The 144,179-nt window shown below is 37.6% G+C and overlaps 3 protein-coding genes and 1 long non-coding RNA gene across 4 annotated transcripts; 3 read left to right on the top strand and 1 right to left on the bottom strand.

Moving 5' to 3' along the window:
- The first annotated feature begins 1,063 nt into the window (after positions 1–1,063).
- On the top strand, positions 1,064–13,368 carry LOC132654738 (solute carrier family 7 member 13-like). The gene is made up of 4 exons (XM_060385765.1): positions 1,064–1,881; positions 7,648–7,779; positions 10,184–10,545; positions 12,912–13,368. Exons 1-4 carry the CDS (start codon positions 1,215–1,217, stop codon positions 13,155–13,157), a joined length of 1,407 nt encoding a protein of 468 aa, XP_060241748.1. The 5' UTR covers positions 1,064–1,214; the 3' UTR covers positions 13,158–13,368.
- Positions 13,369–80,937: 67,569 nt separating this feature from the next.
- Positions 80,938–111,895, top strand: LOC110563423 (solute carrier family 7 member 13-like). The gene is made up of 2 exons (XM_060386155.1): positions 80,938–81,693; positions 111,544–111,895. Exons 1-2 carry the CDS (start codon positions 80,938–80,940, stop codon positions 111,799–111,801), a joined length of 1,014 nt encoding a protein of 337 aa, XP_060242138.1. The 3' UTR covers positions 111,802–111,895.
- A 7,928-nt stretch (positions 111,896–119,823) lies between these two features.
- Positions 119,824–128,949, bottom strand: LOC132654737 (uncharacterized). Its single transcript, XR_009592441.1, has 3 exons — positions 128,823–128,949; positions 120,683–121,617; positions 119,824–119,956 (listed from the first exon to the last, which is right to left on the bottom strand). It is a non-coding gene; the product is annotated as an uncharacterized LOC132654737 (long non-coding RNA).
- A 259-nt stretch (positions 128,950–129,208) lies between these two features.
- On the top strand, positions 129,209–141,529 carry LOC110563233 (solute carrier family 7 member 13-like). The gene is made up of 4 exons (XM_060385764.1): positions 129,209–130,042; positions 135,826–135,957; positions 138,337–138,698; positions 141,073–141,529. Exons 1-4 carry the CDS (start codon positions 129,376–129,378, stop codon positions 141,316–141,318), a joined length of 1,407 nt encoding a protein of 468 aa, XP_060241747.1. The 5' UTR covers positions 129,209–129,375; the 3' UTR covers positions 141,319–141,529.
- Positions 141,530–144,179: the final 2,650 nt, after the last annotated feature.

Here is a 144,179-nt window from a genome sequence, read left to right as displayed (position 1 = left end):
GGGAGATAGAAAGATCCATAGTGTACAGGAGCTCCACAAAGAGAACAATAAAGCCAAAATATCTGGGTTCATGGTAGCCTACAGAGACTGATGCATCAACCAAACACCATGCATGGAGAAGACCTAGAACCCCTGCTCAGATAAGCTCCCAAAGGCAGCACATTCTCCATGTGGGTACTCTAGTAAGGGGAACAGGGGAAATTTCTTACATGAACTCAGTTGCCTGCTCTTTAATAACCTCCCCCTGTCAGGGGCCAACCCACAGAGGAAGAGGATCCAGGCAGCCCTCATGAAAACTAATATGCAAGGGTCAGATAGTAGGGGAGGAGGACTTCCCCTATCAGTGGACTAGGGTAAAGTAATAGAGGGGAAGAAGAAGGGAGGGTTGGACCAGGAAGAGATGAGGGAGGGAGCTACAACCATGAATAAATTGTAAAAAAAAAAGTGAATAAATTATAAATAATAATAATAATTTTAAAAGAGAATTAGAGGAAACATGAATCAGAAGTGTTGACTGAATTCCAAAAGAGATATACATGGAATAGGAGGCCTGTGAGGCCACCTGAGGCCTCTGCACTTTCTTTTTTATGCTCTATAAAACTCACACACATTATTAATTCCCCAAGACATACTTTTATTTTTAATGAGATAAAAGTTTACTTAGCATTTCAGAGCCTTGGTCCTTGAAAATTCCTGATACTCTTCTCACTAACTCTCCTGGATGTGTTAGTTTTGCAGCAGCCAGCAGATGAACTTCAGGCTGGGAACAGCTCTACCCCCTCACAAATGAAAATTTCTCTATTCAAAATGGCTAAAACCTTACCTTTGAAATGAGAAGTTACTAATTTAACCAATGGTATGTTTGTCTTCAAAAAATATTAACAAGGCTGGAGATCCAGCACAGCAATAAAATGTTTACTTAGCATGGGTGAGTACCTTAGTTCAATCTCAATGTCACATACACGAAAAAAATTATTAACATGAAACACTTAAATTGTGGTTTCAGAAAGAAGTCATAAAATATGAGGACAATTCATAAGCTAATTATTTTCAATTCAAGCTAAAGTATAAATGTCTTGTGAAACAGACAATATAATTCAGTCTAGAGAATATTCTACTTTAAGGAGACTTGCAGTTGGGAGGAATTGTGTCAGTAATAGCCCATACAAAATTTGACATCTTTTTGGGGGGATTTGGAAAGAAAATAGAAAAACATGAGACTCCTGAGGGCAATAGGATTTTTTCATGGAAACACATTCTTATTTAGTAGCATAATTGGGGCAGGAATCTTTGTGTCCCCTAAAGGGGTATTACAGTACTCCTCACTGAACATTCCTATTTCCTTGAGTATTTGGGTAATTTGTGCCCTACTATCTATTATTCATGCTCTATGTATTGCAGAGATGGGGACCACCTTCCCTGTCAGTGCAGCACCTTATTATTTCATAAAAAGATCTCTTGGAGCTCCTATTGCCTTCCTCAAAATTTGGCTTACAATATTTGCCTATCCCTTTGGATTAGGTACTCAGATTTTACTAATAGCAAATTTTCTAATTCAACCTTTCTATGCTGGGTGCCCAGCTCCAGAGCTAGCAAAGAAATGTCTCGCTTTGGCTATTTTGTGGTCACTTGGAATTCTCAATGCTCGAGGTCTGACTACAGTGGCTTGGTTTAATGCTATCAGCAGTTTTATAAAGATGAGTGTTCTTTGTTTCATTTCTCTAACTGGAGTTGTGCTGTTAGTGATTGGGAAAAAGGAGGCTGTTTCCAGGTTTGAAAATTCTTTAGATGCCGAAGTTCCAGATGCCTCACAGATCGCAGAAGCCATACTCCAAGGGTCTTATGCATACGCTGGATCAGTACTTCTGCTCAATGTAGCAGGTAAATCCATTCATAGAAATAACTGGAGCCATGCAAAGAGTTTGTCAGAATTTTTGTGGAATGATAACATGATTGGTCATACTCTGTATTTAAATTTAATTTTCTCTGTATTACATGGTCATCATTGAGCCTCCATCTTTCAGGTAAACTTCATAGAATTACATGCTCTTTAGATTCTTTTACATTTATCATTTTAAGTTTGCAAAAGTAAATTAATGTCTTCTGTATTCTCAAATTTTGTTGCATTTCAATTGATCATTTTGAGATATTTTTTAAAATATTAGTTACATAAGAAATATGCAGTTATACTTGTTTTCTAAAGAAAAATTGAGACATCATTGATTGAAAAGATTTTATCTTATTATTACTCACAAAATACCTAATTTTTATAATGAAACATGCAAATAGCAGAGAAAACTATTTCTTGTGATTCTTTTTAAGGACTTTCTTGACTGTTTTAGCCTTTGAACGTTTAACTAAATTTTTGGTCCTTAATATCTACACTGCTCCATATAACAATAAATAATATTAATAACATTTATTATTTAATCTGTGTTGTTTATTATTAATAATAAATAACAATAAATAATATAAAAACACCCCCTTTGTCCTACTATATTTTTAAATTTGATTTTGTAAATCTACAGTATGCTCTTAGTGCCATTGAGCTGGAAATGTTTCATGTGCTTCAGAACACATAGTGCATTTCTTCAGCCATTCTTTTAAGCTAGACCTCTGTGCTGCACCATAAAATGTCCCAATATGAGAAGATTGCTAAATAATTTACTTTTTTCTAAGTTAAATGTTTTCTGCTAGTCATTTAAGTGTCAAATTTGAAGTATACTAAAATGGTGGGTTCGCATTGTTTGTACTATATTTTTCTATGTTGCAACATATCCTATTAAGTCAAACTAAGGCATAAATAATTTTCTAGAGCCCGTCTTTTCTTATCTGTTTATCTTGTTCTTCTGATTTGTAGTAAAGTGCACAATAGGTTTCTGACATTCAATTAATTGTAATTCATTCAACACATTCACCAAGAGCATGTCATTAATCTAGACAGCAGAGTTATGGCAGTGAACAAGCACCTATCATCATGGGCTTTATACTCCTATGAGTTGCTGTGAATTATTTATTCCTCTTCTCATTACTGAATTTGAAAAATCCTTGGAAGAGGGCCTGCGTTCTGCTTGAGTATTAGGTTTTCATATCTGTTCTACTCTTCACGTTCATTGTGGTTTTTGAATCCTGTTCAGGAACAATGGCCATAAAAATTCTTTGGTTCACATTTTAATAAACTTTTCAATATTTGAAGATTTCAGTAAGGATTCACTTTTTTATTCTTGAAAGTAGATTTGCATATTTTGTTAATATATGACATACACATAGAGATAGAGAGAGTGAGAAAGACTAAAACTACAGGTACTTTTCCTTTGTTGACAAATGCTGACAATTAAGTGAATTGGCTTTTAAATTCTCTCTATATTTTCCTATCAATGCATACTTCTTGCTATAAAATGGCCCTTTGTTATACATGAGAAAGATATATTCATATGTGCCTTATAAAGTTATGTAATCTGCTAATAAGGAAAAAGTTTCATATACTTGCTTATCAAGATTTGGTGTTGGCATAGAAACAGAATGGTGGATCAATGGAATCGTATAGAAGACACAAAAATAAACCCACACACTTATGAACACCTGATTTTTTACAAAGATGCCAAAGGATTAAAGACCTAAATATAAAACCAGACACACCAAACCTGTTAGAAGAAAAAGTGGGGAAGAGCCTTGAACTCATTGGCACAGGAGACACCTTCCTGAACATAACGCCAACAGCACAGGCCCTAAGAGCAAAAATCAATAAATGAGACCTCATGAAACTGAAAAGGTTCCATAAAGCAAAGGACATTGTCATCAGAACAAAAGGACAGCCTACAGATTAGGAAAGGATCTTCACCAACCCTATATCTGACAGAGGGCTAATATCCAGAATATATAAAGAACTTAAGAAGTTAAACAGAAACAAATCAAGTAACCCAATTAAAAAACGGGGTACACCAGAGAAGAGCAGGTCTGACTGCATGCGGGTTGATGCCCCAGGTCCCGCCTCTGAGAAAAAGGTATCGGACGGGTCTGATGCTCTTTGGGTGGATGACACCTAAATGAACATCGGTACAAAGTCCCAATTTATTTCTAATATCAGAGATCAGACCTCTACTCTTGCCTGATGCGTCTAAAACAAAAAGGGGGAACTGTAGAGAGCTGCGGAATGCTATGCCTTAAAGATGGAGCTGGTTTCCGCCTTCCACCTTCCCGATGATGAGTGCTCTCTGTCACAAACAATTCCACATTTGGCTAAGGCTGAGGATCTGGCTTGCTTCCGTGTATGTTGACCTATCTGCATTGCCCACGTGGCATGCTGGGGTTGGCTACCCAGAGGCTATTTAAGCTGTGGGCTGGCTTTCCCCAGGGTCCGATGATTGTTCAAGGTTCCTGAATAAACTGCATTGAAAAAAAATGGGGTACACAGCTAAACAGAGAATTTTCAATAGAGGAACATCGAATGACTGAGAAACACTTAAAGAAATGCTCAATGCCCTTAGTCATCAGTGAAATACAGATCAAGATTTCACCTTACAACCATCAGAATGGCTAAGATCAAAAACTCAAGTGACAATACATGCTGGAGAGGATGTGGAGAAAGAGGAACCATCTTCCATTGCTGGTAGAAATGTAAATTTGTACAACCACTTTGGAAATCAGTCTGGTGCTTTCTCAGACAATTAGGAATAGTGTTACCTCAGATCCGGCTATATCACTCCTAGGCATAAATACAAAAGATGTCTAACTATGCAACAAGGACATTTGCCCAACCATGTTTGTAGCAGCTTTATTTGTAACAGCCAGAAGCTGGAAACAACCAAAATGTCCCTCAACTGAGGAATGGATACAGAAATTGTGGTACATTTACACAATGGAATACTACTCAGCAATTAAAAACAAAGAAATTATGAAATTTGCAGGCAAATGGTGGGATCTAGAAAAGATCATCCTGAGTGAGGTATCCCAAAAGCAAAAAGACACAGATGGTATGTACTCAATTATAAGTGGATATTAGGCTTGTAATATAGGATAATCATACTAAAATCTGTACATCTAAGGAAGCTAAGCAAGAAGGAAGACCCTGTGTAAGATTCTCAATCTTAATTCAGAAAGGCAAATGAGAGGGACATCATAAGAGGGAGAAAACAGTGAACAGGACAGTAGCCTATCACAGAGGGCCTCTGGAAGACTCCAAACAGCAGAGTATCAAAACATATGCTGAGATGGACAGCCAAACTTTGGGCAAAGTGCAGGGAATCTTATGAAAGAAGTGGGAGGTAGAAAGACCTGGAGAGAACAGAAGCTCCACAAAGGGAACAATAGTACCAAAATATCTGGGCACAAGGGTCTTTTCTGAGACTGATACTCCAAAGAAGGACCAGGTATGGAGATAACTTAGAACCCCTGCACAGAAATAGCCCAAGGCAACTCAGTATCCAAGAGGGTTCCCCAATAATAGGACCAGGGACCATCTCTGACATTAACTCATGGGCTAGCTCTTGGATCACCTCCCCTTAAGGTAGAAGCAGCCTTGCCAGTCCACAGAGGAAAACAAAGAAGCCAGTCCTGATGAGACCTGATAGAGTATGGGCAGATGGAAGGGGAGGAAGACCTCCCCTATCATTGGACAGGGGGAGAGGCATAGGAGAAGAAGAAGGAGGGAGGGTATGGTTGGGAAGGGAGGGGAGGGGGCTACAGCTGGGATACAAAGTGAATAAACTGTAATTAATAAAAAACTTTTTAAAAGATTTGGAGTTGGAGAGATGACTCAGCTATTGAGATACTGTCAACTGACAGAATTTAGAATCATTGAGGTGGCATGCTTCTGAATACATCTGTGAAGAACTGTGAGCATTAGGTTAATCAAATGGGAAGATTCTTTTAACTATGGACAGCATCACCCAATAGGATGAATAAATAAAACGAGGAAAGAAAGCTAAGCTAAAGCATTCATCCTGCTAAGAAAATTGGGAAACTATAAACTTTACCTTTGACTAAGAATAGTACATTCTGTGTTCTTCTGCTGTAATCTTACCTCCCACATCAGGTGAAGCCTTCTTCTGAGAAACAGTTATAAAATAGCTGTTCTCACCATATCTATTCAACATCTGTAACCATGCTTTCTAGTAGTCCTTAGTGCTATCGGTGAACATCCAAACCCATAACCCACCAAAAACAGAAAGGGTGAGAAATTATGTTGTGCTTTCTATAAATTTAAGAAACTGGATTATGGGTGAGCTCCTCAGAGGATTAGCTTGCTGGATCTGCCAGATTGGCCTGGAGATCTAATAAAGCAGAGCCTCCCCTGACTCTGGGTGCTGCTTGACAATCTTCCACAAAAGCTCTCTCTGCTTTCTGACTGTGGGTGCAATGTGATAATCGGCCTCCTCCCTCCATGATGAACCAACTGTATTTTCCAATGGTGAGCCAAAATAAACACCTCTTTCATAAATTTGCTGTCATATATTTATCATAGCAACAAAAAAATGACTAATAAAACCAACAACTGTGTGGAAGCTGACTGGGATCTGTATAAGAACTTGGATTCTGTTGATCTGGAAATTTTCATTATAACTTTCCAATCCAACCAGCTTCATCAATTACACCAGAATACCCTCACATTTTGTCATCACTGCTGGTTGTAAGTCAATTGTATTTTATTATAATCCTTTATTATAATTTATTCAATTTGTATCCCTGCTGTGTCCCCCTCCTTGATCTCCTCCCAATCCCACCTTTCCTTCCTCTTCTCTCCCTGTGCCCCTCCCCTAGTCCACTGATAGGGGAAGTCTTCCTCGTCTTCTATCTGATCCTAGCCTATCAGGTCTACTCAGGACAAGCTGCACTGTATTCCTCTGTGGCCTCGCAAGGCTGCACTCCGCAGGGGAGGGGATCAGAGAGCCTGTCATTGAGTTTATGCTAGAGAAATCCCCTGTTCCCCTTATTAGGGAAATCACTTGGAGACTGAGTCTGTGGGTGACATCTGAGCCAAGGTTTTAGGTCCTCTCCATGCATCGTTTTAAACTAATATTCACTTCTCTTGATGGCACATTTCAAGAAACAGGCAAACAGGTTTGAATCACAATGTCTCACTGGATGGCACTAGCTGTCATGCTAGTAGTGCACTCTCATTGCTTATAATATAATTCATGGATGTTCATAGGTTCCGAATCTGATGGATTATGCATTGGTCCTCTGACAATTTTAAGTTGATCATATAGCAGTAAAATTAATGTCCTACATTTTGTTTCTTATATTGGAGGGACAGCATGCATATGCAAGGACCAGCTTACTTTGTTTAGACTTGGGCCTGACTTTAGACAGGCTGTGTATTGGTTTCTGCAACATTGCTGTATCCATTTCAATGACAGGAGTCTCTTGTGAAGGAAATATTATTACCACAGTTTTATTCTCTGTTCAATAGCAGGTTGAAATGCTTCTGTTTCCATGACAGGACAAGGGGAAACTCGCAATTATACATACTTTTATTTTTAGTATTGGATTATAGAAAATGCCAGGTTTTATGGATGATGCATGTAAGAAAACGGCAGAATCAAAGCAAGCAAATGAAAAGACAATGATCTCGGACTTTTTTTTTTTTCAAAGAAACATTCAAGTTTTACAATAATTTTTACTTTTACTAAAAATTTTGTTTTGCAGGAGAAGTAAAAGATCCTGCGAAAACAATTCCAAAATCTTTTATTTCTGGCATATCTACTGTGACTGTGTTATACATGTTGACTAATGTATCCTACCTGACAGTTTTGTCACCTCAGGAAATCATCTCTTCAGGTATGTGTAAATATAATCACACAGACCACACAAATATATACTCACATGCTCCCACAGGCATATAAACATACACTAGCACTTGTGAATACAAACACAATGTACATACACACACACACACACACACATAATCCTACATGCACAGGTACATACACACACAATGCTGGGTAGGCACAAGCACACACATGTAAAAGAATGCATAAACACAAATGTTTTAAATGTATATATATATATATATATATATATATATATATATATATACACACACAAAGGAAACAATGTAGTCCTCCTACTCAAAATAAACTTTTCATTCTTTGCACAAAGACACATTAGACTCTAAAAATTGTGCCATTTTCAGAAAAAATTCAGTCCCCTTTCCTTGTCCAACCATGCTCTTGGATGGATTCAGCCTCAATTACAAGCCTGCCTGCCTTTCGTAGGGATGATTCCAATACCGTGCTCAATGAGTGCAAATGTTTGTGAATTACAAATCTCTCTTGTACTGGAGAGTTTTATAAGTAGTCTAAAAAAATTGAAATGGAAGGAAGTGATTGTATTCTGTTCTTGATTATTAATATTTATTAATGATTTCTCTTTTAGTTAAACAGTGGTTATTCCTTATCCAGCTGTATACCCAAATCACCACACAGAGACTACGATTTACTTAATTAACCTAGAGCACAACGCTGGGCAGTGATTACTCCATCCTGAATCTCCAAGCCTGTATAGATTCCTCCCATTCAGACTTTCTAACATCATACTGGCTTTTAATAATATCTTAGGTCCGGTTAATCTCTCCTCGAGGTTCCAAGTCCTCTCCTATGGATCTCTGCTCTTTGACTCCTCCCCACTCCCTTCTTTTTCCTCCCCAGTGGACCAGGATGTCCCACACTCTTCTCTCCATTGCTCAGCAATGGCTTATTGTTTTATTGACAATAGAGAAAACAAATGGTAGCATGTTTACACAAACTTGAGACAGGTGATGCTTAGACTAAACATCACAATCCAATGTCCAGATTGAAACCAGATAGTGGGGTAGAGAAATCAGCATTTGAATGAACAAGGGTAAATTGTATACATTCCACAAGAACGTTATACCAACAGTATTGAGATCTTGATAGTAATGATACTTCTGGATAATAAGCCCTTTGAGTTTTAGACCAGAAATGTCCAATAGAATCAAAGTTTAACACTTGATTTTTGCATTAAACAGAAGAAAATGCTAGGCATTTAGCCATTTTTATTGGAAATAGAAGAAAAGTTGTCAAACTATTAGTCCATCAAAGTGTCATGCAAAAATATTAGCCTTACATAAATTAACTTTTTTACTTTATTTTTACTTCAATTTATAAAAAAAAATATTACAGGGACCTGATTTTTGTCAAATTTAAAGCGTATTGAAAAAAAAATTTTTTTTTTGTTTCTTATGCCATGTATTCTACTTAAGAACATATCTTCTCTGCTGAAAAATATCTCCACCTTTAGCTTAAGTCATAAGAATTTCAACTACTTCATTTACTTATTGCTTCTTCACAGACCTTCAGGTATTTCCCAGCATTTGACAACCACACATTCATTTCACACACTTCAAGTTGGCTGTTTCAGATAGACTCAGCTGAACATCCTCTTCTCTGTAGACTACTGCAGTTCAGAAGGCCACTAAGGTCGAGTTTCTCATGGACCTTAACGGCTACCTCTGAGTTTAGTTCTCGCCCTTTGCAGAAGCAAATTCCAAACCAGTGTTATATGTGTGATTACTGTGTGCATGTAAACCTTTGTGTCAAAGGGGAAAAAAAGAAGAAATCTAGATGCATAATGTGACAGAACCACAGCAAAGAGGAACAGAAGGGAGAGAAAGTAATACCCATGAAGAATGATTAAATGGAAAATATTCAGGGATTCCTTTCACTCAAAAATAAAATAAAATCTGTGAGATGAATGACGTTTTGAATGCCTGCCACACAAGGTCATAGGATGAGTGAAGTTGGTTTTTGTATAAATGTCACACATGTTTTGCTGTGGACTGTGTGAGCCCTAGTACAATTAATATTCTAAGACAATTTTATGCATTGTCACTGTTCCAGGATTAGTATGGCTTCATTCTCTGATAAGGTAGCTGAAAATGTCTAGATTGCTTGAACCTAGTATGGCCAGTGTGACAAACAAGAAGAACAAGAACTATGATGCACCCCATAAGGAGTAGGCTCACAGCTGGCAAACAACCACATTAGAGTTGTGTTTGCTAAAAACACATAAGAACAGAGCAGAGTCATTAAGTGAACAAAGAGGTTCTGGCTCAGGGGGGTAGCCTGTATGTCTTATTTTTTTCTATAAAAAGGACTAGATAATTGTTACAATTGTTGTGAAATTGAATTTGGCATTTTGACTTTGTCTTTAATTTTCATAGATTCTGCTGCTGCCACATGGATGGACAGAGTATTTCCTTCCACACAATGGATCATTTCTTTGGCAACTTCATTTTCAGTGTTGAGTAACACTGTCTGTGCAATATTTTCAGCAGCAAGGGTTTTCTACTCTGCAAGCCAAGGAGGAGAGCTGCCTTTCATTTTCTCTATGCTTAACAACTACCACTGCCCAGTTGTAGGTGTCACGAAAATCGTCATTTTATCTTCTGTTGCAGTAATGCTTTTAAAGTTAGTCAATTTAATAAAATATTTGATGCTATCTTCCTTAGTTTTAAGTGAAGTATCTATCATAGCTTTACTTAAACTGAGGTACCAGGAGCCACATCTACACAGACCTTACAAGGTAAGTGAAAATATTAGCTTTAAATTTCTCCTTATGTTACATGAATATTATTGTTTCAGCTGTGTATGTATCTTTAATGAAATTTTATCTTCAAAGCATCTAGTACAGGCCTGCAATTTGTGGATGTAGATCATTCTGCTTCTTTTTTTTTCTTATGTAAAAGCTCAACACTAATTCTTCACAGAAAAATAAATGTCATTTTCTTTATCTTTCCTAGATTATGCAAATATTAGTCCATAATATAAAAATATTGGACATCCTAAAAAGTATTTTCTTAGTTAGCAACATAACAAAAACTATGTGCCTTTATCTTCTTTATACTTAACATAGTACCTAATTTTTGTAAGATGATAATAAAAGCACCAATTTGATGATTTTAAATATTTTTGAATTTTATTAACAAGATAGAATCATTACTATAAACTCCTAGAATATTTTTGCATGCCGTTTTTTTAAATTTATGATAGTTATTGAATACATCAGCTTGGCAAGTACTTTACCACTGAACCATATGCACAGGACCCAAGAAAAAGTCTCCCAAATACTCTATCCATTAGCGAGATGCAGTCCCAAGGCTAAGCAGAGCCTAATTAACTGAACAAAGATCCGATGTCAATTTACATTTACTACAAAGAAGAGTGCACAGTGTGAGGTAAATCATGCAAACAATGAATGTCACTGGATTAAGCTTTTACTTTAAAAGACTCTGCTGACAACAGAATATCCAAAAAGCAAGAAGTAGGAGTGTGCTGATGCAGCCCAATGAGCTGACATGTCTTCTTCAATAACCCTCCACACACAGCACAATTGTAGGACTCACACTAAGCACACTAACTAAAGGCAATAAGAACCACATTTTTGTTTTCTAATATGATGAATATGTGATTTTGCAAGGAACACATTGTGAAGAGTTTATCTAAATTTGGCATAGAAATACTTGAGCTTTTAAGTACTTTTGGTGGCTACTTTCAGAATCCATAGAAAGCTTGGAGCTTGGTAGCATGCTTTTTTTTTTTTTGAACCAAACTTATTCTTATTGGTATCTTTATTTTCTACATTTTTCATCTTTCATCAATCATATCCTAATACAATGTGTATCATGCTATAATATAAATCCTATGAGATCCTGTGGCCACTATTACTTAATAAAATTATAATCATAGTCATATTTCAGATATGAAGTAGCCTATTTTAGATTCTTCCTTATTTGAAGATGAAGTAAACTGATAACCCTATGTTTGGTGTCAATTACTATAAAATGAATTTGTGTTTCCTCATTAAAATTTAAATTTCCAGACTAATCCATGGGGATACAGATTCATTTCTTTTCCATTGAACTATGTAAATATTAATTATTTTGGGATTCATGTACAGACTGATACACTGGAAATACTTTAAGAAATACTACTTAATCTTTCATATTCTTTTTAAAATAGATTCCTAAACCAGTGTCCATGTTGAAATGTTGACTGGTGATATCTTTTATTTTAGTCATGCATTTATTTAGAAAATATATACTGAGTGCCTCCATTGCTTCAGGTATTCATATGGATATTTCAGAAAAATGAGAACCAATCTTACATCACAATCATAATAGTTTCATGATAGATTGAAAATAAAAATATAAAAATATTGTGGAGCACACTGTCCTGACATATAACATGATTCTCATAATGACTTTAGAGATCAACATTATGCATGACTGATTCACTAAATGGCCCAAAGTATAAACCTGGAGAGTGATAGCTAACTTCTTTATCTCTCCTAAGCATGCAGGAAAGTAAGTTTCATATTTGTGTTCTTCTATGAATAACTCTGGAAGAGATAAATGACTAAGACAGTGGCTAGTGTATTTTAAGCCTGATATCTGTGAGTCCTGTATTTCTTCTATTTTTATTATTTAATAATAATTCTTCATAGTACATTAGTGCACACTACTTTAAATATGTATTGTGAGTAAATACTCAGCTAGAACAGCTAATCTCCAATTCCCCAAATCAGAAGTCTCAAGAGCTAATACCAAAATAACCAAGATAAAATTTGTCTTTAAAGATAATATCTTCTAAAAGTCCTGTACAACTATGTCTGCAAAGAACACAAAGTTTAGTGGATGAATGTCACCGTTTGATGGGACAAGAAAAATTCCTAAAACCTGTAATTAGAGTCAGTTCTGTTTACAATATTGAGCCTGCAAGTAAACTTCTTTTTATGCTGTAAAGCTAAGGCTGTGCCTCTAAATATGTTTTAGGAGATGTTTTTCAGTCAGCTCCTTATAGTTTTACCACATTCATAAGTGTTCTTGGTCAATCATGGAAATTTTTTGAGAATAAATTCATCACTAATGTTAATTTTCTTTTTACTTTTAGGTGTGGTTGCCATTTCTGTTTGGGTCAATGTCTTTTAATTTGTTTATATTTGTTGCAACAATGATGAATACTCCCACAATAGAACTTATCTACCAGGCCATCTTTCTTTTAAGTGGATTTCTGTATTACTGGCTTCATAGTCACCTTAATCAATATTCTGGGTTTTCTGATAACCTCACTTGTTATTTGCAATTGATATTTAATGTTTCTCCACCTGAAGATAATGATGAAATTTTTATGCAGTAGGGAGAAAGTACTCTAAAAAGAGAATTCTGAAAATACTAAAGCAGTATGAAAATATTGTGAGTTAATACATTTTATGTAAACTTTTATTGCATAAAGATCCATGTCCTACCTCCCAAAAATGGTGTGACACAAAGTTACCCTCTGAGCTATGTAAATTTTTTGTGAATATCAAAGATTCTAAACACAAAATTAAAGGAGATGAAAATGTTAATTTGTTGGCATGTTATTGTGTAGTGTGTAAAAATTATCTCTGTATTATTCAAAGGCTGATTTCTCTGCCCTCATATCTGGTTTCAATCTGGACATGGCATTTTAATGCTTATTTGAAGATTCTCCTGTCTCAAGTTTGTATAAACATTGCTCCTTGTTTATGCTCTGATTTATCAAGAAAATGGATCAGCCAATAACTGAGCAGTAGAGAGATAGTGCTGGGCTTCTCTTCTCGGCAAGAAGAGGAGTTAAGGGGATTTAGCCATGAAGAGAGGTCCAGGATAGAGAATATGGAAACAGATGGAAAAGAAAAAGCCATAAAATAAGAGTAACTCAGGATTTATGCTGGGAGCCAGCTAGAATAGTTTAAAGAATAAACGTAGACTAGTATTTCTCAGTTATACTATGTAGAGAAATGATGAATAGAACTAAAGTCTCTGTCTCAATTATTTGGCGCTATCTTGTCTAGATAAAAACTGTCATATTTAAATTTGACCCATTATTAATATCAATGAGTTTAACATCAATTGAGTTTCACAATTTACTTCATAAATTATAATAATTATTATTAAACATATATCTAAATTATAAAAGTATGAAATTTCTGTACATTTTCTGCTTCAATGAGTTCCCAACAGCCTGTAACTGGAAGAAAATATTCAGCTCTATCTTAATATATATGCATGTCTAGAGGCAACATGAAAAATCACTAGTTCATGATATTTTGAACTGATATAATACAATATTTTTTATAACTCTGGTATTTCTGCTATCTTTGAGGATCTTTCAACTTCTTTATCATCACTTCCTTCCAAGTAAGAAAATTATAGCACACAGACATATTTAAAGTCACACTGTTTAAAGAAGTTATGGCTTAGTCATTTAATTACTACTCAACTGTGTATGAAATATAAATCAAAAGCAAGACTCACTTGCTTGCACATGGGGCCCTCTTTGTCCTACTCAGTTGCTTCATCTAGCTTGATATGAGTGTTTGTGCATAGTCTTACTGTAACTTGTTAGGCAATGTTTGGTTGATATCTCTAAGAGGCCTGTTCTTTTTTGTAAAGGGAAATGGAGGAGGAGTAGATGTGGGGGAAAGGGGAAGGAAGTGGGGATAGTGGGAGGAGAGGAGAGAAGGGAAACTTCAATCAGATTGAAATGTATGAGAGAAGAGTTTTAAAAAATAAAAATAAAAAAAGCACAGATAAACGATTTGATAAAACACAAAACAATAACAAATCAAATCCAAACCCAGTCTATATCAAGGAATAATAAAAATAAGAACATAACTCAATAAAATAGAAATAAACAAACAATTAAAACAATCAACAAATCAACCGTATTCTTTTTATTATTTTATTTTTTATTTTTTAATATAAATATTTTTATTATTATTAGTTACATTTTATTAACTCTGTATCCCAGCTGTATCCCGTTCTCTCATTCTCTCCCAAACCCTCCCTCCATCATCTCCTCCCTGCCCCTTTCCAAGTCCACTGATTAAGGGGGACCTCCTCTCCTTTCATCTGATCCTGTTTTATTAGGTATATTCAGGACTGGCTGCAAAGTCCTCCTCTGTGGCCTAGCAGGACTGCTCCTCCCTTGGGGGGTGGGGAGGTCAAAGAGCCTGCCATTGAGTTCCTGTCAGAAATAGTTCTTGTTCCCCTTACTAGGGAAAACCAATTGGTTAGTGAGCAACCACGGGCTTCATCTGAGCAGAGGTTCTAGGTTATATCCATACATGGTCCTTGGTGGAGTATCAGTCTCAGAAAAGACCCCTGTGCCCAGATATATTTGTAAGACCTTATTCTTTAAGAAGAAAAACAAGATTGATAGGTCTTTGGTCCAACTAACCAAAAGAAGGAAAGAGAAGACCCAAATTAACAAAATCATAACTGAACAGGGAATCATAACAACATCAAAAAATTCAGAATATTAAAATGAATACTTTAGCAACTTGAACAGCATTAAGCTGGAAATTAAAAAAAAAAAAATAGATGAATCTAGATTGGTCCAGACTACCAAAATTAAACCAAGACTAAGTAGACAACCTAAATATTTCCATAAAAAATGAGGAGATTGAAATAGTAATTTTAAAAAAGCTTCCCAGGTAAATTTAAAAAAATTCAAAATGGGTCACAGCCAATTAAATTCAGAGCAGAATTTTACCAGAAATTCAAAGGTTTATATACAACATTTGTAAAGTACACACACACACACACACACACACACATAGAAACTGAAGAATTATTCCCAAACTCCTTCTATGAAGACATTCTCAGTCTAATACCAAAACCAGACAAAAGCACAACAAAAAAGACAAAGAAAATGCAGTCCAATATTCTTGATGAACACAGGCTCAAAAATAAATAAAAAAAACACAGCAAAATAACTAGCCAACAGAATAAAGACATATATCCAAAAGATTATGTATCATGACCAAGTTGGCTTTATCCCTGAAATTAAGGAATAGTTCAATATGTGCAAGTTAATAAATGTAGCAAGTCACATAAGTGACCAAAAAAAAAATTAAACCCAGATATCATTTAAATAGATGCAGAAAAAGCCTTTGACCAAATTCAACATGCTTTCATGATAAAAGTGCTAGAGAATGTAGGGCTAGAGGGAGCATACCTCACCATAGCAAAAACTATATACAAAAACCCACATACACCATCATCCTCAATGGATAAAAATTAATGGGAATGAGGCAGGAATGTCCACTATTCCTGCTCCTTTTTCAATATTATGTGCAAAGTACAAGCTGGAGCAATAAGACATGGGAAGGTAATTAAAGAGACACAAATAGGGAAGGGCTAAGTCAAACTATATTTACATTCAGAGGACATACTACTACACATGAAGGATTCCAAAAAATTTACCAGGAAACTTCTAGAAATGTGAAAGACATTCATCAACATTGCATGATACAAAATAAACTTGAACAAATCAGTAGCATTCTATACACCAAGAATAAACACACAGAAAAGGAAATCACAGACACACTCGTGTTCACAATAACTCAAAGGAAAGAATATATCTATGAATAAGCCAAATGAAAGAAATGATGGACCTATATAACAAAAACTTTAAACCTGAGAAGAAATAGGTATTAAAGACACTGGAAAAGAGAAAGATTCTTCACACTTATGGGTTGGTAGAAATAATATTGTAAAAAATGACTGTTTTACCAAAAACTGTTTATGTATTCAGTGAAACCCCAAGCAAAATCTCCTTATCTTAATATTCAAATTTAATCACAAATAGTCCTGATAGCCAAGGCAGTCCCAAACAAAAAGAACAATGCAAGAAGGGTTACCATTACAAAACTTATAATATATTATAGAGATGTATAAATAAAAATGATATAATACTGACACAAAACAGTTATTTAGGCAAATATAACAAAATCAAAAACCCATCCACAAGTATATATAACATAAGCCATATGATAGTTTGCAAACACACCAAAAATATAAGATGAAGGGGGAAACTACCTTCAACATATGGTGGTGGGAACACGGGATTTCCACATGAAGAATGAACTCATACCCATATCTGGTCATTAATCTCCCTCAACATCAATGGACTCAATTCTCCAATAAAAAGACACAGACTAACAGAATGGGATGCATAAACAAGACCCAACAATCTGCTGCATACAAGAAACACACCTAAATCACAAAGATAGACATTACCTGAAGATAAAGGGCTGGAAGACAGTTTTCCAAGCAAATGGACCCAAGAAGCAAGCAGGAGTAGCCATTCTAATATCTAATAAAATAGATTTTCAACAAAAATTAATCAAAAGAGATGAGGAAGGCTACTTCATACTCAAGGGAAAATTCCCCCATCAGTCTGTCCCTCGAGAAACACGTCCACGCACACTTACACACACAGACTCACTCACGCGTGCGCACACACACGCTTGCATTTGCCCAGTTTGCGACTGCATACTTTCCTCCCACAGGTACAGCTAGTCCTCAGCACACGCTGAGAGTGCTCAGCTTCCTGAAGAACTCTCCAGACACGAGAGAGAGACAGCACCAGTCTGATCTGCAGAATCCAAAAACAAACAGGGAAGGTTTCAGATAGGCCAATGGCCAGGGGTAGGCGAAAGAACACTTCCAACATAAATCAGGACATCATGACTTCACCAGCAAACCCCAAAATCGATGGATACTCCAATTCAGCAGAAGCACAGGAAAATGATTTTAAAGCCATGCTTGCCCAATTATTTGAGGCTCATAAGGAAGAAATGAACAAGTCTTTCAAAGAGATGGCTAGTCAATTGGAGGCAAAGAAAGAAGAAATAGACAATATCCTTAAAGAAACACAGGCAAACATAGCTAAACAAATAGATACACAAGTAGAGGAAAAATTAGTGGCATATAAGAAAGAAATGAAAAAAGAAATAGAGGCCATCGTAGAGAGACAGGAATCCAAATTCAAACACATGAAAGAAATGGTTCAAGGCATGAAAACAGAATTAGAATCAATAAAGAAAACACAAAATGAGAAAACCCTTGAGCTGGAGAACTTGGAGAAAAGATCAGGAACCACAAAAGTAAGCATCACCAACAGAATACAAGAGATGGAAGAGAGAATCTCTGGAGCTGAAGACACACTTGCAGAAATGGATACTTCTCTCAAAGAAAAAGTAAAATCAGAAAAGTTCCAATCACAAAATATCCAAGAAATCAAAGATGCTATGAAAAGACAAAATCTAAGAATAATAGGAATTCATGAAAAAGAAGACTCCAGACTCCAAGGTCCAGAAAATACTTTCAAGAAAATCATAGAAGAAAATTTTCCCAACTTAAAGAAAGAGATGTCCATAAATATACAAGAAGCCTAGACTCCAAATAGACTAGACCAGAAAAGAAACACATCACGTCACATCATAGTCAAAACACTAAATCTACAGAACAAAGAAAAGATATTAAAAGCAGCAAGGGAAAAAGGCCAAGTATCATATGAAGGTAGACCTATCAGAATCACACCGGACTTCTCATCAGAAACTATGAAAGCCAGAAGGGCCTGGGCAAGTATCATGGAGACTCTAAGAGATCACAAATGTCAACCCACACTACTATACCCTGCAAAGCTTTCAATCAACATAGATGGAGAAAACAAAATATTCCATGACAAAACTAAATTTACACAATATCTACACAGCAAACCATCCCTACAGAAGATACTAGAAGGAAAACTCCAATCCAATAAAAACAAATTCACCCAAGAAAACAGGGCATACAAATAAGATCCCAACAAAAATGAAAAGAAAACAAGCAATGAAACAGGGTTAGATCACCGACTCCATTACAAAAGGAACTAACATGCATTGGTCACTACTATCTATCAATATCAATGGACTCAACTCACCAATAAAAAGACACAGGCTAACAGAATGGTTAAGGAAACAGGATCCAACATTCTGTTGCATCCAAGAAACACACCTATGCAACAAAGACAAACACTACCTCAGAGTAAAGGGCAGGAAAACTGTTTTTCAAGCAAATGGTTCCAGAAAACAAGCTGGAGTAGCCATCCTAATATCTAATAAAATAGACTTTCAACCCAAGTTAATCAAAAAAGATAAGGAGGGCCACTATATTCTCATCAAAGGAAAAATCCACCAAGAGGACATCACAATCTTGAATATCTATGCCCCAAATACAAGAGCACCGACATTCATAAATGAAACATTATTAAAGCTTAAATCATACATTGATCCTAATACCTTAATAGTGGGAGACTTCAACACTCCACTCTCACCAAGGGACAGATCAACTAGACAGACACCAAATAAGGAAATAAAAGCACTCACAGAATCCCTAAACCAAATGGACCTAATAGACATCTACAGATCTCCTCACCCAAACTCAAAAGAGTATACCTTCTTTTCAGCACCTCATGTAACCTTCTCTAAAATAAACCATCTAGTGGGTCACAAAGCAAGCCTCAACAGATACAAAAGGACTGAAATGATCCCTTGTATACTATCTGACCACCATGGACTAAAGCTAGACATCAACAACAACAGAAACAACAAAAAGCCGACACGCACATGGAAACTGAACAACTTACTACTCAATGACAGCTGGGTTAAGGAAGAAATAAAGAAAGAAATTAAAGACTTCCTAGAATGGCAGAAAAACACTTAAAGAAATGCTCATCCTCATTAGCCATCAGGGAAATGCAAATCAAAACGACCCTGAGATATCACCTTACACCCATCAGAATGGCCAAGATGAAAAACTCAAGCGATAACACATGCTGGAGAGGTTGTGGAGAAAGGGGAACCCTCCTCAACTGCTGGTGGGAATGTAAACTGGTACAGCCACTCTGGAAAGCTAACTGGCACTTTCTAAGACAATTAGGAATAGTGCTTCCTCAAGACCCAGCTATACCACTGCTAGGTATATACCCAAAGTTCGTTCAAGTACACAAAAGGGATACTTGCTCAACCATGTTTATAGCAGCTTTATTTGTAATAGCCAGAACCTGGAAACAACCCAGATGTCCATCAATGGAGGAATGGGTACAGAAATTCTGGTATTTTTACACAATGGAATACTACTCAGCAATCAAAAAGAAGGAAATCATGAAATTTGCAGGCAAATGGTGGGATCTAGAAAAGATCATTCTGAGTGAAATATCCCAGAAGGAGAAAGACAAACATGGGATATACTCACTTATATAGACCTATAAGATATGATAAACATAATGAAATCTATACACCTAAAAAAGATAATCAATTGAGCGGACATGGGGTAAGATGATCAATCCTCATTTAGAAAGACAGATGGGATGTGCATTGAATGTATGACAGGAGTCTACTGAGCGCATCTGAAAGACTCTAACTAGCAGTGTTTTCAAAGCAAAGACTCATGACCAAACCTTTGGCAGAGTACAGGGAATCATAAGAAAGAAGGGGAGTTAGTCTGATGGGGAAAGGATAGGAGCTCCACAAGGACCAAATATATCTGGGCACAGGGTCTTTTCTGAGACTGACATTCAACCAAGGACCATATATGGATATAACCTAGAACCTCCACTCAGATGTAGCCTGTGGTAGCTCAGTAACCAATTGTTTTCCCAAAGTGAGGGGAACAAGGACTATTTCTAACAGGAACTCAATGGCTGGCTCTTTGGTCTCCCCACTCCCGAAGGGAGGAGCAGTCCTGTTAGGCCACAGAGGAGGGCTTTGCAGCCAGTCCTGAAGATACCTGATAAAACAGGATCAGATGAATGGGGAGGAGGTCCCCCCTATCAGTGGACTTGGAAAGGGGCACGGTGGAGATGAGGGAGGGAGGGAGGGAGGGACTGGGAGGGAATGAGGGATCGGGACACAGCTGGGATACAGAGTTAATAAAATGTAACTGATTAAAAAAATAATAATAAGATCAAAAAAAAAGAGGAAAAAAATCCACCGGTTTTTTTAAGTTCAAAGTGTCTCAACTGTGAGTTCCTGTAAAATCACAATTAAATTAAATACTCTTTTATTTCAAAAGATAAGAACGAGGGCACAATCAAATCAAAGCAAAATCAAGTTCCCAAAGTGTAAACAACTAAAGGTCCAATTTGTGGAATTCACTCACAGTCTCTGGGGCTCCTCCAAGGGGCTTAGGTCACTTTTCTGGCTCCACCCTCTACAGCACACAGGCACAGCTTATTTTCTCAGGTCATCAGACTACACTCCAAGGTTACTGTTCTTCGTGGTGGGCATCCTATGCTCTCAGAGCCTCCAAAATTTTGGGTTCTCTGCTATAATTGGGCTTCACTTTTACTAATAATGTCTTGGCTCTCTTTATGGTACCAAGCCTCTACATCTCTCCATGACTTCTCTCTAATGGCCCTTCCTGGTCTCTCACAGTGCCAGGCCTCAGCTGCTTTTCATGACTCCTTCATGCCTTTAAAACCAGTACTACCTGGGTGATTTTTTACACATTACCAAGGCCAGATGACAGAGTGAAGTACAACCTTAGTCAACTCTGAAAGACACTTCTGTATACCAACTCTAATAAAACACTTCTCAGAAAAGTTAACTTCAGTAATGCTGGTCTCTTCTTAATCACCACTAATTTTGTGACTCCAGCTGACCAACATCAATTGTCTCGGTAAAGCAAAGGTTTTACTTCAGTGTTTGATGAGAAAAGAAACTATGTCTTATTATAGTTATCAATCTTCATACCTACTAGCTATTGGTCTTTGACTCCAGTCTCTGGAGGATGTTTCCAGTAACTCTGACTTGATAATCCCTCCAATCCTGAAATCTATAGCTGATCATATACTAACTATGTTATGGCTGTTTCTTGGCTTCTATAACCTACCTTCTTATGCAGACATTCAAGAACTCTTTTGAGGTTGCCTTGATTACCTAATCTTGGCAGGACAGAGAAGCCTTGTCTTCCTTGTGCAAATAAAGAAGTTCTTCTTGTGGCTTTGGTTTTTAAAAACCCTTTCCTCACTCCCTGTGTATAGGAATATCAAGTTTTTCTCAGAGTTTACTGTCCTAATAGCAGTAATCAAAAAATCTCTTAATTATAATCAGACTGAGTCTGTGGTCTTTACATTTGGGTCAAAAACTCTACAAGAAGGGTTTGTCATCTGTTGTAATCACAGCTGATTCTTCAGCAACAGCTAACTAGAACCACAGATTCTCAATTCAAAATATGCTTCAATAGAGTCATAAAGTGACTCAAACATCCTTCTGGGACTTTATAAGTTAGGCCTTTATTTTTTGCACTACATTCAACATTCTTATCTTCCAAGCTCAGAAAGAAAAGCATCAATATTTAAACATTCAATAGCTTTTCTAGCCCAGTGTTCAGATGTTCTCCATATCTCTCCCCAAAACAACATAGTCAAGTCTGTCACAGCAATAACCCACCATCTTTGTACCAATTTCTGTTTTAGTTGGGGATACAAGTGCTGTAGTAAAACACTATGACCAAAATTGAGAGGAAAGAGATTGTTTGACTTATATTTCCATATCACTGTTCATCATAAAAGTAAGTCAGGTCATGAACTCAAATAGTGCAGGAATCTTCGGGCAGAAGCTGATGCAGTGGCAAAGGAGGATTACTGTGTACTAGCTGGCTACACATGACTTGTTCAACATAAATTTTTATACAACTCATGACTACTGCCTGAGGCTGACCACTCACAAGAAGCAGGACCCTTCTACCTCAAACACTAATTAAGAGACTGTCATACGTCAATTAAGATCTTGCTTATAGCTTGGTACTATAGAAGCATTTTCTCACTTGAAGATCTCTTCTCTCTGATTACCCTACCTTATGTCAAGTTAGCATAAAACTACTCAGAACATGGGGTTAAAGCTACCCTTACTTGTGGGTAGGAGGGCAAATATTTGGAAACAGTTAGGCATTATGCTGGTTTAGTAAAGGGATGGTAGCAGGTTCTCCTGTAAGATCTATGACTTCACTAGCTCTGGGCAGTTGCCTACTTTTCTGATACTGCGCATGTTTTCCCATCTGTTGAGTATGCCTTAATTCAGTTAGAGATCTTTTGATTATTGCCAAGATAGAAGCCCTTAATGTTATGCTCTATCAGTACTGCCTCCTAAAGGTAACATCTGGGAGGCCCTATTGCTTTCTTTCCTCCCTTGAATTTTTTTTTCCATTGAAAAGTTTGGGTTATATTCCATAAAGTGGTAAACATTCTTTTTGTTGTTGCTATTTATTCTTTTAATTTCAGTTTATTTATTTACATCCCAAAGGTGCCGCCAGTCACCCCCTTCCCGTCCTTCCTTTTTCCCCTTCTTCCTCCTTCTCTCCCTTCTCCCTTCCCATTTTCCTTTTTCTCCAGAAAAGGGGAGCCCCCTTCCTTCCATATCAGCCCACCTCAGAACATCAAGTCACGTCAGGACTGAGCATATCCTCTTCTGTTAAAGCCAGGCAAGGCAACCCTGCCAGGAGTAAGTGATCCAAAAGCAGGTAATAGAGTCCATGTTGGAAGCACACATACACACAATCGCTAGGCAACCTACATGAAGAACAAATGGCTCATCTGCCACATATGGGAAGCCAGCCTAGGTCAAGACCATGCATGCTCCTTAGCTGATGTCTCAGTCTCTGTAAACCAGTATGGGTCTGGATTAGTTAACTCGGTTGGTCTTTTGTGAGGTTCCTGGCCCCTCCTTTAATCTTTTCCCCAATACTTTCACAAGATCCCTGGAGGTCTGCCCCAAGGTTGGCTGCAAGTCCAGCATCTGTCTCCATCTGCTGCTGGCTGGAGCCTCCCAGACTACAGTCAAGTTCGGCTCCTATCATGTACAACTTTTGGGGTTGGGTTACCTAACTCAGGATGACCTTTCCTAGTTCCATTTGTCTGCAAATTGTTTTTAATAACTGAGTAGTAGCCCACTGTGTAATTGTACCACAATTTCTATATCCATTCTTCAGTTCAAGGACACCTAGATTGTTTCCAGTTTCTGAACTTGACATAAAACCAGAGACTAAATCTATTAGAAGACAATGTGGAAAAGTTTGGAATTCGTTTTCATAGAAGACAACTTCCTGAACAGAACACCAAGACCTCAGTCTCTGAGATTAACAATTAATAAATGGGATCTCATGAAACTGAGAAGCTTCTGTAAGTCAAAGTACACTGTCAACAGAACAAAATAGCAGCCTATAGATTAGGAAAAGATCTTCAGCAACCCTACATCAGACAGAAGGCTAACATCCAAAATATACAAAAAACTTAAGAAATGAAACATCAACAAATCAAATAATCCAATTTAAAAAATGGAGTACAGCACTAAGCTGAGAATTCACAACAGAGGAATCTCAAATGGCTGAGAAGCACCATCTGAAATGCTCAGTGTCCTTAGCCATCAGAGAAATGCAAATCAAAATGACTCTAAAATTCCATCTTACACCAGTCAGAATGGCTAAGGTCAAAAACCTAAGTGAAAACATATGCTAGCAAGGATGTGGAGAAAGGGTAACATTCTTCCATTGCTGGTGGGAGTATAAATATGTACAACCTCTCTGGAAATCAATCTCATGCTTTCTTCTAAAATGGGGAATGGATCGTCTTCAAGACCTAGCTATACTATTCCTGGGCATATACCCAAAAGATATTCCACTATACAACATGGACATTTGCTCAACAATATATCATAGCAGCTTTATTTATAATAGCCTCCCTTGGGATCTTAAATACTACCATCTCATACTATAAAGCTAGTCCTCATAGAATGAGAATTTCAAGCCAGACCTAGATTGAGTCCTTTACGTGTTGTGTCCAAGGTGCATGGCATTCTTTTTTTTTTTTAAACTTTAAGCAAAGATACACATGAACGATTTAAATGCTAATTTTTTACATAACCACTTTTAGATTTACAAAACCTGGCACACTTGCTAAATTTCATGTAACATTTTAATGGTTAACTCCCCAATCATGAATGCTTTACCCTGTGTTTTTAAGAAAAATCATTTAAATTGCCATGATGTTTAACTTGCAGAAAACTATTTGTCTAAAGAATGAAGATAACTGGTCTCAGGAGGGCAAAGTAAAATCTAGAGTTCTGGCTAGATTTTCATTTTTAGAAAAGAAGAAATATGCTCTGATGACAAATACTCTATGCATCATTTAATTTTGCTGTCATTCATTGTCTTCATGAACTTCAATTCACTATCAATGTCTTTCAAAATATTTGATTCCTTGAGGCATTTACTGGTGGAGTAGACAATAACTTCTTTCGTGGTGAGGAAAAAAAAAAAAGAACTGGCAACTAGTTAACCCTAATTTATTTTTGACTAATAGTTTTCTTCTTGGTGTTAAATATTTCCGGAAATAATGAAATTTTGCTATGGTAGATAGCAATGATTGACTTGAAAAGTTTTATATGTAACTTGATGAATAATTTATCTTGTAGCACATTTTCACTATGTCTTCAGAACAGAATCACAAAACAATTCAAAGGTTAACCACTTCAAAAAAAAAATAATTTAAGAACCTTAAATGACTTTCAAAAGTGGAGGAAAACATGAAATTAGTCAATTGGCATGGAGCACGTCTCGCCCCTGGGGGCAATGGTCTCCTGAACCTACTCAGACCTCGGACACCACCACTGCTAGTTCTAGAACTGACGCAGGATGTTCCAACGAGGGGGTTAAGGCTTCTCATAATATTTCCTATAAGCCCACACCTGTTTGTCTATATCCCCCATTTTTATTCATTATTAGCCAGATAGAGCCAAGTAATTGTGGTAATGATACTTGCTTTTTTGCCCAATGCTGGAATGCTAGTAAATTTAGGTATGCCCTGGTTACTCGCATGCCTCACTGGGTGCCTGTGCCCGTTGATGCCCCTCACGCTATGACTCTCTTCAGACAGAAAAGGGATCTTGGAACTACAGCCACCATTGTTACTACCATCTCATTGGCGGCTGTTGGAGCTACCACCGGGGCATTAGCCATGAGTCATACTGGGCAGACTGCTCAGACCCTGAATAATCATTTAGCCAATGTAGCTCATGCCTTAGTTGTACATAAAGGAATTAATGCTCAACTAAAAGGAAGCTTGATGGTGTTCAATCAGAGGATTGACCTCATGCAGGAGCAAATTGATACCCTATGGCAAATCGCTCAACTTGGCTGTCAATGAAAATATGCTGGACTTTGAGTCACTAGCATATAACATGAGAATTTTTCCTGTGCTGCAAATCTGTCTAAACAATTGTCGAGCTATGTTTTAGGTAATTGGACTGGAGAATTCGATACTACGATGGAGCAGCTGAGAGTGGCCATTGTCACAGTAAATTCTACCAGAGTGGACGCAGGACTAGCCACAGGATTATCATCATGGATTGCTGCAACCATGAATCATCTGAAGGAATGGGCGGGCATGGGAGCGTTAGCAGGCCTTCTGGTGTTGGTATCCTTGGTTTGCCTGTGGTATATATGCAAGATTAGAGTCTCACAACAGTGTGATGCAGCCATGATCATTCAGGCCTTTACAGCCATTGAAGCAGGACATTCTCCCCAAGCATGGTTGGATACCATAAAAAGCTAAAATGTTACACTCAGGATGCGAGGCTAAGCACTGCACTCAGGGTCAGCCGCTTTGGACCCAGAGAAAAGCATGTCTGATTGCATGCGGGTTGATGCCCCAGGTCCCGCCTCTGAGAAAAAGGTATGGGACGGGTCTGATGCTCTTTGGGTGGATGACACCTAAATGAACATCGGTACAAAGTCCCAATTTATTTCTAATATCAGAGATCAGACCTCTACTCTTGCCTGATGCGTCTAAAACAAAAAGGGGGAACTCTAGAGAGCTGCATAATGCCGCACCTTAAAGATGGAGCTGGTTTCCGCCTTCCACCTTCCCGATGGTGAGTGCTCTCTGTCACGAACAATTCCACATTTGGCTAAGGCTGAGGATCTGGCTTGCTTCCATGTATGTGGACCTATCTGCATTGCCCACGTGGCATGCCGGGGTTGGCTACCCAGAGGCTATTTAAGCTGTGGGCTGGCTTTCCCCAGGGTCCGAGGATTGTTCAAGGTTCCTGAATAAACTGCATTGAAAATAATAATAATAATAATAATAAAAGCCTAGTTATTTCTGGGTCTTCTATTCGATTCCATTGATCCACCAGTCCATTTTTATGCTAGTACTATGCAGTATTTATTACTGTTGCTCTATAGTACAGCTTGAGATCAGGGATAGAGATACCTCCAGAAGATCTTTTATTATAGAGAATTGGTTTAGCTATTCTGTGTTTCTTGTTATTCCATATGAAGTTGAGAATTTTTTTTCAAGGTCTGTGAAGAATTGTGTTGTTAATTTGATGGAAATTCCATTGAATCTGCAGATGGCTTTTGGTAAAATGGCCATTTTTTACTGCTTTGTTTTGTTTTTGTTTTTGCTTTCATTTTTACTATGTTAATCTTACTGATCCATGAGCATGGGAGATCTTTCCATCTTCTGATATCTTCTTCTATTTCTTTCTTCAGAGGCTTGAAGTTTTTTTCATACAAGTCTTTGACTTCCTTAGTTAGAGTTACACCAAGATATTTTGTGTCTTTTGTGGCTATTGTGAAGGGTGTTATTTCCCTAATTTCTTTCTCAGCCCTTTTGTCTTTTGTATACAGGAGGGCAACTGGTTTGTTTTTGTTTGTTTGTCTATTGCTATTTGTTGTTGTTGTTGTTGTTGTTGTTTAGTTAATTTCGTATCTAGCCACTTTGCTGAAGGTATTCATCAGTTGAAGTAATTCTCTGGTAGAATTTTTGAGGTTGCTCATGTATACCATCATATCATCTGCAAAACATGATACTTTGGCTTCTTTCTTTCCAATTTCTATTCCTTTGATCTCCTTTAGTTATCTTTTTGCTCTGGCTAGTACTTCAAGTACTATGTTGAAGAGATATGGAGAGAGTAGGCAGCTTTGCCTTTTCCCTGATTTCAGTGTAATTCATTTCAGTTTCTCTGCATCTAGTTTGACTTTTGCTATAGGCTTGCTGTATATTGCCTTTACTCTGTGTAGGTATGTGCTTTTTATCCCTGATCTCTCTAGAACTTTAACCATAAATGAATGTTGGATTTTATCAAATGCTTTTTCAGCATCTAAGGAGATTACCATGTGGGTTTTTTTTTTTCTTTCAGTTTGTTTATATGGTGAATTACATTGATGGATTTCTGTATATTTAACTACTCCTGCATGCCTGGGATGAAGCCTGCTTGATCATGGTGGATGATATTTTTTATGTGTTCTTGGATTTGTTTTGCAAATATTTTGTTGAGTATGTTTGTGTCAATGTTCATAAGAGAGATAGGTCTGAAGTTCTCTTTTTTTTGTTGGGTCTTTGGTTTAGGTATCAAGGTGACTGTGGCCTCATCGAATGAGTTTGTTAATGTTCTATCTGTTTCTATTTTGTGGAATAGTTTAAAGAGTATTGGTGTTAGATCTTCTTTGAAGGTCTGGTAGAATTCTGCACTGAAACCATCAGGTGGCCAATCTGAAAAAAAAAAAAAAGATATGACTTTAAACACACAAGAGGATTACAGAACATTAAATAGATTAGACCAGAAAAGAAATTCCTCGTGCAACATAATAATCAAAACACTAAATCTACAGGATAAAGCAAAATATTAAAAATGGCAAGGGGAAAATTCAAGTAACATATAAAGACAAACCTACAAGAATCACACCTGACTTCTCAACAGAGATTACAAAAGCCAAAAGGGCCTGGGAAGATGTCATGTAGACCTTAAGAGACCACATATGCCAACCCAGACTAATATAACCATAGATGGAGAAAACAAGATATTTCCTGACAAAACAAAATTTAAACAATATTTGGTAGGGCACAAACCCATCCCTATAAAAGATACTAGAAGAAAAACTCCAACTCAGAGAGGTCAACTACACCCAAGAAAACACAGGATATAAATAATTTCACAAGAGGAAAACCAAAAGAAAACAAGTACACAAATGCACTACTACCACCAACATTATAATAAAAAGAACTAAAAGTCATTGGTCATTAATATCCCTCAACATCAATGAACTCAACTCTCTAACAGAATAGATACATAAACAAGACCCTTCATTCTGCCACATAAAAAAGACACAAATCAGCAACAAAGATAGATATTACCTCAGAGTAAAGAGATGCTTTAGGTCCCAAGCATAGGACCCAAGAAGCAAGCTGCAGTAGCCAATTTAATATCTAATAAAATAGACTTTCAACCAAAATTAATCAAAAGAGATGGGGAAAGACACTTCACTCTCATCAAAGAAAAAATCCACCAAGAGAACATCTCAATCCTGTACATCTCTGCCCCAAATACCAGGGCACCCACATTTGTAAGAGAAATATCAATAAACCTTAAACATCCATCTAGACACATTAATAGTGGGAGACTTCAATACCATACTCTCACTAATAGACACATCATTGAGACAAAAACCAAATTGTGAAACAATAAAACTAACAGATGTCATGAATCAAATGGGCATAATAGATGTTTACAAAACTTTTCATCCAAACACAAAAGAATAGCCCTTTTTCTCATCACCTCATGGAACCTTCTCCATCATGGAGCATATAGTCAGTCACAAACCAAACATCAACCAGCGGAAGAAAATTGAGTTAACCCATTGTATTTAATCAGATAACCATGGTTTAAAGCTGGGATTGGGAGGAGATGAGGGAGGGGGCACAGTCGGGATACAAAATGAATAAATTGTAATAAATGATAATAATAAAAAAGAAAAAAATAGTAGTGGCCATTAAAAGTCACCTTCCCACCCCCCCCCAAAAAAAAATACCCAGAACCAGGTAGATTCAGCACAGATTTCTAAACACATACCTTTAATCCTAGGACTTACTGTTTGTTGTAAGCAAGTGATTATTGTGAGGCTCAGCCCTGGCACACACCTTTAATCCGAAATGTTTCTGTACATACACAGGATTTAATAAAGTTAACCCTAGGTTAAGAGGCAGAACAAGAAACCAGCTGACAGGGTTTAAGTGGAAAGGAGAAGCACTGAGTTAGTTGAAGGGTATTTAAGACAGCATGGAGAAGAGGAGCTCTTTAGTTCTTCAGTGCTTTGACTCTTTGGCCTTTAGATTTTGTCTTTTTCCTCCTGTCAGGTGAACTAGCAGGCCTTTTCATGATGGGCCATCAGTTCAGCTGGCAGGCTTTTGGCTTTATCCATTGGGAGTTGAGCTGAATAGGAAGGTCAGCTGGGTGCTTTCTGTATCTCTCTGTGATAGCAGGTTTTCACCCCAGCATCTGGCTTCTGAGTCTTCATTAGTAAAATCAAACAATTTGTGCTGTTCATTTTTAATAACAATACTCCTCAAACTATTCCACAACATAGAAACAGAAGGAACTTTGCCAAACTTATTCTATGAGGCTGTAGTCACTCTGATACCTAAACCACACAAAGACTCAGCAAAGAAAAGAATTTCCAAACAATTTCTCTTATGAACATTGATGCAAAAATACGTTCAAACCAAGTTCAAGAACATATAAAAAATATTTTCCACCATGATCAAGTTGGATTCAACACAGGCATGCAGGGAAGGTTCAATATATATATATATATATATATATATATATTACCACCTCATCAACGTAAACCCATAAACCACAATATAAACAAACTAAAAGGAAAAATAAAAACATGATTATCTCATTAGATGCAGAAAAGCATTTGATAAGATCCAACACTGCTTCATGTAAAAAAGTCTTGAAAAGTTCAGAGATATAAGGCACATACCTAAACACAACAAAGGCAATATACAACAAGCCTATAGCCAACATCAAATTAAATGTAGAGAAAGCAATCCCACTGAAATCAGGGACAAGACAAGGTTGCCTACTCTCAATATATCTCTTTGACATAGTAACTGATGTCACAGCTAGAATAATAAGACCACTAAAGGAGATCAAAGGGATACAAATTGGAAAAAAGTCAACATATCACTATTTATAAATTATGTGATTGTATACATAAGTGATGCTATAAATTCTAACAGAAAATTCCTACAGCTGATAAGCACCTTCAGCAAAGTGCTTGGATACAAGATTAATTCAAAACACAACAAAACAATAGCTCTCTTGTACTCAAAGGGCAAATAGGCTGAGAAAGAAAATATGGAAGCTACACCCTTAACAATAGCCACAAATAATATAAAGTATCTTGCTGTAACTCTAACCAAGAAAGTCAAAGATCTATGTGACAAGAACTTCAAGTCTCTGAAGAAAAAATAATTGAAAAGATATCAGAAGATGGAAAGATGTCCCATGCTCATGAATCAGTAGGATTAACATAGTAAAAATAGCCACCTTACTGAAAAGAATCTACAGATTCAATGCAATTCCCATCAAAATTCCAACAAAATTCTTTGCAGACATTGAAAGAACAATTCCAAACTTTATAAGAAAAAAAAAATTGCCTTAATAATGTTATAAAATAAAAAAAAATCCTGGAGGTATTTTCAACCCTGCCTTCAAGCTTTGCTACATAGAAACGGTATTAAAAACTGCATGGCACTGGCATAGAAATAGACTGGTTGATCAATGGAATTAAACCCACACCTACAGACACCTGGTTTTTTTGTTGTTTGTTTGGGGGTTTTTGTTTGTTTGTTTGTTTGTTTGTTTTGGGGTTTTTGTTTTTGTTTTTGTTTTGTTTGTTTGTTTGTTTTTACGAAGGAGCCAAAACCACACAATGGAAAAAAAAATAAAAAAAGGGCTTCAACAAATAGTATTGGTCTAACTAGATGTCTACATGTACAAAAATAGAAATAGATCTATATTTCTACCCTGCAGAAAACTCAAGTCCAGTGGATCAAAGACATCAACATAAAACCACATACACTAAATCTATTAAAAAAGAAAGTAAAGAAGAGCCTTGAACTCATGGCACAAGAGACAATTTCCTGAACAGAACACCAACAGCTCAGGGTCTTAGATCAACAATTTAAAAATGGGACCTCTTGAAACTGAAAAGCTTCTGTAAGGCAAAGGACACTGTCAATTGAATTAAACAGCATTATACAGACTGGGAAAAGGTCTTTACCAATCCTACAGCTGGCAAAGGGTTAATGTACACAGAATCTAAAGAACTTGAGAAATTAAACAACAAACAAATAATAATTCAATAAAAAATGGGGTACCTAACTAAACAGAAAAGTCTCAACAGAGGATTTTCAAGTGACCAAGGAGCACTTAAAGAAATACTCAACTCCCTTAGTCATTGGGAAACTGCAAATCGAAATGCCTCTGAGATTCCATCTCACACCAGTCAGAATGGCTAACATCAAAATCTCAAGGGAGAGCAGATGCTGGCAAAGGGCTACCCCTCCATTGCCAGTGGGAGGGTAATTTTTACAACCACTTTGGAAACCAATCTGGAACCTTCTCAGAAAATTGGGAACGGCTTTACCTCAAGACCCAGCTATACCACTCCTGGGTTTATATTCGAGTGATGATCCACCATACAGCAAGGACATTTATTCAACTATGTTCATAGCAGCTTTATTTGTAATAGCCAAAATCTGAAAACAACCTAGATGTCCCTGAACCAAACAATAGATACAGAAATTGTGGTATTTACATAATTTAATACTACTCAGAAATTAAAAACAAGGAAATCATGAAATTTGTAGCCAAATGGATGAAACTAGAGAAGATCATTCTGAGTTAACTCGGACCCAGAAAGACACGCATGGTATGTACTCACTTATAAGCAGATTTTAGCCATATATAATATGATAGACATACTACAATTCACAGACCAAAGAAGATAGGTAATAAAAAGGACTCAAGGGAGGATCCTTAAATCTTACTAAGAAGGAAAATAGAATAGACACCAGTAGAGGATGAAGTGAGAAAACAAAGTAAGAGAGAGAGCAAAGAGAGAAATGAGAGTAGAGAACAGACATTGGGTGAAAGCCAAGGGATATAGAGGGCCTACAGAGAGAAGAGAAACCATGGGTGGGAACATCTTTATTACAAGTTGAAGATCTAAGACAGGGTAAGCTTATAGAGAATATAGAGGTAACTCTAACTGAGATTCCTAGTAGCAGAGGTCATGGAGGCTGAAGAAGACACTCTAACTAGACAGGACTTCTTATATTTTTGGTTGTGAACCTAGCCTTTAATGGCTGAGCCATCTCTCCAGCCCTAGACAGGACTTCTAGTGGAGGGAGGGGATTACCAAACCACCCACAAAGAGTTTAACACAAAATTTACCCTGCCTAAAGGATGTGCAGGGGTATAGAGATTGAGGGAATGTCAATTCTGGCCCAACCTGAGACCGATCACATGGGAGATAGTCAACCCCTGACACTGTTAATTATATTCTGCTATGCTCACAGAGAGGATCATGTTATAGCTGTCCTCTGAGATGCTCCAACCAGCAGCAGATAAAAACAGATGCTATGACTCACAGCCAAACATTGGGCAAAGCTTAGAAAATCTTGTGGAATAATTGGAGGAAATACAGAAGGACCTGAAAGTGTTAGGAGCTCCACAAAAATACCAACAGAGCCAACTAACCATGGTCAAGAGGGTCTTTTGGAAACTAATGTACCAAAGAAGGACCATGCATAGACTGGACCTAGGCTCCCTATACCGATGTAGCAAATGGACAGCTGAGGATTCATGTGGGTTCTCTAGTAAGGGAAGTGGGCACTCTCTCTGACATGGACTCTGTTGCCTGATTTCTGCTTACTTCCTCCTGGTAGGACTACATTGCCAGGCCACAGATGAAGAGGATGTGATCAATCCTGATTAGCCTTAAAGAGCTGGGATGGGTACATAGGAGAGGGCATCTCTTACCTCTGGAATAAGGGAAAGGAAGGTAAGAAGAGGGAGGGAAGGTAGGACCAGGAGGAGAGAAGGGAAGGAACTACAATCAGAATATAAAGTGAAATAATTAATTAAAAAATTAAAATTTTAAAAAGAGGTACAGCTGACACAAGCAGGCAGCCACATATTCAGCACTGTAGAATGTGTTCTGTGTTCAGATCATCAGCCCTTGATCAACTAAGCAGATAGCAGAGGACTGCTATGAACTGGCCTCTATTCTATATGTTGAGAAACAACAACATACAAAGTACTTAAAATAATAATGATAAAATATTATTGAAGCTTAGAAAAGAATAAACAACTCTACTAAAAACTCTTTTCATCTTTATGTTATGTCATAGGAATTTTAATAAATGCTTCATTATCTTCTTGGTTCTTGACAGACCTCCAGGTATTTCCAGGCATAAATCAACCATGCACTTAATTCACTTGTTTCATGTTGGCTGTTAAGGATAGATATGGATGAGCATATGTCTGTTCTCTGTGGGATAATTTATATGTCTGTAGACTGCTACAGTTTAGAAGGCTACAATCCACAGGCCACTCAGGACCTTTTAGTCTGCCCTGTAAGTTAGTTCCGGTCTTTTGCAAAAGCAAATTTCAAACTAGCAATATATATATATATATATATATATATATATATATATATATAGTCATCATATATACAGTCATCATATGATGACTGTATTCAGGTAAATGTTTACGTGGGGGAGAAACGGAAGGAATCTAGAAGGATAATGTGGGAGCCATGGACCATGATACACATCAGAACCTCAGCAAAGGAGAACAGACGGAAGATAAGAAATAGAAGATTCAGAATAGAAGAAAAGGAATGAAAGGAAAACAAACAAGGAGCTCTTTCTCAAAAACAAAACAAAACAAAAAAAAAAAAAACACAGCTGTGAGAGAAATGAGGTTTCAAGTGCCTATCACAAAAATCACAAAAGGTCATTAGATGAGGGAATATGGTTTTGGTATAAATGCCAAAATTTATTTCACTGTGAAGTATCTGAGCCCTGGGACAATTATGATTCTAAGATAATTCTTTGCATTGTCGAGCTCCAGAATTAATATGGCTCCATTCTCTGATAAGCCACCTGAAAATGTTTGGGTTATTCATACATGATACCATCAATGTGGCAACCAAGAAAAGCAAGAACCACAATACACCCCACAAAGAGTAAGCTCACAGCTGACAAACAGCCACTTCAGATGCATTTGTCTGGTCAAACAACACACATAAGGACATAGCAGAGTCACTAAGTGAGAAAAGACTCTGCTCTCTCAGATATATATATTTATAGAAAGAAAGAAATAGATACTTGTTGCAATTATTGTAAAACTGAATTTGGGGTTTTGACTTTTCTGTTTAATTTTCATAGATTCTGTTGCCTGCATGTGGATGAACACAGTACTCCGTTCCATGTGATGGTTCATTTCTTTGGTGATTTCACTTCCAATACTGAATACTACCACCTGTGGAATATTTTCAGCATCAAAGTCTTTCTGCTTTCAGAGCCAAGAAGGACAATTGCCTTTCATCTCATTTATGCTTAACAACCCCCACTGCTCACTTGTAGCTGTCACTAAGATCTTAACATCTGTCTTCTGTTGTAGTAATTCCTTTAAACTTAGCCAAGTTAACAAAATATTTGATGCTATCATTTCTTAGTATTAATTGAGCTAAATATGGTAACTTTACTTAAACTGAGGTACCAGGAGCCTTATCTACATAGACTTTGCAAGGTAAATCAAAACAGTAGCTTTAAATTTCTCCTTAATATTGTTTCAGTTTTGTGGGTACCTCCAACCAGTTATCACCAGTTGTGATACCAAGCTTCAAAACATCTAATACAGGTCTGCAGATTATGGATGTGGACTATTCTGCTTCTTTTTGATTCTGTATCAGGTCTCAACACTAATTCTTCACAGGAATATAAATGTTTTCTTCATCTTTCCTAGACTATGCAATAATTAGAGGGTAATAAAATATTGGTCATACTCAAAAAGCATCTCCTTAGTTGGCAACCGAATATAAAATAAATGCCCTTACCTTTTTTCTATATGCTTGTCACAGTGCCTAATTTCTGTAAGATATTAATAAAAGCACCAAACTGGTGATTTAAACATTTTGAATTTCATCAACAAGATATAATCACTACTATGAACTCTTAGAATATTTTTGCATGCCATTATTGAAATTCATGAGAGTTATTGAATATATCAGCCTGGCAAGTGCTTTACCACTGAACCATATGCACAGGACCCAAGAAGTAGTCTCCCAAATACCTTATCCAGTAGTAGGATACAGTCCCAAGGCTAGGCAGAGCCTAGGGAGCAAAACAAGGATAGATGTCAACTTACGTTTACTACAGAGGGGAGTGCAGAGTTTGAAGTAAATTATGCAAACAATAAATGTAACTGGATTAAGCTTTTACTTTAAAAGACTCTGCAGACAACAGAATGTCCAGGCATCAGTAGCAGGCATGCACTGATGCAGCCCACTGGGCTGACATGTCTTCTTCAAAAATCCACCACACAGTAGTGGGTCTCACACTAAGCACACTAATAAAAGGGAGAAGGAACTAGAGGGAACTATCATGATGAACAGGTTTGGTAAGGAACACATTATAAAAGCTTTATCTGATCTCGGCACAGAAATACTTGAGCCTCAACAGTACTAGTGGTGGTGAATTTCATAGCACACAGAGAGCTTAGTGGCAAGCCTTTTTGTGAACCAAAAGTATTTTTATCTGTATTTCTTTATTTTCTTTATTTCCTTTTCTCTCTTAGCCAATTTTATCCTTGTACATGACAAAACATACCGTGCTATAATATAAATTCTATAAGGTCTTATAACCATTATGATTTCATATGTTATAAGCATAGTCCGGGTTGACAATTTCAGGTACTCTTTTAATTGAAGATGAAATAAACTGATAATTCTATGTTTCTTATCTGTCACTATAATATGTACCTGAGTCTTCTTAATGAAATTTAAATTCCCAGACTGACGTATGAGATACTAATTCATTTCTTTTCCTTTGAACTATATAAATATTAATTATTATGGGATTATTGTATAGACTGGTATGCTGAGCATATTTTTCTTTCTTAATTTAATTTTATTTATATATTTATTTATTAAAATGTATTCATTTTGTATCCCTCTGCTGCCCCATCCCTTGTATCCTCTCAGTCCCACCCACTCTCCCTCTTCTCCCCTTATGCCCTTTTTCTAGTCCACTGATAGGGGAGGACCTCCTCCTCTTTTTTCTGACACCAGCTTATCAGGTCTCATCAGGTTTTCCTCTGCAGCCTGGCAAGGCTGCACCCACCCGTAGGAGGTGATCAGACAGGCTGCCACTGAGTTCATGACAGAGACAGCCCCTGTACCCCTTACCAGGGAACCCATTTAGAAACTGGACAGCCAATGGGCTTCCTTTGAACAAGGAGTCTAGGTCCTATCGGTCTCTACAGGACACCCTGAGCACAGAATGTGTTGGTCTCCTTTTGGAGCTCCTGTCCCCTCAAGGTTTTTCTATCTCCCTCTTCTTACATAAGGATTCCTGCATTCTGCCCAAAGTTTAGCCACAAGTCTCAGTATCTCCTTCGATACCCTGGTGGGTAAAATCTTTCAGAGGCAGTCTGTGGAAGGCTTCTATACTGTTCCCTGTCCTCTCCTACTTCCAATGTCTATCCTGTTTGCCCTTCTGAATGAGGATTAAGCATCTTCCCTAGGGTCCTCCTTGTTTATGCTGGACATATTTTAAGAAACCCTAAAGCTATATCATTTCCACATTATTTTTCTCCTAAAGTAACTTTCTTTTTCAACTTTTTCAACTTTCTTTTCAACATGTTGAAAATGTGACCATGTTGAGTGATGACAAGGCTGATATATATGTGTAGAGGGTCTAGATCCAGCCCACACATGCTTTGTGGTTTTTGGTTAAGTCTCTGTGAGCACTGATGGGTCCAGCTTAGTTTACTCTGTGGATCTCCTCATGGTGTCCTTGATTTCTCCAGCTCCTTCTATCCTTATTCCCACTCTTCCACAAGACTCCCTGAGCTCAGCCTCTTGTTTGGCTGTGGGTCTCTGAATCTGTTTCCATCAACTGCTATATGAAGCCCCTCAGAAAAAAGTTATGCTAGGTTCCTGTCTGCACGCATAGCAGAGCATCATTAACAGTGTCAAAAGTTGACTCTCACCCATGGAGTGGGTCTCAAGTGAGGCTAGTTTGCAATTCCATCAACCTCTGCTCCATCTTTATCCCTATACTTCTTGTAAGCAAGACAAATATAGGGTTGAAGATTTTATGGGAATGTTGGCATTCCCCCGCCCTCTTGGAAGTCCAACCTGGTTACAGGAGGTGACAACTTCAGGCTCCATATCCTCCACTGCTAGGAGTCCCAGCTGGGGTCACCCCTAAAGACTGGAAGCCTCCCTGTCTACAGATGCCACTCCACTGATTTACTTTTTCTCTCTCGGTCCTCTCTCTCATATCTTCATCCCTGCTTTCCCCATACATGATCCCCTAACAATGGCAGTAGAGGCTGCCTCTGACTCTGTTTCCTGCCTTTGGATCACTTCGCCCTAACAAAGACTGCCTTGTCAGGCCTCAGTAGGAGAAAACACATTTAGTCTTGCTGTGACTTGAGATACCAGGGTGGATTGGTACCCCTTGGGGGCTTCCCCTTCTCTGAAGAGAAGGAAAGGGGAGAATGGAGGGAGGGGGCATGATGGTGGGACTGAGAAGAGCTAAGGGAGCAAGGGAACTGGAATTATATTTAAAATGATTGAATATAGAGGAAAGGGTAAAATGTTGAATGGTGATATCTTTTATTTTAGTCATGAATTTATTTTTAAAAAATACATAGGGAGTGTACACCTGAGGAAGCTAAACAAGAAGGAGGACCGTGGGTAAGATGATCAATCCTCACTCAACAAGGCGAATGGGATAGACATTGGAAGAGGGAGAAAATAGGAAACAGGACAGGAGCCTACCATGGAGGGCCTCTGAAAGACTCTACCCAGAAGTGTATTGAAGCAGATGCTGAGACACATAATCAAACTTTGGGCAGAATGTAGGGAATCTTATGAAAGTAGGGAGAGATAGAAAGACCTGGAAGGGACAGGAGCTCTACAAGGACATCAACAGAACCAAAAAACCTGGTCACAGGGGTCTTTTCTGAGACTGATACTCCAACTAAGGATCATTCATGGAGATAACCTAGAATCCTTGCTCAGATATAGCTCATGGCAGCTCAGTGTCCAAGTGGGTTCCCTAGTAATGGGAACAGGGACTATCTCTGATATGATCTCAGTGGCTGGCATTTTGATCACCTTTCCCTGAGGAGGAGAGCAGCCTTACCAGGCCACAAAGGAAGCTAATGCAGCCATTCTTTTTTTTTTTTTTTTTTTTACTTTATTTTTTTTTATCAGTTGCATTTTATTAACTCTGGATCCCAGCCGTGTCCCGATCCCTCATTATCTCCCAGTCCCTCCCTCCCTCCCTCATCTCCACCGTGCCCCTTTCCAAGTCCACTGATAGGGGGGACCTCCTCCCCATTCATCTGATCCTGTTTTATCAGGTATCTTCAGGACTGGCTGCAAAGCCCTCCTCTGTGGCCTAACAGGACTGCTCCTCCCTTCGGGGGGTGGGGAGACCAAAGAGCCAGTCATTGAGTTCCTGTTAGAAATAGTCCCTGTTCCCCTCACTTTGGGAAACCAATTGGTTACTGAGCTACCACAGGCTACATCTGAGTGGAGGTTCTAGGTTATATCCATACATGGTCCTTGGTTGAATGTCAGTCTCAGAAAAGACCCTGTGCCCAGATATATTTGGTCCTTGTGGAGCTCTTATCCTTTCCCCATCAGACTAACTCCCCTTCTTTCTTATGATTCCCTGTACTCTGCCAAAGGTTTGGTCAAAACTCAAGCGATAACACATGCTGGAGAGGTTGTGGAGAAAGGGGAACCCTCCTCCACTGCTGGTGGGAATGTAAACTGGTACAACCACTCTGGAAACTATCTGGTGCTTTCTAAGACAAATAGGAATAGTGCTTCCTCCAGACCCAGCTATACCACTGCTAGGTATATACCCAAAGTTTGTTCAAGTACACAAAAAGGACACTTGCTCAACCATGTTTATAGCAGCTCTATTTGTAATAGCCAGAACCTGGAAACAACCCAGATGTCCATCAACGGTGGAATGGGTACAGAAAGTGTGGTATTTTTACACAATGGAATACTACTCAGCAATCAAAAAGGAGGAAATCATGAAATTTGCAGGCAAATGGTGGGATCTAGAAAAGATCATTCTGAGTGAAATATCCCAGAAGGAGAAAGACAAACATGGGATATACTCACTTATACAGACCTATAAGATATGATAAACATAATGAAATCTATACACCTAAAAAAGATAATCAATTGAGCGGACATGGGGTAAGATGATCAATCCTCATTTAGAAAGACAGATGGGATGCGCATTGAACGTATGACAGGAGTCTACTGAGCGCATCTGAAAGACTTTAACTAGCAGGGTTTTCAAAGTATCCAGCCACTTTGCTGAAGGTATTTATTAGCTAAAGCAGTTCTTTGGTTGAATTTTTGGGGTCACTCTTTTTTTTAACTTCTTTATTAATTATACTTTATTCCCTTTGTATCCCCTCTGTAGTTCCCTTTCTCCTCCTGTCCCAAACCCTCCCTCCTCCACCCTCTGCATGCATGCCCCTACCCAAGTCCACTGATAGAGGAGGTCTTCTTTTCCTTCCTTCTGATCAAGGGTCACTCTTGTATACGATGATATCAGCAAATAGTGATACTTTAACTTCTTCCTTTCCAATTTGTATCCCATTGATCTCCTTTAGGTGTCTTATTGGTCTATCTAGGACTTAAAGTACTATGTTGAAGAGAAAAGGAAAGAGTGGGCAGCCTTACCTTGTCCCTGATTACAGTGGGATTGATTTAAATTTGTCTCCATTTAGTTTGAAGTTGGCTATATGCTTGCTGTATATTGTATTTACTATGTATAGGAACATGTCTTGTATCCCTGATATTTCCAAGACTTTAAAATTAATGGGTGTTGAATTTTTGAAATGTTTTTTTGGCATTTAAGGAGATGATCATGTGGTTTTCTCCTTCACTTTGTTTATATGGTGGATTACATTGATGGATTTCTGTATATTGAACTACCCCTGCATGCCTGGGATGAAGCCTCCTTGGTCATGGTGGATGATATTTTGATGTGTTCTTGGATTTAATTTTGTAAGTATTTTATTGAGTATCTTTCCATCGATGTCCATAAGAAAGAAAGGTCTGAAGTTCTTTTTTTTTTGGGGGGGGGGTTCTTTGTGTGGTTTATGTATCAGTTGACTGTGGCTTCATAAAATGAGTTCAGTAATATCTTTTTGTTTCTATTTTGTGGAATGATTTGAGGAGAATTGGAGTTAGCACTTCTCTGAAGGTCTTATAGAATTCTGCGCTGAAACCATCTGGCCCTGGGCCCTTTTTGGAAGGGAGACTTTTCATGACTGCTTTTATATCATTGGGGGTTATAGGACTATTTAACATATTTACCTGATGATGATTTAATTTTGGTAAATGGAATCTATCAAGAAAATTGTCCATTTCATTTAGATTTTCAAATTTTGTGGCATATAGGCTTTGGTAGTATAACCTAGTGATTGTTTGAATTTCCTCGGTGTCTGTTGTTATGTACCCCTTTTCATTTCTGAGTTAACTGATTTGAATAGTTTCCCTCTGTCATTTAGTTTGTTTGGCTCAGAAAATCTTGTCGATTTGCTCAAAGACCCAGCTCTTGGTCTCGTTGATTCTTTGAGTTGTTTTCTCTGTTTGTAAATCATTCATTTCAGCTCTGAGTTTGATTATTTCCAATTGTCTACTCCTCTTGGGTATGTCTGCTTCTTTTTTTTTTTTTTTTCTAGTGCCTTTAGGTGTGCCATTCAGGTGCTTGTATGAGATGTCTCTAGTTCTTTCTGGAGGCACTTAGTGCTATGAAATTTCCTCTTAGCACTACTTTCATTGTGGCCTATAAGCTTGGGTAAGTTGTGCCTTTATTTTTATTGAATTTTAGAAAGTCTGTTATTTCTTTTTTTCATTCTTTGCATCAAACTGTCACTGAGTAAAAGTTGTTTAGTTTCCACGTCTATGCTGGCTCTTTGTTATTTCTGTTGTTGTTGATATCGAGTTTTAGGTCATGGTGGTCTAATAGGATACAAAGGATTATTTCAATCATCTTGTATCTGTTGAGACTTGCTTTGTACCTGACTATATGGTCAATTTTTGAGACGGTACCATAACGTGCTGAAAAGAAGGTGTACTCTTTTGAGTTTGGGTGAAAAGTTCTGTAGACATCTATTAGGTCCATTTGATTTAGGACCTCTTTAGGTGTCATTATTTCCCTCTTTAGATTCTGTCTAAAAGATATGTTCCCTTGGTGAGAGTAGATGGTTGAAGTTTCCCACTATTAAAATGTTGGGATCTATATATATGCTTTAAGCTTTAATAATGTTTCATTTACAAATGTAGGCACTCTTGTGTTTGGGGCATAGATGTTCAGGATGGTGATGTCCTCCTGGTGGAATTTTCCTTTGATGAGAATGAACTTCCCCTCCTCATTTTTTTCATTAATTTGGTTGAAAGTCTGTTTTATTAGATATTAACATTGCTACCCCAGCTTGTTTTCTGGGTCATTTGCTTTAAAAACATTTTTCCAGCACTTTACTCTGAGGTAGTGTTTATCTTTGTTGCAGAGGTGTGTTTCTTGAATGCAGTAAAATGTTAGATCCTGTTTCTGCAGCCATTCTGTTAGGCAGCGCGTCTTCTTATTGGAGAGTTGAGTCCATTGATGTTGATAGATAATAGTAACCAATGAATATTAGTTCCTTTTGTTGTGAAGCTGGAGGTGTTACTGTGTTTCCATGCTTGTTTTCTTTTAATTTTTGGCTGTCAAGTTATCTGTATCCTGTGTTTTCTTGGGTATAGTTGTTTTCATTATATTGGAGTTTTCCTTCTAGTATCTTCTGTAGGGCTGGGTTGCTGTGTAGATATTGCTCAAATTTAGTTTTGTCATTGAATATTTTGTTTTCTCTATCTATGTTGATTGAAAGATTTGCTGAGTATAGTAGTCCTTGTTGGTATCTGTGGTCTGTTAGAGTCTGTATGACATATGCTCAGGCCCTTCTTGCTTTCATAGTTCCTGTTGAGAAGTCTGATGTGATTCTGATATGTCTACCATTATAAGTTACTTGTCCTTTTTCCCTTGCTGTTTTTAATATTTTTTCTTTGTTCTGTAGATTTAGTGTTTTGACTATGATGTGACATGAGGAGTTTCTTTTTTGGTCTAGTCTATTTGGTGTTCTGTAAGCCTCTTGTATGTTTATGAACTTCTCTTTCTTTAAGTTGGGAAAATTTTCTTCTATGATTTCTCTGGTATCTTCTGTACTTTGGAGCCTGGAATCTTATTTTTCATCTATTCCTATTATTCTTAGAATTTGTCTTTTCTTTTCTTTTTTTTTTTTTGAGAATTTGTCTTTTCATGGTGTACTTGATTTCTTGAATGTTTTGTGTTTGGAACTTTTCTGATTTTACTTTTTCTTTGAGAGATGTATTAATTTCTGCAAGTGTATCTTCAGCACCTGAGATTCTCTCTTCCATCTCTTGTATTCTGTTGGTGCTACTTAGCTTTGTAATTCCTGATCTTTTCTCCAAGTTCTTCAGCTCCAGGTTTTTCTCTGCTTGTGCTTTCTTTATTGAGTCTAGTTCTGTTTTCATGCTTTGCACCATTTCCTTCATCTGTTTGAATGTGGATTCCTGTTTTTCCACGATGGCCTGTATTTTTTTGTTCATTTTCTCTCTTTATGCCACTACTTGTACCTTTATTTGTTTGGCTGTATTTGCCTTTATTTCTTTGAAAGCTTTGTTCATTTCCTCTCTATATGCCTCTACTTGTGCCTCTATTTGTTTAGCTGTATTTGCCTGTATTTCTTTGAGAGCTTTTTTGTTTCCTCTTCATGTGCCTCTAATAACTGGATATGTATAACTTTAAATCATTTTCAGTTGCTTCTATTGAATTAGAATATCCTTTGATTTGGGGGGATGCTGGTGAAGCCATGATGTCCTGATTTTTGTTGGTTGTGTTCTTACGCCAACCTCTATCCCTCTGATTATCTGTAACCTGTGCTGTTTGTTCCTTGAGTCTGTACTTCAGCCTGGGTCCATCTGTCTTTAGTGTCTGGAGTAGTCTTCAGGAAGATGAGAAAGGTCCACCAGTTTGAGAGTGGATGTTGGTGTTTCAGTTGTAGCTAAGGGAGGAAGGTTGCAAGTGCATGTGCTTAAGTGTAGGCATATGGGTGGATGCATGCCTTAAGACAGAGTGCTAGAGAATGTAGATGCATGTAGCTTAAGTGCAGGTCAGGGTGTGGGTGCTGTTGCTGTGCCTGGGTATAATGAGCACCCAGATGGCCTCCTATCTCAGTGACCTATAGGCCTGTGATACTTTCCACTTCGTATTTAGATCTGTCTGAGCTCCAGGAGTTGTTTATCTGGACTCCACTGGGAGACCCACAGAACAGGGGCTTCAATGTTGAGAACACTGTCTCAAGAATCCCTCTGTTGCCCACAGTGGTGGTTTGGGTGGGAATGATCCAACATCTGGCTTCTAGCATAGAGGGAGCCTGGATCTGGGGCTCTGCACAGACTCACTTGAAGGCAAACTCACTCACTCTCAGGCCTAATTGGAAAGCACAGGGGTTTCCTGTGTTCTCTACTCTCAGACTTGGGCCCCCAGGGGAAAAATAAGAGTATAGGAGATCCATCAGCTCAGTGGCGTCCACTGTTTGGCCGCTGGGCAGAGAGACCCATTCTGGGGTAGCCATGTCTACCATCACAGTCACGGAGCAAGAAGGCTCTTACTTGGGCTAGCTGCTACCTACCACCACTGCTACAGACCTGGGATACTGGTACCACTGCCTGCTCTGAGACCTGGGATGCCTGCCTCTGCTATCTCAGTCACTGAGCACAGAAGCTCCTGCTTGGGGGAACCACTGTAGCCTCCAACAAGCAGGGAGTCCCATGTTTGGGGCAGGGGGAGTGTAGAGGTTTTGAATATTTTCAACTCTCAGTTCCTGTAGACATCCATTGGTGGCCTGGATCCAAACTGTCCCAGATCACAGGTTGTCCCCTCTCACCCAGGAAGCCTCAGTGTCAATGTTCTGGCTTCAGCTGCCCCTCCACTCACCAATTTTGGAATTTCAGATCCTGTGCCCCTTGGATATGGTGTGTGCTGGTCTCTGCCATTTTGGACTCCCTTAAAAACATTTTTAGAATTGAGTTCAAATTAAAGCACAGCATGTACAAATGTATGAAGCACAAGGCAGTATTAAGGGTCAAATTTAAAGTACCATGTGCCTATATTAAAGAAAAAAGGAAGCCTTAATAGTAAACCTCAAAGTTTTAGACCAAAAAGAAATAATGTTCAAATGGCAAGAAATAATCAAACTTGCAGGTGAAATTAATAAAGTAGAAACAAGAATTCAAAGAATAAACACAACAAAAAAATTGCTTCTTTAAAAAAACCAACAAGATTGACAAATTTTTAACTAAATTCATGAAATTAAAATGGTCACATAATAATATACACTGAGGAAATACAGAGAATGATAGGGATGCACTTTAAATATCTGTATGTCACCAAACTATATAACCTAAAAGAAATGGATAATTTTATTGATATATATGACCTATCATGGTTAAATCAAAATTAGATAAACAATTCAAACAGTCTCATAATGCCTAGTGAAATAGAAGCAGTAACTAAATGTTTTCCGACCAAAGAAAGTACAGGGCTATACAGATTCAGCCAGAACATCAAGGAATAACTGGCAATAACCACTCCTCAAATTAAGAACAAAATACAACCTGTAGGAACATTGCTTAGTTATTTTTTTGTGAGACCACAATTACCTAAATATCTAACCATAAAAGAACACATCAAAAAGATCATCCAACATTATCCAGTAGTTTTCATCTCAGAGGTCCAAGGATAGTTCAACACGCATAAATTGTAATCTACAACGTAAAGAGACTAAAAGATTTAGTTACTGCTTTTATTTCACTAGGCATATTTTCTGAGTCGGTTTGAATTGTTTATATAGTTTTGATTTAACATTGATAGTTAGATAAATTTAATCTACCACATAAAGAGACTAAAAGACAAAATCCACCTCATCATTTAGTAAATGCAAAAAGGCCTTTGAAAAAAATATGTGATATCCAAGATAAAACTCCCAGAGACATTGACAATACAAGGGACATAGCTCAAAATAATAAAGGGGTTATACAGCAACCCTACAGCCAACATCAATTTAAATGGAAAGAAACTCAAAGCATTTTCATTAATTCAGGAATAAGAGAAGGCTGCCTATTCTCTCGATGATTACTTAATATTGTATCTGAAGTTCTAGCTAGAATAATAAGACAGCTGAAGGTGATCAAGGGGCTACAAACTGGAAAATAAAAAAGTCAGAGTATCTTTATTTGCAGATGACATAGACATCAAGAAAACAAATAATCTAATTAAAAACTGGGCAACAGAGATAAATGGAGTTCACAAAAGATGAAACACATATGTTCAAATCAAAACCACTTTTATATTTTGTTTTACACCAGTCAAGATCAATAGAACATATGACAGCACATTCTGGCAACAATGCGGGGTAAGAGGAGCAATTGCCCATTGCTGGTAGGAGTGGAAACTTGTATACCCACTATGAAAATAAGTGTTGTGGTTCTGCAAGATACTATGTTAATACAAGGCTATGGAAGCCTTGGGCATATATTGAAAGGGTTCAGCACCCCACCATAGAGTGCCTTTCTTCAACCATTTTCATTGCTGCTTTATTCATAATATCCAGAGATTGAAAACAACCTAAATTTCCAACAACAGATGAATGGATAATAAAAGCACGGTACATTTATTCAATGTGATATTGCTCAGCTGTTCAAATAAAACAAAATATCTTAAAAATTATACATAAACAAAGAATTAGAAAAAAAATATTTCCAGTGAGTTAACCCAGATACAGAAAGACAAATATGATATATATTCCTGCATTTTGGGATGTTAGCTTTTAAGCATTCAATAAGCAGGCCACTGTCTGAATAACCATAGAGATCAATTAAAGAGTAAGGGACTAGGGGGAATAGAAGGATCTCTCAAGTAAGGAAAAATAGAACATATAGTTAGAAACAAGGGGGAAAGTGGAACAAGAGGATTAAATGGAGAGGCTTGGTAGACGGTGGTAAGGCTGGGAGTATAATGAAAGGTAGATAACATTGAGGGGCACTTGAAGGTTCACACAGAAACCTACTACAATAAAAGCATATATATAAATATATATATATATATATATATACACACACACACACACATATACATATATAAAAGAAATCTAAATGAAATCACAAAATAGCAGTGAAAACATAACCTTATTTTGACATCTCACTCCACCAAATGAAATCTCCAGTTCTAGAAATAGGATACATCTAATTTAATTGTTGGCCAAAGGGTACCCATGGAAAGCCTCAAAGAACCCAGGCTATTACCAAGGTTCTGGGCTGTTCCCCACAAACCAATGGTAAGGACCTAGTTTTGAAGACAACATCTATATATCTTGATGAGCATGGAGAAGTATAGTTTGTGGTCCTACAACCCTGAAAGTCACCTCGCAGGCCACCAGAAGAGAAAGGCCAGCACCAACACTGATAGAAACCCTTTGATAAACAGTGGTGACCTGCCTTTGTGATATTCTAGTGCAATAGTGGCGTATCGTAGGTAAAAGATTGAGGTAACATTTATTTCACTAACATCAATCAAAGGAAATAAACTGTACTAACTTAATATATGGTAAACCTGAGAACATGGAAAGTTATAAGGAATTAAAGAAGAGCATAGTATGATGATAATTATCTAAGCAGACATAGCATCTCTTAATATGCGAACCCAACAATGTAACACTGGCACACAAAAAATGCAAATAAAAATCTTTCATATGCACAAAAGGCTAAAATCTTGACTCAATCTTCTTCACATTTTTTTCTAATTACTCTAAGCAATTTTCTCTATATGACCTAAATTGAACTAATTATCTACAGTACTTAAACACGCTCTGTGTTCCTATATATTTGTTCTTCTTTTAGGCCACTCTCTAACTGACAGATTTAGTTGTCATGGTAATTTAACTCTAAACAATTTGTTTAATATTTCACATGTTTACAATCAGAATAAATTCATGTGTTAATTTTATAATTAGACTAAACATCAGCATGTATTTATTATAAAATTTCCAGATAGTCCTTGTTCATTTAATTGTGCTTCCATGTATAGTTCATACTTTTCTCTATTATTAATGTGATTATGTGTTTATGTGTCAGCTTCTCTGATTCACTGAGGCAAGCATCATATTTTGTATATACCCTATCACTTAAATCAAGAATGAGCACCGTAAAGCATGTACAGAAAATAACATGAAAAACTATTGCTTGTGGAGTCAGGATTTTGCCATCTGTTCTAAAGCAATGTGGCTTCAAAGGATATGTTAAAAATTTCTCTTTCAGGGAAGAAAATAGAGGCAAAAATTAGAGCCTACCACTTATATTAAACTGTAGTAACATTAGTAATCCTGCTTTCAGTTATTCAACACTGGGAGAAAAGATGACTAAACATGCTTCACATTTAATTTCTATAGGACACTGTGCTCACTCTTGATGTGAAGTACATGAATTGATGGCTTGTTCTCAACATGAGTAATAAAGAGACAGACAGCATGACCTTTCACTGGTCATTTAAAAAAGAAATATAGTTATGAATGTGACATAAATATTAAATGCAGACTCCTCAAAATGTTATTTGATTAATTAATTATTTATTATTAGCATATGTAAACTATTCCTATGGTAGGTTCATTATGACTCATATATATAAAATATTTGATAATATTTATCACTCAATAATCCTTCTTATTTCTTCTTCCTCCCACTGATCCTTTCACCTTCCCAACTAGTCCTATACTTTCTTTTTAACAAACCAGTGAGCTTACAGAGGTACTTATAGGAACATGGATGAGCATTAATTTACAGTACTATGAACTTCTTACTAGTGAAATAAAGCACTAAGGAAATGGTCTTCTCATAAACAACCACCAACTCACAGCGTGTATACAGTTATATGACAAATAATTATTGAGACACCCAATGTAATGCTTCAATATATTTGAAGAATAAGCTGAAAAGTGTATATCTGTTTTAAAATAATCAAAATTCCTTTAACATTCCAATACTGGAAACATTCCAACTTTCAAGTCCAACAGCAGAGATAGTTGATCCACCAAAGTCTAAATACTAATACTTTCAGGAAAGAAGCAGTGACAGGAGAATGAATCACCCAGCATGACAGCTGACCTGAAAGATCAAAGTGAAGCTCAGAATTTGTGTGAGTTCGTAAACAGAGGAAAGATAAAGCTTCAGGAAACAATCATGAAAGGTTGAGATACTTCCCAGCATGGGGAATATTACAAGATTGATTGGGTACTGAATTGTGCCCCTCTGAGACACGGTTTCTATTTTGTTTTGTTTGTTTTCTGGAAAAAAAGAGCTGGTCATGGTGGTGCACGCCTATAATCTCAGAAATCTAGGAGGCGGAGCTATGTGGATCTTTATGAGTTCAAGGCCAGCCTGGTATACAAACTGAGTCCAAGACAGCAAAGCCTACACAGAGGAACCCTATCTCAAAAACAGAAGAAGGAGGAGGAGAAAAAGCAGTGCCACATAATTAGAATGTTACTACTTAACAAGTTGAAATTTTTTTTAACTTTTTTAATTTTTTATTAATTACACTTTATTCATTTTGTATCCCCCCATAAGCCCCTCCCTCCTCCCCTCCCAGTCCCTCCCTCCCTCCCCTTTCTGCATGCATGCCCCTCCCCAAGTCCACTGATAGGGGAGGTTCCCCTCTCCTTTCTGATCTTAGTCTATCAGTTCTCATCAAAAGTGGCTGCATTGTCCCCTTCTGTGGCCTGGTAAGGCTGCTCCCCCCTCAGGGGGAGGTGATTAAAGAGCAGGCCAATCAGCTTTTGAGAGATAGCTAGATTGTTTCCAGGTTCTCGCTATTATGAATAAAGCCACAATGAGCATGGTTGAGCAAGTATCCTGGTGGTAGAATGGAGTGATGACAAACTCAAGAACTAGATATCAAAAACCCAAATAATCGAACTTATAGAAAGGGTGTGGATCTAAACAGATAATTATCATTAGAAGTATACAAAATGGCTGAGAAATACTTAATGAAATGTTTAACGTATTTAGACATCAGGGCAGTGCAAATCAAACATACTCTGAGATTTCATCCTACACCTTTCAGAATGGCTAGGTCAACAACATGGGTGACAGCTCATGCTTGTAAGGCTATGGAGTAGCAGCAACACGCTTTTATTGCCGGTAGGAGTGCAAACGTGCACAGCCACTATGGAAATCAGTGTGGCAGTTCCTCATATTTTGGCAATTGCTTTACCTCAATGCTTTACCTCCAAACCCAGCTATACCACTCTGGGGCATATACCCAAAGGACACTCCATTCTAACAAGTTGAAATTAAGTTTGGTCTACAATATAAAAAGGATACCCAATATGTAAGTTTTAAGTGTCCTTAAGGTTTGGGTATCCTCGTTGGAATTTTTTGATCCATTTCTAAATTGCCCACAAATTTTCCTACACTATTTTTCTAATGCATCAATGTGATAAAATATAAATATTTCCTATAAAAATAGTATGGCTAATTTTTTAATTGTTTTAGCATTGCCTAATAATTATATGACACATTAAGCTGAACTGTGTTTTATAACTTGATTAGGCCGAGTGTCCTTAAACATTCAGATTTCAATTTCAAGGTTTTCACCTAAGAATAACTTACTCAGAAAATGAAAATTTCATGGCAGAAAGGAACTTGCATTAAGTATGTTGCAATAAATATAGATGTTTTGAGAAGCAAGTTGAGAAAACAAACAAAATGTAATTTATTTTTATTCTGTGTGTGTGTGTGTGTGTGTGTGTGTGTGTGTGTGTGTGTGCATGCGTGCTTGTGCGTGGAGTGTGCAGATGCCTGAGGAGGTAAGAGGAATTAGGGACTCTGGAGCTGGAGTTGTGGCTGGTATGAACTGTTCATATGGTTGTTAGACACAGAACATAGGTCCTTTACAAGACTAGGACATGCTATGATCTGATGAACCATCTCCCCAGCCCCAGCAATGCCATAAATACATGGCTTCAGTATCTTGAAATTAATTTAGCAATGATAAATATAACTTTCATTTAACACAAAAGGTTTGTTTGTTTTTCTCTTTAGGTGGTATCAAAATCATTACTGCTTATTGTCTCTCCAAGTCAGTTAAATTTGCTACCAGGGTCTAAGCATAAATTTCATGGGAAGTATCTCCTTTTTTGTTTTATTTTCATTCCATGTATTATTTATTAATGTTGTTGTTGTTATTATTTTAGAATGTATTCACTTTGCATCCTGGTTATAGCTCCTTCCCTCATCTCCTGCAGGTCCCAACCTCCCTCCCTCTTTCTCTCCTGTCCCTCTTCCCTAGTCCACTGATAGAAGTTCTCTTCCTCTACTATCTGACCCTGGCCTTTCAGGAGCTAGTATGACTGCCTGGATCCTCTTCTTCTGTCAGCTGGCTGGATCACCCCACCAGAAAGAAGTGATCAAAGAGGTGACAATCTCTGCATAATTACAGTTTTGCGTACAAAAGACCTGCTTTTTAGGTACCAATGCACTTCTTAATGTGCCAAAGTAAAAAATAAATAAATAAATAAATTGAGATCAGTCACTAATAAGAGCAAAGACAGTTAATGAACCAAAGCCCAAATACTAATACTTTCAGGAAGGAAGCAGTGATGTGAGAAAGAATGAGAGACCCAGCTAATGTGAAAGAGAAAAATGAAGATCAGAATTTGTGTGAGTTCACAAATGGAAAAGAAAACAATTAAGAAAGATGTAACTATCTTCCTGTGACTTTTACAAAGAGAAAGGTTAAACATTCAAGTAGTAAAATATAAATTTCTACTACATATATTTGAGTAACTTATAGCTATCCGGAACCCCTGCCTTCCTTCTGCCCACCTACCAACAAAGGAAGAGGAAGCATCTGACACAGCAAGGTATCCCAAAATCTGCCTCATAATTACACATAAGCCCATATCAATTGCTAAATACTCTTGTTCATGCAGATACCTCTGCCAAGTTATTATGAATTCTGAAACTCACAAATTGAAAATCAGTCTTTTATTATGAAAATCGGCATTTACTTTATTATTTCTTATTCTTGTCTTGTCACTTCATACTGTATCCTTTGCAGTCCTCTGTGTATTTGTTTCATCACAAACACCTTCCATGCCACATTAGTTGCATGTTTTCCTTGTTAACACTGTTTATTCTTCTTACTCAGCCTGAGTTTATAAAATCAAACATCTTGTTGTATTCCACTTGAACTTTACATCATTTCATAAAATTTTGCAGAGCTAAAACTTCATAATTAGTTGCTAATAAAGATGTTCACATTCCATATTCTTTTGCTAGCAAACTTCATATGATTAAGATCATATTTGTTTTGCTTATCACTATAGCACAGCTTCCATTACCTGATGTTTGGAAGGCATTCAATAGATACTTATTGGCAACAAAGAAGACTTAAAAACTTACACATTAGAACTCATTCCCTGGTAGCTGGCAGTAGTTTAAAAACTTGTTTTATTTTTGCTAACACCGTCCATGAATTTTCATTTTTAAGACGTTTCACAATAACAGTATCTTCAAATCTTTAACTAGATGAGATTTTCTCATTACAAAAGTATATGCATTCATAGAGACATCTAGTGTCCATTTTATTTAGTGAAGCTAACTGCGAGATACAGCCTCAAAGTTAATAAGAAGAAGAATGAGGTTATAAATTTAATACACAGATTGGCCACATGAATGACAATTTCTTTTTTGTCAACAAAAACGGTATCATACTGGCATATATTTCTTTTTTGTCAACAAAAACGGTATCATACTGGCATATATTTATTACTATAGTTATTACTATTATTTAGAATTTATTGACTTTGTAACTTTGTATCCTCGTTGTAGCCCCCTCCCTCATATCCTTGTCATCCCACCATTCCTCCATCTCCCCCCCATCCCTCTCCCCTTGTCCACTGATAGGGGAGCACCTTCTCCCCTACTATCTGACCCTACCCTATCAGATCTCATCAGTACTGCTTGGATCCTCTTCTTCTGTGGGCTGGCTAAGTCAACACTCAAGGGGGAAGTGATCAAAAAGCCAGCAAATGAGTTCATGTCAGAGGCTGCCACTGCTCTCTTATTAGGGAACCCACATGAAAAGACTGAGATGCCATGCAATACATCTGAGCAGGAGGACTAGGTCCTCTCCATTCATGGTCCTTGGATGATGCATCAGCCTTTGCAGGCCCCATGGGTTCAGCTACTTTTGGCTTTGTTGGTCTACTTATGGAGTTTCTGTCCCCTCTGGGTCTTTCTATCTCCTCCTTATTCCATAAGATTCCATGTGCTCTGCCCAAAATTTGACTGCAAGTCTCTGCATCTGCTTCAAAGCCCTGCTGCATGGATTCTTTTGGAGGACATCTGTGGTAGACTCCCTCCTGTTCCCTCTCTTCTACCACTTCAGGTGTCTATTATGTTTTCCCTTCTGTTTAGCTTTTTTTAAGTCTGTAGATTTTAGTATGTTTATTCTACATTATATGGCTTATATCCTCTTACAAGTGAGTATATACCATGTGTGTCTTTATGTTTGTGTTATGTCACTCAGGATGATCTTTTCTCTGTCCATCCATTTGCAAATTTCATGATTTCCTTGATTCTAATAGCTGAGTAGTATTTCATAGTGTGAATGTACCACAATTTCTGTACCCGTTCTTTGGCTGAGAGATATCTAGGTTATCTCCAGATTCTGGCTATTATGAATAAAGCTGCTATGAACAGAGTTGAGGAAATGTCCTTGTTGTATGGTTGAGCATATTTTGGGGTATATGCCCAAGAGTGGTAACACTGGGTCTTGAGGTAGCAATATTCTGTAAAAGCACCAGACTAATTTCCAAAGTGTTTGTACAAGGCTACATTCCCACCAGCAGTGGAGGAGAGTTCCCCTTTCTCCACATCCTCTCCAGCAAGTGTTGTCACTTGAGTTTTTGAGCTTAGCCATGCTAATGGGTGTGAGATGGAATCTCAGAGTCATTTTTGATTTGCATTTCCCTGATGACTAAGGACATTTGATATCAGAAAATGGAAAGATATCCCATGCTCAAGGATCGGTAGGATTAACATAGTGAAAATGGCCATCCTACCAAAAGCAATCTACACATTCAATGCAATTTCCATCAAAATATCAATACAATTCTTCACAGACCTTGAAAGAACAATTCTCAACTTCATATGGAAAAACAAAACAAAACAAAACAAAACAAAACAAAAACTAAAACAACCCTGTACAATAAAAGAACTTCTGGAGGTATTGCCATCCCTGACATCAAGTTGTCATATCGAGCAACAGTAATTAAAAAAAAAAACAACAACAACAAGCAACCAACCAAACAAAACAAAAACAAAACAAACAAACAAACAAACAAACAAAAAAACGCTGTCATACTGGCATAGAAACAGACTGGTGGATCAATGTAATTGATTTGAAGTTCCAGAAATGTACTCAGACACCTATAGACACCTAATTTTTTACAAAGAAGCCAAATGGAAAAAAATAAATAAATAAAAAAAGAAGGCATCTTCAACAAATGGTGCTGGTCTTACTGGATGACTGTATGTCTACATGTAGAAAAATACAAATAGATCAGTATTTATCACCCTGCACAAATCTCAAGTCTAAGTGAATTAAAGACCTCAACATAAAACCAGACACACTGAATATTTTAGAAGAAAAAGTGGGGAAGAGCCTGGAACTAACTGGCACAGGAGACAACTTCCTGAACAGAACACCAACAGCTCAGGCTTTATGATCAACAATCAATAAATGGGAGCTCATAAAACTGAAAAACTTCTGTAAAGGAAAGAACACTGTCAACAGAAAAAAATGGCAGCCTATAGACTGGGAAAAGATCCTCACCAAACCTACATCTGACAGAAGGCTAATATCCAGAATATATAAAGAACTCAAGAAATAAACACCAACAAACCAAACAATGTAATTTTAAAAACTGGGGTATAGAGCTAAACAGAGAATTCACAACAAAAGGAATGTTGAATAGTGGAAAAACACATAATGAGTGACACTTTCCAAGCTGTCTCTGCCTTTCCCCATACAGATACTGAATTGGTCATTTTGAACCTTTAGTAGTTAACAATATGGTGACAAATCTGTAGAAAATTTGCAATATTGCACCACGTTTTGTCACTTGCCTCTTTTTAAAGGATAGTAAAGAAATAGCACTCATAGTATATAAAAATATAAAGAAGAGGGGGAAAAAACAATGGCTGTATTTAGAACTTACGGAGAAGGAAGTGTGCTTACTGACCAATCCACTGTAGAAATATAGAAATTCAGAAAGGTGAAGGAGAAAGTTATCCTCCTGAATGCTGATGACTTCTGCCCGCCTTTAAAATTCCTTTTGTCTCCTCTGCAGCCCTATTGTAGACAGCTTGCACAATCCTGTCCTCTTACTTTAGCATCATTTCCTGGCAACTCCTCTCAACCTTGGAGAAAACTGAGCTCTCACTCCGCCCACCCCCCAACACACACACCCTTAGTGTCAGCTGCCTATACCTAGCAACACTCTCTACCCTTGAATCCAGTACCCGCAGCAGGCTAGGATATCAGGTAGGTAACATTCACTTTCTCTCCTGTCCACCATTACAGCCATTCACATCTAATCCCCAGCCTTGTGGAGGTCTGTTTGAAGGGAACTGTTCTCCCATCCTATTTCCCTGTAGAGTCTGCCAAACCTTGAAAAGACCCACCTTTTCTTTTCCCTTTTATCTCTCTCAGTTACATCCTTCCAACTCAGCAATTTCTTCTCAGCCTTACATTCCTTTTTCTCCTCCACTACATTCTTTGCATTCCAACTCTCAACCCAGTAACAACCTGAGTACAGGTGCCTCTCCTCTCACCTTAACTTCATTCCTTGGAGACTGAACTCTTGGTTCAGACTCAGGATCTCAGGATCTCTCAGCTCTTTGATCCACGTAATCTAGAAAAGCCTTTGGCATACTGCAACATAATTTCATCTGACCACAACCCCTTCACCTTAAGGTGGAAACTGGATCCCTTTGATTAGTTTTTTATTAACTTTTTTATTTAACTTTTTTTAAGTATTAGGAACATTTTCAGACAAGAAATACATTCTTATTAATTTCATATGCCATCTAATTGTCTCAGCAAATATTGTTGAAGTATTTTTTTTTCTTTTTAATGTTTGGCTTTGTCATTTTCAAACAAAATAATCCCCAACAAATATTGGAAAGAGATACAAGTGTCAAGGCCCACTCATCTTAGACAGATTATTCATTCCAGTTGTAATAAAAGATAGGAAGCATTTAACTCTCAAGCATGAATGATACCTAAGCAACAACAATGGGAGCAGGCCAATAGAAACAAATGTATGCACTATTCATACCAGTAAAATACCATAAGTTAATCTAATATCTACTAAGGATGAACATAAAATTTACCCTGTATTTAACGCTGTGAATGCTTCTCAACAAAATAATAAATCCCTGTATTAATTACATCAACAGAATGGACTGCATCATAATATACATTTTTTCAGCAGCTTCCAATATATTTATTTATTTATTCATTTTACATCCCAATTGTAGTCCCCTTCTTCCTTTACTCCTGGTCCTACCCTCATTCTTTTTTCTTTTTACCTTTTTTGTTTATATGTTTTTCTTTTTTTTTACCATGAGTTATTTTTTAATATTTTTTTTATTTTTAAATAAGTTTATACATTCACTTGTATTCCAGCTGTAGCCCTCTCCCTCTTTCTCTCCCAATTCTTCCTTCCCTCCCTCATCTCCTCCCTGCCCCCTTCTGAGTCCATTGAGAGAGGGTGTCCTCCTCTCCTTCCACCTGGCCCTAGCTTATCAGGTATCTTCAGGATGCTTGCAATGTCCTTATCTGTGGCCTAGCAAGGGTGCTCCTCCCCCGGGGGTGAGGGGAAGCTCAATGAGCCAGACATTGAGTTCATGTCAGGAACAATTCCTGTCCTCCTTACTAGGGAACCCATTTGGATACTGAGCTACCATGGGCTATGTCTGAGCAGGTTTTATACGTTATATCCATGCATGGTCCTTGGTTGGCTAAAAAGTCTCAGAGAAAACCCCTGTGCTCAGATATATTTGGACCTTGTGGGGCTCCCTGTCCCCTCTAGGTTATACTAATTCCTCCTTCCTTCATATGATTCCCTAAACTCTGCTGAAGGCTTGGTTATGGGTATCAGCATCTGCTTTGATACACTGCTAGGTAGAGTTTTTCAGGTGCCTTCTGTGGTAGGCTACTGTCTTGTTACTTGTTTTCTCCTACTTCCAATGTCCATCACCTTTGTCTTTCTAGATGAGTATTGTTCATCTTACCCCTGGTCCTCTTTCTTCTTTATTTTCTTTAGGTGTGCATTTTTAAGTAAGCATTTATGTTTACCCTATTTATAGGTCTAGTACCCACTTATAAGTGAGTATATACCATGTGTCTCTTTCTGCTCCTAGGATATCTCACTCAGGATGATTTTTTCTAGATCCCACCAATTGCCTGCAAAATTCATGATTTCCTTGTTTTTAATTGCTGAGTAGTAATCCATTGTGTAAAAAGTACCACAATTTCTTTATCCATTCCTCCATTGATAGACATCTGGGTTGTTTCCAGGTTCTGGCTATTACAAATAAAGCTACTACAAACATGGTTGGGCAAATGTCCTTGTTGTGTACTTGAACATCTGTTGGATATATGCCTAGGAGTGGTATAGCTGGATCTTGAGGTAGCAGGTAGCACTATTCCTAATTGTCTGAGAAAGTGCCAGATTGATTTCCATAGTGGTTGTACCAGTTTACTTTCCCACCAGCAATGGAGGAGGGGTTCCCTTTCTCCACAACCTCTTCAGCATGCATTGTCACTGGAGTTTTTGATCTTAACCATTCTGATGGGTGTAAGGTGAGATCTCAGGGTCATTTTGATTTGCATCTCTCTGATGGCTAGGGATGTTGAACATCTCCTTATGTGTTTCTCTGCCATTCTATATTCTTCTACAAAGAATTCTCTGTTTAGCTCTGTACCCCAATTTTTAATTGGATTGCTTGAATTATTTTCTTTTAACTTCTTTAGTTCTTTATATATTCCAGATATCAGCCCTATGTCAGATGTTGGGTTGGTGAAGATCCTTTCCCAATTTGTAGGCTGACGTTTTGTTTGGATGACAGTGTTCTTTGCTTTACAGAAGCTTTTCAGTTTTATGAGGTCCCATTTATTGATTGTTGCTCTTAAGGCCTGTGCTGTTGGTATTGTGTTCAAGAAGTTGTCTCCTGTGCCAATGAGTTCTTGGCTGTTCCCCACTTATTCTTCTAACTGATTTAGAGTATCTGGTTTTATATTGAGGTCTTTGATCCACTTGGACTTTAGTTTTGTGCAGGGTGATAAATATAGGTTTCATTTCATTTTTCTGCATGTAGACATCCAGTTGGACCAGCACCATTTGTTCAAGATGCTGTCTTTTTTCCATTGAATGGTTTTGGCTTCTTTGTCAAAAATCAAGTATTCATAGGTATGTGGGTTTATTTCTGGGTCTTCTATTTGGTTCCATTGATCCACCTTTCTGTTTCTATGCCAGTACCAAGCAGTTTTTATTACTATTGCTCTGTAGTACAACTTGAGATCAGGGATGGAGATACCTCCAGAGGATCTCTTGTATAGGATTTTTTTGGAAATTCTAGGTTTTTTGTTTCTCCATATGAAGTTGATAATTTTTCTTTCAAGTTCTGTAAAGAATTGTGTTGGTATTTTGATAGGAATTGCATTGACTCTGTAGATTGCTTTTGGCAGAATGGCCATTTTCACAATGGTAATCCTACCGATCCTTGAGCAATCCATGAGCACGGGAGATCTTTCCATTGTCTGATGTCTTTTTTGATTTCCTTTTTCAATGACTTGAAGTTTTTTTTCAAAGAGGTCTTTCACCTGCTTGGTTAGAGTCACCCCAATGTACTTTATGTTATTAGTGGCTATTGTGAAGGGTGTTGTTTCCCTTATTTCTTTCTTGGTCCTTTTGTCTTGGATATACAGGAGGGCTTCAGAATTTTTTTTTAGTTAATTTTGTATCCTGCCACTTTGCTGAAGGTGTTCATCAGCTGAAGGAGTTCTCTGATTGAGTTTTTGGGGTCACTCAGGTATACTATCATATCATCTGCAAAAATGTGGAACTTTGACTTCTTCCATTCCGATTTGTATCCCCTTGATCTCCCTTACTTGTCTTATTGCTCTAGCTAGGACTTCGAGGACTATGTTGAAGAGATATAGGGAGAGTGGACAGCCTTGCCTTGTCCCTGATTTCAATGGGATTGCTTTAAGTTTCTCTCTGTTGAGTTTGATGTTGGCTATAGGCTTGCTGTATATTGCCTTTACTATGTTTAGGTATGTGCCTTGTATCCCTGATCTCTCCAAGACTTTAAACATGAATGGGTGTTGGATTTTGTCAAATGCTTTTTTGGCATCTAGGGAGAAAACCATGTGGTTTTTCTCCTTCAGTTTGTTTATGTGGTGGATTACATTGATGGATTTCCATATATTAAACCACCCTTGCATGCCTGGGATGAAGCCTACTTGGTCATGGTAGATGATATCTTTGATGTGTTCTTGGATTCGGTTTGCAAGGATTTTATTGAGTATTTTTGCATCAATGTTCATAAGAGAGATAGGTCTGAAGTTCTCTTTTTTGTTGGATCTTTGTGTGGTTTAGGTATTAAGGTGACTGTGGCTTCATAGAATGGGTTTGGTAATGTTCTTTCCGTTTCTGTTTTGTGGAATAATTTGGAAAGAATTGGAGTTAGCACTTCTTTGAAAGTCCGGTAGAATTATGCATTGAAACCATCTGGCCCTGGGCATTTTTTGGAGGGGAGGCTATTGATGGCTGCTTCAGTTTCCTTAGGGGATATAGGGCTATTCAATCTTTCTACCTGGTCTTGACTTAATTTTGGTATATGGAATCTATCAAGAAAATTGTCCGTTTCTTTTAGATTTTCAAACTTTGTGGCATATAGGCTTTTTTTGTACAATCTAATGATTGTTTGGATTCCCTCAGTGTCTGTAATTATGCCCCCCTTTCATTTCTGATTTTGCTGAGATGGATAGCTTCTCTCTGCCTTTTATTTAGTTTGGTTAAAGGTTTGTCTATCTTGTTGATTTTCTCAAAGAACCAGCTCTTGGTTTCATTGATTCTTTGAATTGTTTTATTTGTTTCTAATTGGTTGATTTTAGCCTTGAGTTTGATTATTTCCATCTGTCTGCTCTTCTTGGGTGTTTCTGCTTCTTTTTTTCTAGGCCTTTCATTTGTGCCATTAGGTTGCTTGTATGAGATGTTACAAATTTCTTCTTAAAGACACGTAGTGCTATGAGTTCTCCTCTAAACACTGCTTTCATTGTGTCCCATAAATTAGGGTATGTTGTCCCTTCATTTTCATTGAATTCTAGGAAGTCTTTAATTTCTTTCTTTATTTCATCCTCAACCCAGCTGTCATTGAAAAGTAAGTTGTTAAGTTTCCATGTGTGTGTAGGCTTTTTGTTATTTCCATTGTTGTTAAGGTCCAGCTTTAGTCCATGGTGGTCAGATAGTATACAAGGGATTATTTCAATATTCTTGTATCTGTTGAGGCTTGCTTTGTGACCAACTATAATGTTTATTTTGGAGAACGTTCCATGAGGTGCTGAAAACAATGTATACTCTTTTGAGTTTGGGTGAAACGTCCTGTAGACATCTATTAGGTCCATTTGAATTAGGATGTTTGTAAGTGCCTTTATTTCTCTCTTTGGCTTCTGTCTAGATCGTCTGTCCCTTGGTGAGAGTAGGGTGTTGAAGTCTCCCACTATTAAGGTGTTAGGGTTGATGTGTGATTTAAGTTTAATAATGTTTCATTTACAAATGTAAGTACTCTTATATTTGGGCTATAGATGTTCAGAATTGTGATGTTCTCTTGGTGAATTTTTCCTTTGATGAGAATGTAGTGCCCCTCTACGTCTTATTTGATTAGTTTTGGTTGAAAGTCTATTTTATTAGATATTAGGATAGCCATTCCTGATTGGTTTTTTTTTTGGGGGGGGGGTCCATTTGCTTGAAAAACAGTTTTCCAGCCTTTTGTGTTTATTTTTGTTGCATAGATGTGTTTCTTGGATGCAGCAGAATGTTGGATCCTGTTTCTGTACCCATTCTGTTAGTCTGTGTCTTTTTATTGGAGAGTTGAGTCCATTGATGTTGATAGATAATAATGACCATTGAATGTTATTTCCTATTATTGTGGAGTTTGTGGTGTTACTGTGATTCAAATTATCTATAATCTATATTTTCTTGGGTGTAGTTGTTTTCATTGGATTGGAATTTTCCTTCTAATATCTTCTGAAGGGCTGGTTTGCTGTTCAAATATTGCTTAAATTTAGTTTTGTCGTGGAATATTTTGTTTTCTCCATCTATGTTGATTGAAAGCTTTGCAGGGTATAGTAGCCTAGGTTGGCATCTGTGGTCCCTTAGAGCCTGCATGATATCTCCCCAGGCCCTTCTGGCTTTCATAGTTTCTGATGAGAAGTCCGATGTGATTCTGATAGGTCTATCTTTATATCTTACTTGGCCTTTTTCCCTTGCTTCTTTTAGTATCTTTTCTTTGTTCTGTAGATTAAGTGTTTTGACTATGATGTGGTGTGAGGAGTTTCTTTTCTGGTCTAGTCTATTTGGTGTTCTGTAGGCCTCTTATATGTTTGTGGACATCTCTTTCTTTAGGTTGGGAAAATTTTCTTCTATGATTTTCTTGAAAATATTTTCTGGACCTTGGAGCCTGGAGTCTTCTTTGTCAATTCCTATTATTCTTAGATTTTTGCCTTTTCATGGCAACCTTGATTTCTTGGATTTGGTTTGAATTTTTCCAATTTTACTGTTTTTTTGAGAGAAGTATCAATTTCTGCAAGTGTATCGTCAGTACCAGAGATTCTCTCTTCCATCTTTTGTATTCTATTAGTGATGATTAACTTTGTGGTTCCTTCTCTTTTCTCTAAGTTCTCCAGTTCCAGGGTTTTCTCAGTTTGTGTTTTCTTTATTGATTCTAATTCTGTTTTCATGCCTTGCAACATTTCCTTCCTCTGTTTGAATGTGGATTCCTGTGTCTCCAAGATGGTCTCTATTTTTTTGTTTATTTCCTCTCTTAATGCCACTACTTCTGCCTCCACTTGTTTGGCTATATTTGCCTGTGTTTCTTTGAGAGTTTCGTTCACTTTGTTTTTCTTTGTTTCCATTTGGGAGGCCAAGTCTTTGAAAAATTTGTTTCCTCTTTAATTGTTTGGATCTGTATAGCTATTTCTCTGAGAGATTTGTTGGTTTCCTCAAATAACTGGATAATCATAGCTTTAAAATAATTTTCTTGTGTTTCTGATGAGTTGGAGTATCCATTAATTTGGGGGATTGCCAGTGAAGCCATGATATCTTGATTTATGTTGGTTGTGTTCTTTCCCTGACCCCTGGCCATTTGATTACCCGTAGTGTTCACTGTTTATTCCTGGATTCTGCAGATCAGACTGGTCTTCAGGAAAATGAGAGAGGTCCAGTGGTTTCAGTGTGTGCGTTGGTGATTCAGCTATACCTGTAGGAAAGTTCACAGGCGCAGAAGGGCAAATGCGGGGTAGCATATGATTGTGTGAGTGTAGGTGTGTCCTAAGGGACAGGGTGTTGGAGAATGAAGAGGCCTTCGGTGTGTGAGAAGGGTGCCTTTGCAGGCACTGAAGGTGTTGCAGGCACTTAAGGGATCGCAAGCGCTGTTGAAGATTGCCAGCGTGTATTGTTTTTGCAGGTCTGCGAGGCTTTGGTGGCTATTCAGCTGGTTATCTGTCACTGAGGGGTTGGATGGCCCATACAATCACTGGCTGGGCAGCCCTATGTAGTCAGTACTGCCACTTGCAGACTTGGGATCTGGGAAGGACTGTACTGTGGATCTGAGTCTCTGTGGCTAGCACTCTTTGGGCGTGCACCCTGGTCGGGTGGGGTTTCCAGCTGTGTGTGCACTGCTGTGGGGCCGGTGTGATGGTGGCACGGGGTGCCCTCCGAGGGTCTGTAGCTCTGGGCACTAGGCAGGGCATGGGCTCCTTGGACCTGCGCTCTGAGGGGTGGCGTTCAGCAGGCGGTTACAGCCCTCTGCCCCTACTGAGGGACCTGAAGCCCTGCCTCTGCTGTCTTGGATCCCAGGCAGTGAGCTTTGCAGATTTGGGATCTAGGAGGGATTGTATTGCAGAACTGAGTCTCTGTGGTTGGCACTCTCTGGTTGGGCCTGAGCACTGGCGCTGGCAGTGGATGCTTCCTGGTGTGGTGGAGTTTCTGGAGGTGTGTGCGCTCCTCTGGTGTGGCAGGGTTTCTCGAGTTGTGTGCGCTCTGGTGTAAATGGGTTTCCAGAAGTGTGTGCACTACCACGGGGCCGGATTTCCTGTGGTGTGTACGCTTAGGCGGGGCCAGTTTTCCAGAGTTGTGTGAGCTCTGCTGCGCTTCTTGTGGCAGGATTCCGTCCCTCGGGCCCACCCTCATTCTTTCCTCACCTTCACCATATCCCCTCTTCCTTCCTCCGCCCCCCAGAAAAAGGGAGCCCCACCACCACCTACCACTCCCAGCTCATCAAGTGACATCAGAAATGAGAACATCCTCTACCACAGTGGCCTGGCAAAACAGCCCCACAGGGGAGATCTGATCAAAAAGCATGTAAGAGTCCTTGTCACAGACAGCCCCAACTCCTCTTATTAGGGAACCCATATGAAGACCAAGCTGTCCATCAGGTAGGGGGCCTAGGTCCAGTTCATACATGGTCTTGGTTGGTTTTTCAGTCTTCGCAAGTCCCACTGGACCCAAGTTGGTTGGCCAAGTTGGTCTTCTTGTAGCGCTCCTGTCCCTTCCAGGTCCTTCTATTCTTCCCCCACTCTTCCACAAGGCTCCCTGCACCCTACCTAAGATTTGGCTGTGAGTCTCAGCATGTGTTTCAAACCATTGCTAGGTAGGGCCTCTCAGAGAACAGCTATGCTAGATTCCTATTTGCAAGCACAGCAGAGTGACATTAATAGTGTCAAGGACTGGATCTCTCCTGTGGTGTGGCTAGGCATTGCCTGAACATTGCCTCAATCTCTGCTCTTTCTTTATCCCTGCACATATTGTCGACAGGGTAAATTTTGGGTCAAAGTTTTTGTGGTGGTTTGGTGTTCTCCTCTCTCTACTAAGAGTCTTGTCTGGTTGGAGGGTGGCCTCTTCAGTCTCCATGTCTCCTGCTAGTAGGGGGCTCTGCTAGAGTCACCCAGATATCCTTCCAAGAGCCTACCCTGTTGTAGGTCTCCAGCCAGTCTCAGAAATGCCCCAGGCTACAGTTTTTTTTTCTCTCTGCAAGCATCCCGTACTCCTGCCCCCACCACCTACCCCCATCAGATCCCCAGCTTCCTTTCCATCACCACACCCTCTCCTATCCTCTTCCCTCTCTTCAAGAACTTTGTCTATTCTATTTCTCTTTCTCAGTGAGGTTATACATCTTCTTTTGGGCCCAACTTGTTTATTAGGTGCTTTGGGAATGTGAACTGTAGTATGGTTATCTTGTACTATATGGCTAATATCTGCTTATAGTGAGTACATACTATGTGTGTCTTTCCAGGTCTGGGTTACCTCACTCAGAATGGTCTTTTCTACTTTTATCTATTCTATTTGCCTCAAAATTTTATGATTTTCTTGCTTTTAATAGAAGAGTAGTATTCCATTGTATAACTGAAACACAGTTTCTTTATTCATTCTTCAGTTGAGGAACATCTGAGTTGTTTCCAGTTTCTGGTTATTACAAATAAAGTCTCTATGAATATAGTTGAGCAAATGTACTCATTCTATGGTGGAGCATCTTTTGGGGTATATGCCCAGGAATGGTATACCTGAGTCTTGAGGTAGTGCTATTTCCAATTTTCTGAGACAACTTCAGATTGATTTCCAAAGTAGTTGTACAAATTTGCACACCCACTAGCAATGGAGGAGCTTTTCCCTTTCTTCACATCCTCTGTAGCATCTGCTGTCACTTGAGGTTTAGATCTTAGCGATTCTGATGGGTGTAAGATGGAATCAGACTAATTTTGATTTGCATTTCTCTGATGACTAATGACCTTGAGCATTTCTTTTCTTATTTTTTAAATATATAATTTTTATTTATCACACTTTATTCACTTTGTAGCCCAGCTGTAGCCATCTCCCACATACCCTCCCAATTCCACCCACCTTCCTTTTTCTCCTCCCATACATCTGCCCCAGTCCACTGATAGCAGAGGTCCTCGTCCCCTCCCCTCTGACCCTAGCCTATCAGGTCTCATCAGGACTGGATGCATTATCTTCTGTTTCCTAGTAAGGCTGTTTCTCCCTCAGGGATAGGTGATCAAAAAGCCAGCCACTGAATTCATGTCAGAGACAGCCCCTATTCCCCTTACCAGAGAACCCACTTGGAGACTGAGCTTCCATGGGCTACATCAGAGCAAGGGTTGTAGGTTATCTCCATGCATGGTCCATGGTCAGAGTATCAGTATCAGAAAAGACCCTTGGGCCCAGATTTTTTTTTTGTTTCTATTGCTCTCCTTGTGGAGCTCCTGTCCCCTCCAAGTCTTTACATTTCCCCCTTCTCTCATAAGATTCTGTGTACTCTGCCCAAAGTTTGGCTATGAATCCCCAGCATCTTCTTCAATAGCATGATGCCTTCTGTGGTAGGCTCCTGTCCAGTTTCATTTTCTCCCTCTTCTGATGTCCGTCCTGTTTGCCTTTCTGAATGAGGATTGAGCATATTACCCAGGGTCCTCCTTCTAAACTCAAGTGATAACACATGCTGGAGAGAATGTGAAGAAAGGAGAACCCTCCTCTATTGTGCTGGAAATATAAACTTGTACAACCACTTTGAAATCAATCTGGTGCTTTCTCAGAAAATTAGGAATAGTGCTTCCTCAAGATCCAGCTATACTACTCCTAGGCATATATCTAAAATAAACTCAAGTACACAGCAAGGACATTTGCTCAACCATGTTCATAGCAGCTTAATTCATAATAGCCAGAATCTGGAAACAACCCACATGTCCCTCAACTGAAGAAGGAATAAAGAAACTGTGGTACATCTACACAATGTAATTACTCAGCAATTAAAAACAAGGAAATCATGAAATTTGCAGGCAAATGGTGGGAACTAGAAAAGATCATCGTGAGTGAGGTATCCCAAAAGCAGAAAGACACTCATGGTATATACTCACTTATAAGTGGATATTAAACATATAATATAAGATAAGCATACTAAAATCTGTACACCTTGAGCATTTCTTTAAGTGCTTCTTGGCCATTCAAGATTCCTCTGTTGAGAATTCTCTGTTTAGCTCTGTACCCTATTTTTAATTGGATTACTTGGTTTGTTGGTGTTTACTTTCTTGATTTCCTTATACATTTTAGATAATAACACTTCATTGGATATAAGGTTGGTGAAGATCTTTTCCCAATCTGTAGGCTGTTGTTTTGTTCTTGTGACAGTGTCCTTTGCCTTACAAAAGCTTTTCCATTTCAAGAGGTCCCATTTATTAATTGTTGATCTTAGAGCCTGAGCTGTTGGTGTTCTGTTCAAGATGTTGTCTCCTAGGCTAATGAGTTCAAGGTTCTTTCGGCTTTTTCTTCTAATAGATTTAGTGTTTCTGGTATTGTGTTAAGGTCCTTGATCCCCTTGGACTTTAGTTTTGTGCAAGGTGATAAATATAGAATTATTTCCATTTTTCTAAATATAGACATCCAGTTAGATCAGCACTATTTGTTAAAAATGCTATCATTTTCCCATTGTATGGTTTTGGCTTTCTTGTCAAAATCAAGTGTCCATAAATTTATTTCTGGGTCTCCTGTATGATATGATTTCATGGATCCACCAGTCTGTTTCTATGCCAATGCCATGCAATTTTTATTACTATTGCTCTGTAGTACAGCTTGAAGTCATGGATGGAGAGATCTCCAGAAGTTCTTTTGTTGCACAGGTTTATTTTAGTTATTCTGTTTTTATTTTTTCCATATGAAGTTGAAACTTGGTTTTTCAAGGTCTGTAAATAAATGTGTTGGTATTTTGATGAGAATTGCATTGAATCTGTAGTTTACTGTGGGTTAAAAAAGGTCATTTTTGCTTTTAATCCTACTTATACATGAGCATGGGAAATCTGTACATCTTCTAGTATCTTTTTCAGTTTCTTTCCTCAGACACTTGAAGTTCTTGTCATACATATTTGCTTGCTTAGAGTTTCACCTAGAAACTTTTTATCTGTCGTGTCTAATGTGAAGGGTGTTGTTTCCTTAATTTCTTTCTTAGTCTACTTGTCACTTGCGTACAGGAGGCTCTTGGTTTTTTTTATTTACTTAATTTTGTATCCATCCAATTTGCTGAAGGTGGTTATCAACTGTAGGAGTTCCTTGGTAGAATTTTTGGGGACACTGATGTTTACTAATGTATCATCTATGAAAAGAAATAATTTGACTTCTTCCTTTCCAATTTGTATCCCCATGATACCCTTTAGTTGTCTTATTGCATACAGCTAGGATTTCAAACAGTATATTGAAAAGATGCAAAGAGAGCAGTCAGCCTTCTCTTGTTCCTGATTTGAGAAGAACTGCTTTAAGTTTCTCTCCATTTAACTTAACGTTGACTATTGCCTTGCTGTATGTTGCCTTTATTGTGTTTAGCTATGTTTTTTGTATCCCTGATTTCTCCAAAACTTTAAACACAGTGAGGTGTTGAATTTTGTCAAAAACTTTTCCTGCATCTTATGAGAGGATCATGTGGGTTTTTTTTTTTCTAACTGGTTTTTATATGGTGGATTATGTTGATGGCTGTTCATATTGAACTAACCCTGTGTCCCTGGGATGAAGGCTACTTGATCATTGTGGAAGATATTTTTGATGGGTTTCTTAATTCAGTTTGTGAGTATTTCATTGAGTATTTTTGCATCAATTTTCATAAGAGAAATTGGTCTGAAATTATTTTTCTTTGTTGGGTCTTTATGCAGTTTAGGTATCAGGGTGAGTGTGGCCTCAGAATTAGTTTGGCAATGTTCCTTCTGTTTCTATTTTGTGGAATATTTTAAGTAATATTGGTACTACCTCTTCTTTGAAAGTGTGCTAGAATTCTGTGCTAAAACCATCTGACACTTGACTTTTTTGGATTGGGAAACTTTTGAAGATTTCTTCTATTTATAGGACTGTTTAAATTGTTTATCTGATATTGATTCAACTTTAGTACATGAAATCCATCAAGAACATTGACCATTTCTTTTAGTTTTCCAATTTTGTGGAATACATGCTTGGGAAGTAAGAACTAATGATTCTTTTGATTTCCTCAGGTGTTTGTTGTTATGTCCCCCTTTTCATTTCTGATTTTCTTAATTTGGGTATTCTCCCTCTGCCTTTTAGTCAGTTTGGCTAAGAACTTATCTATCTTGTCGATTTTCTCAAAGAACCAGCTCTTAGTTTTGTTGAGTCTCTATACTGTCCTTTGTTTTTACTGTATTGATTTCAGCCCTAAGTTTGATTATTTCCTGCTGTCTACTTTTCTTGCGTGTCTGCTTCATTTTGTTCTAGAGCTTTTAAGTGTGCTTTTAAATTTCTAATATAAGATCTCTCCATTTTCTTTTTGAAGGCACTTAGTGCTGTGAACTTTCCTCTTATTAATGCTATCAGACCACCGCATAAGTTTGGGTATGTTGTGCCTTCATTTCATTGAATTGTAGAAAGTCTGTTATCTCCTTCTGCATTTCCTCCCTGATGCAGTGGTCACTGAGTAGTGAGTTGTTCAGTTTCCATGAGTTTGTAGGCATACTGTTATTTCTGTTGTTGTTGAAGTCTAACTTTAATCCATGGTGGTCTGATAGAATACAAAGGCACAGAAAATATTTTTGATAAAATTATTTTTCTAACACAAATGTATAAGGTATAAGGAGAATACAGAAAACCAAATAGACAGGTCCAAAAAAGAAATTCCCTATGACGCACAATAATCAAAACATAAAAGGTACAGAACAAATAAAGAATATCAAAAGCTGCATAGGAAAAAGACCAAGTAAATAATAAAGACACGACCATTAAAATAACACCTGACTTGTCAAGGGAGATTCTAGAAGCCAGAAGGTCCTAGACAGATGTTCTATAAATTCTAAAAACAACATATGCCATCTCAGACTATTATACTCAATAAAACTATCAATTACAAAATATGTAGAAAGAAAAATACAAGATAAAAGTAGATTTAAGTAGTATTTATCCATAAATTCAACCCTAAAAAGTCCCTAGAGTAAAAATTTTCATTTATAGAGTTTAATCACACCCAAGAAAACACAAGGAATAAATAACTTCTGACCAGAAAATATAATCAGGGAAGGGGTGGCACATTTTTACAAAAAAATAAAAGCAATCAAAAAACACTGCTCATTGATGTCAATTGGGTAATTTCAATTACCCAATAAAAAGACATAGACTAGAAGGGTGAATTATAAAACAGGATATAGCTGCTTTCTGATACATTCAAGGAACACTCCTTATGGCAAGAATAGATATCACCTCAGAGGGAATTAAAACCCCAAATGAGCATGCAGAAAATAATCAATTCAGGTATGAAATCATAAAGCAGAATCAAACAGCCTACAAAAATTAGTATAAATAATTCATAAAATAAAAAGATGTCTTTGACAAAATCATTTATATTGATAAACCTTAGCCAAATTAAACATCAGATGAAGATGATTCAAATTAACAAAATTAGAAGTAAAACATGAAGGCATAAAATCAGGCACAAGACTATCCAAAGAATTATAAGGACAGTCTTTAAAAATCTGTATTCCACAAAACTGGAAATTTTAAAAGAAATGGAAATTTTTCTTAATATGTATGAATTAACAACTAATCCAACATACAGTAAGCAATTAAATAGATACATAACTTTTAGTGAAATAGAAGCAGCAAATTAAAAACTAACAACCTAAAAAAGCCCAGGGCTAAATGGATTAAGTGCAAAATTCTACCATAGCTTCAAAGGAGAATCAACACCAAGACTCCCTAAAGTATTGTACAAAATAAAATGAGAAGAAACGTTTTCTATTAATTTCATGAGTCCACAATTTTCCAGATTCCAAAACCACATAAAGAGCCAATAAAAAGACAATTACAGAATAAAATCCTTTATGAATATAGATATAAAAGTTTTCATAAAATATTTGCAAGCCAAATTAAAGAGTACATCAAAATATCATCTAACATGATAAATTAATCTTCATCTCAGAAATGCAGGGATGACTCAAAATATATAAATTAACAAATGTAATTCACCACATACATGGGGGGGTCCTGATTTTTTAAAACATATGTTCATCTCATTAGATACAGAAAAGGTCTTTGACAAAATCCAACATCCGCTCATGATAAAACTCCTGGAGAGACTAGGGTTACAAAGAATGCTCAAGATACTAAAGACACTTTATAGCAAGCCCACAACTAACATCATTGTAAATGGGAAGAAACTCATAGCATTTCCAGTAAAATCAGAAAGAAGGCAAAGCTGTCCACTCTCTCCATATCTACTCAATATTGTATTTGAAGTCTTAACTAAAGAGAAAACTGAAGAATATATCAAGGTGAAAAAAATTTTAAAGGAAGAAGTTAAAGTATCTTTATTTGCAGAGTATATGCGTGTGTACATGGATGACCCTAAAACTTTCATGAGGAAACTTCAACAACTGATAAACACTTTCAGTAAAATAGCACGAAACAAAAATACCAGTAGCCATCCCATATAAAAATGACAAATGGACTGAGAAAGAAATAAAGGAAACAATACCTTGTACAAATAGGCAGACAAAACAAAACATTGAAATAACTTTAACAAAACAATTTAGATTTGTATAATAAAAATTTAAGCCATTGAAGAGAGGAATTAAAGAAACCATCAGAAGATAGAAAGATCCCCCATGCTCATAGACTGGTAGGATTAATACTATGAAAATGGTCATCATACCAAAAGATTCAACACTGTCCCCATCAAAATTGCAACTGAGTTCTTCACAGATATTGTAAAGGAAATGCTGAGCTTTATATGAAAACACAAAAAGTTAATATATCTAAAATAATAAAAGAACTTCTGGAGTATTACCATTTCTGGTGTCAGATTGTACTACAGAACTATAGTAATAAAAACAGCATGTTATTGACAAAAACACAAAACAAAACACTGATCAATAGAATCAAATTGAATTTTCAGAATGATTTAAATATCTACAGACACCTTATTTTTCACAAAAAAGTAAAAAATACACAATGAAAAAAGTTTTATTTTCAAGAAATTGTGCTGCTCAAACTGGATAGCTACATGTACAGAAATTAAAACATATTCATATTTAACATCCTGCACAAAAAAAACATATCACAAAAATCAAAGAATTCATCATAGGCCATGTACACTGAACCCAATGCCAGAGAAATGAGAAAATAGTCTTGAACTCAATGGCAGAGGAAAAGATTTTCTGAATAAGAATCCACATGGAACAGGCACTAAGAACAATAATGAATAAATGGGGCCGTTAAAAAAATCTTTTGTATGGCAAAAGACACCATCATCTACCAAAATGCTAGGTTACAAACAGAAGTAATCTTTGCCAATTTCACATCCAATAAAGGGCTAATATCTAAAATATGAAAAGAAATAACCAAACTGAACACCAAGAAATAAATAAACAAGTTAAAATGGGATAAACAAGAAGTTAGCAAAATGTGAAACAGAAATATCTGAGAAAATATAAATGTTCACCGTATTCAGTCACCAAAGCCAGTAAGAACGGGCAGAATCAATAAGACAAATAACAGTTCCTGTTGCTAAGGATGCAGGGGAAGGAGAAGGTTATCTATTGCTGGTAGCAGTGCAAACAGCAATGAAAAATTACTTTACAAATCAGTGTGGCAGTTTCTCAAGATGCTGGTAATAAATCTACCTCAAGATAGAACAATACTACCTTTGGGCATATACCCAAAGACCTCTATATCTTACTTCAGAGATTATTTTTTTAATTCATGTTCATTGTCTCTCTATTCAAAATAGTCAGAAATTGGAAACAGTCTAAGTGTCCATCAACAGACAAATAGATAATAAAATTTTGTTATGTTTACATAAAATAAAATATTATTCAGTTTATGCATATTTATAATATTTCCAGATAAATGGAAGGAGTTAGTAAAATGCCATCCCTTTTCATCCTATATCCCTGATGTGTATTGCTATTCCCCTCTCTATTATCCTACAACTTCCAACACCAGAAATGGTCTCTTTTGACTTTTCTGACTTCTTCAGTTACTTTAGGATATGTAATCACTCACATCAGAAGATTTGGATATAAAGGTTCAGAATGAAAAAAAAATGACATTTGTCTTCTGGATCTGGAGTATGTCACTCAATATTTTATAGTTCCAAATACTGTAGTTTTAATAGTTTATTGATAGAGTCTATTGAACTGTGTTTTGTTCCAATGTGTTTGGCTCCAATATGTATGAATGACCTTTGGTTCTTTACCTTGTCTGATTATTCTAGAAAGAATAGCAATATTCTATTGAATAAAAAAAGTGAAAGTAATCTTGCTTCAAATCTTATTGCTATTATTATTATTTATTCTAGAAAGACCACCGATATTCTATCGAATAAAAATTGTGAGAGCCAAAGGACCTCTGAAAGGCTCTACCCTGCAGGGTATGAAAGCACATACTGTGACTCATAGCCAAACTTTGGGCAGAGTGCAAGGAATCTTATGAAAGAAGTGCGAGATAGTAAGACCTGGAGAGGACAGGAGCTCCACAAGAGAGCAACAGATCCAAAAAGTCTGGGCACAGGGGTCTTTTCTGAGACTGATACTCCAACCAAGGACCATTCATGGAGATGGCCTGGAACCCCTGCACAGATGTAGTCCATGGCAGTTCAGTGTCCAAGTGGGTTCCGTAATAATGGGCACAGGGACTGTCTCTGACAGGAACTGATTGGCTTGCTCTTTGATCACCTCCCTCTGAATGGGGAGCGGTCTTACAAGGGCACAGAAGAAGACACTGCAGCCACTCCTGATGAGACGTGATAGACTAGGATCAGAGGGAAGAGGAGGATGACCTCCCTTATCAGTGGACTGGGGGAGGGGCACAGGTGAGAAAAGGAAGGAAGGTGGTATTGGGAGGAGAGGAGGGAGGGAGCTACAGGGGGAGATACAAAGTGAATAAATTGTAAATAATAAAAATAAATTTAAAAAATTATGAGAGCAATCTTTCTCCAAATAGTATTATTAAATATTATTATTGTTACTTACAATTTATTCACTTTGTATCCCCTCTCTCATCTCCTCCCAGTCCCACCCTCTCTTCCTCTTCTTCCCCATGTCCCTACCCTAGTCCACTGAGAGGGGAGGTCCTCCTCCCTTACTATCTGACTCTAGCCTATCAGGTCTCATCAGGACTGTTTTTCTCTGTGGCCTAGTAAGGCCACATCATCAGGGGGAGGTGATGAAAGATGAGGCAACCAAGTTCATGCCAGTGACTGCACTGCTCCCCTTACTAGGGAATCCCCATGGAGATTGAGCTGTCCATGGGTTACATCTGAGCAGGATATCTAGGTCCTCCCCATGCATGGTCCTTATTTGATTCATCAGTCTCTGCAGGCCCTATATTCACTTAGGAGTGGGATAAAATATAGGATAAACATATTAAAATCTATAGTCCTAAAGAAGCTAAACAACAAGGAAGACCCTAGGGAAGATGCTTAATCCTCATTCAGAAGGACAAACAAGATAGACATCAGAAGCAGGAGAAGACAGGAAACAGGACAGTGTGATTATTGAATGTATTTTCTACTATATGCATTTACAAGGGAAAATGTACATGCAAAAATGTCCTTGATAGGTCAGACCAAATCCTGGTATGAAGAGAGAAGCTGGTTATACAATCTCACTCTTACCTGTGGTTTAGTTGTCCATTGTTAGATGTTGGGGCAGGAAGATTCTGTTTCTCTAAGAATTTAGCCCCTCCTATGTCCACAATCTTCCAAAGAAAGTACACATTTAAGACTATCTGGGAAGCATAACTTGATATGGAAAGATCTTTTGTATTATATTTTTATATTGATTAAGTTATTAATAAAACTTCACATCCTTATCACAGCTTCCCCTCTCTTTTCTCTGGAGCCCACTGGCAGAGTCAAATGGTTGAGAGGCTTTTGTGGAAACTAGACCCCTTGCTTTATTCCAGACTCCTTTTAAGCCAGAGCAAAAACCCCTCAGGACAAATGAGTAAATTTACAAGGAAGTCAAGCAGAAGGTGTGTCCTAGACAAGGACACCCCACAATAGGAGAAATAGAGTTGAAAAATTCTTCACTGACTCCAAACAAAGGCTAGTCTTTCTGCTGAGATCTAAATATCAAAGTAAGCTGGAAGACCAGTGGCTCCCAACAGGTCTCCCTCTTTTATTTATTAAAAATTGACCATAATTTAAGAGCTATGGAACAAAAGATTGTGCCTGTCCTAGGTTGTCTCTCTTGTAAGATATATTCTTCCCATCATTTGTACATGAATTCCATCATTCAAGCCCATCTTATGTTGAATACACCTCAGAGAAACTTATCGTCTAGGATAGAGCTAGGGTAGACACTGGGGTTTAATCTTATTCTGATCAGCTCAGCTTTAACATTCTAAAAGGCCTTCAGGAAGGTTTTAATTGTCACCTATAGAAGATGTGCTCCTAATAACAGCCAAGTCCAAAATAACTCTCCATAAAAGTGACTTAAAGATGACTCCTTGTGTAACTACCAAGCCTGAGCGTTATTCACAGGAACCATAGTAAAAGGCTGTCAAACAATCAGAACCATTTAAAAACATAGAAATACAGTTTGTTAGTTTAATAATCAATCAGTTGCAGAACGGCCTTGTAGATCCACATTCAAAAATTTTAAAATAAATAGAGCATGATTAAGATAATTCTGTGGTATTTGGGATATAACTCCCCTCTTTTATTTTTTGTCATTGGTTCTTAAGAGATCCGTGGGCATACTCAACAATTCCTTGGCCTTGAGGATTATAAGTAATGTTCATTTTATGACATATTCATTTGTGCACAGAAACACTGAAAAGCTTGTGTTGGGATCAGTAAGCAGGCATCTCTATGGCCAGCTCCAAGGGACCTGACAAACTGGTTATCAGGTATTTGTGAAGCCACCAAGAAGACCACCCGCTGATCACCTGGAACCACCTGCACATGCTCTGGTTCACCTTATAAGAGAACTCCTGGAGCCCCTCTTCTCTCTCTTTCTTTTCTGCCTCATCTCTCTGCGACCCCCTTTCCCTTCCCCTAATAAACATCCAACATGGAAACGGTCTCTTGGTGTGATTTGTGAACCCGCCATGTAACCTTCACAGCCGCACGTTTCCTAACAGCTTGACTCGTATATCCTGAGCCATTATCAGTCTTTCTAATGGAAGAAATACCAAATGTAGCAAAGATTTTAAGCAATGACTTATAACGTATTTGGTGGCTTCTCCTGCTAAGGCAGGTGACAGGATAAATGCTGAAAAAGTATTAATTGTCAACCCTAGGTTTTAAGTAAGTTAACATTATGTTACAGCTTTAAACATACACAATGACCAATAATCTATAACCAAGACATACTGAACATGGTAAACTTATACACTGAAAACAGGCAGAAAAAAAAATCTTGCTATTTGTTGAATCTTATTTTTTATGACCATAGAGGCTTTGTAGCAGAAATAACCATTAGCTTTTTTACTGGAAAAACTGAAAAGCTGCCTCTTTAATAGTCTTCCCTTGTAGGGTGGCAGCCATACTACTCCTTGAGTATAAGACGGCCCAATGTCAAACATAACCTAACATAATCAGAAATATCTCCATCCTTCCTAAAGGGTCTCAAAGTTGCTTGGCAGGCACTGTTAGCATTCTCATAAGCCAATTGTTTTACTAATGATCATACAGAATTTTCATCACTTATAAGTCTGCTTGCTGCTTGCATTAATCTTGCCACAAAATCTTGAAATAACTCAATAGGTTCTTGACAGATTTTAGACAAATCCTCTACCTGTCTACCTGTTTGCAGACGTTTATTCCAGGCCTTTCGGGCAGCAGCACTCACTGAGCATAAACTGCCACATCAAAATCCGATTGCTGTCCTGTTTTCCTATAGAGCACTTCCCCAGCAAGCATGTCATAAGTTATAGGAACTCCTTGAGCTTGATTAAGTTAAGCTGTAACTTGACAGTGCTCTGAAAATTCTGACTTCCATACTAAATGATCTCCTCCTGATAAGCATGCTCTTGTTAATTGTTTCCAGTCCCCTGAGCAAGGGGTCTCAGTAGACAAGGACTACAACAGAGCTTGAGTAAAAGGTGATGTAGGACCATATTGAGCACACACAGCTTTCAATTATTTTAATTGTTTAAAAGATACAGGAGCATGGACTCTCACCCTATTACCCTGTCTGTCAAGTTGTTCTAGCACTGGAAAAACATAAAACTCAATGATATCTTCTCCATTCTGCCTATCTTCTTGTAAAGAAGCTGCAAAAGGGATATAATTGCCTGTACAGTGGACAAAGGAAAAGGTCCTCTTGCCTTTTGGGCCTGCTACTGTAGCAGTCCCAGGAGGAGGGTCCAAGCCTGCAATCAATGATGGAGTTGGAGAGGGGGATTGAGCCTCATTTTCCCTAGTTGTTAATTCTCCAATTTTTCTGTTTATTTCCTCCCAGCCCCATTCCAACTTTTTTATTTCTTTTTGCCAAGGCTTATACTTTTTAACACGCATAGCCTGAATCAGAGGGTATCTCTCAGAATAATACTGATCAGCTTCTTCCTCCAACTCTGCAACCTCATCAGGATCTAAGTCATCTTTCTTCTGACAAGAAATTACTATCATCAGGAGGAAAATATAATTCCTCTGGAGGAACTGATTGTCTAATCTCATTTTGTCTCAAAGCCTCCCTTCTTTGTAACCTTTCTCTCTAAGCCTGAAAGTTTAACTTTCTCAGTTCCATGCTGCATATACAGACTATCTTTAATTAAATTCCATACAAAAAACACAAGGTTACTGCCTTGTCCCATTTTTATTCTCAGATTTACTCACTGCGTCCTTTTTTTCTTTATGATTCGAACTCACCAAGACCCGCAGTATCCTTTACCGGATCTCTTTATCTCAAGCCCCACGTATTTCAACCAGGACACAGTAGTCATGGAGTAAAGAGTTATTCAGTTTCCGTTAATTCTGGAATTTCTGTTGTTCTTGTTGTTGTTGAAGTTCAGCTTTAATTCATGGTGGTCTGATAAGATACATGGGGTATTTCAATTTTTTGTATCAGTTGAGGCTTGCTTTTTTGTTGTTGCATATGTGTTCAGTTTTGTAGGCGGTTCTGTGAGGTGCTGAGAAAAAAGGTATATTCTATTGTGTTTGGGTGGAATGTTCTATACATATCTGTTTAGTCCATTTGAGTCATAATAACTGTTAGTTCTATTATTTCTCTGTTTATTTTCTGTCTGGATGACCTGTGAGAGTGGGAAGTTGACATTTCTCACATTAATGTGTGGGTCGCAATGTGTGATTTAAGCTTTGGTAATGTTTCTTTTACAAATTTGATGCCTTTGCATTTGAGACATGAATATACAGAATTAAGATGTCATATTATATTAAATCAAAGGATTTTTCCTTTGATTAGTATGAAGTGTCCTTCTTCATATGTTTTATTAACTTTCATTGGAAGTCTTTTTTATTAGATATTAGTTTGTATTAAGCTGGTGCCTCTTCACAGTTTGGTCATTTTCCATTCTAAGAAAAAAAAATCCATGAAGCCCATATATAACCAAGGAATAAAAATGGCAGAAAGTAAAATGGGTAATAAACAAAAGCCATGGTAGTTTACAGAAATCCAAAAAATTATGCCAAAGACAATCCAGTGGAATACCATAAAGACACTATTTGATTCCTTCCTAATGAAAAGAGATGGCACTGTGGTTATAGTAAACAGATTTATTGCTGGATGAGACTTATATCAGTAGTTAGACAAACCTACTGGGCCTGCTTACTCTCACTAATAAACTACACATCCAAATGGAAGAGATAATTCCCAGCAATCATAGTATATACACACCAATCAACATGCTGGGAATAGACACTTATACTCACATTTCTTGAATCAAGCTCTTAATAATCTGGATGTACTTGAGGAACCAAATGCCTTGCCTAAAACTAGATACTCTGATGAACCACTGAATAGCCTTAAATCATCTTAAAGAAAAACCGTAAATATATAAGTAAATAAATACATATGTACATGACAAGTAACAAATTAATCTTTATTTTACTTTTTTCCTACTTACTATCATTTTCCTTTTGCTTGAGTTTACTTCATCTTATTCTCCATGGTGAAATTTAATTAAAAGAAATGCATAGTTATTAATAATAATTCTATCTTACCATCCCCAAAATAATGTTAACAATCTTTCGCAACATGTGGGAGTATGCATATTTACTCTAATTCCAGAATAGTTATTCACTAATAGGAAATTCATCCAATCAAAAATAACTCTGATACAAAGCTAGGGAATGAAGGTAGGCTTTGTCTTTTTTCGTCTGTATTCAATCTGCCATTATCCCAGTAACAACCAAAGATAGCATGACTTTCTACCATAAATACTACAGAGACTGCTTCTTTTAGAAGATAAATATTAATAATTTTTCTATCTTCCCATGGATATGAGATCTAAAGATGATCTAAAGTCATCTAAAGAGATGACTCAGCCAGGAAAAGTACCTGTCACTTTTGCAGAGGACCCGTAACTCACATGAAGGTTAATAATTATTTGTAACTTAGTTCCAGGCCATCCAAGACCCTCTTCTGGCTGTGGGAACTGGATACACATGTTATACATGCATACAGTTAAAACATTTTTATACATAAATTAAAAGTCTAATTTTAAAACTGGAGATATAAGCAGACACATGCAAACAGGGAGAGCAATCTCAGTCCTCAAAGCTTACTCAAAATAATTCAATGAAGGCTCCATTCCATCATCTACCCATTGAGGAACCATTAAGCATTCAGATGATTCTTCAACTCTAGGCATCCCCCTGCATCAGAAAAATCCAAAACTCAAGAAAAGTTCTAAATAGTCTCTATTTCAAGCTATATAGCAGTATCTTAGAAATTGAAACTTCAAAAGTTCATGTCAGCTATCTAGTAAACTAACAAGCAGCCTATAGTCAACCTGTGTAATATTAAAGGAAAATTGTTAATAAACAAATTAGTCATAGAAATAAAAACTCAAAATATTGCATAAATAACAAAAATCCACAGCAGAATCCCTCTGAACTATGCCAATGATTATACAAACCTGATACAGGAATGATGAAAGTCAACCAATCATCTGCAACAGCCTAAAAAGATAACCCTTTCTAACACTCCTCCCAATCATTTTTTGATGAATAAAAAAAAAAAAAAAGTCCCTGGAACAGGAGGGATGAGGCTCTGGAATGGCATGCTTACTCAAGCCTAATCCTACACTGTGGAATTATCTTATGCTTTTGCTGCCACCATTCAAGAAAATTAAATTTTCACTACTAGGATTTCATGATTTCCTCACTTTGTTCAACATACAAAGAACACAGAAATCACCTCAAAGAGATATGACTGAAACCATCTCTGATAACAAAAGCATGATATCACAGTTGAAATGCATTGATGAGTATGAGTAATATACAGTAATAACTATAAATAAATACTAAGAAAATGAGGAATGATTTTTGAGAAATAAAATAACAGCATATAAATAACAATGGCTAAATGACAAAGTGAAGTTCAAATCTTTCTCCACTTGAATACAAAGTAAACAATATCTAATTCAGCTGTGAGATATTGTTTTGGTGTGAATGCATGAAGTGATATTTCAGGTCTGCACAATGATATTACAACAGTTACTGTTTCCTTTAGAGTTGGCCTTTAAATTTAAATCACCCCTTGAATATTGCATTCTAAATTCTAAAGAAAAGCATATCTAATGGATCAAAGTTTCACTACCCTAGTAATCCTGTTTTGCTTGGCAGAAGCCATATCAGCTGACCAGTTTATATTAGAAGGGTATGGGTTCATTTTTCAGTCATGTTTGTCAACTGAGAAAAGTAAGTAAGTTGTCATAATGTTTAACTTGTAGAAAAAGGCACTTGACTACAGAATATCAGGAACAAACTCCAGGAGGTCAGGACGGATTGTTTCTGACAGGGACAGGCAAAAAGAAAATAGGAACACAGCTGCCTGGTGAGCTTTTCCCAGAATGTATCCATCTTGCAGCCAGTTGCACTGCCTTATAAAAATCAACTTCATTGTTTCACTTACCTGTTATTGTTGCTTTGGTGGAGTAACTGGGATCCTTCCAGTGTCTGATACTTGAAAACTCCTGTTTCTTTCCCACCAGCTGCCTTCCATGTATTGACTTTAGCAATGCAAGCACAGAGACTGTGTCGAGCATAGTGTTTTACCTCCAAATGTATCTTTCAGAACTTCCGAAAATACTTCTCCTGATTAGCATATAGTAACTAGGTCAATGGCATATTTGATGTTTTAAGTATTATTAACAGGAAATATGTTAACAATGGTCTTTGAAAGAAGCCATAAAAGTTTGGAATAGTTCCAAAGTTAATTATTTTAAAACCCAAGTTAAATTCAAGTTATAGTTTTCAAGGCAATACCCTATTAGGCAGGATTATGAAGAAACTGATAGAGTATAATAAAGAAAAGCCCTATTTTTTTTTTCAAGCTTTGAGAGTTAGGAAAGAACAATACCATGAAACTCTTAAGGACAACGGGATTCTTTCATGGAAGTGCACTCTTATTTAGTGCCATGGTAGGGGCAGGAATTTTTGTGTCTCCTAAAGGGGCATTAAAATACTCCTCACTGAACATCCCAGTTTCTCTGAGTATTTGGGTAGGTTGTGCCCTGCTGAGCATGATGAATGCTCTCTGTCTTGCAGAGCTGGGGACCACCTTCCCTGTGAGTGGAGCATCTTATTATTTCCTCAAAAGATCTCTTGGATACTCTGTTGCTTTTCTCAGCCTTTGGATTAAAACTTTTACTCATTTCCTAGGCACTGGTGCTCAAAGCCTACTAATAGCTAGTTATCTAATTCAGCCTTTCTATTCTGGGTGCCCAGCTCCAGAGGTCCCAAAGAAATGCCTAGCTTTAGCTGTTCTGTGGTTTTTTGGAATTCTTAATGCTCGAGGGATGAAAACAGTGGCTAGATTTCAAACTGTCACCAGTTTGATGAAGATATTCATTCTTTGCCTCATTTCTCTAACTGGGGTGGTACTGTTAGTGATTGGGAAGAAGGAGAATGTATCCAGGTTTGAGAATGCTTTGGACGCTGAACTTCCTGATACCTCACAGATTGCAGAGGCCATTCTCCAAGTGTATTTTTCATATATAGGATCATCATTACTGATCAACATAGTAGGTAAAGTCATTCATAAAAATATCTGCCATTATGCCTTATGGGTTTCTTTAAAATTTGGGGAAAAGATAAATATGATTGCTTCATGCTTTGTAATGAAGTTCAATTTTTCTCTATATTGTGCTCCCATGTATATTCACTAAAGTGGACTTACATTTCACTGATGCCTTTTTTTTTTTTTTCAATGCAGTTTATTCAGAAACCTTGAACAATCCTCGGACCCTGGGGAAAGCCAGCCCACAGCTTAAATAGCCTCTGGGTAGCCAACCCAGGCGTGCCACGTGGGCAATGCAGAAAGGTCCACATACATGGAAGCAAGCCAGATCCTCAGCCTTAGCCAAATGTGGAATTGTTCCTGACAGAGAGCACTCACCATCGGGAAGGTGGAAGGCGGAAACCAGCTCCATCTTTAAGGCACAGCATTCCGCAGCTCTCTACAGTTCACCCTTTTTGTTTTAGACGCATCAGGCAAGAGTAGAGGTCTGATCTCTGATATTAGAAATAAATTGGGACTTTGTACCGATGTTCATTTAGGTGTCATCCACCCAAAGAACATCAGACCCGTCTGATACCTTTTTCTCAGAGGCGGGACCTGGGGCATCAACCCGCAAATCTGTCTAAACAATTTTCGAGCTGTATTTTAGGTAATTGGAGTGGAGAATTCGATACTACGATGGAGCAACTGAGAGTGGCCATTGTCACAGTAAATTCTACCAGAGTGGACGCAGGACCAGCCACAGGATTATCAACATGGATTGCTGCAGCCATGAATCATCTGAAGGAATGGGCGGGCATGGGAGCATTAGCAGGCCTTCTGGTGTTGGTCTCCTTGGTTTGCCTGTGGTATAGATGCAAGATTAGAGTCTCACAACAGTGTGATGCAGCCATGATCACTCAGGCCTTTACAGCCATTGAAACAGGACATTCTCCCCAAGCATGGTTGGATACCATAAAAAGCTAAAATGATACGCTCAGGATGCGAGGCTAAGCACTGCACTCAGGGTCAGCAGCTTTCGACCCAGAGAAGAGCATGTCTGATTGCACTGATGCCTTTTTTATAACCTTAGAAATATTAAGAATTTTGAATGAGAGAATTGAGATATTTTTATACTCTAGATCTCACCATCTTGAAGTTAATTAATTATATAAGCAATATATTAGTACACTCTTAAAGCTGTCACAGATCTCGAGTTTTAATATACTTCATCTTAACTTTGAAACTGTTTTCTTCCTAGAAATGCCCTCTATCAAGCTTGTGGCTCATCATCACTCAGTATATTTGCATTGAAAACTACATTGTACTTGTTTATATGTATGTCACTGGGAGTAGTAAAATACCAGTTATATTTTATTCCACACATATCTTAAAGGACTTTCTGTTTGCATAGAGTTAACTAGACATTCTAAACTGATACTTCATACTATCATGAGCATCTCAGCTGTCTCTGGTGTTTTTATACTAGAGACTGGGATAATAGAATACAATAGTATTTTTTATCGAGCAATAATGCTCAGCCTGATGTCACAAAAGAATTTAATAATAATTGCATAAAATTTGTCTACAATCTCTAAAAGATTTAAAGAAAAAAATCATTACATACCATGTACATTTTTATTCATTTTTCATTAATTTTTTAACATACAGAGTGAAAAGTTTCATTATGGCATATTAATATTTACATGTCTTGGTTAGAGATTTTATTGTTTTAACAAACATGACCAAAAAAGCAACTTGAGGAGGAAAGTGTATATTTCATATTAAGTTTATAGTTCCTCATCCAGGGAAGTAAAGGCAGGAGCCTTGCGACACAAACTCATGCAAAGACCATGGAGGAATGCTATTTACTTGGTCTCTCTTCATGTTTTGCTTCACATGCATCTTATACAATCCAAGACCACCTGCCCATTGGTGGCAACCCCTAGATCTCTGCCCTCTCGTATCAAACATCAATTAAAGCAATGTACTCTAGGCTTGCTCACAGGCCAAGCTAGTGGGGGTATTTTTCTCAACTAAGGTGCTTTCTGCTAAAATTACTCTAGCTTGGGTCAAGTTGGCATAAACTACTATGTGTCACTATATTTTGTCATCAATTGTTCCTATCCCCATTAGCTTTCTTCCATTCTCTCTGTTCATTTTGGCTATTTCCCTTTTTTCTTCCTGATAGTTTTCCTAACACATATATTCTGTTATCTGTTTTATTCCCCCCCTTCCACAGCATATTTCTCTTTCTGTCATATTTGTTTCATACATAAACCCATAAATGCATACATACACATACTATTTTATTTTATTGAGAGTAAATTATTTTTATTATTTTTTATAATGTATTCATTTTATATCCCGATTATAGCCCCTCTCTCATCTCCCAGTCCTACCCTTCCTCCATCTGCCCTCCTACCCCCTTGCCCTACCCCCTTACCCTAGTCCACTGAAAAGGGGAGTCTTCCTCCCCTACTGTCTGACATTAGCCTATGGAGCCTTATCAGGACTGCCTGGACCCTCTTGTTCTGTGGGCTGGCTAGGTTATTCAGCCAGGTGGAAGTGATCAAGGAGCAGGCAACTGAGTTCATGTTAGAGATGGCCCCTGCTCCCCCTTCTAGGGAACGCATATGGAGACTGAGCAGCCTATAGGCTACATCTGAGCAGTGGTTCTAGGTTATCTCCATGCATGGTCCTTGGTTATTTAATTGAAATCAAATTATCTCAGTTTTGGCCACCCTTTCCTTCCTCCATCCCCTCCCAAGTACTCCCCCCCAACTCCAAACTCTCACATTGAAATCCTCTTTTCTATAATTCTTATTCTCTCTCTCTCTCTCTCTCTCTCTCTCTCTCTCTCTCTCTCTCTCATACACACATACACACACACAACCTGTTGGTCTATTTCTGCCATTTTTGTAAATATGGATTCAAAGCTGACCATATGTGGAATTTAGTAAAAATCTATGCAGGTGAGGTAGCCTTACTAGGCCACAGAGAAAGAGGATCCAGATAGTCTTGATGAGACCTGATAGGCTAGGGCCAGAGAGTAGGGGAGGAGTACTTCCCCTATCAGTGGCCAAAGAAAGGGGCATAAGGGGAAAAGAAGGATGGAGGGTGGGATTAGGAGAAGATGAGGGAGGGGACTACAGCTAGGATACAAAGTGAATAAATTGTAAATAATAATAATAATAATAATAATAATAATAATAATAATGTTTTTAAAAAGACTATGTAGGTCAGAAAAGTGGCAGTAATATTCTTTTCTTTTTTTTTTTTTTTCAAAGCAGTTTATTCAGGAACCTTGAACAATCCTCGGACCCTGGGGAAAGCCAGCCCACAGCTTAAATAGCCTCTGGGTAGCCAACCCAGGCGTGCCACGTGGGCAATGCAGATAGGTCCACATACGTGTAAGCAAGCCAGATCTTCAGCCTTAGCCAAATGTGGAATTGTTCGTGACAGAGAGCACTCACCATCAGGAAGGTGGAAGGCAGAAACCAGCTCCATCTTTAAGGCATAGCATTCCGCATCTCTCTACAGTTCCCCCTTTTTGTTTTAGACGCATCAGGCAAGAGTAGAGGTCTGATCTCTGATATTAGAAATAAATTAGGACTTTGTACCAATGTTCATTTAGGTGTCATCCACCCAAAGAGCATCAGACCCGTCCCATACCTTTTTCTCAGAGGCGGGACCTGGGGCATCAACCCACAGGCAATCAGACATGCTCTTCTCTGGGTCCAAAGCGGCTGACCCTGAGTGCAGTGCTTAGCCTCGCATCCTGAGCATAACATTTTAGTTTTTTTATGGTATCCAACCATGCTTGGGGAGAATGTCCTGCTTCAATGGCTGTAAAGGCCTGAATGATCATGGCTGCATCACACTGTTGTGAGACTCTAATCTTGCATATATACCACAGGCAAACCAAGGAGACCAACACCAGAAGGCCTGCTAATGCTCCCATGCCCGCCCATTCCTTCAGATGATTCATGGTTGCAGCAATCCATGATGATAATCCTGTGGCTAGTCCTGCGTCCACTCTGGTAGAATTTACTGTGACAATGGCCACTCTCAGCTGCTCCATCGTAGTATCAAATTCTCCAGTCCAATTACCTAAAATATAGCTCGACAATTGTTTAGACAGATTTGCAGCACAGGAAAAATTCTCATGTTATATGCTAGTGACTCAAAGTCCAGCATATTTTCATTGGCAGCCAAGTTGAGCGATTTGCCATAGGGTATCAATTTGCTCCTGCACGAGGTCAATCCTCTGATTGAACACCATCAAGCTTCCTTTTAGTTGAGCATTAATTCCTTTATGTACAACTAAGGCATGAGCTACATTGGCTAAATGATTATTCAGGGTCTGAGCAGTCTGCCCAGTATGACTCATGGCTAATGCCCCGGTGGTAGCTCCAACAGCCGCCAATGAGATGGTAGTAACAATGGTGGCTGTAGTTCCAAGATCCCTTTTCTGCCTGAAGAGAGTCATAGTGTGAGGGGCATCAACGGGCACAGGCACCCAGTGAGGCATGCGAGTAACCAGGGCATACCTAAATTTACTAGCATTCCAGCATTGGGCAAAAAAGCAAGTATCATTACCACAATTACTTGGCTCTATCTGGCTAATAATGAATAAAAATGGGGGATATAGACAAACAGGTGTGGGCTTATAGGAAATATTATGAGAAGCCTTAACCCCCTCGTTGGAACATCCTGCATCAGTTCTAGAACTAGCAGTGGTGGTGTCCGAGGTCTGAGTAGGTCCAGGAGACCATTGCCCCCAGGGGCGAGACCTGCTCCATGCCAATTGACTAACTCCATGTTTTCCTCCACTTTTGAAAGTCATTTAAGGTTCTTAAATTATCTTTTCCCTTTTTTTTAAATTTTTCATCAATTACACTTTATTCATTCTGCATCCCCCCATAAGCCCCTCCCTCCTCCCCTCCCAATCCCACCCTCCCTCCTCCCTCTGCTTGCATGCCACTCCCCAAGTCCACTAATAGGGGAGGTCCTCCTCTCCTTTCTGATCTTAGTCTGTCAGTTCACATCAAAAGTAGCTGCATTGTCCTCTACTATGGCCTGGTAAGGCTGCTCCCCCCCAGAGGGAGGTGATCAAAGAGCAGGCCAATCAGATTATGTCAGAGGCAGTCCCTCTTCACATTACTATGTAACCCAATTGGACTCTGAACTGCCCTGGGCTACATCTGTGCAGGGGTTCTGGGTTATCTCCATGAATAGTCCTTGGTTGGAGTATGAGTCTCTGGGAAGTTCCGTGTTCAAATTTTCTTGTTCTGTTGCTCTCCTTGTGGAGACCCTGTCCTCTCCAGCTCTTACTATTTCCCAGTTCTTACCTAAAATTCCATTCACTCTGCCCAACAGTTGCCCATCAGGCTCAGCCTCTGCTTTGATAGTCTGAAGGGCAGAGGCTTTCAGAGGCCCTCTGTGGTAGGTTCCTAGGTTGTTTCCTGTTTTCTTCTTCTTCTGATGTCCATCCTCTTTGCCTTTCCGGATGGGGATTGGACATTTTAGTTAGGGTCCTCTCTCTTGCTTAGTTTCTTTAGATGCACAGGTTTTAGTGGGTTTGTCCTATGTTGTATGTCTATATGAGTGAGTATATACCATGTGTGTCTTTTTGCTTCTGGGACAACTCACTCAGGATGATCCTTTCCAGATCCCACCATTTACCTGCAAATTTCATGATTTCCTTATTTTTCATTGCTGAGTAATATTCCATTGTGTAGATGTACCACAATTTCTGCATCCATTCTTCAGTTGAGGGGCATCTGGGTTGTTTCCAGCTTCTGGCTATTACAAATAAAGCTACTACAAACATGGTTGAGCAAATGTCCTTTTTGTGTACTTGAGCCTCTTTTGGATATATGCCCAGTAGTGGTATGGCTGGATCTTGAGGAAGCGCTATTCCTAGTTGTCTGAGAAAGCGCCAGATTGATTTCCAGAGTGGTTGTACAAGTTTACATCCCACCAGCAGTGGAGAAGGGTTCCCCTTTCTCCACAACCTCTCCAGCATGTGTTGTCACTTGAGTTTTTGATCTTGGCCATTCTCATGGGTGTAAGGTGAAATCTCAGGGTTGTTTTGATTTGCATTTCCCTAATGGCTAGTGAGGTTGAGCATTTCTTTAAGTGCTTTTCTGCCATTCGGTATTCCTCTACAGAGAATTCTCTGTTTAGCTCTGTTCCCCATTTTTTAAGTGGATTACTTGGTTTGCTGCTTTTCAGCTTCTTTAGTTCTTTATATATACTGGATATGAGTCCTCTGTCAGATAAAGGGTTGGTGAAGATTCTTTCCCAATCTGTAGGTGGTCGCTTTGTTTTGATGACGGTGTCCTTTGCTTTACAGAAGCTTTTCAGTTTCATGAGGTCCCATTTATTGACTGTTGCTCTTAGAGCCTGTGGTGTTGGTGTTCTGTTCAGGAAGTTTTCCCCTGTACCAATGAGTTCTAGGCTATTTCCCACTTTTTTTTCAAGCCGATTTAATGTGTCTGGTTTTATGTTGAGGTCTTTGATCCACTTGGACTTCAGTTTTATGCAGGGTGACAAGTATGGATCTATTTTCATTTTTCTACATGTAGACATCCAGTTAGACCAGCACCATTTGTTGAAGATGCTATCTTTTTTCCATTGTATGGTTTTGGCATCTTTGTCAAAGATGTCCATAAGTGTGTCCATAAGTGTGTGGGTTTATTTCTGGGTCCTCTGTTTGGTTCCATTGATCCACCATTCTGTTTCTATGCCAGTACCATGCAGTTTTTAAAACTGTTGCTCTATAGTACACCTTAAGTTCAGGGATGGAGATACCTCCGGAAGATCTTTTATTGTAGAGGATTGTTTTAGCAATTCTGGGTTTCTTGTTATTCCATATGAAGTTGAGAATTTTTCTTTCCAGGTCTGTAAAGAATTGTGTTGGTAATTTGATGGGCATTGCATTGAATCTGTAGATTGCTTTTGGTAAGATGGCCATTTTTACTATGTTAATCTTGCCACGCCATGAGCATGGGAGATCTTTCCATCTTCTCATATCTTCTTCTAATTCTTTCTTCAGAGATTTGAAATTTTTTTCATACAAGTCTTTGACTTCCTTGGTTAGGGTTACTCCGAGGTACCTTATGTCATTTGTGGCTATTGTGAAGGGTGTTGTTTCCCTAATTTCTTTCTCAGCCCTTTTGTCTTTTGTATACAGGAGGGCTACTGATTTTTTTGAGTTAATTTTTTATCCAGCCACTTTGCTGAAGGTGTTTATCAGCTGTAGGAGTTCCCTGGTAGAGGTTTTGAGGTCACTCACGTATACTATCATATCATCTGCAAATAGTGATAATTTGACTTCTTCCTTTCCAATTTGTATCCCCTTGATCTCCTTCAACTCTCTTATTGCTCTAGCAAGGACTTCCAGCACTATGTTGAAGAGATATGGAGAGAGTGGGCAGCCTTGTCTTGTCCCTGATTTCAGTGGGATTGCTTTAAGTTTCTCTCCATTCAGTTTGATGTTGGCTATAGGCTTGCTGTATATCGCCTTTACTATGTTTAGATATGTGCCTTGTTTCCCTGATCTCTCCAATACTTTGAACATGAATGGATGTTGGATTTTGTCAAAGGCTTTTTCAGCATCTAGGGAGGTTATCATGTGGTTTTTTTTTTTTCTTTCAGTTTGTTAATATGGTGGATCACATTGATGGATTTCCGTATATTGAACCACCCCTGCATACCTGGGATGAAGCCTACTTGGTCATAGTGGATAATATCTTTGATGTGTTCTTGGATTCGGTTTGCAAGTATTTTATTAAGTATTTTTGCATCAATGTTCATAAGGGAGATTGGCCGGAAATTCTCTTTCTTTGTTGAGTCTTTGTGAGGTTTAGGTACCAAGGTGACTGTGGCTTCATAGAATGAATTTGGTAATATTCCTTCTGTTTCTATTTTGTGGAATAGTTTGAAGAGAATTGGTGTTAGCTCTTCTTTGAAGGTCTGGTAGAATTCTGCGCTGAAGCCATCTGGTCCTGGGCTTTTTTTGGATGGGAGACTTTTGATGACCGCTTCTATTTCTTTGCGGGATATAGGACTATTTAGTTGATTTACCTGGTCCTGATTCAGCTTTGGTAAGTCAAATCGATCAAGAAAATTGTCCATTTCATTTAGATTTTCAAATTTTGTGGCATATAGACTTTTGAAGTAAGTCCTAATGATTGTTTGGATTTCCTCAGTGTCTGTAGTTATATCCCCCTTTTCATTTCTGATTTTGTTGATTTGGGTGGTGTCTCTCTGCCTTTTAGTTAGCCTGGCTAAGGGTTTGTCGATCTTGTTGATTTTCTCAAAGAACCAGCTCTTGGTTTCATTGATTCTTTGAATTGTTTTATTTGTTTCCAATTGATTGATTTCAGCCCTGAGTTTGATTATTTTCAGCCGTCTACTCCTTCTTGGTGTGTCTGCTTCTTCTTTTTCTAGGGTTTTTAAGTGAGCCATTAGGGTGCTTGAATGAGCTGTCTCGAATTTCTTCTTGAAGGCACTTAGTGCTATGAACTTTCCTCTTAGCACTGCTTTCATTGTGTCCCACAAGTTCGGGTATGTTTTGTCTTCATTTTCATTGATTTCTAGAAAGACTTTAATTTCTTTCTTTATTTCTTCCCTGACCCAGCTGTCATTTAGTAACAAGTTGTTCAGTTTCCATGTGTGTGTAGGCTTTTTGTTATTTCTGTTATTGTTGAGGTCCAGCTTTATTCCATGGTGATCAGACAAGATACATGGGATTATTTCAATCTTCTTGTATCTGTTGAGGCTTGCTTTGTGACCCACTATATGGTCTATTTTGGAGAAGGTTCCATGAGGTGCTGAGAAGAATGTAAATTCTTTTGTGTTTGGGTGTAAAGTTCTGTAAATGTCTGTTAGGTCCATTTGATTCATGACCTCTGTCAGAGACATTGTTTCTTTGTTTAATTTCTGTTTTGTTGACCTGTCCTTTGTTGAGAGTGTGGTGTTGAAGTCTCCCACTATTAATGTGTGGGGATCTATATGTGCTTTAAATTTTATCAATGTTTCTTTCACAAATGTGGGTGCCCTTGTATTTGGGGCATAGATGTTCAGGATTGTGATGTCTTCCTGGTGGAATTTTCCCTTGATGAGTATGAAGTGTCCTTCCCTATCTCTTTTGATTAATTTTGGTTGAAAGTCTATTTTATCAGATATTAGAATGGCTACTCCTGCTTGCTTCTTGGGTCCGTTTGCTTGGAAAGTCGTCTTCCAACCCTTTACCCTCAGGTAATGTCTATCTCTGTGTCTTAGGTGTGTTTCTTGTATGCAACAGATTGCTGGGTTTTGTTTACGTATCCATTCTGTTAATCTGTGTCTTTTTATTGGAGAGTTGAGTCCATTGATGTTGAGAGAGATTAATGACCAGTGGCTGTTAGATCTCTTGATTTTGATGTTGGCTGTGGTCATCAGGTTGTGTGCTTGGTTGCTTTTTGTTTTACTGAAGTGAGGTTATTTATTTCCTGTGTTTTCTTGAATGTAGCTAGCTTTCTTGGGTTGTATTTTCCCTTCCAGTGTCTTCCGTAATGCTGGATTTGTTTGTAGGTATTGTTGAAATTTGTTTTTGTCATTGAATATCTTGTTTTCTCCATCTATGAGGACTGAGAGTTTTGCGGGGTATAGTAGCCTGGGCTGACATCTGTGTTCTCTTAGGGTCTGCATGATATCCGTCCAGGCCCTTCTGGCTTTCATAGTCTCTGTTGAAAAGTCAGGTGTGATTCTAATGGGTTTGCCATTATATGTTACTTGGCTTTTTTCCCTTGCAGCTTTTAGTATTTTTTTCTTTGTTCTGTATGCTTACTGTTTTGATTATTATGTGGCGGGAGGATTTTCTTTTCTGGTCAAATTTGTTGGGTGTTCTGTAGGCCTCATGTATTCTAATTGGCCTCTCCTTTAGCTTGGGGAAATTTTCTTCAATGATTTTGTTGAAAATATTTTCTGGGCCTTGGAGAAGGGAGTCTTCTTTTTCCTCTATACCTATTATTCTTAGGTTTTGTCTTTTCATATTGTCTTGCATTTCTTGGACGGTCTGTGTCAGGAATTTTTCGGATTTAACATTTTCTTTGACAGATACATCGATTTCTTCCATTGTATCTTCTACACCTGAGATTCTTTCTTCCATCTCTTGTAGTCTGTTGGTTATGCTTACCTCTGTAGTTCCTGTTTTCTTCCCTAGATTCTTCCTTTCCATTATTTCTTCCATTTGTGTTTTCTTTAATTTTTCCAATTCCATCTTCAGGTCTTGAGTTGTTTTGTTTACTTCCTTCACCTGTCTGATTGTACTTTCCTGTTTTTCTTTTAATTCCTTCAACTCTGTTTCTATCATTTCATTCAGTGTTTTAAGCATTTCCTTTTTAAAGGCCATAAACTGTTTGGCTGCAGCTTCCTCTATTTCTTTACGGATGGCAATATTCTGTTTGAGTTTATCTTCCTCTATGTCTTTACGAATCTTATTTGTTTCCTCTGTTATCATCTTCATGAGCATACTTGTTAGTTTATCTTCTTGGATTTCAGTTATGGTGGGGTGTCCAGGGCTACTTGCCCCTGGGTAACTGGGTTCTGGAGATGCCATATTGCTCTGTCTTTTGTTGCTTGAGCTTTTACGCTGGCCTCTACCCATTGTGTTATCTTAGGTGTTTGAGGTTATTTTCTGGTGGTTCCTGGGGATCCTGTGGTGGAGAGAATCCCCTTTGCAGAAAGCTGGTTTTTCCTGAAGGATGTCTTCTCAGCTTTTTGGGTATAGTCCCTGGATGGCTGGTGTTTTTTCAGGAGTTGCTCACCTCAGGGATATAGACCTGGGTGGTAACTGTGGTCTTTGTTAGTCGAGAGGGTTCTCCTCTCACCCAGGGAAGTCCTGAGGGCAGCTGCCCTGTTTCTGGGTTTCTTGTTGTAAATTTAATGATCAGCTGCTGTGACCCAGTTGGACATCAGGCGAGCCTCAACTGTTTGTGCTTGTGTCTGGAGCACAGCTGAGTGCTGGCGCCTCGGCCCCACTAGACTGCTAGACTTTTTCTAGGGAAGGATTGGGTGATTTAGGTCAGTACAGTTTCCTTCCTTCCCCGTGGATTCTCTGGAGACACGGACTCCCAGTGTCTTTTTTTGCCCTGGTGCCCACTGTTCAGTGTCCGCCAGCTGGCTGGCCGCAGAAACTGCCTGTGCCTGGAGCACAGCTGTGTGATGGCGGCTCAGTCTCTGCCAGCTGTCTGGTACGCAGAAACTGCCTGTGTCTGCCTTTGCGGCTTTTGGGAGCCTGAGTGCCTCCCTAAGCTGGGTAATTTTCCAGGGACCTTTTCAGGTTGGGGGTGAGCTGAGTGCTCTGAGATCAGACCCACCGTTTCTATCTCAGGCGGCGAATCAGGTGCGCAGGTAGGCAGGGCTCTGTGCTGGAACCTGGGTCCCCGGCTCTGGCTCCGGGCTGGCTCCTGGGGTGCCCGTGGACCCCGATTCTTTTCCAGGGGATGTCTGGGTGACCTAAGGCCGGTCCCAGTCGTTTCCTGTACCCTGGGGTTATCTCTCGACTGAAAATTCCAGTCTCTGATAGTGTGGTGTACAAGGTTCAGTCTGGGACCATGACCAGAGACACTGGCTTGTGGCTCTGGGCTGGGGCTGGGGCTGGCGGCCGGCAGCCAAGCGTCTGGCGGAACCGGGATCTCTTCCGCGGTTTAGCTGGGTGAGTTAAAAGCTGATTGAATCCCCCACCATGGGGTATCCTCTCACTTGGGAAACACAATGACTGTGTTTTATGGAGTTCTGATTGCTGGTCACTGTGCTGATCCTGCTGTGCTGCTGCTCAGAATGAGAGTCCTCCTGGTGCCGCCATCTTGCCCCCACCCTCGTAATATTCTTTTCTAAGATCCATTACTTTACTAGCCTCTAGTCTCCCAAATCTAACTGTGTTTTCAGGAAAAGGTATGGTTTCCCTCCAGTTGAATGGTCCTTACGTCTAATTACATTTAAGTTGTTGGTTGCCATTGACAAACATATTATTACTTATTGTACATTTATTCATATCTTGTCATATTGATAATTGTCATGTTTCATAGTATTTGCAGGATGTTTTAACTATGTTCTTCCTTGTTAAGTTAAACAGTATTTTCCGGAATCATGGAAACAAGATTGTAGGAAAGAGGCTTTTGAGTCAGATCTATTTTGGATCATCTGAGTCATGTGCCCTAAGTATGTGATAATTTTGTAGAGTTTTGAGCAATAAGGGCCCACCCTTAACTCCTAAAAGGCAACCAAAGACTACATACATAATCAATACTGTTTGGGGAGTCACTTGCTTTACTGTAGAAAATCCTTCAAAAGGAGTTTTCTCATGTCTTTCATTAGGGATTTTGATACTCTGTGCTTCTTGTAAAGAATATTGTCAGCTCAAAAAAAAAATAAATTCTTTAACATATATGTATCTTAAATATATATGTATGTATACACTGACACTTATATCTATTTTCTGTAATTTTAAAAAAAAATATAAAGTAATGGAATTCCTTGAGTCCTTGTCAATCAGCCTTGGTGTTATTGGTTCCTCTCTATTCCTCTCTATTGACCTCCCTTATTTATCCTGGTTTGGAGACTTCCTCAGTTATTCTATATCCCATTTTATATGACTAGTATCTTGATGTCAACCTACTTCCCAATATACTTAGGTTCCTCTATACTTCACTGATTTTTGTGGTTATTTTATGATGGTTGTTCACATATGAGAATTTGGATCTAAGAAACACAGATGAGAGAAAATATACAGAGATATTCATCCGTCTGTATTAAATAACTCTTTTTTGTTCAAAAATGCAGTTTATTAGTTATAAAATTAGTGTTAAGTCTCTGCTCTAAATTTAACAGAATTGGTTACCTTGAATCATTTTCTTATTATCACCAGGGCTTACAAATACAATATCTATCTATCTATCTATCTATCTATCTATCTATCTATCTATCTATCTGTCTGTCTGTTTATTTATATATAATTTATGTGTTTGTGTGTGCATGTTTGCTTGTCAATAAATTTATCTACCACTGCACATGTGTAGAACAAATTGCATAAGTCAGTTCTCTCATTATAGTATGTAAGTACTGAAGATAGAACTCATCAACTTGATTATAGGGGCTTTAATACATTGAGTCTTCCCGAGTTCCTGAAATACATTTTTTCCACGAAGATTATTCAGAACTAAAACCCCTCCCAGATTTTTTAAAATTATTTCTTTTATTATTAGTTACATTTTATTAACTCTGTATCCCAACTATATCCTGCTCCCTAATTCCCTTCCAAACCCTCATCTCCTTCCTGCCCCTTTTCAAGTCCACTGATTGGGGAGGACCTTCGCACCTTTCATCTGGCCCTGTTTTATCAGGTATCTTCAGGACTGGCTGCAAAGTCCTCCTCTGTTGTCTAGCAGTACTGCTCCTCCCTTGGGGGATGGGGAGGTCAAAGAGCCTGCCATTGAGTTCCTGTCAGAAATAGTCTCTGTTCCCCTTACTATGGGAAACCAATTGATTACTGAGCTACCACATGCTTCATCTGAGCAGAGGTTTTAGGTTATATCCATATATGGTCCTTGGTGGAGTGTCAGTCTCAGAAAAGACCCCTGTGCCCCAATATATTTGGTCCTTGTGGAGTGCCTATCCTTTCCACTTCATACTAACTCCCCCTTCTTTCATATGATTCCCTGCACTCTGCCAAAGGTTTGGTTATGAGTCTTAGTATCTGCTTTGACACACTGCTAGGTAGAGTCTTTCAGGGGCCCTCTGCGTTAGGCTCCTGTCCTGTTACTTGTTTGCTCCTATATCCAATGCACATCCCATTTGTCTTTCTAAGTGAGGATTGATCATCTTACCCAGGGTCCTCTTTCTTATTTATCTTCTTTAGGTGTATAGATTTCATTATGTTTATCATATTTTATAGGACTATATGAGTGAGTATATACCATGTGTGTCTTTCTCCTTCTGGGATACCTCACTCAGAATGATCTTTTCTAGATCCCACCATTTGCCTGCAAATTTCATGATTTCCTCCTTTTTGATTGCTGAGTAGTATTCCATTGTGTAAAAATACCACAATTTCTGTATCCATTCTTCCATTGATGGACATCTGGGTTGTTTCCAGGTTCTGGCTATTACAAATAAAGCTGCTATAAACATGGTTGAGCAAATGTCCTTGTTGTGTAATTGAGCAAATTTTGGGTATATCCCTAGGAGTGGTATGGCTGGATCTTGAGAAAGCACTATTCTTAATTGTCTGAGAAAGCGCCAGATTGACTTCCAAAGTGGTTATGCCACCAGACATTCCTACCAGCAGTGGAGGAGGGTTCCCCTTTCTCCACAACCTCTCCAGCATGTGTTGTCACTTGAGTTATTCATCTTAGCCATTCTGATGGGTGTAAGGTGAAATCTCAGGGTCGTTTTGGTTTGCATCTCCCTGATGACTAAGGATATTGAGCATCTCTTTAAGTGTTTCTCTGCCATTCTGTATTCCTCTACAGAGAATGCTCTGTTTAGCTCCGTACCCCATCTTTTAATTGGATTACTTGATTTATTCCTTTTTAACTTCCTTAGTTCTTTATATATGCTGGATATCAGCTCTCTGTCAGATATAGGGTTGGTGAAGAACCTTTCCCAGTCTATAGGCTGTCATTTTGTTCTGATGACAGTGTCTTTTGCTTTATAGAAGCTTTTCAGTTTCATGAGGTCCCATTTATTGATTGTTGTTGCTCTTAGAGCCTATGCTGTTGGTGTCCTGTTCAGGAAGTTGTCTCCTGTGCCAATGAGTTCTAGGTTCTTTCCCACTTTTTCTTCTAACAGATTTAGAGTATCTGGTTTTATGTTGAGGTCTTTGATCCACTTGGACTTTAGTTTTGTGCAGGGTGATAAATATGAATCTGCTTTCATTTTTCTGCATGTAGACATCCAGTTGGACCAGCACCATTTGTTGAAGATTCTGTCTTTTTTTCTATTGAATGGTTTTGGCTTCTTTGTCAAAAATCAAATATTCATAGGTATGTGGGTTTATTTTTGGGCCTTCTATTCTGTTCCATTGATCCTCCTTTCTGTTTCTATGCCAGTACCATGCAGTTTTTATTACTATTGCTCTGTAGTACAGCTTGAGATCAGGGATGGAGATCCCTCCAGATAATCTATTATTGTACGGAATCATTTTGGAGATTCTGGATTTTTTGTTTCTCCATATGAAGTTGAGAATCTTTTTTTCAAGGTATGTAAAGAACTGAATTGGTATTTTGATGGGAATTGTGTTGAATCTGTAGATTGCTTTTGACAGGATGCCCATTTTCACTATGTTAATCCTACCAATCCATGAGCACGGGAGATCTTTCCATCTTCTGATATCTTCTTCAATTTCTTTCTTAAGAGACTTTAAGTTTTTTTCAAACAGGTCTTTCACTTGCTTGGTTAGAGTCACCACATGGTACTTTATGTTATTAGTGGCTATTGTGAAGGGTGTTGTTTCCCTGATTTCTTTCTTGGCTTCTGATTTTTTTGAGTTGATTTTGTATCCTGCCACTTTGCTGAAGGTGTTTATCAGCTGAAGGAGTTCTCTGGTTGAATTTTTGGGGTCACTCATGTATACTACCATATCATCTGCGAATAGTGACACTTTGATCTCTTCCTTTGCAATTTATATCCCCTTAATCTCGTTTAGTTGTCTTATTGCTCTGGCTAGGACTTCAAGTACTATGTTGAAGAGATATGGAGAGAGTGGGCAGCCTTGTGTTGTCCCTGATTTCAGTGGGACTGATTTAAGTTTCTCTCCATTGAGTTTGATATTGGCAATAGGCTTGCTGTATATTGACTTTACAATGATTAAGTATGTGCCTTGTATCCCTGATCTCTCTAAGACTTTAAACATGAATGGGTTTTGGACTTTGTCAAATGCTTTTTCGGCATCTAAAGAGATGATCATGTGGTTTTTCTCCTTCAGTTTGTTTATGTGGTGGGTTACATTGATGGATTTCCATATATTAAACCACCCTTGCATGCCTGGGATGAAGCCTACTTGGTCATGGTGGCTAATTTTGATGTGTTCTTGGATTCGGTTTGCAAGGATTTTATTCAGTATTTTTGCAGCAATGTTCATTAGAAAGATAGGTCTGAAGTTCTCTTTTTTTGTTGGGCCTTTGTGTGATTTAGATATCAAGGTGACTGTGGCTTCATAGAATGAGTTTGGTAATGTTCCTTCTGTTTCTATTTTGTGGAATAGTTTGGAAAGAATTAGAGTTTGTACTTCTTTGAAGGTCTGGTAGAATTCTACACTGAAACCATCTGGTCCTGGGCTTTTTTTGGATGACCGCTTCTATTTCCTTGGGGGATATAGGACTATTTAATTGATTTGCCTGGTCCTGATTCAGCTTTGGTAGGTCGAATTGATCAAGAAAATTGTCCATTTCATTTAGATTTTCAAATTTTGTGGCATATAGGCTTTTGTAGTACTACCTAATGATTGTTTGGATTTCCTCAGTGTCCGTAGTTATGTCCCCCTTTTCATTTTTTATTTTGCTGATTTGGATAGTTTCTCTCTGCCTTTTAGATAGTTTAGCTAAAGGTTTGTCTATCTCGTTGATTTTTTCAAAGAACCAGCTTTTGGTTACATTGACTCTTTGAATAGTTTTATTTGTTTCTAATTAATTGATTTCAGCCCTGATTTTGATTATTATTATTGTCTGCTCCTCTTGGGTATATTTGCTTCTTTTTTTCTAGGGCTTACAGTTGGGCCATTAATTTGCTTGTATAAGATGTCACAAATTTCTTCTTGAAAGCACTTAGTGCTATGAATTTTCCTCTGAGCACTGCTTTCATTGTGTCCCATAAATTAGGGTGTGTTATACCTTCATTTTCATTGAATTCTAGGAAGTCTTTAATTTTTTTCTTTATTTCTTCTTTAACCCAGCTGTCATTGAGTAAGAAGTTGTTCAGTTTCCATGTGCGTGTAGGCTGTTTGTTATTTTTGTTGTTGTTGAGGTCCAGCTTTAGTCCATGGTGGTCAGATAGAATACAGGGGATTATTTCAATCTTCTTGTATCTGTTGGGGCTTGCTTTGTCACCAACTATATGGTCTGTTTTGGAGAAGGTTCCATTAGGTGCTGAAAAGAATTATACTCTTTTGAGTTTGGGTGAAAAGTTCTGTAGACATCTATTAGGTCCATTTGATTTAGGACCTCTGTAAGTACCTTTACTTCTTTATTAGGCTTCTGTCTAGATGATCTGTCCCTTGGTGAAAGTGGGGTGTTGAAGTCTCCCACTATTAAAGTGTTGGGATCAATGTGTGATTTGAGTTTTAGTAATGTTTCCTTTATGAATGTAGGTGCTCTTGTATTTGGGGCATTAATGTTCAGAATTGTGATGTCTTCTTGGTGGATTTTTCCTTTGATGAGAATATAGTGTCCCTCCTCATCTTCTTTGACTAATTTTGGTTGAAAGGCTATTTTATTAGATATTAGGATAGCTATCCCAGCTTGTTTTCTGGGTCCATTTGCTTGAAAAACATTTTCTAGCACTTTACTCTGAGGTAGTGTTTATATTTGTTGCACAGCCCCTCATATCAAGGCTGGACACGGTAACCCAGGAGGAGGAAAGTTGTCCTGAGCAGGCAAAAGAGTCAAAGATACCCTTACTCCCACTCTAAGGAGTCCTACAAAAACACTAAGATATACATCCTTAATATATAAGCAGGGTACCTAGCATAGACCCATGTACTCTCCATTATTGTCACTTCAATCGCTGAGCCCCTATTATGTCCTGCTTAGTTGAACCTGTGAGTTGTGTTCTCCTGGTGTCCTCTACCCCTCTGACTCCTACATTTCTTCCTTCCTATCTTCTGCAGAGTTCCTCAAACTCTGCCTAATGTTTAGTGTGGGTCTCTGTACCTACTCCCATCAGCTATTATAGGAAGCCTCTCAGATGAAAAATTGTTCTGAAAGGCCCAGCAAGGGGTCTAACTACCAGGAGGTTTGCAAAGGAGACTCTAAGGCCAGAATCGCTGTAATTAACAAGAGGTTTATTTACACCAGCGAGCTGGGGCTAACTCTACATTCAGACTAGAGTCAGCAGCAACTCTGGGTAGCCTCTGGTTTTTAAAGAGGTAGACGAGGAGGTTACAGGCCTGACATCATGGGAGCGGATATAGGGTCTATTGTGGCCGCCAGGTCTGGTCAGCTAGACACCTGGGTTATATATGTTCTTTCCTGATGTGTGCAGATTCAGCTTCTGTTAAAGGTGGGAAAAGGATTATTACATTTTCTGGTCAGATTAAGGCATTGTTAAAGGTGGGAAAAGCAATTTGCTCATCCTGTGGTCTCTCTGAGAAATGGGGCTACGTGCCTTTAGTCAAAAGGTCAGGGGCTATTTGGGAGAAAAATTAGGACCATCTGGATCTGCTGCTATTTATTTCTGCAACAGGGTGGAGGTCTCCTCTTTATCTCCGTCTGTGCAGATGGCTAGGGTCAGGAGGGGCTATTACATTCTCCTGTTCTCTGGAAGAGTACTGAGAGAATTCAAAAATATAGGTTGTAAGGCTAGTCTGATTCTTAAAATTTTTATTTCTTTTTTATTAATTACAGTTAATTCACTTTATATCCCAACTATAGCCCCCTCCCTCAGCCCCTCCCAACTCTACTTTTCCCCTTTCTTCCCCAGTCCACTGATAGGGGCGGTCCTCCTCCCCTTCCATCTGACCGTAGCCTATCAGGTCTCATCAGGATTGGTTGCATTATCTTCCTCTGTGGCCTGGTAAGGCTGCATCCCCCTGAAGGGGAGGTAATCAAAGAGCCAGCCACTGAGTTCATGTCAGAGACAGTTCCTATTCCCATTGCTAGAGAACCCACTTGGAGACTGAGCTGCGATGGGTTATATCAGATGAAAATTGATCTGGGCATTGATCTATGAGTATAAAAAAAAATAACATTAGGAATCATTTCTTTGAGTTATTTTTTCCAATTGTGTATAGTATGTACTCATATGTTGATATTAGCTGATAAGTAAAGGATAATAACACCAAATCCACAGACCCAGACAGAGTAAGTAACAAGGAGGACTCTGAGGCAGGGGAACTCACCGATATCCCTGGGAAGGGGAAATATAATAGATTATGTGGGTAGACTGTGGGAAGGTGGATATGGGAACATGGGAGATCAGACAGTGGATTGGGAGTGGTAAAACGGAGGCAGAGATTACTAGGAAAGACTGGAATTGGGGGTGGGCAATTTGGGGGAAATTACACTAGTGTAAATGAAACTTCCAGGAACCTGTGAGGGTGACCCTGGTAACAGAGGACGTTAAGCCTGAACTGGCCATCTTCTGTAACCAGCGTACTTCACAGTGGTGGGACTGGAACACCAATCAAGCCAAAAAGTCTTTCACCACAACCTGTCTTGCCTGCAAGATGCTGCCACAGAGCTTTCGAGAGTGGTCAGCCAGTGACTAGCCCAATTTGAGGCTCAGCCACAAGAGGGAGCCCAAGCCCCACACTGCCTGGATGTCCAGGAACCAGAAGCTGGATGGCCCAGAGACTAAGAGTAGAATGAAACACACTGGCTTCCCTCTTGTCTTGTTTCTATGTCAGTCTGCAAGTACTAGAGTAAAGACAGTACTCATATTTACCTCATTCTGAAATCTAAAAAACAAAACAAACAAACAAAAAAAACAACAAAAAACAACTCCGAGTTTCTCCTCAGTTAGCTTAATGTTGGCTCTAGGTTGGAGATACATAAACATAATTGTAATGAGTAATAGTCTTCCAGGCCTAGTTTCAGCAGAGACTTTGCTTTGATTGGATATGGATTTTTTTTAATGCAGCCATGTGGATAATACCTCACTAAGGTTTTTTTTAAAAAATTCTTTTTACTTTTTATTTTTATTATTTTTATAATCTATTCATTTTATATCGCTATTGTAGCATCTTCCCTCATCTCCTTCTGGTCCCACCCTTCCTCCCTCTTCCCCTCCTAACCTAATCCACTAGTCCATTGAAAAGAGGAGAGCCTTCCTCCCATGCCAACAGACCTTAGCTTATCAAGGCTCATTAGGACTTCCTGGATGCTCGTCTTCTGTGGCCTGGGGAAGGCCACGTCTCCAAGGGGAAGAGAGCAAAGTGCAGGCAACCAAGTTCATGTCAGAAACATTCCCTCCTCCCCTTGCTCGGGTACGCAAATGGAGACTGAGCTGTCTATCTGCTACATCTGAGCAGAGGGTCTAGGTCCTTTCCTCCAAGCATGATCCTTGGTTGATGCATCTGTCTCTGCAGGCTCCCCTGGGCAAGGTTTTGAGGCTTTGTTGGTTTCTTTGTGGGGTTCCTGTTTCCTCCGGGTCCTTCTATCCCCCTCTTCTTTCATAAGACTCCCTGCATTCTGCCCAAAGTTTGGCTGTGAGTCTCTGCATCTGTTTCAATCCCCTGTTGGTTGGAGCCTTTCAGAGGACCTCTGTGGTAGGCTTCTGCCCTGTTCCCTCTCTTCTACCACTTCTGGTGGCTATCCTATTTGCCATTCTGAATGATATTTAAGCATCCTCCCGAGGGTCCTCCTTAGTGTTTAGCTTCTTTAGGTGTACAGATTTTAGTGTGTTTATCCACAAGGATAGCAACAGAACCAAAATATCTGGGCACAGGGTTCTTTTCTGAGGCTGATACTCCAACCAAGGACCATTCATGGATATAACCTAAAACCACTGCTCAGATGTAGCCCATGGCAGCTCAGTCTCCAAATGGGTTCCCAAGTAAGGGGAACAGGGACTGTCTCTGACATAAACTCAGTGACGAGCTCTTTAACAGCCTCTCCTGGATCAGGGAGCAGCCTTGCCAGGCCACAGAGGACAATGCAGCCATTTCTGATGAGACCAGATAAACTAGAGTCAGATGGAAGGGGAGGAGGACCTCCCCTGTGGACTTGGAGAGGGGGATAGAAGGAGATGAGGGAGGGAGGGTAAAATTGTGAGGGGAGGAGAGATGAGGCTACAGCTTGGATGCAAAGTCAATAAACTATAATTAATATAAAAAATAAAAAAACTTTTCTTGATGATGTCATATGGTTTCTCTATTTTGTTATTGTTGTTCACATAACCTCTCTATTTATGAGCATGAAGCACTGTGCTCAACCATTATTCTTTTCTTGGGTTTAAATTGTGACTTTATTAGTGGTGTAATTAGGGTTTAGTTTATGAAACTGGATGAACCATGTTTGGTGAATGTTTTAAATTGTAATGCTTTACTTTTTTAGATTTATTTTGTGGATATGAATATTTTGTCAGCATGTATGTTTGTGTACCTCTTTCATGTGTAGTTCCTGCCTTGGCTAGAAGACAATGGAAGCCCTGAAATTTGAATTACAAATGGCTGTAAATACACAATTTGGGTTATGGAAAACAAATGCACATCCTCTTCAAAAGCAACAAGTGCTCTTAATTATTGAACTATTTCTTCAGTAATGTTTCCTTGAAGGATTTTTCTATGATCAGTATGAAATTATATTCATTATCTATTTTGACTACTTTTGTTTGAAGTCTATGTTTTAGTATTTAATAGAATAGCAATTACCATTTCTTTCTTTGTTCAATTTCCTCAGAACCGTTTTTCCATCCTTTCACTTTAAGGTAGTTGTAGATCCTGACTATCTGAAATGGTCAAATGTGTTTATTGGAGGAGGCAAGTAAATTAGTCCTGTTTTTCAATCCAACCTGGTTGTCTATGTTTTTGATTGGTGAATTTAACTGTTAATAGTATATTTTATTATTAAAATACCATATATTATTTCTTGTAATTTTGTTGTCTTGTGTGTGCATTCATGCATGTGTGTGTGCATGTATGTGTAATTAAAGATTTATCTTTTGTATTCTTCTACATGCAGACATCCAGTTAGACCAGCACCATTTGATGAAGATGATTTTTTTTTCATTGTGTCTTTATGGCTACCTTATGTAAAGTCAGGTGTCATTAGGCATGTGGAATTATATATGGCTCTTTATTTTGATTCCATTTTTTGGTATGTCTGTTTTTATGCTAATACCGTGTGGCTTTCATTAATATAGCTCTGTAGTACTGCTTGAAATCAGTGTTGTTGCTACATTCAGAAGTTCTTTTATTGCTCAGGATTGTTTTAGCTATTCTGAGTTTCTTGTTTTTCCATATAATGTTGAATATTTTCCTCTCAAGGTCTGTAAAAATTATTTTGGAATTTTGGTGAGGATTGTGTTGAATCTGTAGGTCACTTTTAGTAAAATAACCATTTTTTACAATATTGATCCTACCAATCCGTGAGCATGGGAGATATTTCCATATTCTGAAATCCTTTTTAATTTTTTTCAAATACTTGAAACTTTTGTTACACAAGTCTTTCACTTTAGAGTTACCTCATTGTTGGTATATTGTTCTTTTGAAATGTATACACCTTATCCTGTTCATTCAAATGCTGACCCCCCCCCCCCAACACTCTCTGGTTTCTGGTTTCAATCTGGATATTGCATTGTGATACTTATTCTAAGCATCCTGTATTAGCTTTGTGTAAACAGGCCAAAATAAAGCAACTAGCTACAATGTTGTGCAATGGGAGGAGCCAGAGAACAGGAAAGAGAGAAGGAGCTAGAGGGCAGGAAATGAGTGAGAGGAGAAAGGGCGAGAGGAGAGCTAAAGAGAGGAGCAGAGCTGGAGGAGAGATCTTGAAACTATGTGGAGATGGACTGGACATAATATATCACTAAAGGCAAGTATAATGTGGGCAATCTAAATGTTAGGAAACTATGAGGGCTTGGAGGTTTAGGATGGAGTAACTATTGCCCAGCATTGTATTCTAGGTTAACTAAATAAACCCAGTCTCTGTGTGGTGATTTGGGTATACAGCTGTTTAGGACTAATAGCAGCATTATCAGAAGATAAATTAATAGTAAATATTAATAGTCACTTGCAACACCTCATATTATTTTATATTACTTGAAGTTATAGGAAAAGGTGTTCCTCGTATCTTCCTCAGTCTGTCATTTTTATATAGGAAGTCTTCTGAAGTTTCTTAAGCTAATAGTGTATCTTGCCACTTTTCTGAAAGTGTTTTGCAGCTGTAGCTATTCCCTGGTAGAATTCTTAGGGTTATATATATGTAATATCGTATTACCAGCAAATAATGATATTTTGAGTTCTTCTTTTCCAATTTGTATCCCCTTGGTCTTCTTAAGTTGTCTTATTGCTCTAGCTAAATCATCAAGAACTACATTGGATAGGTGTGTGTGGATAGGTGTCAATAACCTTGTCATATTCCTCATTTTAGTGGACTTGCTTTGAATATTTCTACGTATAATTTGGTATTGGCTGTGGACTTGCTGTGATTCACCTTTATTATATTGAGGTATATCCATTGTATCTTTAATCTCTGCAGGACTTTTACCATGAAAAAGTGTTGAATTTTGTCATAGGCCTTCTCTGCATTTAATAAGTTGATCATGTGGAGTTTTTTCCTTTTAGTTTGTTTATAGGGTGGCTTACATTTATTAAATTTTTTTGTATTAAACCATTCCTGCATCTCTGGGATGAAGCCTACTTAATCATGGTGTATGGGTTTTTTTTTTTAATGTGTTCTTGGATTTGGTTTGAAAGTAATTTATTGATTATTTTGAATTTACGTTTATAAAGGAAATAAGTTTAGAACTTATTTTCTTTGTTGAGTCTTCATGTGGTTTGGATGTCATGATAACGATGGCCTCATGAAATGAATTGGACAGTGTTATTTCTGTTTTTTATTTCGTGGAATAATTTGAGTAGAATCTGCATTAACTCTTCTTTGAAAGTCTGGTAGAATTCCATAATAAAATACAGCTGGCCTTGGATGTTTTTATAGTTTAGAGATTTCTAATGACTGCTTCCATTTCATTAGGGATTATAGGTCTATTTAAATTGTTTTTCTGAATTTGGTTTAACTTTGGTAAGTGGTACCTATTGGGAAAATTATAAATTTGTTTTATATTTTAAAATTCGTTAGAATAAAGGATTTTAAAGTATATCCTTGGCATTCACTAATTTCCTCTTTGCTTTTATATACACCTTTTTTGTTTCTGATTCTGTTAATTTGGTAATATTTTCTCTCTGTCTTTTACATAGGTTTCATCAAGATTTGTATATTTTATTGATGTTCTCAAAGGACCAACTCATTTTTTCAGGTCCTTTGTTTCATTCTCTTTTTTCTATTTTATTCATTTCACCCCTCAGTCTGACTCTTTCCTGCAGTTCTCTTCTCTTAGGTGTGGTGCATCTTGATTTTTTTGTTTTATTTTGGTTTTGTTATTCTAGAGCTTTCAGATGTTTTGTTAAGCTGTTGCTGTGAGATCTCTCCACTTTTTTTTAATGTAGGCACTTAGTGCTCTGAAATTTCCTCTTAGCACACCTTTGTTTCCCTTAAGTTTGGGTATGCTGTATATTTATTTTCCTTGAATTCTAGAAAGTCCTTAAATTTATTTTTTTAACTTCCTTTCTTGAGCCATTTTCACTCAGCAGAAATTGTTCAGTTTCCATGAGTTTATAAGGTTTCTGTTGCTGATGATATCCAGCTGTTGGTATAATATTCTTTTGAAATGTATACACCTTACCCTTGTTCATTCAAATGCTAATTTCTCCCCCCTCCCACCAGTTTCAATCTGGATATTGCATTGTGATACTTATTCTAAGCATCTTGTCTCAACTTTGTGTAGACAGGTCAAAATAAAGCAACTAGCCAAAATGTTGAACAATGGGAGGAGCCAGAGGGCAGGAAATGAGTGGGAGGAGAGAGGGTGAGGGAGAAAGCGAAGAGAGCCAAGCTGGGAGGAGATCTTGGAACAGCATGGAGAGAATGAACCACACCTAAGATTTCACAAAAAGCAAGTATAATGGATAAAATCTAAATGTTAGGAAACTATGAGGGCTTGGAGGTTTTAAGAGGAAGTAACTATTGCCCAGCATTGTGTTCTAGGTTAACTAAATAAACCCAGTCTCTGTGTGGTGATTTGGTTAGGACTAACAGCAGCTTTACCAGAAGATATATCATTAATAAATATTAATCACCACATACATTCCCTCCCAATCCCACTCTCAATCCCTCATCTCCTCCCATACCCCTCCCCAAGTCCACTAATAGAGGAGGTCCTCCTCCCCTTCCATCTGCCCTAGCTTATCAGGTCTCATTGAGACTGGCTTCATTGTCCTCCTCTGTGGCCTGGCAAGGCTGCTCTCCCCTCAGGGAGGGTGGTCAAAGAGCCTGTCACTGAGTTCATGTCAGAGACAGTCCCTATTTCTCTTATTAGTAAACCCACTTGGATACTGAGCTGCCATGGGCTACATCTGAGCAGGGGTTGTAGGTTGTGTCTATGCATGGTCCTTGGTTGGAGTATCAGTCACAGAAAAACCCTTGTGCCCAGAAATTTTGGTTCTGTTGATGTTCTTTTGGAGCTCCTATCCTCTCCAGTTTCCACTATCTCCCTCTTCTTTCATAGGATTCCTTGAACTCTGCCCAAAGTTTTATTAAGTGTCTCAGCATCTGCTTTGACACAGTGCTGGGCAGTCTGTGGTAGGCCCTCTGTGGTAGGCTCCTGTCCTGTTTTCTCCTTCATCCAATGTCCATCCTGTTTGTCTTTCTGAGTGAGGATTGAACATCTTACCCAGAGATCTCCTTCTTGTTTAGCTTCTTTAGGTTTAGAGATTTTAGTATGTTTATCCTATCTTATAGGTCTAGTATGTACTTATAAGTGAGTATATGCTGTCTGTGTCTTTCTGCTTCTGGACTATGTCACTCAGGATGATCTTTTCTAACTCCATCCATATGCCTGAAAATTTCATACTTTCCTTGTTTTTATTTGCTGTGAAGTATTCCATTCTGCCAATGTACCACAATGTCTATATCCATTCCTCCATTGAGGGACACCTGGGTTATTTCCAGATTCCAGTTAGTACGAATAAAGTTGCTATGAACATGGTTGAACAAATGCCCTTATTGTGTACTTGAGCATATGTTGGATATATGCTTAGGAGTGGTATAGCTGGATCTTTGGAAGCGCTATTTCTAATTGTCTGAGAAAGTGCCAGATTGATTTCCAAAGTAGTTGTAAAAGTTTACATTCTCCCTAGCAATGCAGCAGGGTTCCCCTTTTGTATACATCCTCTCCAGCATGTATTGTCACTTGAGTTTTTTATCTTATTCATTCTGATGGGTGTAAGGTGAAATCTCATGGTCATTTTGATTTGCATCTCCCTGATGGCTAAGGACGTTGAACATTTCTTTAAGTTTTTGTCTGCCATTTTATATCCCTCTACAGAGAATTCTCTGTTTCACTCTGTACTCCATTTTTTAATTGGGTTAACTTGATTTGTTGTTTCTTCACTTCTTCATATATTCTGGATATTAGCCCTCTGTAAGATATAGGGTTGGTGAAGATCCTTTCCCAGTCTGTAGGCTGTCGTTTTGTTCTTATGATGGTGTCCTTTACTTTACAGAATGTAGGTGCTCTTGTATTTGGGGCATAGATGTTCAGAATTGTGATGTCTTCCTGGTGGATTTTTCTTTTGATGCATCCTTTTCTTGGATGCAGCAAAGTGTTGGATCCCGTTTCTGAAACCATTCTGTTAGCCTGTGTCTTTTTACTGGAGAGTTGAGTCCATTGATGTTGGTAGATAATAGTGAACAATGAAAACAAGCATAAAAACACAGTAATACCACCAACTCCATAATAAGAGGAACTAACATTCATTGGTCACTATTATCCAAGAAACACACCTCTGTAACAAAGTTAAAGTCTTGGTAGATCAGGGTTCTTGTACCTTAGTCTTAGCAATCCAATCATACTCAGCAAATTTACACACCATGATCCTAGACCCACATATTTCACTAAGTATATTAAATTTGAAGTTATTATTGCCACAGAAGATATAATGGTAATCTGGATGACAGCTACAATTGGTAAGTGGTGATCACTAAGCATTGAGATGATGAAAGGAAATTGACCGACTTGACTTGCATAGTAAAATATTCTTGATGCTGAAAGTATTCCACAAGATATGCCATCCATCAGTGAAATTGAGATCACCAAAGAAATAACCCATTGCATGGAAGGAAAGACTCTGTCTGTCCACGTGACAGCAACCGAATCTACAAAAATGAAATGAAAATTAAAAAAAAGTCAGTCAGCCATTGAAGCAGGACATTCTCCCCAAGCATGGTTGAATACCATAAAAAGCTAAAATGTTACGCTCAGGATGCGAGGCTAAGCACTGCACTCAGGGTCAGCCGCTTTGGACCCAGAAAAGAGCATGTCTGATTGCATGCGGGTTGATGCCCCAGGTCCCGCCTCTGAGAAAAAGGTATCGGACGGGTCTGATGCTCTTTGGGTGGATGACACCTAAATGAACATCAGTACAAAGTCCCAATTTATTTCTAATATCAGAGATCAGACATCTACTCTTGCCTGATGCGTCTAAAACAAAAAGGAGGAACTGTAGAGAGCTGCGGAATGCTATGCCTTAAAGATGGAGCTGGTTTCTGCCTTCCACCTTCCCGATGGTGAGTGCTCTCTGTCACGAACAATTACACATTTGGCTAAGGCTGAGGATCTGGCTTGCTTCCATGTATGTGGACCTATCTGCATTGCCCACGTGGCATGCCGGGGTTGGCTACCCAGAGGCTATTTAAGCTGTGGGCTGGCTTTCCCCAGGGTCCGAGGATTGTTCAAGGTTCCTGAATAAACTGCATTGAAAAAAAAAAAGTCAGTCAGTTTTGCTTGAAAGCAAATAGAACATTATTTTTGTAATTGCTTCTTCTTCAAGTGCATCTATGTCAACAAAATGAATGATACCCTGGATACATTGTGCATTCTTTAATACATGAATGTATTAAACTCAGAAAATGAAGATAATTCAGGAAATGGGGATAAAAATATTTTTTGAGACTTGCTATGTTCAGGGAGGGTATAAAAGAAGTAAACACACATTAGTCAAAGTTAATGAAAAGGGGGAGATCCAAGATGGCGGTGACCAGCACGCAGCATTTTTGAGAGGCAGAAGATCTGAAACTACAAAATTGGTGAGTGGAGGGGCAACTGAAGGCAGAAAATCGATGTTGAGGCTTCCTGAAAGAGAAGGGACATCAGAGAAGCGGCGAACATTTAGATTCAGGTCAGCTGCAGACTTCTCTGGGAACATAGAGAGGCACTTCCCTTTTATGGGCCTTCACCCTCCTCAGAGGAGCCTACTCACAGTGCCTGTGATGCTGAGCACAGAATTCACTGCCTGGGGACTGACACAGCAGAGGCAGGGCTCCTAGCTCCTCAGCTGCAACTGCCAGCTGTACCTGCATGACAGGAACCACACAAGGAGAGCAACAGAACCAGAAAGTTTGAACACAGGGAACTTCCCAGAGACTCATACTCCAACCAAGGACTATTCGTGGAGATAACCTAGAACCCCTGCACAGATGTAGCACATGATAGTTCAGTGTCCAAGTGGGTTACATAGTAATGGGAAGAGGGACTGCCTCTGACATAATCTGATTGGCCTGCTCTTTGATCACCTCCCACTGAGGGGGGAAGCAGCCTTACCAGGCCACAGAAGATGGCAATGCAGCCACTTCTGATGAGAACTGATAGACTAAGATCAGAAAGAAGGAGAAGACCTCCCCTATCAGTGGACTTGGGGAGGGACATGCATGAAGAGGGGGAGAGAGGGTGGGATCGGGAGGGGAGGAGGGAGGGTCTTATGAGGGGATACAAAATTAATAAAGCGTAATTAATAGTAAAAAAGAATTTAATTTTCCTATACCATTGAAAGGAAAAATTAAAAAAAATAATTGAGCTTCAAATATATATATATAAAGTAATAAAAATCAATAAATGAAAGAAAAAAAAAGAACTGACACAAATGCTTGTCAAACTATTTCATACAATCTGAAGGGAAGGAATGCTGATAAAGCCATTCTACAATGCCAGCATTACCATAACACCAAAACTGAGTGAGATCTCAAAAAAATAAACAAAACTATAAGACATTTTTTTTCTGGTGAATATATGAACAACAATTCTTAGCAAAGTATTTCCAATTTCCAATTTCAATACGTCAAATGGATCAGGCACAATAGGAAAATTTGGCTTAATATCAGGAATGAAAGTATAATTGAACATATTTAAATCAATAAATATAATACTATGCATATCTAGACTTAAGGGCAGAAACGAAGTTTATTTTTTAAATATGTGTTTGTACATATGCATATATAAGACATAAATATAGAAATAAAATCAGAAAGGATGATGATACCTAAAAGGCAGAGATTTAGAGAACAGAAAATCCAACATATTTCAGGAAGCCAACGTGAGAACAATTTTGGGGGAGGAAAGAGAAAAACAAAAAGGCAAAAGGAATGGTGATTTAGATAAGTTAAAAATAGAATTATGTATGCATGTGAAAGTTCCAGGAATAAGCATATCACTATACCTATTAACATATCACTATACTATGCCAACTAAAAATTAATAAAAAGTAAGCAAAGTAGGAGTAAGGGAAGGGATGAATAAGACTGCCTATGATTAAAAATAGTTAATGTTCTTAATTCAGTAGATCATTGCAATGCCCGATAGTAGTATGGCACTTTGTTTTTTCTGATGGCAGTGGTGCCTGTGAAAGAACAAAGCTCTCTAACATTTGAAAATAAAGCACTGGCTTTAGTGAATGGTGATTCAGTGTGATGAATAGAGTAGAAATTCGTGGAAATGGTGGGTAAATAAGTAAGTTCACAATGACTTTTTATGATAGTTAATCGGCCAAAATTTGTTTTCTGTTGTATAACAGCAAAAAGCCTATTTGCAGACTTGAAGAAACATATGCACTCACTTCCTCTTGGCTGTGTAACATGTATGATGTCTTGTCATGAGAACTTACCATGACATCAAAACAAAAAAGTCTTACTTTTCTTTTTTCTTTCAGGTGTGGCGGCCATTTGTATTTGGATCTATAGTTTCATCAGTTCGTCTCATTTTCACACCAGTTATTCGGTCTCCTAGTGTAGAGCGTGTCTATCAGGTTGCCTTCCTTGGCTGTGGACTTCTGTGTTACTGGCTTCCAGCTCACCTTCATAGGCATGCTGCTTGTTTTGACACGATCACTTGTCACTGCCAACTCCTTTTCAATGTCTCCCCATCTGAAGACCAAGATAAATTAATTGCTCCCCAAAATTATGACTAAAGAAGTACATTTGAAAATAAGGAAGTATAACCCAATTTTTAAGACGTGAGAATACTGTTATTGCAATTTTGTTTTTAGATGTATATGCTGTTAAACACAATGCTTGCTTACGTTATGTCCACCCCCAAAATTTCTTGAGCAATTTCAATTTACCTCTTTAACAGCTTTGTTGTATGAATGAGTAGAGATAATATTAAATTTTCCAAATACACAATAACTAAAAGAATATGGAAATTTCATTTCTCACTAAAACAGATACAAATGTCCACAAAATTTTGTCATGTTACCAAATGTACTTACCCACACAGAAAACCATGGGACTTTTAGGTAGACCTGTTCCAAGTCATATTCATCATATGTTCACTAAAAGGGAAAGTTTGTGTAATATGTTATCTAAGCAAAGTGATGGGTACACTCTAACCAAAGAGCCAGAACTGGGATTCACCTGGCTGCTCTCCCTCTGTGCTGACAGACTTCAGCAGTAATGACAGAAACCACACAGCTTTTAAAACTGAAAATATGTTCTTGTCAATTCTTCAGAGAAATTTAGCCAACCCTGTCTACACGACTAACCTGAAAAGTTTGATGATTCCCAGAATTCTAACTGACTAAAGTTGAAGGGTTTAGTAAGTAACGATTTATGGCCTATTGTAATTTGTGAGATATTTGCATAAAACTCAAAATATTGCTATTAAAATGTAAAATGTACAGTTTATATATTTTAAATAATTTCATTGTGAAAATTTATGGAAAGAATGTTATAATTTGATAATGATGTCTAATGATATAATCAGCGTGGTAATGACAATATTTATGGGGTATAGGGTATATCTAATATGTGTGTGTATACTGATACAATAGAAATTTCTATTTATTTCTTATGTCTTATATGAACTTATAGTTCATTCTATACATTAAATATGTTTTCATAGGACAGAAACCCAGTTTAGTTTGCTTGTAATATATTTACAAGATGCTATGTGGTTTCATTCATTATTGCACACATTATTATCCTCCTTCCCACCTTAAATATGCATATGCAAATATGACTTTTGGTTTACAGAAGATTTTCAGTTTCATGAGGTCCCATTTATTGATTAGTGCTCTTACAGCCTGTGCTATTGGTGTTTTGTTCAAAAAGTTGTCTCCTGTGCCAATGAGTTCCAGACTCTTCCCCACTTTTTCTTCTAACCAATTTTGTGTATCTGGTTTTATGTTGAGGTCTTTGATCCACATGGACTTTAGTTTTGTGCAGGGTGATAAATATGGATCTATTTGCATTTTTCTGTATGTAGACATCCAGTTAGACCAGCACCATTTGTTGAAGATGCTGTTTTTGTTTTTTTTTCCACTGAATGGCTTTGGCTTTTTGTTGAAAATCAAGTATTCATAAGAGTGTGGGTTTATTTCTGGGTCTCTATTCGTTTTCATTGATTCACCTTTCTGCTCCTATGCCAATACCATGCCGTTTTTATTACTATTTCTCTGTAGTACAGCTTGAGATCAGGGATGGAGATACTGCCAGATGATCTGTTGTTGTAGAGGATTGTTTTGGAAATTCTGGGGTTTCTATTGCTCCGTATGAATTTGGAAATTGTTCTTTCAAGTTCAGTGAAGAATTCTGTTGGCAATTTGATGGGAATTTCATTGAATCTGTAGATTGCTTTTGGTAGAATTGCCATTTTTACTATGTTAATCCATGAGCATGGGAGACCTTTCCATCTTCTAATATCTTCTTCAATTTCTTTCTTCAGAGACTTGAAGTTTTTTTCAATCAGGTCTTTCACATGCTTGGTTACAGTCACCCCAAGGTACTTATTAGTAGATATTGTGAATGGTGTTGTTTCCATTTCTTTCTTGGCCCCTTTTTCTTTGGTATACAGGAGGGCTTCTGATTTTTTTTTTAATTAATTTTGTATCCAGCCACTGTGCTGAAGGTGTTTATCGGCTAACGGAGTTCTCTGGTTGAATTTTTGGATCACTCATGTATACTATCATATCATCTGCAAGTAGTGAAACTTTGACCTCTTCCTTTCTGATTTGTATCCCCTTGATCTTCGTTACTTGTCTTTTTGCTCTAGCTAGGACTTCAAGTACTATATTGAATAGATAGGGAGAGAGTAGGCAGCCTTACCTTGTCCCTGATTTCAGTGGGATTGATTTAAGTTTCTCTCCATTGAGTTTGATATTGGCTATAGGCTTGCTGTATATTAACTTTACTATGATTAAGTATGTGCCTTGTATCCCTGATGTCTCTAAGACTTTAAACATGAATGGGTATTGGACTTTGTTGAATGATTTTATGGCATCTAAGGAGATGATAATGTGGTTTTTCTCCTTCACTTTGTTTATGTGGTAGATTACATTGGTGGATTTCCATATATTAAACTATCCTTGCATACCTGGAATGAATGCCCGGGATGAAGGTTACAAATAAGCAAATGGCCAGAGGAGAGCAAAAGAACATACCCAACAAAAATAAGGAAATCAGCAACCCCCAAAATCAATGGATACTCCAATTCATGGGAAACACCCGAAAACGACCTTAAAGATATGCTTATCCAGTTATTAGAGGCACATAAAGAGGAAACAAATCACTCAGAGAAATAGCCATACAAATACAGACTGTTCCTTGTTAAAGAGGAAACAAACAAATCTCTCAAAAATTTGGTATCCCAGGTAGAGGCAAAGAAAGAGAAACTGAACAAAACTCTCAAAGAAACAGAGGCTAATATAGCCAAACAAATAGAATGACAAGTAGAGGCAAAGTTAGTGGCATATAGAAAAGAAATGAACAGAAAAATAAAGGCCATCATAGAGAAACAGGAAGCCATATTCAAAAAGATGAAAGAAATGGTGTAACGCATGAAAAAAGAATTAGAATCAACAAAGAAAACGCAAACAGAGAAAATCCTGGAGCTGGAGAACTTAGAAAAAAGATCAAGAACCACAAAAGTAAGCATCACCAACAGAATACAAGAGATGAAAGAAAGAATCTCTGGTGCTGAAGATACACTTGCAGAAATTGATATTTCTCTCAAAGAAAAAGTAAAATTGGAAAAGGCCCAAACACAAAACATCCAAGAAACCATGATAAATCTAAATTTAAGCAATTTCTACACAGTAAAGCAGCCCTACAGAAGATACTAGAAGGAAAACTCCAATCCAGTGAAAGAAACTGCCCTCAAAATATATAGGATACAGATAAATCCCTACAAAAATTAAAAGAAAACAAGCAATGAATCACAGTAAGACCACCAACTCCACAATAAAAGGAACTAACGTTCATTGGTCACTATTATCTATCAACATCAATAAACTCAACTCTCCAATAAAAAGTCACAGACTAACAGAATGTTTGCAGAAACAGGATCCAACATTCTGCTGCATCCAAGAAACACACTTCTGCAACAAAGATAAACACTACCTCAAAATAAAGAGCTGGAAAATGTTTTTCAAGCAAATGGACCCAGAAAACAGGTTGGGGTAGCTATCCTAATATCTAAAAAAATAGACTTTCAAGCAAAATTAATCAAAAAAGATGAGGAGGGATACTACATTCTCATGAAAGGAAATATCTACCAGGAGAACATCACAGTTCTGAACATCTATGGCCCAAATACAATAGTACTTACATTTCTAAATGAAACATTAAAGCTTAAATCACACATTGATCTCAACACCTTAAAAGTGGGAGACTTCAACACTCTACTCTCCCAAAGAAATCATCTAGACAGAAGTTAAATAGGGAAATAATGATACTTACAGAGGTCCTAAATCAAATGGACCTAATAGATGTCTAAAGAACTTTTAACCCAAACTCAAAAGAGTATACCTTCCTTTTAGCACCTCATGGAACCTTCTCAAAAATTTACCATATAATTGGGCACAAAGCAAACCTCAGCAGATACAAGAAGACTGAAATAATCCCTTGTATCTTATCAGACCATGAAGCATAAAACTAGACGTCAACAACAACAGAAATAACAAAAAGCCTACATACACATGGATACTAAATAACTCAATGACATTATGGTCAGGAAAGAAATGAAAAAAGAAATTAGGGACTTTCTAAAATTCAATGTAAATGAAGGCACGACTTACCCAAACTTATGGGACACAATGAAAGCAATGCTAAGAGGAAAATTCATAGCAATAACTGCCTCCAGGAAGAAGTTGGTTCTTCGAGAAAATCAACATGTAGACAAACCCTTAATCAAACTAACTAAAAGGCAGAGAGAAACTATCAGCAAATCAGCAAAGTCAGAAATGAAAAGAGGAACAAAACAACAGACTGAGGAAATCCAAAAATACATTAGGTATTACTACAAAAGCCTATATGCCACAAAATTTGAAAATCTAAATTAAGTGAACAATTTTCTTGATAGATTCCATTTATCAAACTTAAATCAAGATAAGGTAAATAGACTGAATAGTCCTATATTCCCCAAGGAAATTGAAGCAGTCATCAAAACTCTCCCTCCCCCCCAAAAAAAGTCCAGGGCTATATTCTTTAAGCACAGAATTCTGCCAGACTTTCAAATAAGCACTAACTCCAATTCTCTTCAACCTATTCCATAAAATAGAAACAGAAGGAACATTACCGAACTCATTCTATGAGACCTCAGTAACCTTGATACCTAAACCACACAAAGACCCAACAAAAAAAGAGAACTTCAGACCTATCTCTCTTATGAACATTGATTGCAAAAATATTCAATAAAATACTTGCAAACACAATCCAAGAACACATAAAAGATATCATTCACCATGACTAAGTAGGCTTCTCTCCAGGCATGCAGGGGTGGTTCAATATACGGAAATTCATTAATGTAATCCACCACATAAACAAACTGAAGGAGACTAACCGAATGATCATCTCAGATACTGAAAAAGCATCTGACAAAATCCAACACCCATTCATGTTGAAAGTCTTGGAGAGATCAGGGATACAAGGCACATACCTAAACATAGTAAAGACAATAAACATCAAGCCCATAGCCAACATCAAACTAAATGGAGAGAAACTTAAATCAACCCCAGTGAAATCAGGGACAAGGCAAGGATGCCTATTTCTTCAACTTTGAAATCCTAGCTAAAGCAATAAGACAACTAAAGGAGATCAAGGACGTATATATTAGAAATGAAGAATTCAAAGTATCATTATTTGCAGATGATATGATAGTGTACATGAGAAACCCCCAAAATTCATTCAGAAAACTACTTACACTGATAAACACCTTCAGGAGAGTGGCTGGATAAAACTTAACTCAAAAAAAAAAAAAAAAATCAGTAGCCCTCCTGAATACAAAAGGCAAAAGGGATAAGAAAGAAATTAGGGAAACGACATCTTTCAAAATAGCTACTAATAATATAAAGTACCTTGGTGTGACTCTAACCAAGCAAGTGAAAGACCTGTTTGAAAAAAAAGAAAAAACTTCAAGTCTCTGAAGAAAGAAATTGAAGAAGATCTCAGAAGATGGAGAGATCTCCGATGCTCATGGATCGATAGGATTAAATCGGTAGGTAAAAATGGCCATCCAACCAAAAGCAATCTACAAATTCAATGCAATTCCCATCAAAATACCAACACAGTTCTTCATGGACCTTGAAAGAACAATTCTCAAATTCATATGGAAAAACAAACAAACAAACCAAAAAACCAGATTTGCCAAATGAGCCAGTACAACAGTTCATCTGGAGGTATCTCCATCTCTGATCTCAAGCTGCACTACAGAGTAATAATTATAAAAATGGCATGATATTGGCATAGAAAAACACTTGTGGATCAATGGAATCTAATAGAAGACCGAGAAATGAACCCACACACCTACCAAAACTTGATTTTTGACAAAAGACAAAACCATAAAATGGAAAAAAGACAGCATCTTCAACAAATGGTGCTGGTCTAACTGGATGTCTACGTGCAAATAGATCCATATTTATGCCCCTGCACAAAACTAAAGTCCAAGCGGATCAAAGACCTCAACATAAAACCAAACACACTAAACCTGTTAGGAGAAAAAGTGGGGAAGAGCCTTGAGCTCATTCGTATCGGAGACAATGTCCTGAACAGAATACCATCAGCACAGGCTCTAAGATCAACAATCAATAAATGGGACCTCATGAAACTGAAAAGCTTCTGTAAGGCAGAGTTCACTGTTGTCAGAACAAAACGACAGGCTACAGATTGGGAAAGGATCTTCAACAACTCTTTATCTGACAGACAGCTAATATCCAGTACTTATAAAGAAAGTAAAAAGCAACAAATCAAGTAATCCAATTAAGAAATGGTGTACAGAGCTAAACAGAGAATTCTCAATAAAGGAATATGGAATGGTTCACAAACACCTAAAGAAATGCTCAAAGTCCTTAGTCACCAGGAAATACAAATCAAAATGATCCTGAGAGTTCACCTTACACCCATCAGAATGGCTAAGACCAATAATTCATGTGACAGTTCATACTAGAGAGGATACAGAGAAAGGGAAACCCTCTTCCATTGCTGGTGGGAAAGTACAACCACTTTGGAAATCAATCTGGCACTTTCTCAGACAATAGGAACAGTGCCACCTCAAGATCCAGGTATACCATTCCTAGGCATATATCCAAAAGAAGCTCAAGTATACAATGATGATATTTGCTCAACCATATTCATAGCAGCTTTATTTGTAATAGCCGGAAGCTGGAAACAACCCAGATGTCCCTACACTGAGGAATGGATACAGATACTGCGGTACATTTACACAGTGGAATACTACTCAGCAATTAAAAACAAGGAAATTATGAAATTTGTAAGCAAGTGGCAGGATCCAGAAGAGATAATCCTGAGTAAAGTATCCTAGAATCTGAAAGACACACATGGTATATAATCACTTATAAGTGGCTATTAGTCATCTAATATAGGATAAACATACTAAAATCTGTACACCTGAGGAAGCTAAACAAGAAGGAGGACCTTGGGTAAGATGATCAATCCTCACTCAACAAGGCGAATGGGATAGACATTGGAAGAGGGAGAAAATAGGAAACAGGACAGGAGCCTACCATGGAGGGCCTCTGAAAGACTCTACCCAGTAGTGTATCGAAGCAGATGATGAGACACATAATCAAACTTTGGGCAGAATGTAGGGAATCTTATGAAAGTAGGGAGAGATAGAAAGACCTGGAAGGGACAGGAGCTCTACAAGGACATCAACAGAACCAAAAAACCTGGTCACAGGGGTCTTCTCTGAGACTGATACTCCAACTAAGGATCATTCATGGAGATAACCTAGAATCCTTGCTCAGATATAGCCCATGGCAGCTCAGTGTCCAAGTGGGTTCCCTAGTAATGGGAACAGGGACTATCTCTGATATGATCTCAGTGGCTGGCATTTTGATCAACTTTCCCTGAGGAGGAGAGCAGCCTTACCAGACCACAGAGGAAGCTAATGCAGCCATTCTTAATGAGATATGATAGGCTACCATCAGATGGAAGGAGAGGAGAACCTCCCCTAATAGTAGACTTTGGAGAGGAGCATGGGAGGAGATGAAGGAAGGAGGATTGGGAGAGAAAAAGGGAGGAGGCTACAGCTGAGATACAAAGTGAATGAACTGTAATTAATATAAAAATTTTTTAATTAAAAGAAAAAAACAAGAAGTTATAGAAAAATATAAGCACACTTGAAAAGATATGTTTAATAAACAGAAAGGGATAATATAACCTCCAAGGATAGATTACACAGTGCTTAATTAACTTTAAATTTTTAAATGCTAATGAAAAAAGAACAACAGCTACAGAGAGATAATAGATAAAAGCTATATAATAGAAAGAAAAAAAAACTGCTGAATTGAATCAACCTGTATACTTTTAGTTAAACAGTGGGTATTCCTAAACCAGCTGTATACCCAAATCACCACACAGAGACTAGGATTTACTTAACTAACCTAAATCACAATGCTGGGCAATAGTTACTCCATCCTAAACTTCCAAGCCTACATAGCTTCCTTTCATTCAGAATTTCCAACATTATACTTGCTTTTAGTCATATCGTAGATCCGATTCATCTCTCCTCCTGCTTCCAAGTCCTGTCTTCCAGATCTCCCTCTTTCTATTCACTTCCTTCTCCTCCCCTCTGGACCAGGATGTATTCTCTCCAGTGCACATCGTTGACTGGTCGTTTTATTGACAATAGAGAAAAAATGGAGCATGTTTACACAAACTTGAGACAGCTGATGCTTAGAATAAACATCACAATGCAATGTTTGGATTGAAACCAAAGAGTGGAGTAAAGAAATCAGCATTTGAATGAACAAGGGTAAATTCTATACATTCCACAAGAACATTATACCAACATTTTCCCCTTTAAATCCAATAAAAGGCTCCTTTTCTTTAAGTACCATAATTATAAAAGTTATGAAAACTATTAATTAAAATTTACATGTGCAATGTCCAGTCCATGTGTGTTTGGCAACTTAGGATAAAGTATCTGATTAGCCTATCTTGACAAGTTTAGAGTTCTATACCTAAATTAACTTTTATCCTTATTGACATTACCTATATGAAATGTTTTTCTTAAATTCTAAACAACTTAAGCTTAATTGTGGAACTATAACTATTTGGTCTTCAACCCCTCCAGAGACTTGAGAAGGAATAAAATTAGTTACTGGAGTAAATAGGAAGTGCATGTTAGCAGCTTCCAAAAAATAAAAAAACTGACAGAGACAGTTTGCTGCCCGAACAGTTGCCCATAACTATCTATAGCATTGGAGCATCATCTTCAGCCTTCTGACTCAGTATATTTGACAGACGTTTGTGTGAAACAGGAACTATTCAGGACTTGCTTATCCTGTCATGGCAGAGTTCAGCAAGTTCAACTTGTCCTGCACTTAAGCTTACCCATTTTCGGCAGAATGCTCTGTCATGAAATGAGGGCATTTTCCCTCCCCGTGTGGCTGGCTTCCACATTTGATGCCATCTCCATGTGGAGGTTCTTTGATGCTCATTATCTTCTTTGAGGTGAGATGGATGTTGCAAAGAGATGACCTGTTTCATTATCAAAGAATCTTTAAATTAATAAAGACATTTTTAAATGACATATTCTGTAGGTCTCTGAAGTTTTTGAAGACTTACTTATCTTTATGTAATCGACCTGTCTACAAAATCTTATCTGTCTGTTAATCTTAAGATGTATACTCCTGTGATAAATTAGACTAATGTCTGACATGACTATGAGTTAATTAACTAAAAATTAACTTGCATTACCTAATACCCTAGTTTGTAATAGCAGTTTAAAATTATATTATTATTATCATTATTATTATTATTATTAACAACCTTGGATTTGAATTAATATGCCAAAATTTACCAATGTATTAAAAATAGAATTATTTTTGCATCGATATACAAAATCCTATACCAGAGTTAAAAAATAAACTATTGTGAGTATAACAAATAAAGCCTTAACTTGAGTAGATTCAATAATCTACCTTTTGTCTTATCCTTTCTATAAGATATCCCTATAGTCCCCTTTTTTCTTTTCCTCCCCTTTTCTCCTTATCTAAGAAAGATAGACAAAAAGAAAAAGGAAAAGGAAAAGAAGTCTAACTTTGTTTTCTCTCTGAATAAGACCATTAATAATTTATAACAATTTCCCAATGACTTCTGAATAATCCCAGGAAACTAGATGTAGTAGAGGTGGATCAGGACCCTGCGCCCAATAAACAGTCATCTTGACCGGAGAGGTCTTCATTAACATCATTATTGTTAGGAGAAAGCTCCTCATCCACTTGTCACACCAGGTGGTCCAGTAGCCATCAAGCTGCATCATTTTCCTGTGAAAAAATACAGACAGATTCTCATCCCCATATGAGTACAGTGTCAGGTCCATGCCATTGATTTTTTTAAAGGATCCCTCCATTTTACTTTAGCAAAAGTTTTCTTGGTTTCTGTATGCCAAAATCTATCTGCTGGAGATTTACCATGCTTATCCAAATTTTAAGAATTCAGAATGAAAAGAACATGATTAACATGATTCTTAGGTGGCAAGGGAAGTAACTCCCCCTTTGTTTTTTGCAAGTAAATCTTAATTGTTTGGTGGGCACGCTCTACCATGCCTTGTCCTTGAAGATTGTAAGGTATTCCAGTTATGTGAGAAACTTGAAATTGTTGACAAAATATTTAAAAGATTTGCTACTATATCCTGTTCCATTGTCAGTTTTAAATTGCTTAGGAACTCCTAGAACATTAAATGCTTGTAGACAATGAGCAATAACATTTTTTTGTAGACTCTGCTTGTTGAGGAGTGGCAAAAATAAATCAGACATGATTTATGCAAACATGTACATATTTTAATTTTCCAAATTCAGGAATATGAGTAATATCCATTTGCCAAATTTGATTTGGAACCAATCCGTTAGAATTGACTCCTAAATGAGGAACAGGCTGCAATTGAGGACAAGTACTGCAAGCCTTGACCATACTATGGGACAGTTCCTTAGTCAACCCATATTTAAGTCTCAAGGTTTGATTATTAAGATGATGCCTATTATGGGCATCTTGGGCTCTTTCTAACTGTGAACAATAAACTGTGGTGGCTTTATCTGCCAATGCATTTTCTTCAGACAGGGGTCCTGGCACATCAAAATGAGCCCTCAAATGACCTATAAAAAACGGAAAGTTTCTTTCTTGTATCAAATTTTTAATTTGTAAAAATAAAATTCCAACAGGAGAAGATGTCTAAATTTGACCTGCAGTCTCTAACCTAGGCAAAGACTGAGCTAGATATGCACTATCTTTAAAAATATTCAAAGACTGCTTAATAAAACTTTGAAACACAGCCAATACTGAGATAACTCTGCTATGTACACAGATGTGCTAGACACTTGAAAAGAATATTGTTTTTCCTTCATAAGTGTAGGCAGCAACACCAGATGATGAACCATCAGTAAATACTGTTAAAGCAACAACAATTGGACTAATTTTTGTTTCAAATGGAAAAACTATAGGTTGCACCTTTTAAAACTGAATTAATTTGTTTCCTGGATAATGATTTTTTAATTTTCCCAAGTAATTGGCACAAGCAGGGGGCTAACATTCTGTGTAAACAAACAGCCATTCCTGATGTTCCTTATAATAAGGCTGATAAATAACATCAGGCTCTTTCCAAAATACTTTTTCTCTTCCAATCTTCCTAAATATATCAATTTAGCCACAGCAGAATAATATGGATAAATAACTTTAGAAGAAGAAGGAAAATATGCCCACATAATAGGTGCCTTTTGCCAAAACAATGCTGTAGGAGTGAATTTGGTACAACAAATTAAATATTCAAGAGGTTTTTCATAATCTAAGTAAGTAACAAATTGATCATCTATGGCTTGTTGAACAGTTTCTAAAGCCCGGCATGAATCAGGAATTAAATAAAGCTCTGGGAGATGTTGGAGAGGTTCTTTCAGAACATCAAATAAAGGTTTAAGCTCTCCAGTAGTAAGTTTTAAATGAAGCCTAAGCCAATTGATATCACCAAACAATTTTTGACAATCATATAATGTATTAAATTGTCTATTCTAATTTGAAATTTTTGATGTGTAATTTGATTTGGATATAATTTAAATCCCAAATAAGAATATGAATCAATTTTTTGCACTTTTTCTGAAGCTATTTGTAAACAATAATTTTGTAAACTTTCTTGCATATGGGCATAACAAAATAATACTTGAGCTCCATCTGTACCAGCAATCAAAATATCATCCATATAATGGATAATATATATATGTGGCCATTTTTCTCTAACCTCCTTAAAACTTGGCGGCAAACTTTTGGCACAAGGTGAGGCTATTGGCCATCCCTTGAGGCAAAACAAGCCAGTGATACCTTTTCATGGGTCTTTACCATCCTGACATGATACATTGTAATAATTGCAGTTTTCTTAATTGGCTCAAATAACATGGCTTGGTTTTATTTGGCAAGTTAATAAATTAATAAAATAAATACCAAGGTTTTTTTATTTCCCCCAAAGGGTTAAGAAACTGTTCCAAGTTTTTTGTTAGATTGCCCAAGTGTTATTATTTTAAAATACCTGATAACTTTCAAAATGTTCTATAGCCTTAAACATTTAAATATTTTCCAAAACCTGTTTTTACAATATTAAAACAAAAACATCCTTTTTAGGAGTGATACAATAAAGCATAATTATAATTTTAAAAGTCAAAACCAGACTTTAAAAATTGCCAGTGCAAATAATTCAATTTTTAAAACCAATACCAATTTAAAATGAGAGTTGTCTTTTCAATCTAAAAGGAAACAAAATTTATGTTAACTAAGAGGTTTTTTAATAATTTTTAACCCATATCATATAGCAAAGATGACAGTTATATCATATGGTTGTCTTTTAAACATATGTGTTTATAAACCTTATAAACATATACACATATATATATTTTGAACAACAGTTTGAATGTAACTTTAAAATATATTTAATTACTTTTGATCTATAACCTAGATATATATTAACCATTTAAGATCAGTCAAAAATAAACATATAATGGCCATATATTTAAACACACAGATAAAACTCTTTTTACAAGATTCAGCTGTAATTTTAAGCATAATAATCAAGGATGTTAAACATTTCTTTAAGTGTTTCTCTACCATTCAATATTCTTCTGTTGAGAATTCTGTTTAGCGCTGTACCCCATTTTTTAATTGGATTACTTGATTTCTTGCTGTTTAACTTCTTGAGTTCTTTTTATATACTTTATGTTAGCCCTCTGTCAGATATAGGGTTGGTGAAGATTCTTTCCCAATCGGTAGACAGTTGTTTTGTTTTAACAACAGTGTCCTTTGCTTTGCAGAAGCTCTTCAGTTTCATGAAGCCCCATTTATTGATTGTAGCTCTTAGAGCCTGTGCTGTTGGTGTTCTGTTCAGGAAGTTGTCTCCTGTGCCAATGAGTTCAAGGCTCTTCCTCCAAAATAAATTGTTTCGAATTTTCAAAAGAAATTTTTAAATTTTTCAATTGAGAGCTAATACTTTCTCTATTGAAAAAAAAAATGCCCAAGGAAAGAAATAACTCACCAACAGAGAAACCCAGGGAGTTAGGGTTGGAGCATAGGTATCTATGTGAGTCTTAAAAATGTAATGTGAAGTTCTATTTGTTTTTGAAATTTGTTTTGAAACTGTTTAGAATAATTAAGAAATGCAAACTAAGTCAACCACACTTGTAGTGTTATTAGTTTTGCTGATTATGGGTGTTTTTTTTTTAAGTTAATCAGTCATTATACAGGTAGAAAGAAGCTAGAGATAGATAAATGGTCTTCACAAACATCAGAGATCTACATAATTGGGATTTTCATTCTTTTATAACAACAAATGAAGACAAATCAAGTTTTCCAGGTTATCTAGCCGCATATATTTCTTAAGCTGCTGTTTCCTCAAAAGTTACATCTAAGACAGCTTCAAAGTGGTGGGTCCAAAAGGTGCAGCCTCACAGACTGCTTCAGCTAGACTTTGGGTAAGACTTGCACTTCTTTAGCCCAGATGATCTTACAGAGCTTGGATAGCAACAGTTATCCAACAAACAGCCAGCTCTCAAATGACTTGGCCAATGTCCCAATTTTCTTAAATTCACCCAAAGATGCCATCATCCCCAAACAGCAGGAAGCAATGTAAAGACTATGACAGCCATATTCCTGAGAGTGGGTGGGTGGTTTTGGTCATTTGGTGGGATACAGACATTTGTTGTCATTTAGGGGGGTTGGTTACAAGTTTTTATTGGTCATGATAAGGAGAAAACAAAGAAAAAGAGGTTAGATTCAGGGATCTCTTTCTCTCTTTTTCTTTTTTTTTTAACATTTAAATAAATTTTTATTTTGAAAAAGTAGCCAAAGGCAGCTCCACTCTTGACCCTCCTGACTCAACCTCCCTCCAAAGTACTAGGATTGCAGGTATGTTGACTCATGTTTGGCTTCCGTAAGCTGAGGTAACCACACACATATGTGCACACGCACATGCACATACATACACACAGTTTGGAGAAAGCAGAAAAACTTTCTCTCAAAAAAAATTCTCTCTTTTTCTTTATCCCCTCTATCCTTCTAGTGTTAGAGGGTAAAGGGGGGATAGAGATTGAAGAGTTTAAGTTAGCCTGGGTATAACTCCATTTTGAAATAAAGAGCATCTTGACTGGGAGCTGAATTCAGGTACCAGGAAATATCACAGAATGTAGACTTAGCAGAAAACAAAATTAACTCTCCTAGCAACAGCCTCCAGGAAATATCACAGAATAAACACTTCATAGAAAATAGAGACAAACTCCCTGGCAATAATCAATGAGACTTGGTTGGGAATCGGCTGGGAAAATTCTCCCCAATATTTCAGATATAGTTTAGAAGAATAGCAATTGTGATTATATGACTTAGGCAATTGTGATTATGCACCTCAGAAGAGGCCACCTCGCTCCTCTATCTTTTATGTCAAGGCATGAACCCCTCTGCTTGCTGTCATGGAAACATGTACGCTCCTGCTTGCTCTCATGGAAAACCCCTGCTTGCAGTCTTTCCCTTTAAAAATCCTGCTCACTCAGGGCTCGAGGTCTCACTTCTCTACTGCGTCAGTGGGACTTGGGTCCTGAGTTTGATTGCTCTTGTAATAAAGCTCTGTTGCTTTTGCATCGAGTCATCTCCTGGTGGTCTCTGAGGATCCTGTGATCCTTCCATTGCAAGATATAAAAACAAAGAAGGGAGGATTGATCATCTTACCTTGGGTACTCTTTCTTGTTTATCTTCTTAGGTGTACAGATTTTAGTGTGATTATCCTATCTTATTGGTCTAGTGCCCACATATAAGTGAGTATAAACCGTGTGTGTCTTTCTGCTCCTGGGATACCTCACTCAGGATGATCTTTTTTAGTTCCATCCATTTGCCTGTAAATATCATGATTTCCTTGTTTTTAATTGCTGAGTAGTATTCCATTGTGTAAAAGTACCACAATTTCTCAATGGCTGGCTCTTTGACACCTCCCCCCGACTCAAGGGAGGATCAGCCTTGCTAGGCCACAGAGGAGGGCATTGCAGCCAGTCCTGAAGATACCTGATAAGCTAGGTTCAGCTGGAAGGGGAGGAGGACCTCCCCTATCAGTGGACTTGGAAAGGGGCATGGAGGAGATGAAGGAGGTAGGGTGGGATTGGGAGGGAATGAAGGAGGGGACTATGACTGGGATACAAAGTAAATAACCTGTGATTAATATAAAAAAAATAAAAATTAATAAAAAAATAAATAAAAACAAAGAAGGATGGATTATTGTATCTCCTTGATAGTACGAGAATGGGTACGTTATTGTATCTACTTTTAGACTAAAAGAGCTACAACAAGTATCACATATTTTCTATTGGTATGGATTTTTATGTACTTGTAGAAACTTAAGGTTGTATTTGCTCCAACATACTGTATATTTGATTCAACTCTTGTTTAAGGTATTGTGCTTATGCAACTCATATAAAAATTTAATGTAAAGTCTAGTCTTATGAAATATACTATTGTAAACTGTTAAGGATAATTTAAAAATGTTAGCTAGTAGTCAGTCACCTATAATGATCATACTTGTAGTCATGTTAGGTACTAGCTTTATTTAGCTAGTTTTTGATGTTAAGAAGAAAGTAAATAGCAAGAAACAAGCAATGTTTTTCTATTTAGATATACTATAGATGAACTATAGAAAAAAGAAGAAAAAAATAAATGCTCAACATCCTTAGTAAACAAAGAAATGCAAATCAAAATGACAATGACTCTGAGATTCCATTTTACCTCCATCAGAATGGCTAAGACACAAAACTCAAATGACAACACATGCTAGTAAAGATGCGTAGAAAGGGGAAACCTCCATACAATAAGGATATTTGCTCGACTGTATTTACAGCAGCTTTATTCATAATAGCCAAAATATGGATACAGAAATTGTGGGTACATTTACACAATGTAATACTACCCATCTACTAAAAGTAAGGAAATCATGAAATTTGCAGCTAAATGGATGGAACTAGAAAGGATCATCTGAGTGAAGTAACCCAGAAGCAGATAGACACACTTAATATACACTCACTTATAAGTGGATGTTAGACATGTAATATAGGATAAACATACTAAAATCTATAGACCTAAAAAATCTAAACAAGAAGGAGGATCCTAGGGAAGATGCTTAATTCTCATTCAGAAGAGCAAACAGGATAGACCCAGGAAGTGGCATAAGACAGGGAACAGAACAGCCTACCACCGATGTCCTCTAAAAGAGCCCCCTCAGCAGAGGATAGAAGCAGTGGCAGAGTCTCACAAACAACCTTTGGGTAGAGTGCAGGGGGTCTTATAGAAGTGGGAGATAGAAAGATCCATAGGGTACAGGAGCTCCACAAAGAGAACAATAAAGCCAAAATATCTATAATACCATAACCCAGGTTCATGGTAGCCTACAGAGACTGATGCATCAACCAAACACCATGCATGGAGAAGACCTAGAACCCCTGCTCAGATAAGCTCCCAAAGGCAGCTCATTCTCCATGTGGGTACCCTAGTAAGGGGAACAGGGGAAATTTCTTACATGAACTCACTTGCCTGCTCTTTAATAACCTCCCCCTGTCAGGGGCCAACCCACAGAGGAAGAGGATCCAGGCAGCCCTCATGAGAACTAATATGCAAGGGTCAGATAGTAGGGGAGGAGGACTTCCCCTATCAGTGGACTAGGGTAAAGTAATAGAGGGGAAGAAGAAGGGAGGGTTGGACCAGGAAGAGATGAGGGAGGGAGCTACAACCATGAATAAATTGTAAAAAAAAAGTGAATAAATTATAAATAATAATAATAATTTTAAAAGAGAATTAGAGGAAACATGAATCAGAAGTGTTGACTGAATTCCAAAAGAGATATACATGGAATAGGAGGCCTGTGAGGCCACCTGAGGCCTCTGCACTTTCTTTTTTATGCTCTATAAAACTCACACACATTATTAATTCCCCAAGACATACTTTTATTTTTAATGAGATAAAAGTTTACTTAGCATTTCAGAGCCTTGGTCCTTGAAAACTCCTTATACTCTTCTCACTAACTCTCCTGGATGTGTTAGTTTTGCAGCAGGCAGCAGATGAACTTCAGGCTGGGAACAGCTCTACCCCTTCACAAATGAAAATTTCTCTATTCAAATGGCTAAAACCTTACCTTTGAAATGAGAAGTCACTAATTTAACCAATGGTATGTTTGTCTTCAAAAAATATTAACAAGGCTGGAGATCCAGCACAGCAATAAAATGTTTGCTTAGCATGGGTGAGTGCCTTAGTTCAATCTCAATGTCACATACACAAAAAAAATTATTAACATGAAACACTTAAATTGTGGTTTCAGAAAGAAGTCATAAAATATGAGGACAATTCATAAGCTAATTATTTTCAATTCAAGCTAAAGTATAAATGTCTTGTGAAACAGACAATATAATTCAGTCTAGAGAATATTCTACTTTAAGGAGACTTGCAGTTGGGAGGAATTGTGTCAGTAATAGCCCATACAAAATTTGACATCTTTTTTGGGGGATTTGGAGAGAAAATAGAAAAACATGAGACTCCTGAGGGCAATAGGATTTTTTCATGGAAACACATTCTTATTTAGTAGCATAATTGGGGCAGGAATCTTTGTGTCCCCTAAAGGGGTATTACAGTACTCCTCACTGAACATTCCTATTTCCTTGAGTATTTGGGTAATTTGTGCCCTACTATCTATTATTCATGCTCTATGTATTGCAGAGATGGGGACCACCTTCCCTGTCAGTGCAGCACCTTATTATTTCATAAAAAGATCTCTTGGAGCTCCTATTGCCTTCCTCAAAATTTGGCTTACAATAATTGCCTATCCCTTTGGATTAGGTACTCAGATTTTACTAATAGCAAATTTTCTAATTCAACCTTTCTATGCTGGGTGCCCAGCTCCAGAGCTAGCAAAGAAATGTCTCGCTTTGGCTATTTTGTGGTCACTTGGAATTCTCAATGCTCGAGGTCTGACTACAGTGGCTTGGTTTAATGCTATCAGCAGTTTTATAAAGATGAGTGTTCTTTGTTTCATTTCTCTAACTGGAGTTGTGCTGTTAGTGATTGGGAAAAAGGAGGCTGTTTCCAGGTTTGAAAATTCTTTAGATGCCGAAGTTCCAGATGCCTCACAGATCGCAGAAGCCATTCTCCAAGGGTCTTATGCATACGTTGGATCAGCACTTCTGCTCAATGTAGCAGGTAAATCCATTCATAGAAATAACTGGAGCCATGCAAAGAGTTTGTCAGAATTTTTGTGGAATGATAACAGTGATTGGTCATACTCTGTATTTAAATTTAATTTTCTCTGTATTACATGGTCATCATTGAGCCTCCATCTTTCAGGTAAACTTCATAGAATTACATGCTCTTTAGATTCTTTTACATTTATCATTTTAAGTTTGCAAAAGTAAATTAATGTCTTCTGTACTCTCAAATTTTGTTGCATTTCAATTGATCATTTTGAGATATTTTTAAAAATATTAGTTACATAAGAAATATGCAGTTATACTTGTTTTCTAAAGAAAAATTGAGACATCATTGATTGAAAAGATTTTATCTTATTATTACTCACAAAATACCTAATTTTTATAATGAAACATGCAAATAGCAGAGAAAACTATTTCTTGTGATTCTTTTTAAGGACTTTCTTGACTGTTTTAGCCTTTGAACGTTTAACTAAATTTTTGGTCCTTAATATCTACACTGATCCATATAACAATAAATAATATTAATAACATTTATTATTTAATCTGTGCTGTTTATTATTAATAATAAATAACAATAAATAATATAAAAACACCCCCTTTTGTCCTACTATATTTTTAAATTTGATTTTGTAAATCTACAGTATGCTCTTAGTGCCATTGAGCTGGAAATGTTTCATGTGCTTCAGAACACATAGTGCATTTCTTCAGCCATTCTTTTAAGCTAGACCTCTGTGCTGCACCATAAAATGTCCCAATATGAGAAGATTGCTAAATAATTTACTTTTTTCTAAGTTAAATGTTTTCTGCTAGTCATTTAAGTGTCAAATTTGAAGTATACTAAAATGGTGGGTTCGCATTGTTTGTACTATATTTTTCTATGTTGCAACATATCCTATTAAGTCAAACTAAGGCATAAATAATTTTCTAGAGCCCGTCTTTTCTTATCTGTTTATCTTGTTCTTCTGATTTGTAGTAAAGTGCACAATAGGTTTCTGGCATTCAATTAATTGTAATTCATTCAACACATTCACCAAGAGCATGTCATTAATCTAGACAGCAGAGTTATGGCAGTGAACAAGCACCTATCATCATGGGCTTTATACTCCTATGAGTTGCTGTGAATTATTTATTCCTCATCTCATTACTGAGTTTGAAAAATCCTTGGAAGAGGGCCTGCGTTCTGCTTGAGTATTAGGTTTTCATATCTGTTCTACTCTTCACGTTCATTGTGGTTTTTAAATCCTGTTCAGGAACAATGGCCATAAAAATTCTTTGGTTCACATTTTAATATACTTTTCAATATTTGAAGATTTCAGTAAGGATTCACTTTTTTATTCTTGAAAGTAGATTTGCATATTTTGTTAATATATGACATACACATAGAGATAGAGAGAGGGAGAAAGACTAAAACTACAGGTACTTTTCCTTTGTTGACAAATGCTGACAATTAAGTGAATTGGCTTTTAAATTCTCTCTATATTTTCCTATCAATGCATACTTCTTGCTATAAAATGGCCCTTTGTTATACATGAGAAAGATATATTCATATGTGCCTTATAAAGTTATGTAATCTGCTAATAAGGAAAAAGTTTCATATACTTGCTTATCAGGTTCTATTAAGATTTGGTGTTGGCATAGAAACAGAATGGTGGATCAATGGAATCGAATAGAAGACACAAAAATAAACCCACACACTTATGAACACCTGATTTTTTACAAAGATGCCAAAGGATTAAAGACCTAAATATAAAACCAGACACACCAAACCTGTTAGAAGAAAAAGTGGGGAAGAGCCTTGAACTCATTGGCACAGGAGACAACTTCCTGAACATAACGCCAACAGCACAGGCCCTAAGAGCGAAAATCAATAAATGAGACCTCATGAAACTGAAAAGGTTCCATAAAGCAAAGGACATTGTCATCAGAACAAAACGACAGCCTACAGATTAGGAAAGGATCTTCACCAACCCTATATCTGACAGAGGGCTAATATCCAGAATATATAAAGAACTCAAGAAGTTAAACAGAAACAAATCAAGTAACCCAATTTAAAAAATGGGGTACACCAGAGAAGAGCATGTCTGGTTGCATGCCGGTTGATGCCCCAGGTCCCGCCTCTGAGAAAAAGGTATCGGACGGGTCTGATGCTCTTTGGGTGGATGACACCTAAATGAACATCTGTACAAAGTCCCAATTTATTTCTAATATCAGAGATCAGACCTCTACTCTTGCCTGATGCGTCTAAAACAAAAAGGGGGAACTGTAGAGAGCTGTGTAAGGCCGCGCCTTAAAGAGGGAGCTGGTTTCTGCCTTCCACCTTCCCAATGGTGAGTGCTCTCTGTCACCAACAACTCCACATTTGGCTAAGGCTGAGGATCTGGCTTGCTTCCATGTATGTGGACCTATCTGCATTGCCCACGTGGCACGCTGGGGTTGGCTACCCAGAGGCTATTTAAGCTGTGGGCTGGCTTTCCCCAGGGTCCGAGGATTGTTCAAGGTTCCTGAATAAACTGCATTGAAAAAAAAATGGGGTACACAGCTAAACAGAGAATTTTCAATAGAGGAACATCGAATGACTGAGAAACACTTAAAGAAATGCTCAATGCCCTTAGTCATCAGTGAAATACAGATCAAGATTTCACCTTACAACAGAATGGCTAAGATCAAAAACTCAAGTGACAATACATGCTGGAGAGGATGTGGAGAAAGAGGAACCCTCCTCATTGCTGGTAGAAATGTAAATTTATACAACCACTTTGGAAATCAGTCTGGTGCTTTCTCAGACAATTAGGAATAGGGTTACCTCAGATCCAGCTATATCACTCCTAGGCATAAATACAAAAGATGTCTAACTATGCAACAAGGACATTTGCCCAACCATGTTTGTAGCAGCTTTATTTGTAACAGCCAGAAGCTGGAAACAACCAAAATGTCCCTCAACTGAGGAATGGATACAGAAATTGTGGTACATTTACACAATGGAATACTACTCAGCAATTAAAAACCAAGAAATTATGAAATTTGCATGCAAATGGTGGGATCTAGAAAAGATCATCCTGAGTGAGGTATCCCAAAAGCAAAAAGACACAGATGGTATGTACTCAATTATAAGTGGATATTAGGCTTGTAATATAGGATAATCATATTAAAATTTGTACATCTAAGGAAGCTAAGCAAGAAGGAAGACCCTGTCCTGTGTAAGATTCTCAATCTTAATTCAGAAAGGCAAATGAGAGGGACATCATAAGAGGGAGAAAACAGGGAACAGGACAGTAGCCTATCACAGAGGGCCTCTGGAAGACTCCAAACAGCAGAGTGTCAAAACATATGCTGAAATGGACAGCCAAACTTTGGGCAAAGTGCAGGGAATCTTATGAAAGAAGTGGGAGATAGAAAGACCTGGAGAGAACAGAAGCTCCACAAAGGGAACAATAGTACCAAAATATCTGGGCACAGGGGTCTTTTCTGAGACTGATACTCCAACGAAGGTCCAGGTATGGAGATAACTTAGAACCCCTGCACAGAAATAGCCCAAGGCAACTCAGTATCCAAGAGGGTTCCCCAATAATAGGACCAGGGACCATCTCTGACATTAACTCATGGGCTAGCTCTTGGATCACCTCCCCTTGAGGTAGAAGCCGCCTTGCCAGTCCACAGAGGAAAACAAAGAAGCCCGTCCTGATGAGACCTGATAGAGTATGGGCAGATAGAAGGGGAGGAAGACCTCCCCTATCATTGGACAGGGGGAGAGGCGTAGGAGAAGAAGAAGGAGGGAGGGTATGGTTGGGAAGGGAGGGGAGGGGGCTACAGCTGGGATACAAAGTGAATAAACTGTAATTAATAAAAAACTTTTTTAAAAGATTTGGAGTTGGAGAGATGACTCAGCTATTGAGATACTGTCAACTGACAGAATTTAGAATCATTGAGGTGGCATGCTTCTGAATACATCTGTGAAGAACTGTGAGCATTAGGTTAATCAAATGGGAAGATTCTTTTAACTATGGACAGCATCACCCAATAGGATGAATAAATAAAACGAGGAAAGAAAGCTAAGCTAAAGCATTCATCCTGCTAAGAAAATTGGGAAACTATAAACTTTACCTTTGACTAAGAATAGTACATTCTGTGTTCTTCTGCTGTAATCTTACCTCCCATATCAGGTGAAGCCTTCTTCTGAGAAACAGTTATAAAATAGCTGTTCTCACCATATCTATTCAACATCTGTAACCATGCTTTCTAGTAGTCCTTAGTGCTATCGGTGAACATCCAAACCCATAACCCACCAAAAACAGAAAGGGTGAAAAATTATGTTGTGCTTTCTATAAATTTAAGAAACTGGATTATGGCTGAGCTCCTCAGAAGATTAGCTTGCTGGGTCTGCCAGATTGGCCTGGAGATCTAATAAAGCAGAGCCTCCCCTGACTCTGGGTGCTGCTTGACAATCTTCCACAAAAACTCTCTCTGCTTTCTGACTGTGGGTGCAATGTGATAATCGGCCTCCTCCCTCCATGATGAACCAACTGTATTTTCCAATGGTGAGCCAAAATAAACACCTCTTTCATAAATTTGCTGTCATATATTTATCATAGCAACAAAAAAATGACTAATAAAACCAACAACTGTGTGGAAGCTGACTGGGATCTGTACAAGAACTTGAATTCTGTTGATCTGGAAATTTTCATTATAACTTTCCAATCCAACCAGCTTCATCAATTACACCAGAATACCCTCACATTTTGTCATCACTGCTGGTTATAAGTCAATTGTATTTTATTATAATCCTTTATTATAATTTATTCAATTTGTATCCCTGCTGTGTCCCCCTCCTTTATCTCCTCCCAATCCCACCTTTCCTTCCTCTTCTCTCCCTGTGCCCCTCCCCTAGTCCACTGATAGGAGAAGTCTTCCTCGTCTTCTATCTGATCCTAGCCTATCAGGTCTACTCAGGACAAGCTGCACTGTATTCCTCTGTGGCCTCGCAAGGCTGCACTCCGCAGGGGAGGGGATCAGAGAGCCTGTCATTGAGTTTATGCCAGAGAAAGCCCCTGTTCCCCTTATTAGGGAAACCACTTGGAGACTGAGTCTGTGGGTGACATCTGAGCCAAGGTTTTAGGTCCTCTCCATGCATCGTTTTAAACTAATATTCACTTCTCTTGATGGCACATTTCAAGAAACAGGCAAACAGGTTTGAATCACAATGTCTCACTGGATGGCACTAGCTGTCATGCTAGTAGTGCACTCTCATTGCTTATAATATAATTCATGGATGTTCATAGGTTCCGAATCTGATGGAATATGCATTGGTCCTCTGACAATTTTAAGTTGATCATATAGCAGTAAAATTAATGTCCTACATTTTGTTTCTTATATTGGAGGGACAGCATGCATATGCAAGGACCAGCTTACTTTGTTTAGACTTGGGCCTGACTTTAGACAGGCTGTGTATTGGTTTCTGCAACATTGCTGTATCCATTTCAATGACAGGAGTCTCTTGTGAAGGAAATATTATTACCACAGTTTTATTCTCTGTTCAATAGCAGGTTGAAATGATTCTGTTTCCATGACAGGACGAGGGGAAACTCGCAATTATACATACTTTTATTTTTAGTATTGGATTATAGAAAATGCCAGGTTTTATGGATGATGCATGTAAGAAAATGGCAGAATCAAAGCAAGCAAATGAAAAGACAATGATCTCGGATTTTTTTTTTTTTTACAAAGAAACATTCGAGTTTTACAATAATTTTTACTTTTACTAAAAATTTTGTTTTGCAGGAGAAGTAAAAGATCCTGCGAAAACAATTCCAAAATCTTTTATTTCTGGCATATCTACTGTGACTGTGTTATACATGTTGACTAATGTATCCTACCTGACAGTTTTGTCACCTCAGGAAATCATCTCTTCAGGTATGTGTAAATATAATCACACAGACCACACAAATATATACTCACATGCTCCCACAGGCATACAAACATACACTAGCACTTGTGAATACAAACACAATGTACATACACACACACACACACACACATAATCCTACATGCACATGTACATACACACACAATGCTGCGTAGGCACAGGCACACACATGTAAAAGAATGCATAAACACAAATGTATTAAATGTATATATATATATATATATACACACACAAAGGAAACAATGTAGTCCTCCTACTCAAAATAAACTTTTCATTCTTTGCACAAAGACACATCAGACTCTAAAAATTGTGCCATTTTCAGAAAAAGTTCAGTCCCCTTTCCTTGTCCAACCATGCTCCTGGATGGATTCAGCCTCAATTACAAGCCTGCCTGCCGTTCATAGGAATGATTCCAATACCGTGCTCAATGAGTGCAAATGTTTGTGAATTACAAATCTCTCTTGTACTGGAGAGTTTTATAAGTAGTCTAAAAAATTTGAAATGGAAGGAAGTGATTGTATTCTGTTCTTGATTATTAATATTTATTAATGATTTCTCTTTTAGTTAAACAGTGGTTATTCCTTATCCAGCTGTATACCCAAATCACCACACAGAGACTACGATTTACTTAATTAACCTAGAGCACAACGCTGGGCAGTGATTACTCCATCCTGAATCTCCAAGCCTGCATAGATTCCTCCCATTCAGACTTTCTAACATCATACTGGCTTTTAATAATATCTTAGGTCCGGTTAATCTCTCCTCGAGGTTCCAAGTCCTCTCCTATGGATCTCTACTCTTTGACTCCTCCCCACTCCCTTCTTTTTCCTCCCTACTGGACCAGGATGTCCCACACTCTTCTCTCCATTGCTCAGCAATGGCTTATTGCTTTATTGACAATAGAGAAAACAAATGGTGGCATATTTACACAAACTTGAGACAGGTGATGCTTAGACTAAACATCACAATCCAATGTCCAGATTGAAACCAGATAGTGGGGTAGAGAAATCAGCATTTGAATGAACAAGGGTAAATTGTATACATTCCACAAGAACGTTATACCAACAGTATTGAGATCTTGATAGTAATGATACTTCTGGATAATAAGCCCTTTGAGTTTTAGACCAGAAATGTCCAATAGAATCAAAGTTTAACACTTGATTTTTGCATTAAACAGAAGAAAATGCTAGGCATTTAGCCATTTTTATTGGAAATAGAAGAAAAGTTGTCAAACTATTAGTCCATCAAAGTGTCATGCAAAAATATTAGCCTTACATAAATTAACTTTTTTACTTTATTTTTACTTCAATTTATAAAAAAATATTACAAGGACCTGATTTTTGTCAAATTTAAAGCGTATTGAAAAAAAATTTTTTTGTTTCTTATGCCATGTATTCTACTTAAGAACATATCTTCTCTGCTGAAAAATATCTCCATCTTTAGTTTAAGTCATAAGAATTTCAACTACTTCATTTACTTATTGCTTCTTCACAGACCTTCAGGTATTTCCCAGCATTTGACAACCACACATTCATTTCACACACTTCAAGTTGGCTGTTTCAGATAGACTCAGCTGAACATCCTCTTCTCTGTAGACTACTGCAGTTCAGAAGGCCACTAAGGTCGAGTTTCTCATGGACCTTAACGGCTACCTCTGAGTTTAGTTCTTGCCCTTTGCAGAAGCAAATTCCAAACCAGTGTTATATGTGTGATTACTGTGTGCATGTAAACCTTTGTGTCAAAGGGGAAAAAAAAGAAGAAATCTAGATGCATAATGTGACAGAACCACAGCAAAGAGGAACAGAAGGGAGAGAAAATAATACCCATGAAGAATGATTAAATGGAAAATATTCAGGGATTCCTTTCACTCAAAAATAAAATAAAATCTGTGAGATGAATGACGTTTTGAATGCCTGCCACACAAGGTCATAGGATGAGTGAAGTTGGTTTTTGTATAAATGTCACACATGTTTTGCTGTGGACTGTGTGAGCCCTAGTACAATTATGATTCTAAGACAATTTTATGCATTGTCACTGTTCCAGGATTAGTATGGCTTCATTCTCTGATAAGGTAGCTGAAAATGTCTAGATTGCTTGAACCTAGTATGGCCAGTGTGACAAACAAGAAGAACAAGAACTATGATGCACCCCATAAGGAGTAGGCTCACAGCTGGCAAACAACCACATTAGAGTTGTGTTTGCTAAAAACACATAAGAACAGAGCAGAGTCATTAAGTGAACAAAGAGGTTCTGGCTCAGGGAGGTAGCCTGTATGTCTTATTTTTTTATATAAAAAGGACTAGATAATTGTTACAATTGTTGTGAAATTGAATTTGGCATTTTGACTTTGTCTTTAATTTTCATAGATTCTGCTGCTGCCACATGGATGGACAGAGTATTTCCTTCCACACAATGGATCATTTCTTTGGCAACTTCATTTTCAGTGTTGAGTAACACTGTCTGTGCAATATTTTCAGCAGCAAGGATTTTCTACTCTGCAAGCCAAGGAGGAGAGCTGCCTTTCATTTTCTCTATGCTTAACAACTACCACTGCCCAGTTGTAGGTGTCACAAAAATCGTCATTTTATCTTCTGTTGCAGTAATGCTTTTAAAGTTAATCAATTTAATAAAATATTTGATGCTATCATCCTTAGTTTTAAGTGAAGTATCTATCATAGCTTTACTTAAACTGAGGTACCAGGAGCCACATCTACACAGACCTTACAAGGTAAGTGAAAATATTAGCTTTAAATTTCTCCTTATGTTACATGAATATTATTGTTTCAGCTGTGTATGTATCTTTAATCAAATTTTATCTTCAAAGCATCTGGTACAGGCCTGCAATTTGTGGATGTGGATCATTCTGCTTCTTTTTTTTTATTATGTATAAGCTCAACACTAATTCTTCACAGAAAAATAAATGTCATTTTCTTCATCTTTCCTAGATTATGCAAATATTAGTCCATAATATAAAAATATTGGACATCCTAAAAAGTATTTTCTTAGTTAGCAACATAACAAAAACTATGTGCCTTTATCTTCTTTATACTTAACATAGTACCTAATTTTTGTAAGATGATAATAAAAGCACCAATTTGATGATTTTAAATATTTTTGAATTTTATTAACAAGATAGAATCATTACTATAAACTCCTAGAATATTTTTGCATGCCGTTTTTTTAAATTTATGATAGTTATTGAATACATCAGCTTGGCAAGTACTTTACCACTGAACCATATGCACAGGACCCAAGAAAAAGTCTCCCAAATACTCTATCCATTAGCGAGATGCAGTCCCAAGGCTAAGCAGAGCCTAATTAACTGAACAAAGATCCGATGTCAATTTACATTTACTACAAAGAAGAGTGCACAGTGTGAGGTAAATCATGCAAACAATGAATGTCACTGGATTAAGCTTTTACTTTAAAAGACTCTGCTGACAACAGAATATCCAAAAAGCAAGAAGTAGGAGTGCGCTGATGCAGCCCAATGAGCTGACATGTCTTCTTCAATAACCCTCCACACACAGCACAATTGTAGGACTCACACTAAGCACACTAACTAAAGGCAATAAGAACCACATTTTTGTTTTCTAATATGATGAATATGTGATTTTGCAAGGAACACATTGTGAAGAGTTTATCTAAATTTGGCATAGAAATAGTTGAGCCTTTAAGTACTTTTGGTGGCTACTTTCAGAATCCATAGAAAGCTTGGAGCTTGGTAGCATGCTTTTTTTTTTTTTTTTTGAACCAAACTTATTCTTATTGGTATCTTTATTTTCTACATTTTTCATCTTTCATCAATCATATCCTAATACAATGTGTATCATGCTATAATATAAATCCTATGAGATCCTGTGGCCACTATTACTTAATAAAGTTATAATCATAGTCATATTTCAGATATGAAGTAGCCTATTTTAGATTCTTCCTTATTTGAAGATGAAGTAAACTGATAACCTTATGTTTGTTGTCAATTACTATAAAATGCATTTGTGTTTCCTCATTAAAATTTAAATTTCCAGACTAATCCATGGGGATACAGATTCATTTCTTTTCCATTGAACTATGTAAATATTAATTATTTTGGGATTCATGTACAGACTGATACACTGGAAATACTTTAAGAAATACTACTTAATCTTTCATATTCTTTTTAAAATAGATTCCTAAACCAGTGTCCATGTTGAAATGTTGACTGGTGATATCTTTTATTTTATTTAGTCATGCATTTATTTAAAAAATATATACTGAGTGCCTCCATTGCTTCAGGTATTCATATGGATATTTCAGAAAAATGAGAACCAATCTTACATCACAATCATAATAGTTTCATGATAGATTGAGAATAAAAATATAAAAATATTGTGGAGCACACTGTCCTGACATATAACATGATTCTCATAATGACTTTAGAGATCAACATTATGCATGACTGATTCACTAAATGGCCCAAAGTATAAACCTGGAGAGTAATAGCTAACTTCTTTATCTCTCCTAAGCATGCAGGAAAGTAAGTTTCATATTTGTGTTCTTCTATGAATAACTCTGGAAGAGATAAATGACTAAGACAGTGGTTAGTGTATTTTAAGCCTGATATCTGTGAGTCCTGTATTTCTTCTATTTTTATTATTTAATAATAATTCTTCATAGTACATTAGTGCACACTACTTTAAATATGTATTGTGAGTAAATACTCAGCTAGAACAGCTAATCTCCAATTCCCCAAATCAGAAGTCTCAAGAGCTAATACCAAAATAACCAAGATAAAATTTGTCTTTAAAGATAATATCTTCTAAAAGTCCTGTACAACAATGTCTGCAAAGAACACAAAGTTTAGTGGATGAATGTCACAGTTTGATGGGACAAGAAAAATTCCTAAAACCTGTAATTAGAGTCAGTTCTGTTTACAATATTGAGCCTGCAAGCAAACTTCTTTTTATGCTGTAAAGCTAAGGCTGTGCCTCTAAATATGTTTTAGGAGATGTTTTTCAGTCAGCTCCTTATAGTTTTACCACATTCATAAGTGTTCTTGGTCAATCATGGAAATTTTTTGAGAATAAATTCATCACTAATGTTAATTTTCTTTTTACTTTTAGGTGTGGTTGCCATTTCTGTTTGGGTCAATGTCTTTTAATTTGTTTATATTTGTTGCAACAATGATGAATACTCCCACAGTAGAACTTATCTACCAGGCCATCTTTCTTTTAAGTGGATTTCTGTATTACTGGCTTCATAGTCACCTTAATCAATATTCTGGGTTTTCTGATAACCTCACTTGTTATTTGCAATTGATATTTAATGTTTCTCCACCTGAAGATAATGATGAAATTTTTATGCAGTAGGGAGAAAGTACTCTAAAAAGAGAATTCTGAAAATACTAAAGCAGTATGAAAATATTGTGAGTTAATACATTTTATGTAAACTTTTATTGCATAAAGATCCATGTCCTACCTCCCAAAAATGGTGTGACACAAAGTTACCCTCTGAGCTATGTAAATTTTTTGTGAATATCAAAAATTCTAAACACAAAATTAAAGGAGATGAAAATGTTAATTTGTTGGCATGTTATTGTGTAGTGTGTAAAAATTATCTCTGTATTATTCAAAGGCTGATTTCTCTGCCCTCATATCTGGTTTCAATCTGGACATGGCATTTTAATGCTTATTTGAAGATTCTCCTGTCTCAAGTTTGTATAAACATTGCTCCTTGTTTATGCTCTGATTTATCAAGAAAATGGATCAGCCAATAACTGAGCAGTAGAGAGATAGTGCTGGGCTTCTCTTCTCGGCAAGAAGAGGAGTTAAGGGGATTTAGCCATGAAGAGAGGTCCAGGATAGAGAATATGGAAACAGATGGAAAAGAAAAAGCCATAAAATAAGAGTAACTCAGGATTTATGCTGGGAGCCAGCTAGAATAGTTTAAAGAATAAATGTAGACTAGTATTTCTCAGTTATACTATGTAGAGAAATGATGAATAGAACTAAAGTCTCTGTCTCAATTATTTGGCGCTATCTTGTCTAGATAAAAACTGTCATATTTAAATTTGACCCATTATTAATATCAATGAGTTTAACATCAATTGAGTTTCACAATTTACTTCATAAATTATAATAATTATTATTAAACATATATCTAAATTATAAAAGTATGAAATTTCTGTACATTTTCTGCTTCAATGAGTTCCCAACAGCCTGTAACTGGAAGAAAATATTCAGCTCTATCTTAATATATATGCATGTCTAGAGGCAACATGAAAAATCACTAGTTCATGATATTTTGAACTGATATAATACAATATTTTTTATAATTCTGGTATTTCTGCTATCTTTGAGGATCTTTCAACTTCTTTATCACCACTTCCTTCCAAGTAAGAAAATTATAGCACACAGACATATTTAAAGTCACACTGTTTAAAGAAGTTATGGCTTAGTCATTTAATTACTACTCAACTGTGTATGAAATATAAATCAAAAGCAAGACTCACTTGTTGCACATGGGGCCCTCTTTGTCCTACTCAGTTGCTTCATCTAGCTTGATATGAGTTTTTGTGCATAGTCTTACTGTAACTTGTTAGGCAATGTTTGGTTGATATCTCTAAGAGGCCTGTTCTTTTTTGTAAAGGGAAATGGAGGAGGAGTAGATGTGGGGGAAAGGGGAAGGAAGTGGGGATAGTGGAAGGAGAGGAGAGAAGGGAAACTTCAATCAGATTGAAATGTATGAGAGAAGAGTTTTAAAAAATAAAAATAAGAAAAAGCACAGATAAACGATTTGATAAAACACAAAACAATAACAAATCAAATCCAAACCCAGTCTATATCAAGGAATAATAAAAATAAGAACAAAACTCAATAAAATAGAAATAAACAATTAAAACAATCAACAAATCAACCGTATTCTTTTTATTATTTTATTATTTATTTTTAATATACATATTTTTATTATTATTAGTTACATTTTATTAACTCTGTATCCCAGCTGTATCCCGTTCTCTCATTCTCTCCCAAACCCTCCCTCCATTATCTCCTCCCTGCCCCTTTCCAAGTCCACTGATTAAGGGGGACCTCCTCTCCTTTCATCTGATCCTGTTTTATTAGGTATATTCAGGACTGGCTGCAAAGTCCTCCTCTGTGGCCTAGCAGGACTACTCCTCCCTTGGGGGGTGGGGAGGTCAAAGAGCCTGCCATTGAGTTCCTGTCAGAAATAGTTCTTGTTCCCCTTACTAGGGAAAAACCAATTGGTTAGTGAGCAACCACAGGCTTCATCTGAGCAGGGGTTCTAGGTTATATCCATACATGGTCCTTGGTGGAGTATCAGTCTCAGAAAAGACCCCTGTGCCCAGATATATTTGTAAGACCTTATTCTTTAAGAAGAAAAACAAGATTGATAGGTCTTTGGTCCAACTAACCAAAAGAAGGAAAGAGAAGACCCAAATTAACAAAATCATAACTGAACAGGGAATTATAACAACATCAAAAAATTCAGAATATTAAAATGAATACTTTAGCAACTTGAACAGCATTAAGCTGGAAATTAAAAAAAAATAGATGAATCTAGATTGGTCCAGACTACCAAAATTAAACCAAGACTAAGTAGACAACCTAAATATTTCCATAAAAAATGAGGAGATTGAAATAGTAATTTTAAAAAAGCTTCCCAGGTAAATTTAAAAAAATTCAAAAAGGGTCACAGCCAATTAAATTCAGAGCAGAATTTTTCCAGAAATTCAAAGGTTTATATACAACATTTGTAAAGTACACACACACACACACACACACACACACACAGAAACTGAAGAATTATTCCCAAACTCCTTCTATGAAGACATTCTCAGTCTAATACCAAAACCAGACAAAAGCACAACAAAAAAAGACAAAGAAAATGCAGTCCAATATTCTTGATGAACACAGGCTCAAAAATAAAAAAAAAAAAAATACAGCAAAATAACTAGCCAACAGAATAAAGACATATATCCAAAAGATTATGTATCATGACCAAGTTGGCTTTATCCCTGAAATTAAGGAATAGTTCAATATGTGCAAGTTAATAAATGTAGCAAGTCACATAAGTGACCAAAAAAAAAATTAAACCCAGATATCATTTAAATAGATGCAGAAAAAGCCTTTGACCAAATTCAACATGCTTTCATGATAAAAGTGCTAGAGAATGTAGGGCTAGAGGGAGCATACCTCACCATAGCAAAAAC

The sequence above is a fragment of the Meriones unguiculatus genome, chromosome 6 (assembly GCF_030254825.1).
Source record: "Meriones unguiculatus strain TT.TT164.6M chromosome 6, Bangor_MerUng_6.1, whole genome shotgun sequence".
Classification (NCBI taxonomy): Eukaryota; Metazoa; Chordata; class Mammalia; order Rodentia; family Muridae; genus Meriones; species Meriones unguiculatus.
This window is presented reverse-complemented; position numbering and strand designations above follow the sequence as displayed.

Bases quoted from the DNA above. Each gene is read 5' to 3' on its own strand.
- LOC132654738 (XM_060385765.1), top strand. From the start codon at position 1,215: ATGAGACTCCTGAGGGCAATAGGATTTTTTCATGGAAACACATTCTTA. The intron at 1,882-7,647 runs GTAAATCCATTC...TTTGTTTTGCAG, and splicing joins ACTTCTGCTCAATGTAGCAG to GAGAAGTAAAAGATCCTGCG. The intron at 7,780-10,183 runs GTATGTGTAAAT...TAATTTTCATAG, and splicing joins TCAGGAAATCATCTCTTCAG to ATTCTGCTGCTGCCACATGG.
- LOC110563423 (XM_060386155.1), top strand. From the start codon at position 80,938: ATGAAACTCTTAAGGACAACGGGATTCTTTCATGGAAGTGCACTCTTA. The intron at 81,694-111,543 runs GTAATGAAGTTC...TTTTTCTTTCAG, and splicing joins ATATGATTGCTTCATGCTTT to GTGTGGCGGCCATTTGTATT.
- LOC110563233 (XM_060385764.1), top strand. From the start codon at position 129,376: ATGAGACTCCTGAGGGCAATAGGATTTTTTCATGGAAACACATTCTTA. The intron at 135,958-138,336 runs GTATGTGTAAAT...TAATTTTCATAG, and splicing joins TCAGGAAATCATCTCTTCAG to ATTCTGCTGCTGCCACATGG. The intron at 138,699-141,072 runs GTAAGTGAAAAT...TTTTACTTTTAG, and splicing joins ATCTACACAGACCTTACAAG to GTGTGGTTGCCATTTCTGTT.